Here is a 133,516-nt window from a genome sequence, read left to right as displayed (position 1 = left end):
AATAGAAATCTTGTTTTCAAATTTCAGGACTCCAACTCTGTCGGTTCAAGCAAAATTTCAATGGTATTAAATTTAGTACCCATAAGTACGAATTTTCAAAATAAATCTACATACCTCAGTCCTACAATGCAGTAGTAAATCTTATTTCCAAATTCATTCCAACTCTATTGGCTCTCCCAAAATTTAAATTGTACCAGATTTAGTACCATGTAGTACACATAAGTACGATTCTCCAAAACAACCTACATTCTTCAATCCTAAAATGCAATATTAATCTTATTTCTAAATTTCAAAATTCCAGTTTTCTCGGTTCACTCAAATCGAAATTGTACCAAATTTAGTACCATTTAGTACTTTTCGTGCATGTAAGTACAAATTTTGAAATCTTCCACCATATCCCAATCGTACACTCCGCCAGAAATGTTCCTTCATATTCCAATTGTACTAAATTTAGTTCCGTTTAGTACTTTTCGTGTACATGAGTACACACTTCCAAAACTATCTCCTTAAATCGACTCTACTCCTTTGGTATAAGTACATTTAAATTATTATATCCACTTAACCTTCAATGCTTTTGTGGGATAAACCTCAATTTATTTTCTTCTGCCAGAACTAAACATTTCAACATATATATGAAATCTCCCATATATGTGTATCATACTAAAATTTCCAAGTCGTATTCATTCCTCCACAAACGCACACATTCTCAACTTACTGCATGGATTCTGGTTAGGCCAGAAAAATATTTAAAATACGAATTGTTATTGTTGTTGTGCTATGCAGCCCCAAAAAGTTGACTTTGGGTTAATTTTGAAATTCTGCTTAAATTTTTGGGAGGATCTGCACACAAAATGTGTGTCGTCTGTGTATGAGTTGGTTTTCTACAGTTGGTGGCCTTGTTTGCCACGTTTCTCCTTTTGCCACTGCTTTTCGGCTTCTGCAAAAGTCAAATACATATTTTTTCGGTCACGTATTTCAAATAGAGTCGTTATGGTAAAGTTTCTTTCAACAATCGACCTCCCCAAGGAACTATAAGCTTTTGTATGTGGTTGTTCACCACCGTTACTTCTTCCCCTTCTTCATCATCCTGGATGGCAAAGAACTGCATATGACTTACTGGTGTGGTGCAATATCAGCTATAAGTAAGCAACAGTAACCTATTAGTGGTAATAAATTTTGAGTAGTCGGGGGGTTTATTTAAAATATATCTACAGGCAGAGCCTGAATTTAAGGAAAATGGAATTGTAGTTTCCTTTGCGTTCCGATTCTTTTTGGGGGGTTATTTGGTACTGAGTGTAGAAATGGGGAAACACTTTACACAATAATTAAAATTTAGAGAAATGAGCTGAGGTAAAGTGGAAATAGGTTGAAAGCGAGCCGCTTATATATATTTTTAAAAATGTTAATTTAAATAAAAACATTGAGGTGTACAGGGTGAGATGAAAAAAACTGCTAGCTACTTCATTTCCAAGCCACTCGTCCGACAGCTGTCAAAATTTTTCCAGGGACAGCTCATTCTATTGCTTATAAGCGTACAATAGCATTTTGGTGAGAATTTTCCAGAAAAAAAGTTATTCGTGATGGAATTTAAGCGTGATAGTGTGATTTATTTATATTTGGATGAGAAACCACAAGTGGCTATCGTTAGGGCACTCCAGTATTTAAATGTGAATAAATGTGAATTGTTTACAAAGTGCTGGACAACGAATGTTTTCTCATCGGAAAAAAACAATTTCGGCAGTTCACCACTTTCGGTCAAGCGAAGCAACTCCTTAGATCTTTTGAGTCTATTTCCTTTCTATTGCGGTGTAAGTTCTTGCACTTTTTAGAATTTCAATGGCTTTACCCTGAGCTCATTTCGACCAAGATGCTTCATTACTTTTCTAGCCATTTCCGCTTATGTTGCTGTTTTCTTCCGTTCACTCCCTTGCCGTCGGGCTACGCTACCAGTATCACGGTAACGAGCGATGGTACGAGACTCAAAAGATTTATTCACATTTAAATGGTGGAGTGCTGTAACGATAGCCACGTGCGGTTTTCCAGCCAAATATAAAGAAATCACACTATCACGCTTGAATTGCATCACGAATAACTTTTTTCTGGAAAATTCTCACCAAAATGCGTATGTACGCTTGTAAACAATATAATGAGCCGTCACTGAAACAATTTTAACAGCTGTTGGACAAGTGGCTTAGAAATAACAGCAGTCTAAAGATGGTTGCAGTTATTCCTACTAAACCTGTATCAGAATTCGATCTAAATAGCAATACGCAACGGCGTACATTCATAGTACGCATTTCTAAACCACCTCCTTCTCTAAACTCCAGATACCAAAAGTGACATCTATATAAAATTTTAAGATTCCAGCTTTATCCCTTCACCCAATACAAAATTTAGTACTTTTCAAACAATTATAGTATCCATTTTCAAAACTATCTCCATAATCCAAACTCAGATACCAACAGTGACCTAAATATAAAATTTTAGGATTTCAGCTCTTTTATTTCCTCCATTACCAAGTTTCGTACCATTAATTACAATTATAGTACGCATATCCAAAACCATCCATATCAAATTTTAGGGTTTCATCTCTAATCCTTAACCCAATACCTAATTCAGTACTTTTCGAACAATTTTAATATACGTTTACAAAATATATCAATCCCAAATAGCAACAGACCCCTCTATATCAAATTTAAGGATTCCAGTCATATTTCATCACGCATTTTAGTACCCTTTAGTACTTTTCGCAATGCATTCCCGAACCACCGCTAAATCTCAAACACAAATGCCATCATTAATTAAAATATCAAACTTCAGAATCTTGTCTCTATCTGTTGGCCCAATGCCAAATATTGTACCATTCAGTACTTTTCGTACAATATAGGCCACATTTTTAAAACCACCTCCATATTTCCCGGCTACACATGAACCAATGTTCGAATACTTAATACTGAAAATCTTTTTACCCTTTTTACCCACAAACCTACTACCAACATGGACCTCAATGCAAAAATTCCAGTTTCATTCATTCACCCTAAAGCAAAATGTTCCAAATTTAGTACAATTCAGTACAGTTCGCACGCTTCGTACATGTTTCCGAAACAACCTCCATATGTCCAAGCTACACATGAATAGCGACCCTAATACCAACTTTAAGAAAAAAATATTTAGTACTTTCCAAAACCACCTTTTTATCACAAACCTCCACCAACAGGGACTCCAATACAAATTTCAGTACAGTTCGCACAGTACCCATTTCCTAAATCAGTTTTATATATCAAACTCATTTTCCAACCTTAATTCTCACACAAAATATCCAGTTGTTAGCCCTATTCCGTTCACATAATACCAAGTGGTACCATTTGAGAAGTTTAATAACATTTTAGAACATTTCCCATAATTTCAAATAACCCTTTGATGCATCTATCCTACACTACATCAGTGAATCTTATTTCAAATTTCAGAATTCCTGCTCCATCGGTCCATCACAATTCCACTTTGCACCAAATTTAGTATACAAAAGTACGAATTTCTAAAGCTTCTTACCTACTCCAATCCTACACTCTCACAGTTACAGCAATTCCAAATTTTAGGATTCCAACCTATTAGTTCGCCCAAATACAATTGTACTATATTTAGTACACTTTAGTACAAATATCCAAAATTACCTACATATCCCAATCTTGCACTCCAACAGTAATTTTATTTCCAACTTTCAGGATACCAGCTCTATTGACTAACCCAAATCAATATTGTTCTAAATTTAGTACCATTAAGTACACTTAAATAAAAATTCCCATAACTACCTACATCACACAGTTCAACCAAATTTCAATGGTACTCAAATTGGTACCATTTAGTACCCATAGGTACTAATTTTTAAAATAAACCTACATACTTCAATTTCATTCCAACTCTATAGGTTCTCCCAAAATTTAAATTGTGCCCGATTTAGTACCGTGTAGCACACATAAATACCAATCTCCAAAACAACCTACATTATTCAATCCTAAAATGCAATATTAATCTTATTTTTAAATTTCTCGGTTCACTCAAATCGAAATTGTACCAACTTTAGTACCATTTAGTACTTCCGTGCAAGTAATCCATAAATACATATGTATCCCAATCCTGCACTCCGACAGTAAAATTATTTCCTATTTTCAGGTTCCTAGTTCCGTTGGTTCACCCAAATCCAAACTGTGCCAAATTTAGTACCATTTAGTACACTTAAATAAAAATTCGCATAACTACCTACATCATACAGTTCAATAGAAATCTTGTTTTCAAATTTCAGGACTCCAACTCTGTCGGTTCAAGCAAAATTTCAATGGTATTAAATTTAGTACCCATAAGTACGAATTTTCAAAATAAATCTACATACCTCAGTCCTACAATGCAGTAGTAAATCTTATTTCCAAATTCATTCCAACTCTATTGGCTCTCCCAAAATTTAAATTGTACCAGATTTAGTACCATGTAGTACACATAAGTACGATTCTCCAAAACAACCTACATTCTTCAATCCTAAAATGCAATATTAATCTTATTTCTAAATTTCAAAATTCCAGTTTTCTCGGTTCACTCAAATCGAAATTGTACCAAATTTAGTACCATTTAGTACTTTTCGTGCATGTAAGTACAAATTTTGAAATCTTCCACCATATCCCAATCGTACACTCCGCCAGAAATGTTCCTTCATATTCCAATTGTACTAAATTTAGTTCCGTTTAGTACTTTTCGTGTACATGAGTACACACTTCCAAAACTATCTCCTTAAATCGACTCTACTCCTTTGGTATAAGTACATTTAAATTATTATATCCACTTAACCTTCAATGCTTTTGTGGGATAAACCTCAATTTATTTTCTTCTGCCAGAACTAAACATTTCAACATATATATGAAATCTCCCATATATGTGTATCATACTAAAATTTCCAAGTCGTATTCATTCCTCCACAAACGCACACATTCTCAACTTACTGCATGGATTCTGGTTAGGCCAGAAAAATATTTAAAATACGAATTGTTATTGTTGTTGTGCTATGCAGCCCCAAAAAGTTGACTTTGGGTTAATTTTGAAATTCTGCTTAAATTTTTGGGAGGATCTGCACACAAAATGTGTGTCGTCTGTGTATGAGTTGGTTTTCTACAGTTGGTGGCCTTGTTTGCCACGTTTCTCCTTTTGCCACTGCTTTTCGGCTTCTGCAAAAGTCAAATACATATTTTTTCGGTCACGTATTTCAAATAGAGTCGTTATGGTAAAGTTTCTTTCAACAATCGACCTCCCCAAGGAACTATAAGCTTTTGTATGTGGTTGTTCACCACCGTTACTTCTTCCCCTTCTTCATCATCCTGGATGGCAAAGAACTGCATATGACTTACTGGTGTGGTGCAATATCAGCTATAAGTAAGCAACAGTAACCTATTAGTGGTAATAAATTTTGAGTAGTCGGGGGGTTTATTTAAAATATATCTACAGGCAGAGCCTGAATTTAAGGAAAATGGAATTGTAGTTTCCTTTGCGTTCCGATTCTTTTTGGGGGGTTATTTGGTACTGAGTGTAGAAATGGGGAAACACTTTACACAATAATTAAAATTTAGAGAAATGAGCTGAGGTAAAGTGGAAATAGGTTGAAAGCGAGCCGCTTATATATATTTTTAAAAATGTTAATTTAAATAAAAACATTGAGGTGTACAGGGTGAGATGAAAAAAACTGCTAGCTACTTCATTTCCAAGCCACTCGTCCGACAGCTGTCAAAATTTTTCCAGGGACAGCTCATTCTATTGCTTATAAGCGTACAATAGCATTTTGGTGAGAATTTTCCAGAAAAAAAGTTATTCGTGATGGAATTTAAGCGTGATAGTGTGATTTATTTATATTTGGATGAGAAACCACAAGTGGCTATCGTTAGGGCACTCCAGTATTTAAATGTGAATAAATAATTTGTGGCCACCATCGCTCGTTACCGTGTAACTGGTAGCTTAACCCGACGTCAAGGAAGTGTACGGAAGAAAACAGCAACATCAGCAGAAATGGTTCGAAAAATAAAGAAGCGACTTGATCGAAGCCCGCGTCGGAGTGGCCGAAAAATGGCTCGTGACTTGAACTTATCGCAATATTCCATTCGGCAAATATTGAAAAATGAACTCGGGGTAAAGCCATTGAAATTCCTAATAGCGAAGAACTTACACCGCAAAAGAAGAAACTAGACTGAAAAGAGCTGAAGAGTTGCTTCGCTTGGCTGAAAGTGGTGAACTGCTGAATTTGGTTTTCTCCGATGAGAAAACATTCGCTACACAGCAGTTTGTAAACAAACAAAATGATCGTGTTTAATTTCCAAAGAGGTCGGCTGAAAATGTGATGGGGGTGAAGTGTTGGCCGCCATAGCTGCCGGTGGTCGCTCCCCGCTCGTATTAATCGACCGTGGCATCAGATTAAATGCCGAATATTATAGCGAAAATATTCTGGAGGGTGTATTAAAGCCTTGGACACGCAAAAATTTTGGCCGCAGTCCTTGAATATTCCAACAAGACTCAGGACCATCGCACTCAGCACGCGCCACCCAAAAATGTTTACAAAATCTCTGGATACCAATTCGTTGGACTATTGAGTCTGGAGTATTTTGGAAAGCAAGATTGGCACTAAAAAATACCAAAGTGTCGATCACCTCAAGCAAGCGCTTCACCAGGAATGGGCCGAAATACCGAAGAGCAACATTCGGGCAGCGTGTGACGGTTTCATTGGCCGTTTGAAGACCATAATTCGTGCCAAAGGTGGCCAATTCGAACAAATCTAAACTTACAGGGTTGCCCATATTCGACGGACCCATCTGGCAAAGCTATAACTTTTGACACAGATTTCACATCGCTTAATGATATACCGTGTTTGAAGCGCCAGTCCAAGCAGATCTTTACGATGGACCAATACACGCCACGCGAGCGCTCTGAAATAGTTGAAATTTACATTCAACAGAAGAAGTCAATTGTGAAAAAAAAAAATCTGAGAAGTGCGCCTTCTAAGAACACCATTAAGCGTTTATATGAAAAATTTTCGACTGGTAAGGCTCTTTCTAATCCGAAGAGGCCATACAAAAGTCGATCAAGGCGATCGGCCGAGAATATCGCTTCAGTACGAGGCAGTGTTGAGAGGTTCCCAAGAACATCCCAAACACGCCGTTCTCAGCAGTTGGGCATGGCTCGGTCCACTTTACAACGGATTATTCGCATTGATTTGCATTTGTTGCCGTACAAAATTCAATTGACGAAAAGAATGTTGCCTGCGGACAAGCCTCGTCGATTGGAATGGGCCCAAAGGTCCGTCGAATATGGGCAACCCTGTATACTAAAATGTGATGCTATTTCCGACAATTTTAGCTTTCTTTCAATAAAATTAAAAAAATATATAAAAATTATAGCGTTTGACTTTGTTGCATTTTTTTATATGTATAACAAATATGTTCACCATTATCTGCTTAAATATAAAATTTGTGACCAAGTTTAGCTATCACTTTAAAAAGTATGGAAACATACGATTTTAATTGGGTGTTTTTTATTTAATTTTTTTTTTACATTTTCTTCCCTTTTGCACCCAAAAAATATCCGTAAATCACAGTCCGAATCAATTGACTCTCTTCATTTAACCAGTTATGCAACATGATAGCCCCTGAAAAATTACACCCGGGCCCTCTCTCCGCAATTTATGCATGAAGCAAACACTTTTATAAATGAGTATATTTTTACATCAAATTGCAACGATTAACACCTTTTTGAAATACATTTTAATTAGTTTGCCGCGCCACATTTCCGATGCCACATCTTCATACTGGCATGGAGGTTTATGTCCTTTTGCATTATTTTTTGTTTTAGCAGGTGACAAGGTTACCATGTCAGGTTTTATTTATATACCAAAACAAGTAAGCAAAGGCTATAGCCGTGCGGGGCCGACCATCTGATACCCTACAACGCTACAATATGTTAGAAGCACCCTTATGTCTAAGTCCATTTTGGAAGATTTCGCTTTTGAAATTATGTCACGGAGCACTGTCCAGATATTACCCTTAGCAACAGTCATCCAAAATGCTAGAATTCTCCCCTATCCTTAACTCCCTTCTCATGCGTGTCGATTGGCTTCAATTGTGTGATCAGGACATTTTTTCGGTTTTTGGTTGAACCCCTAAGTACTTTTCGATCATCTCCAAGTGCAAGAGGTCCCCCTGTATCTCCGATGTTTGGCTATACTCGTCAACGAAATCAGCATAAAAAGCCAGAATTTTGCCTTTTTTGTATTTCGGATATCATCTGTAAGCAATGTTGGTATTTTTTCACACAAAAGTAGTGGTCCATTCTACCCGCTGTCCTAAACTCTAACTTCATGCGAGATTTCGTGTCCTTTGGTTTCTATTTGTGACCTTTATAACGGCTAAAAAACCGGAACATGTTTATTTGTTGATCCATTCCAACCCCTAAATATATGGCGGACATATTTAAAAAGAATTGGCCTAGCCCTTCTAAGCCTAACCCTACCCGTATGAAAATGTTCATGAGGATCGGACGATAATTGCAATATGAATATAATAACTCCAACCTGTGTTGTAAGGTGAAAAAATTTACAAAATATACACTTCAATATTATGAGTCAAAATTAAAAAATCGCATGCCATACAAAATATGAAAAAAATAAAAAATAAAGAAATGTCACAAAATACAACAAAATCTATATTAACATCATTAATGGCATCTTTTTATGCGATATTTTTAGGTTTTATACTTTTATGCCAAAAGGACATTCTAAATTGACAAAATTTCTCCAGCCATTCTTGAGATATAAGCATTCTAACATCCCCTTCCTTTGTATATATATATATATATATATATATATATATATATATATTTCGCAATATACATCCGATATATTTACTTTCGGCATCTACGTAACGGCCAGAATTGACCTTTTCGTCTATTTGTTATTTCGCTGGGACTAAAAACATTCGCGGTTTAATTGAAAATTTGACTTTAATTTTGCACAAATGTTATAGTCTATTTCACCCACTAAATATTATCCGATGACCATCAAAATTGGAAGGCTTCTGCCCAGCCTTAAGATCTAGCCCCATGTTCTATTCTGACCTTAACCCCACCTCCATACTAAATTTCGTGCAGATCGGGACATACATGCGATCTGTAGAGTGATTACAAATTAACATGGACAGACGGACAGACGGACAGACGGACGGACGGACATACATAGCTAGATCGACTCAGCTCGGCGAGCTATGAAGATCCATATATACTTTCCTATGTGGGAAACCAATATTTGGAGGTGTTACATAATTTTTGGTCCAATCAAACTTCTAATACCCCCAACACATAGTGTTGTAGGGTATAAAAATGGGAAAAGTTGGTTTATATTGTAAAAATACCCTACTTCGGTGAGTATTATACCTAAAATCGTCAAAATACTGAATATAGGGAGGTACTGATATACTATACGAAAACCTGGACCTGCATATTTTCTGCCACAGACTGTAGTTCCCATTACGAACTCTAATACGTAATTTGAAACTACTCCGGTGTATAATGACGCTAAAATCGTCAAAATACCGAATATTGAGAAGTACCGCTATTTGGGGGCTAACGAAAACGTGGAGCGATCTAGACAATGTTTTGCCACTACACGTAGAATCTATCGCGAACTCCAAATACCAAAATTGAAATAATTCCGTGGAAAAATTTAGCTTCAGTAGTCAACATTTTAAATATCGACGTTGTATATAATGCTGTCTGGGGTCTCCAATATTTTGAGGTGTTATGTAACGCAATGACAAATTTTATGTAATATGAACGGAACAGTAATGTTCATTTTACTTTTTTGCCCATTTTTCTATTTCTATCCCTAAATATTTTGAGTTGCGTCAATCTAGTTCATAGTTCGGCACACCAGTTCCTAAACGCATGAGTGACTCCATAAAGTTTTTTATTTTTAATATCACTCATACGCAGTGTTTTCGTACAAACGACCGAAGTGAACGGAACTAGATAAGAAACTAATTCATTTGCGACCATCGAAAACGTAGGCGCCATCGATCGAAACTGTCATTTTAAGAGGTAGGATGTTAACATGGGGTACCCGAAAGAGTGTGGTGTTATAGTGAAATTTTCTGTTTTGATCAACTTTTCCTACTTATTGCTATCCGTGACTTGCGAGTGGACTCTGACATTGTGGATCACTACGAACCGAGAAATTTTGTTAGTCATGGCTCCTGACTCGTTTTGGTCGAAAATCTTCACAAAACATAAACTCTGCTTGCAGGTATAGTAGAACATCCGTAGTATAACATTGATAAAATTTGCAACAGTTTTTTTTTTTTTTTTTTTTTTTGCATTGACCACTACACGTAAAATCTCACACCAAAAATACATCATATCACCCTTCCGCGCTCCTTGCGTTACACAGTGACGAGGCAATTTTAGTTCATTCAATGTGGCTTTCATTGTTGAAATTTAATATAAAAATTTAACAATTTTATGCGGCCGATGGTCAATAAAGGTGCTCTTATATTCTTGCTAGTACTTCTACTACGGCGAGGGGGAGTGGGAGTGGATTCGACGTGGCATTGTTGATTGAATTGATGATGGTGGTGTGGTTCGGTGTGATGTTGTTGGTCACAATGATGATAATATGAACACCCCATTGTGTGTTGGTGTGTTTTTGTGGCGAATGTGAAGGGTGTGTGGAGTGTGTGTAACATGATTTTTTTTTTTCTTGTTGCAGTTTCGGTGTCGAGTTCGGATGGTAATTATTTTCGGTTTTATTTTTGTGGCTTTCCGGCTCCCACAACACAAATTTGTTGCACGTGAAAAGCAGAGTAAGCCGTTTGTTGACCGCCACACCACACCATATGAACATAATTTCCAAAGCATACAATAGAATACCGACAACAATAGCAGCAACAACAACAACAATGAGTAAACCTGATTAATATTGGGTTTTGCAATTGTATTCAAATAGAAAATTTTGGGTAGGTCCAATGGTGAGTGGGTGAGGTGGGTCTCAGTGTTTTTGTGTTGATAGTTAAATGAAAAATAAAATAAAAATAGGTGTAATGAGAGGAGTCGGATGAAATCTGCTTCCATAGTCTGGATATAGAAATTGACAGTTTACATTAAGAGGAAATCTAAGTCATTGTCCCCTATTAATATAGTCAAGCTAATTGGAAGATGGGCGGTTCAATTGAATTGCAAATAACCACAAATACATCTTTATATCCTCCTCTTTATATCCATAACAACTTTGTCATTCCATTTGTAACATGCCTAAATATTCTAAGTCGATTTAACGATATCCGTCGGCCTGTCTGTCGAAATCACGATTTGGCAAAACAATTTGTATTATGTCTAAATGGTTGGTATTGAAAATGAGATATATCGGTCCACGTTTTGGTATAGCCGCCATGAAACGGTACCTGCCGCTATTCGGTATTTTGATGATTTTTGACACATTTTAACACGGATTTGTCAAAAATTGATATTTGTTGGCCAAAATTAGTTCTAGCTCCGGCGGCAGAACATTGAATATTTAGGTCCACGTTTTCCTATAGCGCATATATAACGAAACCCACCGATATTCGGTATTTTGATAATTCTAGACACATTTAACACGAAATTTTTTCAAATATGGTACGGCCCCCATATAACGGCCTTACCCAAAACTATCTCTCCAAAACTATTTCAACGTCTCCATATATAAACCCTACAAACCAACAGAGACCTCCATATCAAAATTCGGGATTTCAGCTCCATATACATGCAACCAACTTCGGACTGCTATCATTTCTAAGCCACACGTCCGACAGCTGTTAAAATTATTACAGTGACAGCTCATTATATACAAGCATACAAAAGCATTTTGGGGAGAATTTTCCAGAAAAAAGTTATTCGTGAAGGAATTCAAGCGAGATGTGTGATTTCTTTATACTTGGCTGGAAAACCACAAGTGACAAGCGTTAAACCACTCCAGCATTTAAATGTGAATAATGATGTGAATGAATCGCTGCAGCGCAGCAATATCAGCAGAAATGGTTCGAAAAGTAAAGAAGCAACTTGATTGAAAATCGCGTCGCAGTGGCCGAAAAAAGGCTCGTGAGTTGAACAAATCACAATATTCCATTCGGCTACTACTGAAAAATAAGCTCGGAATAAAGTCATTGAAATTCCAAAATTCCGCAACAGAAAGAAAATAGACTCAAAAGAGATAAAGAGTTGCTTCGGTTTTTTAGTTTGGTTCTCCGTTGAGAAAACATTCGTTGTCCAGCAGTTTGTAAACAAACAAAATGATCGTGTTTACTTGCCGAAGAGGTCAGCTGAAAATGTGCACCTTCGGTTGACCAACAGAACTCAAGCGCCGACCATGGTGATGGTGTGTGCCGACGTAACAGCCGATGGTTGCTCTCCTCTCGTATTAATCGACAGTGACATCAGAGTAAATGCCGAATATTGTCTCGAAAATATTCTGGAGGGTTCATCAAAGCCTTGCGTACGCAAACATTTTGGCCGCAGACCTTGGACATTCCAAGAGGACTCAGCACTCGCCACCCAAGAATGGTTACAAAATGAGGTTCCTCGCTTCATTTCCTGCGCACAATGGTCACCATCACCCGGATACTAATCGGTTGGACTTTTTTGTATGGAGTATTTTGGAAAGCAATGTTTTCACTAAAAACTACCGGAGTGTCGATCACCTCAAGCAAGTGCTTTGCCGAGAATGGGTCAAAATATCGTAGTGCAACATTCGGGCAGCGTGGCCGTTTCAAGGCCATAATTCGTGCCAAAGGTAATCCATTCGAACAAATCTAAACTTATTCCAAAATTTGATGCTATTTCCTACATTTTTTGATTTTGTTTAATAAAAATTAAAAAAAAGTAAAGATTATGGCGTTTGATTTTGTTGCAGTTTTTTATCTCACCCTTTAATGTTGCTGTTTGAGAAAAAAGTTGATTTGGCTAGGTAGAACTTAACTTGGGGGTATTATAAGTTTGATTGGACCAAAAATTATGTAACACCTCTCAATATTTGTTTCCCACATAGGAAAGTATATATGGATCTTCCTATCTCGCCGAGATGAGTCGATCTAGCTATGTATGTCCGTGCGTCCGTCTGTCCATGTTTATGTGTAATCAAGCTACAGGTCGCTATTATGAACCGATCCACACGAAATTGAAAATGGAGGTGGGGTTATGGTCAGAATAGAACCCTATTGTTTTTTGAGATGATCGCACGATATTTAGGGGTTGAAATGGACCAAAAACAGAAAAATTTCCTGATTTTGCAGTTGCTCTATAGGTCACAATTATGAACCAATCGACGCGAAAATTTACATGGAGTTAGAGTTTGGCACTGGGCAGAAACCTACCAATTTGAGCCATCGGACTATAATTAGCGGGTAAAATAGACCTTAACTTTTATGTTAGAAAATAGGAAAATTTCCACTAAACCGCGAATATCTTTAATCCCAGCCAAATCACAAATATATTAAAAGATCACTTCTGACCATTACAGTGATGCTAATAGCCATGAAATCGGATATATAGCAAAATAGGTACAATGCATATGTATAAGAATTTATCTTATTTATTCTGCTTATAAATCAAGAACCGCTTTGCCGATTTCCACAATTCATATCAATTCGGAATGGTCTCTTGCCAGAAAAGGATAAAATCTAAGAAAATCGCAGGATAATATACCAATAAAAAAGTTATATCTTTTGTTTCATTTTTTTCCATTTTTGTCATATTTTTTTATCGCATGCGATTTTTTCAATTTGACTTACAATTTTGAATTTTAAATGTTCTAGATTTATACAACCTACACTACGTTTTGAGGGTATTATATGTATGTCGCAATTATCGTCCGATCCTCACGAAATTTTGCATGGGGGTGGGTCGGAATTGAAGCCTATTGTTCTTAGGATGTGCATTTAGAAGTTTAAATGGCTAAAAAATTTAAAATTTTTGTAATTTTGAAGAAAGACGAAGGCCGTCTTTCAAAAAAAAGCTTATTGTAATTTTAGTATCTTTGGAGTGCATAGTCCAATTTTCCTCATCAATATTTATATCACGGTACGAAGTCGTCTTGTCATCATATCGTTTCTACATAACATCTTAATCAGACATCAATAGCATAATATTTTCCTACTTCTGTATTTTTGTGTTTCAATCCAGGGGATATAAGAAAGGACAAAATGAAAAATTTTCGGGCTCCATTTTCATCTTTCAATACAACAGCTATATTATCTACCCTCCACTATTTTATTTTATCTCCTCTTCCCATTATCTTATATTCAAACTCGCATTTTTTAATAAAACTTCAATTACACAACCATAGCCTCTTTCCCACATGCGGCTACCTTTCTTTTATTCGCAGAATATTTCAAATTTCTGGCAGCAAATTAAAGGCATTTCATACCCCACCTCCTCTAACAATCTTTGAAATATTCCAAGAACTCCATGGGACATGGAAAACGAAATGGTATGCAACTTGCATACAATCCTCATCCACATGATTTGCAAATAATCACCATTCAATAGAAATAAAAAAATCGAACTCACTCACAATACTATAATCATTGTACCCATACAGAATCCTCAAACACACACACTCCCTCACACATCAGCATATTTTTCTTATTATCCAACTGCATGTCTACGACCGCAATTACCACCGTCTATGCATGTACCTTCTACATTAACGATTGTGTCATTGGGTGTGTGTGTATGAGTTTCTGGGAGAAGACGAAACCTATGTAACATATCGAACATTCATTCAAAATCGTATGCAACAGCTATGGATTTCCACACGATTTCGATTAGATTCTTGTTGTCAATTCCAATATTGATGTGTAAGTCTTTGTGCAATGGGTGTATGTGCCACAAAGTTCACCGTGGTATGACATAAAGAAATCGGTCCTAATACGAAGGTAAATCCAAAGTAGAACAGTAATTCAACAACAGATTGTTGCTTCATTTGATGAGGACCAAAGGGAAAATAAAGAACAGTGTTCTCTCCACATACGTCACATATTTTATAAGAATGTCGTCGAGTTTCTACTTTGGTCCAGTTTTTTATATAGAAAATGGAGGAGATTAGGTTCTTTCAATGATCTACATAGAATCACATTTTGAGCCGATTAATGTTTGTCCGTGCGTCTGTCCATAAATTTTTGTCAACACTGGAAAAAGAAAATCGGTTCCGACATATAGGCATATTTTATCTGATTTCTTTATTTCAACCTTCATAAGTCATAATATGCGCTCTATAACAATGATATTTACAGGGTAAGATAAAAAAAAACTACAACAAAGTCAAACGCCATAATTTTTACATTTTTTTAATGTTATTGAATGAAATTTTAGAATAAGTTTAGATTTGTTCGAATAGATCAACTTTGACACGAATTATGGCCTTCACACGACCAATGAAACCGTCACACGCTACCCGAATCTTGCTCTGTGGTATTTTGGCCCATTCCGGCGAAACTCGTGCTAGAGGCGATCAACACTTTGGTATTTTTTAGTGCCAGCCTTGCTTTCCAACATACTCCAGACACAATAGGCCAACGAATTGGTATCCGGAGATTTTGGTGGCCATTGTGCGCTGGAAATGAAGCGAGGAACCTCATTATGTAAATATTCTTGGGTGGCGCGTGCTGAGTGCGATGGTGCAGTCCTGTTCTTTTGGAATGTCTAAGGTCTGCGGCAAAAATGTTTGCGTGCCCAAGGCTTTAATACACCCTCCAGAATATTTTAGCCATAATATTCGGCATTTATTCTGATGCCACGCTCGATTAATACTAGCGGAGAGCGACCTTCTGCTGTTATGGCGGCCTACACCATCACCATGACCGGCGCTTGAGTTCTGGTGGCCAACCGAAGGTGCATATATTCAGCTGACCTCTTCGGCAAATAAACACGATCATTTTGTTTGTTTACAAACTGCAGGACAACGAATTTTTTCTCATCGAAAATCACCAAATTCGGAAGTTCATTACTTTTGGCCAAATGAAGCTGTGTAAGGTCTTGCACTTTTTCAATGGCTTTACCTCGAGCTCATTTTTCAATATTTGCCGAATGGAATATTGCAATATGTTCAGCTCACGAGCCATTTTTCGGCTACTGCGACGCGGTTTTCGATCAAGTCGTTTCTTTACTTTTCGAACCATTTCTGCTGCTTTAGAATGCATATTACGACTGTGGAAAACAAGAATAGCTGACCAGATGAACAATATACATGAGAGCTGTAGCTATATGTGAACCGATTTTTTTTGTAAATTTGGCACACTTCCTTTTAAGCTGAATTTGGGCATATATGCTAAAATATATTGCATGCGTAGTTATATTAACCATTTCGTGCACAATAGATTTAAAATCGGATAAAGATATATATGGGAGCTACATCCAAACCTGAACCGATCGATCGATGAAATTTGGCAAGGATATTTCTGAGCTGTATTTGATGTGTTTCCCCCAATATGGTTGTTAAGGTGTGCATATTACGGGTGTGAAGGGCAAATTTAACGAATCGGATGAACAGTGTATACAGGAGCCATATTATATCCGAATCGATTTCCACTAAATTTACATACTTATTATACCCTCCACCTTGTAAAGGAGGGTATATTAGCTTTGTCATTCCGTTTGTAACATGTCTAAATATTCGTCGTAGACCCCCTAATGTATATATATTCATAATCAGCATAAAAGTCTAAGTCGATTTAACGACGTCCGACTGTCTGTCTGTCCGTCAGTTGAAATCACGATACAGGCTACATTATTTGGCGTAGAGCGGAATAATTGTATTGTGTCTAGGATGGTTGGTATTGAAAATGACATATATCGGTCCATATTCGGTATATTGAGGATTTTTGCCGCATTTTTTCATGGATTTGTCTAAAATTTGGTATTTGTTGGTCATAGTGGGTTCTAGCTGCGCTGGCGAAATATTGTATGTATAGGTCCACGTTTTGCACCTCCCGATATTCCGCTTTTTATGATTTTTGACACATTTTTTTATGGATTTGTCTAAAAATTGGTATTGGTTGGTCATAATGGTTTCAAGCTCCGTTGGCGAAACATTGCATTTATAAGTCCACGTTTTGGTATAGCCCCCATATAACGGTACCTCCCGATATTCGGTATTTTAATGATTTTTGCCACATTTTTTCACGGATTTGTCTGAGAATTGGTATTTGTAGGTCATAATGGGTCCTAGTTCGTGTGGCGAAACATTGTATGTATAGGTCCACGCTTTGGTATAACCCCCATATAACGGTATCTCCCGATATTCGGTATTTTGATTGTTTTTGTCACATTTTTTCACGGATTTGTCTAAAAATTGGAATTAGTTGGTCATAATAGGTTCTAGCTCCGTGTGCGAAACATTGTATGTATAGGTCCACGATTTTGTATAGCCTTATATAGCAGTACCTCCCGATATTCGGTATTTTGTATTTTTGCCACATTTTCCAACGAATATGTCTAAAAATTGGTATTTTTGGATCATAATTGGTTCTAATGTTTCCATTACCCTAAGGTGTAGGGTATTAAAAGTTCGACCCGGCCAAACTTAATGCTTTTTTACTTGTTTCTAAGCTCAATTTGGCCATATGTGCCAAATCCAATTTGGACTAATATTATACAATAGGAGCACAACAAAAGGCAAATCGGACGAAGATATATACAGAAATTATTTTTAATTTTGGCCGATTATCGCCAATTTCAATTGGGTTCGTTCATAGGCCAAACAAATGATTTGTGCAAAATTTCATATCGATGGGGCATCAGAGGAACTTCAGGTTTATCTCTTTTCCATAACAGACATAACATTTCGACTAATTTTTTTTAAAAATTTAATTGATAATGTAAAGACAACTTATTGCCCATTTTCGAAGAAAATGGCCTTATTACCCGGACCAAGCAGTGAGTTCTTTTGGTTGCATCTGCTTTTCAATGTACGTGGTTTGCGGGTTTTTGTGCCCCAAAATGGAGCAATTTCGCTTGTTTACAAATGGAGCTTACGGTTTTTCTCTTCTTTCGTAAGGATAAAACCAATTATCCTCTTAGTTAGACATGGGCTAAGTGTTACAATTCACGAAATAAGCACTAGTTGAAAAAAAGTTATGTTGCGAAGCCTATTTACAAAATATTAACTACAATTTGAACTTTCGACCTGTATCCAAATTTGGTGAAAATTTAAAAAAATGATGTTTTTAAAAAATTTGTTTTGTTTTTGCCCAAAAACTTCACAAATTTTAAGTATGTTAAAATTTTGGTATATAAACGGCAACCACTGTGGTTGCAATTTCAAATTTCTTTCTATTTTCATTTCTGTATTACTTCTCATATTGATGTATCGGGAAGACCTACCCGAACAGGTTCTCTCATTACGAACTTGTAATATATGTATGCTGATGCATGCAACAGTTTTTTATCTATTTTATTTTCACAGAGGTGAAATAAACCATTCTTAGGAAATAATCCAGATACCAGAAGATATTTTGTAGGTTGCCTTCACTCATGTGGCGATGAATGATGGCTGGGCCAAGAATGCCAGCCTGAATGGTTGTTTTGTTGAAAGACGTGAGTTAATCTGGAAATTAAAGTCCATTTCAACTGATTATCGAATTCAATAACATTTGAGGGGTAGATTTTTTTCATTTTTTTCTTTAATTTAAGATTGCAATTTTATGTCTGCTTCCATTTCGTTCATGATGTTACAACTTTTTTGGAAATAGTTTTTTGGAGTACCCATAGGAGTTCTGACAATCTTTGCAAACTAATTTCCAAGCATTTTCTGGAACATCGAAATAGTTTTAAATGGATGAGACTTCCTTACAACTTTTTTTTCATTTTTATACCCTCCACCATATTATGGAGGGTATATTAAGCTTGTCATTCCGTTTGTAACACCTCGAAATATACATCTTAGACCCCACAAAGTATATATATTCTTGATCAGCATAAAATTCTATGTCGATTTATCAATGTCCGTCCGACTGTCCGTCTGTGGAAATCACTCTAGCTTCCCAACGAAATGAAGTAGGTTGATAAAATTTTACTCAAATGTGTATTATGTCTGCAGGACTTTTAGTATTGAAAATGGGCCATATAGGTCCTCTTCTTCGTATAGCCACCATATAACGGTATCCCACGATATTCGGTATTCTGATGATTTTAGCTACATTATTTACCGAAATTGTTTCAAATTTGGTACTTGCAGTTCGTAATAGACACTACAGCATAAAACAGAAAATGGGCCACGTAGGTCAACTTCTTCGTATAGCCTCCATACAACGGTACCTCCCGATATTCGGTATTCTGATGATTTTAACGACATTATTTACCGGAATTGTTTCAAATTTCGCATTTGAAGTTCGTAATGGATACTGCAGCCTACGACAAAAAATTGTCTGTGCAGGTCCACGTTTTACAACTCCCCTGGTTCCTCCCTATATTCGGAATTTTGATGGTTTTAGCTACATTATAAACAGATTTTTTTTCAAGTTTCGCATTTGAATATTGTAATAGCTTGTGACAAAAATTGCCTATGCAGGTCCACGTCGTCGTACAGACCCTAATGTACGGCTACATTCGGTAGTTGTAAGATTTTAATAGAATTTTTAACGGATTTTATTTATTTTTTTTTTTTTTTTTTGAAAATTGCCAAATTTGTAGCAAATGGTGAAGGGTATTCAAAGATCGGCCCGGCCGAACTTACAGCTTTTTTACTTATTTTAATTTTGTTTCCTTTATTGTTTGTTCCAACATTAAAATGTCCTGCCTATCTTCGCTTAGCTATGGCCTGTTCTTTTACTTTTTGTTTTTTTTTTGCTATCCTTCTATACACCACCTCCTGCTCCCTCTGCGTCATCGGAAACAACATCAATTACTCATTTCTCAAAATTACCAATGGCCAAAATTGATTTTCGGTTGGTAAAGCCTAATTGATATTTCATGTTGTGCAATAAGTGTTCTACCACAAAACGAGTTCGCCTGCCATGCTTCGTCGTCGACTCGAGTTGTTGACCATTTGGCTGCCTGGTTGTGCATTTTGCATTATTGGTTTGCAATTACCAAAACTGTTTTGTGATGCTGTTGCCACTACTGCTTGTTGTTGTTGTTGTTTTAGCAAATTATTGATATTTAATTGATGATTCCCCTTCAGTCTTTGCAACAATGTCTGCCCGAAGCTGTAAAAAGTATTTTGCAATAAATTTGTGGCATAAAATTATAGAGTGAAACTTTTTGATTCCTTCAATTAATAAAAAAATGCAATTTGTGGTAGAATTTTATTTTCAAATACAACAATGATTGTCAGAATTGTTAGCAATGAGGAATGATAATATTCATATAATTTTCATAAAACCAGTAAGGAAAAGTCAAAATCAGGCGGAGTCGGCTATATGATACCCAACACCACTATGCATATTTAGTAGAGCTCCCGTAACGAAAGAATTTATTTGAAGTAGATATTACCATCTATTGACGAAAACATTTTATTTTTTTATACCAAATAACATTGCTAAAGTGTGCATGATATAACTTGGAGAAGTTATATATATATTAAAAAAGTATGTATCGGAGTTCCACAAAAATATTCCGAGTTCCACTCCATTGTGCTGATATTAGCCGTTATTTGCACAATAAACCTAAAATCGGGTTAAGGATATATATGGGAGCTGTATCCAAATCATAGCCGATCTCGATAAAATTTGGCAAATGTAATTCCGAGCTCTATAACATATCCGGTACGATACATCTTTGTTGTCGAATGCATACTACGAATACGAGATACTTTAATACCAAATCGGACGAAACATATATACAGGCTGCAAGCAAACTCAGAATGCTGTCATTTCTGAGCTATTCGTCCGCTGTTAAAATTATTCCAGTGACAGCTCATTATATTGTTTACAAGTCTACAGAAGCATTTTGGTGATAATTGTTGGAATGTTGGAATTCAAGCGTGATAGTGTGATTTATTTATATTTGGCTGGAAAACAACAAGTGGCTATCGTTAGAGCATTCCAGCATTTAAATGTGAATAAATCTTTTGTGCCTCGTACCATCGCTCGTTACCATGATACTGGTAGGGTAGCCCGACGTCAAGGAAGTGGACGGAAGAAAACAGCAACATCAGCAGAAATGGTACGAAAAATAAAGAAGCGACTTGATTGAACCCAGTGTCGCTGTGGCCAAAAAATGGCTCGTGAGCTGAAAATATCGCAATATCGTTTTCGGCAAAGAACCTACACCGCAACAGAAAGGAAGTAGACTCAAAACAAGTAAGCTAAGGCTATAGTCGTACAATATGTTAAAAGCCCATTATGTCCATTTGGAAGATTTCGCCTTTGATATTATGTCATGGAGCACTGCCTAGATATTACAATTAGCTTTTTGAACAGGGACATTTGCCCAATATTTACGCACTCCGTCTTGCTGCAAGTTGTTGTGGTCCATTTTACAGCTAAATACAATACAATGGTTATCCAAAATGCTAGATTTCTTGCTTGTTATTAACTATCTACTCAGGCGGGTCGATTGGCTTCAATTGTGTGATCAGGAATTTTTTTCTGTTTTTGGTTCATTTGAACCCCTAAATATTTTGTGATCATCTCCAAAAGCCAGAGGCACATCTGTGTCTCCAAATATAGACTCATCTATATGATTAGTGTGTCTACGATATTTGACGTCTATTGTGTATTTTGGATATCGCCAATAAGTTATTGTCAGTGCTTCGGTAGAATGGAAATGATGGTATTTTTTCACACAAAAGTAGTGGTCTATTCAACCCGCTGGTTGCTTGGTTGGTTTCTATTTGTGACCTTTAAAACGGCTGCAAAATCAGGAACAACTTCTAGTTGTGGGTCAATTCCAACCCCTGAATATATTGCAGACATATTTAAAAACAATAGGCCTTGCCCTTCTGAGCAATCTGTATATAATAGCCCTAACCAATGTTGAAAATTATAAGTCAAATTGAAAAACAAAAAATATGAAAAAATATAAAAAATGTCACAAAATACTACAAAATCTATATTAACATCATTATTGACACATTTTTCTGCTATATTTTTAGATTCTATACTTTTGAGTCAAGAGGGCATTCTGAGTTGACAAAATTTGTCAAAATCGGTCCAGCCATTGTGGAGATATAATCATTCTAACTAACATCCCCTTCCTTTGTATATACACATTGTATATATTTCGCTATATATAACGGATATATTTACTATCTCCATCTACGTAACGTTCAGAATTGACCTGTTCGTCTATTTGTGACTTCGCCGGGATTAAAAATATTCGCGGTTTAATGGAAAATTTGATTTTATTTAACACACATATAATGGCCTTTTCACCCACTAAATATTACCCGATGACTATCAAAATTGGAAGGCTTCTGCCCAGCCCTAAGCTGCTAACTTCCACTTCGATTGGTCTATGATTGCGACCTGTAGAGCAGCTGCAAAGTCATGAAATATTTCAGTTTTTGGTCCATCTCAACCCCTAAATATTATGCGATCATCTCCAAAAGCAATAGGGTTCTATCCTGGCCCTATCTTCACCTTCATTCTAAATTTCCTAAAGATCGGGCCACAATTGCGACCTGTAGAGTGATTACAAATTAACATGGACAGACGGACAGGCGGACAGGCGGACGGACGGACATATATAGCTAGATCGACATACATAGCTAGGAAGATCCATATATACTTTCCTTTGTGGGAAACCAATATTTCGAGGTGTTACATTATTTTTGGCCCAATCAAACTTATAATACCCCCAACACATAGCGATGTAGGGTATAAAGAGTAGATTCGCTTGGCCGAAAGTGGTGAACTGCTGAATTTGGTTTTTTTGTCCAGCAGGTTGTAAACAAACAAACCCAGTAAAGAAAGTCTTAAAGCCGGGCGGGGCCGACTTTATAATACCCTACACCACTTTGCTAATTTAGTAGAGCTCCGCATAACAATTAAAAGTTTTAATGGGAGAATTCCATCATACACGCTATGATTATAATTACAATTACAAGTTCAAAGGACTTAATTCGGTATAATTAGTCATTTGTATCTTTTAAATTCGGACTTGTATTGCCCATTTGGTTCACAATTAATTTGAAATCGGATAAAAATATATGTGCGAGCTATATCCGAATCGGAACCGATCTCTATAAAATTTGGCAAAGATATTTCTGAGCTGTATTTCATATATTTCCCTGAATATCGTTGTTACGGAGTGCATATTACGGCTGTGGGGAACAAATATAACAAATAGGATGAACTGTATATATGGGATCTATAGCTATATCTGAACCGATCATCACCATATTTGTCATACTAGCTTCTAGACTTAATTCGGTCGTAATTGCAAAATTTCATCCCATTTGGGCAAATATTAGACGTTTGTGCACTATCAAAGGCAAATCGGACGAAGTTATACATGGAAGCTATATCCAAATCGGAACCGATCTCTATAAAATTTGGCAAAGATATTTCTGAGCTGTATTTGATATATTTCCCCAAATATTGTGGTTATAGAGTGCATAATACGGCTGCGGAGGACAAAAATAACAAATCGGATGAACAATATATATAGGAGCTATACCGATTTCGATGAAATTTAACATACTTATTTTCAGGTCCAATCGGATCGTACTTGCAAAATTCCATACTATTCGGACTGATATTACACGTTTGGTGCCAAAATTAAAACAAATCGGACGAATATATATATATATATATGAAAGCTATATCTAAATGTTGACCGATTATCTCCAATTTCAATAGGGTTCATCCTTGGGCCAAACAAATGATTTGTGCAAAATTTCATCTAGATAGGGCAATACATGCGAACTGTACTTTGTTTACGGACGGACGGCCGGACGGACGGACATGCATAAATCGACTCAGAATGTGATTCTATGCAGATCATCAAAAGGAACTATGGGTCTATCTCGTTTCCTTTTGCCTGTTAAAAACAAATGCACAAAGACATAATACCCTGACAACCTTGTGGTGTAGGGTATAATCATCGTCTTTTCTTTGTTCCTGTTGACACGAATTATGGCCTTCAAACGTCCAATGAAACCGTCGCAAGCTACCCGAATGTTGCTCTGCAGTATTTTGGCACATTCCCGGCGAAGCGCTTGCTTGAGATAATCGACAGTTTTTTATTTTTAGTGCCAACCTTACTTTCCAAAATGCTCCTGACACAATAGTCCAACGGATTGGTATCCCGAAATGAAGCGAGGAACCTCGTTTTTTAACCATTTTTGGGTGGCGCGTGCTGGGTGCGATGGTGCTGTGTCCCGCTGAAATGTCCAAGGTCTGCGGCCAAAATGTTTGCGTGCTCAATGCTTTAATACACCATCCAGAATATTTTCGCGATAACCGTCGGCATTTATTCTGATGCCTCGGTCGATTAATGCGAACGGAGAGCGACTATCGGCTGTTATGGTGGCCCACACCATCACCATGGCCGGCGCTTGAGTTCTGGTGGCCAACCGAAGGTTCACATTTTTTTCTGACCTCTTTGACAAGTAACACTATCATTTTGTTTGGAGAAACCTAAATTCGGCAGTTCACCACTTTCGGCCCAGCGAAGCAACTCTTTAGCTCTTTTGAGTCTATATTTTTATGTTGTGGCGTAGGCTCTTGCACTTGTAGAAATTTCGGCCACGGCGACGCGGATTTCCATCAAGTGTTGCTGTTTTCTTCTGTACACTTCCTTGACGTCGGGCTTCACATTCAAATGTTGTTGAATTCATGAAGCACTAAAATATTTCCAATCATGCTTGCCCAGAAATTAAGGACTGATTCGTTTTATAATAATTGGCCATGTAGTCATATTACGTTTTGTGTTATAATCCTTTTAATTCAAGAAGTCATATTTTAAACGATGACTTTAAAGGCGTTTTCTGGAAACTGATTTTTTGAGATACGGCACTCTTCGAGTAAATGAGCGATGAGATCTAAGTCTTCTTATCCAATTATATGCATTTTACGCTCACATATGTTATGAATAAACCATACCATACCAATGTAGGACTTATGTCTTACTCTACCCCAGTAAACTGCAACAGATTGCATTCGTAACATATCCATTAAATACACAAACAAATTTCATGGCACACGACATGGATGGTAAGCGTGTTGCAAAACATGTTCGTTGCACACATGCATGTTGCTGGAATTCCTCTCGGAAAGCATTGCATTGCCTTCGACAATACATCCATCCATTCAAAAGTAGCTAAACTTATGCTTTAGGCCATGTAAGTTAACTTATCGAAGACAGATCTGTACACAAAACACATTAAAGCCAAGAGCATGCATGCTCCAGAACGACGAAGAAGAACAAGAACAACAACAACAAGACCAACACAAATGAACAGTGGCATGAAAGGCAGCCGTACATTTGCTGACGTTTTCCGGTGATGGTAGATGGGACAAGTTGGAAACTTTTACACCACACACACGCGGTACATACATACATACCGCGGTACATACACACATACATACGTAGCTACACTTAATTATTCCACATACAACTTCTATTACTCGAACGAAGTCTTAGCCATTCCCATGTAGACATTAGTCAACGATTGAGGTGAACCTCAACCGGTTTTTGGCGTAGGAGCGCATAAAGGTATACGTAGACAGACACCCACACGGCCAGTCATCTAGACTCGCGTCGAGTTCTTTTATGCAAAGTTAACATCTGACATGGAGACATTCTGTTGTCAGTCATCCAGATGTAGACATATGATGGCTTGCAGCCAAGTGTTTTGATGAATGTTCAGACACATACATATGTAAATGAGATGTAATTTATTAGAGTAGGTCGGCGGGAAGGTGAGAAAGTGGAAGGATATATGGTGGTTATTGACCACTGTGGTCAACGGTTATTGACCACTGTGGTCAATGGTTGTTGACCACAGTGGTCAATGGTTATTGACCACTGTGGTCAACGGCTATTGACCTCTCTGGTCAACGGTTATTGACCTCTTTGGTCAACGGTTATTGACCACTCTGGTCAACGGTTATTGGCCACTGTGGTCAATGGTTATTGACCACTGCGGTCAATGGTTATTGACCACTGTGGTCAACGGTTATTGACCCCTCTGGTCAACGGCTATTGACCTCTGTGGTCAACGGTTATTGACCTCTTTGGTCAACGGTTATTTACCACTCTGGTCAACGGTTATTGACCACTCTGGTCAACGGTTATTGGCCAGTGTGGTCAATGGTTATTGACCACTGTGGTCAATGGTTATTGACCACTGTGGTCAATGGTTATTGACCACTGTGGTCAATGGTTATTGACCACTGTGGTCAATGGTTATTGACCACTGTGGTCAATGGTTATTGACCACTGTGGTCAATGGCTATTGACCCCTCTGGTCAACGGCTATTGACCCGTCGGGTCAACGGCTATTGGCCACTACGGTCAATGGTTTTGGTCCGCCACTGCGGCCAACGGTTATTGATAACTGATAATAACCAATCGGGTTAACGGCTATTGACCTCTCTGGACACTGATCACTGTGGCCAACGGCTATTGACCACATCGGTCAAGAGTTATCGACCACAGCGGTCAACGGTTATTGATCACTCTGGTCAATGGCTTCTTACAACTCTGGTTAGTGGTTATTGACCGCAGCGGTCAACGGTTATTGTCCATACTGGAAAACAGCGGTTATCGATCACACCGGTTAATGGACATTGACCACTATAATCTATGCTTATTGGCCACCGCAGTCAATGGTTATTGACACTTCTGTCCAGATGTGGTTGACCCCTCTGATCAACGGTTATTGACCCCTCCAATTAATGATTACTGTCAACTGTGGTCAACGGGTATTGACTCCTCTGTTCGATGGTTCTTGACCTGTCTGGTCAATGGTTATTGGCCCTTCTGGTCAATGATTACTGACCCCTCAATGATTATTTGTCTTGTCCTTTCACTTCCCATTTCTAGGTAGCCATTCCCAACTCTCATTGTTCATATTTCTTACCCTTCTATTTATTTCTACCCATTTCGACCACATCCAATAAACACGCTCCCTACTGCCCTTTTTAATAATTTCAGTTCAGCAAGTGAACACACACATACACAACACAACAATTGTTGCGCTTGAAAAGTGTCAACCAATTTCATGTCAACTGCAGCATCAACCGTCATCGCATTTGTGGCATAGATTTTTTTTTTCTATTCATCCTTGATCTGTACGATGCCTGCGAGTATCTTTGTGTGTGTGTGTGTGTGTTAATTTTTGTGGCAGTTATTGTCCTTTATCATCCTGATCTGTTTTTTCGGATTTGAATTCTCACTTTTTTCCAGTAGTACACATATGAAGCTTTTGTTTCAGTGAAGTTGAATAAAGGTGTCTTGTCTCTGTGTCTGTGTGTTCGGAGTGTACATTTGAGTGAATGATTGTCATCCTATTGCTTGAAAAAGGATTATTGTGTGTGTGTGTGTGTGTGTGTGACTGACTATGTGTTTCGAAGTGTGCCCACAGTCATAGCCGGATGAATGTGTGATTAAATTGGCCTCAAAATGAAACTAGAAATCTACGTGGCCTATTCCGTTGATGTCTACAATCCGGTACAGGTTAGTTGTGGCCAAATGACAAAAGGAGTGGAGGCAGAATACATGCTCTCACTCAGAGGCACACACACATTCAAATTTTTTTTTAGGAGGCAACAACGGTTTATTGTTTTGCATTCGGACGTGTCACTGATATGTTGAACATTGTCCAATGTCGACAATCGCATTCAGCTCAAATTTGATTTAGAACCTGAGATTGAATAGAACAAAAATGTGAAGATACAATGCTTGCTCGAAATTGGTGGATTATTACGTAAAGATTTGGGATAATCTGTGAAAGGAGAATTACATGGATTTTGATTGAAGCAGCTTTATCGATCCCTTAAAACTTACATTTTATGAGAATTACCAAGATAGCAATTTTTTACCATTTATGGTCCATTCTTGCACCTGACCCAAATGTAATAAAAGTATAATACTTTTATACCAATCTTTGGGGGCATATTAGATTTGTCATTTCGTTTGTAATTCCTCGAAATATTCATTATAGACCCTACGAAGTACATAGATTCTGGATCAGCGTAAAATTCTAAGACGACTTTGCGATGTTCGTCTGTCTATCTGTCCGTCTGTTGTAATCACGCTATTTTCGAAAAAATTGAGAAAAAAGGCTAAAATTTCGCACACATGTGTATTTTCCCAATAGGCAGGTTAGGTTCGTAAATGCTCCATGTCGGTCCATGTATTTGTATAGTCCCCATATAACGGTACCTCCCTTTATTCGGTATTTTCATGATTTTAGCGAAATTATTTACTGGATTTGTTTCAAATTTCGTATTTAAAGATCTTAAGGAGCACTACAGCTTACGACGAAAAATTACTAATGCAGGTCCGCGTCTTTGTTTTTTTATTTTTAATAATTAATTCCTGAGGGGAACATTTCCATTCAGGGATGAACACTATTTATAGCAGTATATTTTTGTTAGTACAAATATTACCATGTGTGATCTTTGAAAAGGACTGGGTAATTCTTTCGGATTTTTGGAAAGGTACCAGAAGAAGTGGTCCAATCTACCCAAATCCCCATACCAGATCTTATGTAAGTAGAAATATTGGAATTTGTCCAATGTAAAAAATATCGGATGCTTATTTTGCTTTTTTTTTTTGTGTTGGGTATTCAAAAAGTTGTCCCGTTGTGTAAAAGGCATCAAAATGAATAGTCCGATCTATCCCATCTTCTTTCAAGATAAAAATTTGCAGAAAATATTGGAATATGTGAAATTTGAAAGCTGTCGGACTTTTCTTTTATATTTTATAAGAGGTATGATTATTCAAAACTTCGACACTTTGCATTCTACGGGGGTTATGGGTATTTTTGATCTGTTTTGTAAGAGGCACGAGAAAGAGTGGTCCCCATCTATCCCATCTTCATAAAAGATATAGAGCTGGTAGAAATATTGGATTGTGCGAAATTTTATGATAGTCCGAATGTTACTTCAAATTGTATAAGCGCTTGATGTAGTGCCTTTGTGGGGAGATACAAGAAGCAGTGGTCTGATACTAATTTACGATATTCCAAGTTTTAGCGAAACCGGACACTACTTCCCTCTCTCCATGTGAGATATTGAATCTTTATAAATTGTAATTTTTTACAGTTTACAGGAGTAACTGTTGATTAAGGATCTTCAAACTTAATCTAAGCTTCACAACAATATTAGGATGTGTCAAGTTTGGGCCAGATCGGATAACCTTTTCGAAAGTTATCGTGTGCACTAGCCAGCTAGACAGCGATTTTTGCCGTATCATATGATATATAACTTCTGACTGAGGATATAACAAGTAAAAAAGCTGTAAGTTCGACCGGACAGAACTTGAATACCATCCACAATATGAAAGGAATTTGGCAATTTTCCAAACAAACAAATCCTTCAAAAATTCTGTTAAAATCTTAAAAATACCAAATGTATCCATCATATTAGGGTCTATACTACGACGGATAGCTGCATAGGCAACTTTTGTCACAATCCATTACAATATTCAAATGCGAAACTTAAAAAAAAATTGGTGAATAATGTAGCAAAAAGCATCAAAATACCGAAAATACCGTTACAAGGGGGCTATACGAAGACATGGACCTGCACAGACAATATCCTGTCATTGGCTGTAGTATCCATTACGAACTTTAAGTACCAAATTTGAAACGATTCCGGTGAATAATGTCGCTTAAATCATCATTGTGCCGAATATCGGCAGGTACCGTTATATGGGGGGCTATACGAAGATATAGACCTGCACAGATAATTGTTCTGTCGTAGGCTGTAGTATCCATTACGAACTTCAAATATCAAATTTTAAAGAATTCCGGTGAATAATGTTGCTAAAATCATCAAAGTAACGAATATTGTTATGTACCGTTATATAGGGGCTATAAATAAGAAGACGTAGACCTGCACAAACAATTTTCCGTCTTAGGCTGTAGTAGTAGTATTTAAAGTTCGTAATGGAACTTTAAATACCAAATTTAAAACAAATCTGATCAATAATGTCGCTAAAATCATCAAAGTAACGAATATCGGGAGGTATCGTTATATATGGGGGGTTATACGTAGACGTCGACCTGCACAGACAATTTTCTGTCTTAGGCTGTAGTATCCATTACGGATTTCATGTACCAAATTTAAAACAATACCGGTAAGTAATGTCGCTTAAATCACCAAAATACCGAAAATAGGCAGGTACCATTTTATGAGGGCTATACCAAATCGTGGACTTAGATGACCCATTTTCAATACCAAAAGTCATGCAGACATAATCTACATTTGAGTAAAATTTTATCAACCTACTTTATTTCATTCGGAAGCTAGAGTGATTTCCACATACAGACGGACATCGCTAGATCGACATAAAATTTTATGCTAATCAAGAATATAGATACTTTGTGGTGTCTAAAATGTATATTTCGAGGTGTTGCAGACGGAATAACAAACATAATATACCCTCCATACTATTGCGGAGGGTATAAAAATGTGCTCGCAATATTCAAATAACGATCGGTCGAGAAGCATATATTACATAAATAGGAGTATTTGACATTGAAAAATTACATTGCTTCATTGTAGGAGAAGTCATTTGATATATTTATTGCAAACTAACGGGTTCTAAGCCGAACTATAACAAAAACAGATTTTTCGTAAACATCTCCTTGGTATTGCTATAATATTTTTATTAATCCCTTTTCCATTTCTACCGCAAGCCAGTCTCGGTATCATAGCTCCAAACACACTCAGTTCCAAACAACTAGAGTTAATAATAGGATTTGTATGATGGCATGACATTCATGACCGTAAGGATTAAACGGCAACAATACGAAAATAAGTGAAAAATACAACAATTCTAAAACAAGCAATGCACCTACCCATGTTACGATAGCCCACAGAGGATAACCAAAATATAATCAAAATTAATCCCAAAAATACACAGATGGAATATATGGGGCCACCAAGCAAAGAAAATAAAGCATTGCATTTAAATACGAAACGAAACATGATACCCGATTTTTTTGTTATTTTACCTTGCTATACATGTTGCTCCACCAGTCTCCTTTCATCCATGTTGTCACAACGAACAACAGGTCTAACATAAACTAGTCGTTGTACAGGAAATAACAGCGGAAATCGAAATGGAAAATTGCGTTAACAACAAAATGTAAATGGTAAAGGAATAGTGGTGTTTACACTCCAGCATCAAGGGAGGGAGGACTTGAGCATAGGCGAAAATAGGCTAAAATGTCGAAACTAAACAAATACAGAACAAATCCGGGAATCCGAGGGTGTTATGGCAAAATGAGGAATAACTCTGCAAAGGGTAGTCTCTTGAAATATTTTCTGCCGATAAAATCAGTATTCAAATTTGCTAACCTCCCCCCCTTCAATGGCTACATAACTGTTGCAAAGAATGCTGTAATGTATGCCTGTAGGACAAAAACAACCTCATCCTCTTTCACCCACACCCACACCCACACACACACAAGCACATCCACACCACACCAGCTACTATGTAAATATTTACAAGTAGTTAATGTTGTTTGTGCATTCTCTTGCTTTTATTATTCCGGCTGATAGATGTGGTTTTCCAGTTGCACATCCAACAATGGCCATGAACAAATCTGGCGATAGTGCGATACTAGTCTGTTGTCAAAATGAGAAGAAAAAAAAACCAGCTCACCAACGAAACTCAAAATTCATTCGAATGTTACAATCTGACAATGAAATGTCGAACATTCTTTCTTCGTTTTGTTTAAATTGTTAATGAAATCGCGCGCATACTTTTATTGGCAATGCATGTTTTGAAAATGGAGCTTCTAGGCTCAAATGTCGTTGTGTTTGTGCTCCGACATTATACATAGGATGCACGGGTAGCCAAATCCGGAATTAATTGGCCAACTGACGGCAGTCTATTGATTTGCTGTTGTTGTTTTACAGATAGTTGAAAACATGAAAACGTGTCATGTTTGTGATTACTGTTTGTTTTCATAGTTAGCAGATGTCGAACTGGTCGACAGAAAACAAATGATGAGATGTTAGGATAGATATATTTTGAGTTGAAACCACGGAATCGTATTGGAAAATAAATGTTATTTCTGTTTGTTATTCTTTGAATGAAAAATTAAAATTTCAAAAGTATTTATTTATGAAATGTTGACTGATAATATTCCATGGGAATTTTATAAAATTAATAAATTTTATAGTTAAACTAGCTGGCCCAGTCCGCGTTGCCGGCTGGCCCGTTTTAGTTTGAGGGTTAAAAACCTAAATAATATAGCAAATATATTAAAAAGTACACATTAGCTGTTTATAATAGGCAAATGTAAGATAGATGCCAAATAAGGGCAATTCAATTGAAAAATGTGACCAAGACCCTAGTTATAGCTGCGAGTTATAATGAAGCATGGTCCTATACTTATAATTATTTGAAAACATTTGTTTTTCTTTCTAAAATCTCAAATTACCAACATTTGAGGATTTTGAAAGGGGCTATATCATTTGAGGGGGACTATATCACAATGTAAACCAACCTGATACATATTTTGTACAAATGATTCCTCATGTAACCCCTAGGACTGTATCAAATTCAGAACTTTATCGTAACTTTTGCGGAGTATAGTACAAAATATTTGCGGCCCTTTGTGTATGGTTAAGCTTTACAAAATGGACTTAAAAAGATGTTAGATCCGGAAACTGATAAAAATAGGATTATTCTCCACCAAATGTAGAGTATATTAAGTATATCATCCCGTTTCTAACACCCCTAAATATACATTTTAGAAAAAGTATTATTATCTATAAAACTGTCTGCCCGTCCGTCGGTTGCTAAAATTTTTCTCAGATGTATATTAGGTCTATAAAACTTTTGGTATTGAAAATGGGCTATATATGTCCACGTTTTCTTATAGACGCAAATCACAGCACCAACAGATTTAAGTCCTTTTTTTGTCACAAATTTAACGCGAATTTTCTGTACATTGACAGCATATGTTCCCATTATATGAGAAACATCATTGCATAGAACTGTTAATATTAGTCAAGTGTTGGTATAGTTCGCATGTAACTGTACCACCAGATATTCGCGATTTTTATGATCTCATAGAAATTGTGTCAAATTGGATATTTGTAGTTCGAAAATTTCCTGCTCAGGTCCAGGTTTTTGCATAGCCCATATACCTCCCTATATTCCATATTTTGATGAATTTAGCCATACATTTCACGCATATTATTGAAAGTTTGTAATGGATACTGCTTAATATGAAAAAAAATTGCGTCTTTGTATAGCCTCTGCGTAATGTTACCTTCCAATTTTGAGTATTTCGTTTTTTGGTTTTCACCATATTTTCTGACATAAAATTGTCTATATAGGCTCACATTATATTGCCTCCATTAAACTGTACTTCCAAATATTCGGTATTTTATTTGATTTAATTCTTTATTTTTTTATTTATTTATTTATTTATTTTTTTGAGTTCGTACCACATCCTATGGCAGAAAAATCGTATGAAGTTTTTCCTCCATATAACTGTGCCACCCAGTCTGGATTATGGAAAATTGTAAGTGGTATTTATGGAACTCGTTTGTAGATCACAACTCCAAAAAAAACTGCAACAAAGTCAAACGCCATAATTTTTATATTTTCTTTTAAAAATTTTTATTGAATGAAAGCAAAAAATATGTATCGGAAATAGCAACACATTTTAGAATAAGTTTAGATTTGTTCGAACTGGTCACCTTTGGCACGAATTATGGCCTGCAAACGGCCAATGAAACCGTCATACGCTGTCCGAATGTTGTTCTGCGGTATTTTCGCCCATTCTCGGCGAAGCGCTTGCTTGGGGTGATCGATACTTTGGTATTTTTTAGTGCCAACCTTGCCTTCCAAAATACTCCAGACACACTAGCTTATCGGATTGGTATCCGGAGATTTTAGTGGACATTGTGCGCTGGAAATTAATCGAGGAACTTCATTTTGTAACATTCATGGGTGGCGCGTGCTGAGTGCTATGGTGCTGAGTCCTGTTGGAATGTGCAAAGTCTGCGGCCAAAATGTTTGCGTTCCCAGGGCTTTAATACACCCTCCAGAATATTTTCGCGATAATATTCGGCTTTTATTCTGATGCCACGGTCGATTAATACGAGCGGTCAAGTCGCTTCTTTACTTTTCTAACCATTTCTTCTGATGTTGGTGTTTTCTTCCATCCACTTCCTTGACGTCGGGCTATGCTACCAGTATCATGGTAACGAGCGATGGTACGAGACACAAAATATTTATTCACATTTAAATGCTAGAGTGCTCTAACGATAGCCACTTGCGATTTTCCAGCCAAATATAAAGAAATCACACTGGTTCCCATTGTTATTTCCACCAGTGCGTATGAGCAACAAAAATATTGTAACACTGTATATCATACGCCACATTGTCCCTTAAATAATTCATATTTTTTTCAATGAAACATATCTTACTTTAATTCGATTTAACTCACAACCGCTCTGCTTCTTCTTCTTCTTCTAACAAACTGAAATGTAAATTTCTGCAGTTCCTTTATGCAAATAGGAAACATTTTATTCTTTCGCTGCACTTCACCATCCCCGTGTGTCATTGGCAACTGTTCTGGTGGTCTTCAGTTGCTGTCAAAAGTGTACACGTCTTCTTAGCCAGAGTTATATGCATAAATTAACGGAGCGAAGCGTATGCACAGCCAGTCGTACATATTGCAATGGAAGCGACAATGTGTCAACCGTAATTAAATTTCATGTCGTGAACATAAATCGTATGAGAGTTGCTAACCAACATAAGCACACACACGCACATACACACAAATAAAGAAATTCTTCACAGTGAACTTAATTAGTTTATATTTATGGTAGTAAAGAATATATTTACATATGTATGTGCATGTTGATAGCAGAAGAAGACACTGCATCCATATGCATATCAATTTAATGTTTACATATAAACAAGTAGTAACTTAATAATCTTTAGGAAAGTTATATTCATGGGGTCTTCGAGTGTTGAGTTCAACGAAGAAAGTGTTAATTTTATTCAGTAAAGTTGTCAGTGGTGAGGCTTTAATAAACAAATTTTCAAATATAAAGGGTGGAAATATTTTAAGGATTGATGTTGAGTGTAAACCACAATTTTAGTTTTTATTTCGGAATTATATTTTCCGGACAGAGCCGAATTGAACTATGAAAAGATACACAACAGAGCAACGTGTTAATGTTATTTGAGGCTCAGTGGATTCGACAATAAAAGTGTTTACAGCACCGATAATCCAAAAAACCAAGCACCCACAAAAACTGAATGTTTGCTGCGATTGGTGGGTCAGACCGTATTTTCGAAAGGTCGCCCATCGAATAAGAAGATGAATTTTAAGATTTAAGTAATTAATTTTAAACCTCCCATTGAGGGTCTGCTTTCTACGAATGACTCTTAGATGGTCTTCATAGCTTGTCCTTTATTTCTAGAGAACATTTTAGAAGAATTTTCACTTTAAATTAGACCTTTAAACAGAAACGGATTTAAATATTTAAACAAAGACGGGTAATTTGCCTATAGAAGACCTGCAAGAAAGACCTGCGAATATCCTTTTATATATGAAGGGCCATTCCTACCATTATATAAACAGAAGGGTTTAAATGGGACTTGTGCCTGAAGAATGTATGTCTTTGGTCTGCAGGATTCTTGGTATTGAAAATGTACCTCCGTATATTCGGTATTTTATATATTAGGTCTTCGTATAGTCCATATATAACGGGGTCTCCCTATATTCTGTATTTTGATTATTGTTATACCACACAAACATAGGGGTAAGGGTACTATGTCTTTGTACATTTGTTTGTAACATGGAGAAAGAAGCGAGTAAGTAATCCATAGTTACTTTTGAGGATTTAAGCATGTCAGTCCGTCTGTCTGTCCGTCTGACCACGTTTCCTTGTGAACAAAATACAGATCGCATTTAGTATCCGATTGAGCTGAAAATTTTCAAATAACATTAACTTATTGCTTTTTAGCTTGTTATACCCTACAACACTATGTGTTGGGGGTATTATAAGTTTGATTGGGCCAAAAATTATGTAACACCTCGAAATATTGGTTTCCTACATAGGAAAGTATATATGGATCTTCCTATCTTGCCGAGATGAGTCGATCTAGCTATGTATGTCCGTCCGTCTGTCCATTTTAATTTGTAATCAAACTACAGGTCGCAATTATGAACCGATCCTCACGAAATTGAAAATGGAGGTGAGGTTATCGTCAGAATAAAACCCTGTTGTTTTTGGAGAAGATCGCATAATATTTAGGGGTTGAAATGGACCAAAAACAGAAAAATTTCCTGATTTTGCAATTTATTTATATGGAGTTACAGTTTAGGAGTGGGTAGAAACCTACCAATTTGGGCGACCATCGTACAGTAATTAGCGGGTAAAATAGACCCTAACTTTTATGTAAGAAAATTTCCACTAAACCGCGAATATTTTCAACCCCAGTCAAATCACAAATACATTAAAAGATCACATCCGACCATTACAGTGATGCTAATAGCCAAGAAATCGGATATATAGCAAAATAGGTACAATATATATGTGAAAGAGTTGTTCTTATTTATCCTGGCTATAAATCAAGAATCGCTGGGCCGAATTTCACAATTCCCATCAATTCGGAATTGTGTTTTGCCAAAAAAGCAGAAAATCTAAGAAAACCAGTAAAAAAGTGAAAATTTTTTGTTCCATTTTTTTTCAATTCTTGTCGTATTTTTTATCGCATGCGATTTTTTCAATTTGACTTACAATTTTGAAAAGTAAATTTTTTAAATGTTTACTCCCTTCAACACTACGTTTTGAGGGTATTATATGCATGTCGCAATTATCGTCCGATCCTCAAGAAATTTAAAGCCTATTTTGCTTAAGATGTAAATTTAGAGGTGCAAAGGGACTAAAAAAAATTATTTTTTTCTAATTTTGTAGTCGCTCTATAGGCAACAATTGAATGGACCACAACATTTGCTAAATTCTCCGGGCCAAAAAACTAAGGGTAAACTCTGGGCGGGGCTCTTTGACATTATTTCAAAAACGAAATCTTCCAAAATGGATTTGGATATAAGAGGACTTCGAACATATTGTAGTGTTGTAGGGTATCACATGGTCGGCCCCGCACGACTATAGCCTTTGCTTACTTGTTCTTATATAGGTTCGATGCTTCCCCCAATTTGGCCAAATTTAAGGCCATATTGAAATAAATATTCATCGAACCAAATTTTTCAAAATTCCGAAATTATAGAAAAGAATGTCCGTTGTGCCCGAACTGAGGGGTGGCTTTAGTGAGAACAAGTAAAAAAGCTGTAAGTTCGGCCGGGCCGAACTTTTAATACCCTCCACCATTTGGTACAAATTTGGCAATTTCCAAAAAATAAAATCCATTAAAAATTCAGTTAAAATCTTATACGACGGCTTGGGTCTGCATAGGCAACTTTTGTCATAAGTTATTACAATATTTAAATGCGAAACTTGAAGAAAAATCTGTTTATAATGTAGCTAAAGTCATCCAAATACCGAATATGGGGGGTACCGTTATATGGGGGCTACACGAAGACGTGGACCTGCACAGACAATTTTCTAGCATGGGCTGAAGTATCCATTACGAACTTCACATGCGAAATTTGAAACAATCCCGGTAAAAAATGCCGCTAAAATCAACAAAATACCGAATATCGGGGGTACGGTATATGGGGGCTATATGAAGACGTGGGCCTATATGGCCCATTTTCTGTTTTAAGCTGCATTATCTATTACGAACTTCAAATACCAAATTTGGAACGATTCCGCCAAATAATGTCCCTAAAATCATCAAAATACCGAATATCGGGGGTACCGTTATATGGAGGCTATATGAAGTCGTGGACCTACATGGCTCATTTTTAGACTTAGTATTTAGTATCCATTACGAACTTCAAATACTAAATTTGAAACGATTCCGGTAAACAATGTCGCTAAAATCATCAAAATACCGAATATCGGGGGATACCGTTACATGGGGGCTACACGAAGACGTGGACCTGCACAGACAATTTTCTGTCTTAGGCTGTAGTATCTATTTCGAACCTCAAATACAAAATTTGAAACTATTCCGGTGAATAATGTCGCTAAAATCATCGAAATACCGTATATCGGGAGGTACCGTTATATGGGGGCTATACGAAGACGTGGACCTGCACAGACAAATTTCTGTCTTAGGCTGTAGTATCCATTACGAACTTCAAATGCCAACTTTGAAACAATTCCGGTGAATAATGTCGCTAAAATCATCAAAATACCGAATATCAGGAGGTACCGTTATATGGGGGCTATATGATAACATGGACCTACATGTCCCATTTACGAACTTAACCTGCCTACTGGCAAAATAAGCATGTGTACAAAATTTTAGCCTTCTATCTCAATTTGTTCGAAAGATAGCGTGATTACAACAGACAGACAGACGGACAGACGGACAGACAGACAGACAGACACACAGACAGGCGGACATGGCTAAATCGTCTTAGAATTTTACGCTGATCAAGAATATATATACTTTGTTGGGTCTGACATGAGTATTTCGAGGAGTTACAAACGGAATGACAAAATTAATATATCCTCCATAGTATGGTGGAGGGTATAAAAATACATAATATCCGACAAGGCTTTACATATTTCAAAATCGTATTTTTTACAATTATCAGGTTGGGTATATAAAGCGTTTGGCAAAACCGACTGATACCTATCAACATATCTCTTTTCCCTAGACTAGGGAAATGTTGTTTTCTTTTTTTATATATTGTAAAAACATATGTCCGCTAATAATTTTGCTCCCCTTCTTCCACTTTAACAAAATTTAAATTTCACTTTAAGATTCGCTTAAATTTGCATGTTTTTCGGTCATTGATATGCAAATGAATCGATAATCTACACGCACTGTCATTTCGTTATAATTATCACTTGTGTCCATTAATTACCTTCTCAGAGACCGCAATGAGGTGCGAAAGGAGAAGTAGACGCAAATCTGCGTAGGTGGCAATGTGACATTATTATGGTATTATTTTGAAAATTATCTTCACAGATTTGCATGACAAATGAAGACTCGCACTTCCATTGCCCCCACTATCAAAAAATGAGTCAAAATTTTAAATACTCATTAACATAGTATAATTATGTACAAAAATAACTATATACCATAACATGCATTAATTTATATATGTATTTACAAATACACACTTGAGTGCATATATATTTATCTATGTAACTGCATATAGTTGTTATATACTTTAGTTAAAGTTTCCCCTCCTTAAATTGCATTAAAATAAAGAAGTCAATAAATTATGATTTACAACGGCATTTCGACAGGATATGCCAACGACAACATTTGCCAGGGAAGCCACAACATTTTATTTATCTCTGAAGCAATGTTGCAAGGCTGCAGTTGGCGATGTGTGTGTGTGTATGTGTGAATATATGTACTCTTGTAAAGCTCACATAAGTATGTAATGCTTAGCGGAAGTGTGTCAATTAAGGCATAAATTATGTGACAAAATTTCACTTTTACATCTGAATACCTTGTGGTATTTGAGGATATTAACTGAAATTAAAGATTTAATGCAGTTGTTGGCATTTGCACAATTTGGGTGCAGGAAATGGGCTCATGTCGGAGTGCTTTAAGATTTGATTCAGAAACAAAATTGTCACAATTTTAATAACTCCTGCATAAGAATTTCTGCTCTAAATAAACCCCAAACTTAGATAAATCGATCGATAGATACACAATTAGAATAAAAAACAAGTAAGCATGGTCGTGCGGGGCCAACCATGTGAAACCCTAAAAAAACTATAATATGTAAGAAGCCCCTCATGCCCACATCCCTTTTGGAAGATTTTGCTTTTGAAATTATGTCACTGAGCACTGCCCAGATATTAACCTTAGCATGTTGACCGGGGAAATTTGCCCAATATTGACGCACTCCGTACAATGCCAATGGTCATCCAAAATGCTAGAATTCTTCCCTGTCTTTAACTCTTTTCTCATGCAAAATCCCGTGCCGATTGGCTTCAATTGAGTGATAAGTAAATTGTTTCTGTTTTTGGTTCATTTGAACCCCTAAATACTTTGCTATAATGCAAGAGGCCCCTATATTCGTCAACGAAATCAGTATAAACACGTTAAAAATTATCAGTCTGTATTGCCGACAGATATATACCCTCAGCCTATGTTCGATCAAATAATCGAAATATATTTGACTAGTGTTACAATTATTCAAAAGTTTGACCCTCTATAGAGCCGGTTCCGAAGGAATGGGCCAATATTGTCCATTTTGTATCAGACCCAAAAATGATATAAATATTCCAAGGTTCCTGGTATGGATTATATTGACTCAATCCTTCACTTTTTATGAGATATGTAATATTTTTTAGAAAATGTTAAAATGTGCGTGATGTACCATATAGAGTCTAGCGGAATATTCCATTTTTATACTTCATCTGATACAAATAAAAAATATTGAGCGAAATATTGGGCTGAATTACAAGAAAGTATATTTATGTCCAATTTTATGCGAAATCATAAATTCCGATAAATTTCATATTCATATCAGGCTACTTATTGAGAAAAATATTTGAGCACAACAAGTAGTAAAGAATTGCTAAGTTGTTTCGAAAGTTATGACAGATAAAATTATTGAAAATTGTGACCCTTTGTGGGTGAGGTACCAGAAGGGGTTCGCAGATATAGATTTTGTGTTAGCAAAAATATTTGTGTGTGTGAAATTTGAAAAGATTTGTATGCATATTTAGCTTTATTTGTGCGTTTTGTTTTTCAGAATCTTGAACCCTATCTATAGGGGAGGTACCAGAAGAAATGCTTCGATCTATACCACCTTTATAACAGATCTTGTGTTGATAGAAATATTGAGATGTGCCAAGTCTAAATGGAATCGGATCTTAATTTGGCGTTTTATGAGCTTCACGGGTATTCAAAATTTCGACACTTTGTCTGGGAGGTTCCAGAAGGAGTGGACCGATACATTCCATGTTAACACCAGATCTTGGGTTTATAAAAATATTGGAATGTGTGAAATTTGAAGACGTTCGGATCCTTACATCACATTTTATAAGAGTTATAATTATTCAAAATGTTGATCCTTTGTGGGGGAGATACTTGATGGAGAGGACCGGTACTGTCCATTTTAGCACCTGACCTGGCACTGATGAAAATATTAGGATTCGCAAAGTTCGAGCAATCGGATTATCCTTTCACTTTCTGTGCAATAAATTATTTTCTTTGAAAATTTTGACATTTTGTGTGGGAGGTACCTGAAGGAGTGGACCGATGTTGCCCATTTCCGAACTCGATCTAAGTTTGACAAAAATATTACGATGTACCAAGTTTGAATTAAATTGGATACTCCCTTCGAGAGTTATCGTGCGCACCAGCCAGCCAGACTGACAGACATCGGTAGATCGAATCCAAATGTTCTGAAACGGATTTGGTCCAAAGAGACCTAGGGTCTAAATCCAATATTTCGACTAGGCACGTTTTGACCGTATCAAATGATATATACCCTCTGTAGCCATATGGCTGAGGGTATAGAAAGCCAGGATATCGCCTCTGAGTAATGCTGGTATTTTTCACACAAAAACAATGGTCCATTCTACCCGCTATCCTAAATTCTAACTTCATGCGAGATTTCGTGTCCTTGGGATTTTATTTGTGACCTTTATAACGGCTGCAAAATCAGGACAATTTTTTGTTGGTCCATTTCAACCCCTAAATACATTGCGGACATCTTTGAAAACAATAGGCCTAACCCTAACCCTACCCTTGTGAAAATTTTCGTGAGGATCGGACGATAATTGCAATCTGTATATAATAACCCAACCTGTGTTGTAAGGTGAAAAGATATTACAAAATATACACATCAATATTATAAGTAAAACAAGTAAAAAAGCTGTATAACTTTGGCCGAACTCTGAATACCCTCCACCATTTGGTACAAATTTAATAACTTTCAAAAAAAAATCGGTTAAAAATTCTGTTAAAATCTAAAAAATACCGAATGTAGCCGTATATTAGGGCCTATAAGGACTTGCATAGGCAACTTTTTTCACAAGCTATTACAATATTTAAATGCGAAACTTGAGAAAAAAATCTGTTTATAACGTAGCTAAAATCATCAAAATAGCGAATATAGGGAGGTACCATGGGGGTTATAAAATGTGGACCTGCACAGGCAATTTTCTGTCCTAGGCTGTAGTATCCATTACGAACTACAAATACAAAATTTGAAATAATTCCGGTAAACAGTGTCGCTAAAATCATCAAAATACCGAATATCGGGGTTTCTGTTATATGGAGGCTATACGAACACGTGGACCTGCACAGACAATTTTCTGTCATAAGCTGGAGTATTCTTAATGAAATTCAAATACCAAATTTGAAATAGTTCCGTTAAATATGGTCGCTTAAATCATCAAAATACACAATATCGGGAGATACCGTTATATAGGGGCTATACGAAGACGTGGACTTGCACAGCAAATGTTCAGCCTTAGGATGTTGTACTCATTATGAACTTCAAATACCAAAATTGAAACAATTCCGGTAAATAATGTCGCTAAAATCATCAAAACACCGAATGTCGGAGGTACCGTTATATGGGGGCTATACAAAGTTGTGGACCTACATGGCCCATTTTCTGTCTTAAGCCGTAGTATCTATTACGAACTTTAAATATTAATTTTGAAACAATTCCGGCGAATAATGCCGCTAAAATCATCAAAATACCGCATATCCGGAGGTACCGTTATATAGGGGCTATACGAAGACGTGGACAGAAATAACACACATTTGAGTACAATTTTATCAACCTACTTCATTTTGTTCGAAAGCTAGAGTGATTTCCACAGACGGATAGACGGGCGGACATTGACATAGAATTTTATGCTGATCAAAAATATATATATTTTGTGGGGTCTAATATGTATATTTCGAGGTGTTACAAACGGAATGACAAGCTTAATATACCCTCCAGACTATAAAAATATGAAAAAATTAAAAAATGTCACAAAATACTACAAAATCTACATTATTGGTTTTTTTCCCCAAGGGGGCATTCTGAATTCACAAAATTTGTTAAAATCGGTCCAGCCATTCTTGAGTTATAAGCATACTAGCTGTAGTATTCTTATAAGCATTCTAGCTGACATCCCCTACCTTTGTATATATACATTGTATATATTCCTCTATATATATCCGATATATTTACTATCGATATCTACTTAACGATCAGAATTGACCTGCTCGTCTACTTGTGATTTCGCTGGAATTAAAAATATTCGCGGTTTAATGGAAAAATTGACTTTTATTTACCACAAATGTTATGGTCTATTTCATCCACAAAATATTATCCGATGACCATCAAAATTGGAAGGCTTCTGCCCAGCCCTAAGCTCTACAACCATGCTAACTTCCGCTTCGATTGGTCCATAATTGCGACCTGTAGAGCAACTGCAAAATTAGGAAATTTTCCGTTTTTGGTCCATTTCCATTTCTACCTCTAACCATTTTAAATTTCGTGATGATCGGTGCATAATTGCGACCTGTAGAGTGATTACAAATTAACATGGACAGACTGATGGACGGACATACATAGCTAGATCGACTCAGCTTGGCGAGATAGGAAGATCCATATATACTTTCCTATTTGGGACATCAATATTTCGAGGTGTTACATAATTTTTGGCCCAATCAAACTTATAATACCCCCAACACATAGTGTTGTAGGGTATAACTATCATTCCATTCCAAGTTATCTAAAAAACATTAAAAAAGAAATTCTTTCCAATTATTGCACTTTTTTACTTTTCTTTACAAAAAACGGAACTTCCTCTGTCATATTATACAAATATAAACAATCCTTACTTACTTAACACTGGAAAATGTAAAATAAGAACCCCTTTTCTTGCTATGGCATCTTGAGCAGTTAAAAAGGCAGTTAGTTCTTGTCACACAAAGATGCAGCGCACCCACAATTGCACACTCCAATAGCCAGGCACTCGAACCGAAAAGCACTTCCTCTCATGTCAAGACTTCGATAACGAAAAGAACTGCAAAGAAGATATGCATGAGAACGCGCGATAATGCCAACAGAAGATGAATATTCTGGCAATTCAATTGATTTGTATGATGATATGTGTCGAGGAAGTTTTTTTCCGTCCTTCCCTTCGGCTTCTTTCTTTTTGCAGTGGATTATGAATAATGAGGATTTTTGCGACATAAGAACTGCTGTTCAGAGAGCTCCCAAAAAAAAAACGGGGATTTAAAAAATTGCTTAAACATTACATTAAGCAAACTGCACTTTATATCCGTATAAGTATTTAGGTATGGTGACGAAGGCAATGGAGTGATGATCATTGCTAAAAACGTGGAAAGGAGAATAATGCCGAGCATTGTTAAGGAAGTGGGAAGCGTAATTTTACAGAGGATATGTCTGAATGTTTCCTATGAAAATATGGACGTATATTTAGTTATTGGAAATGACAATAGGACGTATTTGAGATGATCCACAAAGATAGGAGATCTACTCCTAAAAACCGGAAAGGCTTCTCATAGAGGCCCAAAACGATTTCTCATATGAGACCAAAAATGTTCCTAATAAAAGACCAGAAGGTCTTCTCATAGAAGACCCGAAGGTCTTCTTATAGAAGACTCGAAGGTTTTTTTTAACAAAAGACTCGAAGATCTTCTCATAGAAGACCAGAAGGTCTTTCCATAGAAGACCGAAAGGTCTTCTCATAGAAGACGGGAAGGTCTTCTCATGGAAGACCTAAATATCTTCTCATAGAAGACTCGAAGGTCTTCTTATAGAAGACTCGAACGTCTTCTCATAAAAGACTAGAAGGTCTTCTCATAGACCACCAGAAGGTTTTCCCATATAAGACAAGAAGTTCTTCTCAGAGCAGACTCGAAGATCGTCTCATAGAAGACACGAAAGTCTTCTCATAGAAGACCCGAAGGTCTTCTTATAGAAGACTCGAAGGTTTTTTTTTAATAAAAGACTCGAAGATATTCTCATAGAAGACCAGAAGTTCTTTCCATTGAAGACGAAAAGGTCTTCTCATGGAAGACCCAAATATCTTCTCATAAAAGACTCTAAGGTCTTCTCATAGAAAACAAGAAGATCTTCTTATAGAAGACTCGAAGGTTTTGTTAATAAAAGACTCGAGAATCTTCTCATAGACCACCAGAAGGTCTTCCCATAAAAGACAAGAAGTTCTTCTCAGAGAAGACTCGAAGGTCCTCTCATAGAAGACCAGAAGGTCTTCTTATATAAGACTTATACTCCTAGACGACAAGGAAGGCTCCTCATAGAAGACTAGAAGTTCTTCTCATGGACGACCCGAAGGTGTTCTCAAAGAAGACGGGAAGGTCTTCTCATAGAAGACCCGAAGGTCTACCCATAAAAGACTCGAAGTTCTTCTGATAGGTAGACGGGAAGGTCTTCTCATAGAAGACAGGAAGGTCTTCTCATAGAAAACGGGAAGGGCTTCCCATAGAAGACCAGAGCAGAAGGTCTTCTCATAAAAGAAAAGAAGTTCTCCTGCTAGAAGGCCAGAAGGTCTTTCCATAAAATACTAAAAGGTCTTCACATAGAAGACCCGAAGGTCTTTTTATAGAACACCCGAAAGTCTTCTCATAGAAGACTTGAAGGTTTTCTCATAGAATACTCGACGGGAAGGTCTTCTCACAGAATTCGGTAAGGTCATCTCTTAGAAAACAGGAAGGTATTTTCATAGAAGACTGAAGCACTTCTCATAGAAGACGGGAAGGTCTGCTCATAGAAGATAAGCGGATATCGGCACGACTAGAAGGTTTTCTCACAGAAGACCAGAAAGTCTTCTCATAGAAAAACGGATGGTCTCCTCCCAAAAATACAAATGGTCTTCTCACAGAAGAGCAGAACGTCTTCTCAAAGAAGACCGCAAGGTCTTCTCATAAAACAACAGAAAGTCTTCCCATCGAAGGGATCACAATCTCTATTTACAGAAACTTAATTTTGTTTAACTTATCCCTGAATGTCTCATATCCCAACTGAGCGAACCATAGTGCATGCCAACATTTACTCGCATAAGTGACAATAATCTGGATTGCTTTTATATTCGGAAAAAAAAGGAAGAAATCGGAATACAACAGCTTAACATCTAAAGAATGACAATAATTTCTCTTACTTTCGTTTTAAATCTACTTGAATCCTAGCTATGTGTATGTCCTTTGCCTATCACTTGCTCTTGCTGTCCATACACCGCCCTCTCTCCCTACCACTCTTTGTGGCATGCTGATCATCTGCCTCTAGAGTTCAAGTGTAGATGGTTGTTTGTGTTTTTGGTAATGCATTCAATTGAAAGGCCATTGAAAACTAATGGCATGAAAGAGAATAATGATTGTCTCCAGTCCTGCACCCTCTATGCCGGCACTGGGGAGCCAAGAAAAAGTTCGAAATGTTAAAGACTTTTATGTGAAAACTTCGATGAAGATAAGCAGATACATAAGCGTTTATTATACGGCTCAGTATTATTAAGTGTTCGTAGTAGGGGGAAAGAAAATAAAAAATACGAAAGTCTTGTTTGGATTACTACAAAAAAACCAGGGAGAGGGAGGAAATATTGAATTATATATACGTTCTTATTAATATGCAAGTGATTTAAACAAAAAAAATCTACATGACAATGAACAAAGATTTTTTGTCTTAGGCTGTAGTATCCATTACGAACTTCAAATACCAAATTTGAAACATTTCCGGTGAATAATGTCGCCATTTTCAATACCAAAAATCCTGCAGAGTAAAATTTGAGTAAAATTTTATCAACTATCTTCATTTCGTTCGGAAGCTAAAGTTATTCCCACAGATGGGGCGGACATTGCTAAATCGACATAGAATTTAATGCTGATCAATAATATATACATACTTTGTGGGGTCTAAAATGTTAATTTCGAGGTGCTACAAACGGAATGACAAACTTAATATACCTTCCATATTATGTTGGAGGTTATAACAGTGCACTCTTCTTATAGGTCTTGCTGGTATAAAATCATGAACTTCTAATAATATTTGCTGGATTTGAAAATATTTTCAAGAGTTTCACATTTTTTTAAACCAGTAAAGAAAGTCTTAAAGTCGCGCGGGACCGACTTTATGATACCCTACACCACTTGCTAATTTAGTAGAGCTGCGCATAACAATTAAATATTTTCATGGGAGAATTCAATCATACACGCTACGATTATAATTATAATTTAAAGTTCAAAGGACTAAATATGCCGAAGCATTTGAAATCGGATAAAAATATATATGGGAGCTATATCCAAATCTGAATCGATCTCGATCAAATTTAGCAAAGGTATTTCTGAGCTGTATTTGAAATATTTCCCCAAATATTGTTGTTACAGAGTGCATATTACGGCTGCGGAGGACAAAGATAACAAATCGGATGAACAATATATATGGGAGCTATAGCCATATCTGAACCGATTTCGATCAAATTTGGCATACTTATTTTCAGGTCCAATCTGATCGTACGTGCAAAATTCCATACTATTCGGACTGATATTACACGTTTGGTGCACAATAAAAGGCAAATTGGACGAAGATATATATGGGAGCTATATCTAAATTTTGACCCACTTTTTTTTGATTTTAATAGGGTTCGTCCTTGGGCCAAACAAATGATTTGTGCAAAATATCATCTGGATAGGGCAATAAATGCGAACTGTACTTTGTTTACAAAAATACATGGACAGACGGACGGACGGACATGCATAAATCGACTCAGAATGTGATTCTATGCAGATCATCAAAAGGAACTATGTGTCTATGTCGTTTCCTTTTGACTGTTACAAACAAATGCACAAAGACATAATACCCTCACCACCTTGTGGTGTAGGGTATAAAAATATTTTCGTAGGTCTTGCCGGGCAAAAATCGTGCTTTACAAAAAAATGAGGAAAAAAAATATTGGTCCAAAAATTGGTTTCAAAAAATTCCGTCCGTCTGTATGTCTGGCTGGCTTTTGCGCACGATTCACCGATTTAGTCCAAACTTGGTACATCTTAAAATTATTATCAACTCCTGATCGAGTTTGAAGATGGGAAAGTCAACATTTTCACAGAAATAACTTACCACGCTGAACAAGAAATGATCGTCCGATTTTGTTTTAACTTTGAAAATTCTCATATTTGTATCATTGCTAGATCAGGTGTGAAAATGGATAACATCGGCCCATCCATCAAGAATCTGTTGACCACAAAGGGTCAACATTTGGATTGACCATGTAACTCATAAAACGCAAAACAAGCATCCGATTCCTTTCAAATTCGGCACATTCCATTATTTTTTCCGATATAAAATCTGGTGTGAAGATGGAATTTATAGGACTACTCCTTTTGGTATCTCCCCCACAATGGGTCAAAATTTTGTAAAATTATAACTCTTATAAAATGCGAAATATATGTGCAAATTTCACACTTCCTAATATTTCTACTAAAATAACATTTCTAAGGAATTCCGAACAAAAATGTTAGGTGACGTGATTTTAAATTTTCCAGGCCAGAAACTTAAGGCTTTTCATACTCTACAACACTATGTGTTGGGGGTATTATAAGTTTGATTGGGCCAATAATTATGTAACACCTCGAAATATTGTTTTCCCACATAGGAAAGTATACATGGATCTTCCTATCTCGCCGAGCTGAGACGATCTGTTTTGGAGATGATCGCATAATATTGAGGGGCTGAAATGGACCAAAAACTGAAAAATTTCCTGATTTTGCAGTTGCTCTACAGGTCGCAATTATAGACCAATCGAAGCAGAAGTCAGCACGGGACTAGGGCTTAGGGCTGGAAAGGAGACTTCCAATTTTGATGGTCATCGGGTAATATTTAGTGGGTGAAATAGACCATAACATTTGTGTTAAATTAAAGTCAAATTTTCAATTAAACCGAATATTTTTAATCCCGGTGAAATCACAAATAGACGAATAGGTCGATTCTGACCGTTAAGTAGATACCGACTGTAAATATATCGGATATATATAGCGAAATATATACAATGTTTATTTACAAAAGGAGGGTATGCTAGAATGCTTATATCTCAAGAATGGCTGAATCGATTTTGACAAATTTTGTCAATTAAGAATGCCCTCTTCGCATAAAAGTATAAAATCTAAAGAAGTCGCATAAAAAGATACGAATAATGATGTTAATATAGATTTTTTAATATTTTGTGGCATATTCTTATTTTTTCATATTTTTTATCGCATGCGATTTTTTCAATTTGACTTATAATATTGAAGTGTATATATTTACAACACAGATTGGGGTTATTATATACATATTGCAATTATCGTCCGATCCTCACGAAAATTTTAACAAGGATAAGGTTAGGCTCAGAAGTGCTAGGCCTATTGTTTTGAAAGATGTCCGCAATATATTGAGGGTTGAAATGGACCAACAATTAAAAATATTCCTGATTTTGCAGGTCAAGAATAAAATCCAAAGGACACGAAATCTCACATAAAATTAGAGTTTAGGACTGCGGCTAGAATGGACCACTATTTTTGTCTGAAAAGTACCAACATTATTTAAAGACGATATTCGAAATACACAAAAGGTGAACTTTTGACCTTTTTAATGCTGTTCTCGTTGCCGAATATAGCCAAATATCGTAGCCAAGAAAATCATAAATTTGGAGATTCTGAGGGGCCTCTTGCTTTTGGAGGTGATTGCAAAATATTAGGGGTTCAAATGAACCATAAACAGAAAAAAATCCTGATTACCCGATTGAAGCCAAACGACACGCTTGAGAAGAGCGTTAAGGACAGTGAAGAGTTCTAGCATTTTGGAGGACCATTGGATTATATTTAACTGTAAAATGGACCACAACAACTAACAGCACGACAGAGTGCGTAAATATTGGCAAATGTTCCTTGTAAAAATGTTAAGGGTAATATCTGGGCAGCGCTCCGTGATATAATTTCAAAAGCGAAACCTTCCAAAATCGATCTGAATATAAGGTGGCTTCTACCATATTGTAGTGTTGTAGGGTATCACATGGTCAACCCCGCACGACTACAGCTTTTGCTTACTTGTTTTTAATAATTTAAAAGACTTTTCGGCAACTGTAATGCGATGATTTTCCGCGTATATTTCCCTTGACATACTTTTCAGAAATCGTGAATGTTTTCATGGGCTTACTGGAGTAAAGTCGTAAGTTCTTTTTTAAATATAGTTTGTAAGGATTTCATTATTGAATTTTTAACAGTTTTTTTTTTTTTTTTTAACTTGAAACTCCAAATAAAACATTTAATTAAAAAAAAAAAAAGTGGAGTTTTAAATAATATTTTTCAATGCCTCTAGACCTAAAGTTACAGGTTTAAATGCAAATATATATATCTTCCTATTGCGTTTTTTTTTTTTTTTTTAATTTTTTATTGAATTGAAGGTAAAACCATAGAAATAGTTCACATAAATTGTGGAAAAACTTTGGATTTTTAAGAATATTTTTCAACGACTTCCTAGCAAAAGCGATTTTGAAAGATGTCAATCTAAAAAATCGAGGACTTTCTTCAAAAAAGAATTCAAGAATTGTTTTGCAAAAACTATTGAATTTATCATTAGATTACTGTAGCGAATCAACATGTCGACCACTATGGAAATGACAAAGGTTAAAAATAGAAAAATCTGGCCATCGCTTAATTGATTAAATTTAAATTGTAATAAAATAAATATTCGCCTAGATCACAGCGAGTATTCGTGTTAAAACTTTAACACCACAACAGGTCATGCAATGATATCCATTTCATCCTGCTTCCGTGCCACATCACATTATCACCTCGAAACCTAATAACCTATTTAACACGACGTGCAACATTAACAAAATTCTATGTCAATAAATATTCGTTTCATAATTCCGAAATCGTCTGCCAGTCAGTCGTCCATAGAGTTTCATAGCAGACAGACAAGATTTGTTGCTTTTTAGGGCCTACTGCGACGGAGACATCATTTCGAACATTCACAGTTGAATTTTTGCTTCCAACCTAACGTGTCATGAATCCATTAATGGAACTATCCTTGAATAGCAGTCAGTCAAATAAAAATCTTCCACTAATATTGGCCACCGTGTGGATAATAAGGGAATATTTCGCCACATACACTGTGTCGGCGGTCATTATCGGTCAGTATGCCATTTCCGATCAGGGTCGTCAGTTACAAAGTGACATTATGGATGAAGTGTTAAGGACCATATCAAATCCTGAGGTCATTATCAAATATCTGGTGGAGGGAGAAATGTATCCCCAGGATGATTCGGAGGCAACAATGAGTGCCGCCGAAATCAGGGAGAAGTTCTTTAGATATTACTCAAACCCTGAGAAGTCCATATGGTTTTTGGATAGCATACAGGCGTATAAGTAATTAAATTTAATAATTTCTAAAAACCAATTTAATATTTTTTTGGAATTTATTTTAGCAAATTTGAAGCAAATCTTTTGAATCCCAATCACCGCTACCACCGCAATGGCTACTTCATTATCGTCTATACGGGCAGTGAGGCCACCCGTTTGGCGAATATCAAAGAAATTTTCCAGCGCCTTTTTTGGATTTATGTCACCAATGTCAATGTCCTGATGATGGTGGGTAAACATGCCTTCGTCTATACCTATTATCCTTTCGCCCCGGATAAATGTCACTCATCCCAACCGGAATATCTAATGTCTTTCTATGACATTGAGAAAAAGCCTAACTTTACCACAGCCATCAAACTCTTCCCCAGCAAGGTAAAAAATATGCATCGTTGTAAACTGTCTGTGGCCACATGGAATTTTCCTCCGTATATTTTCTTGAACGATGATGAAAAGGAGATGGAATTGACATTTTTGCGTGGCATCGAGGGGTTTGTAATAACTTTGCTTGCGGAACGTATGAATTTCTCAATTGAAATTAAACAACCAAATCCGATTGGAAGGGGTGTAATTTATCCGAATGGAACTTCGACGCTGGCAGCTAAAATGGTGAGTAGAAGATGAAACAATTTTCAGTTATATATATGGGTTATCGCAGCGGACCTGTGGACCAAGTTAATGAATTAAAAACATTTAACGGGTTAATTCGTAAAATAATACAGAATATGAACTTAACCAATCAAAAAAGAAAAGGGTATTCAAAGTTCGGGATGCCAAATTTACAAAAAAAAAAGGTTCTAAAAATACTGTTAAAATCATAAAAATATATATTTTTAAATGGGCCATACGAAGACGTACATTTACATAGAAAATGTTCTGTCACAGACGGTAGTACTCACTAGGAACTTCAAGTACGAAATTAGGTACAATTGCAGTGAATAGTGTCGCTAAACTCATCCAAATGCCAAAGATAGGGAGGTACCAAAGCCTAGACCTATATTGACAATTCTATGCAGGGATGTTCTTACATAATGGAAATGCATACTGCAAATTCGGCTTAAAATTCCGAGTAAAATACCCCAAAAAATATTGATTCTGTCGATGCAGCTTTATGGATGCTATAAATGTTTGCGCGCCCAAGGCTTTAATACACCCTCCAGAATATTTTCGCGATAATATTGGCATTTATTCTGATACCACCGTCGATTAATACGAGCGGAGAGCGACCATAGGCTGTTATTTGTGCCAACCTAAGGTGCACATTTTCTGCTGACCTCTTTGGCAAGTAAACATGATCATTTTGTTTGTTTACAAACTTGATATTGAAATCTCTGTTGGTATCTATACTAAATTCGGTCTGATGTGCCACAATTCACACCATATGGATTGATATTAGCCATTTGGTGCACAAGAAACCTAAAATCGGATGAAGATATATATGGGAGCTATATCCAAATCGGAACCGATCTTGATAAAATTTGAATCATTAATTGCTAGTCTGTATCTGATATCTGGTGCAAAATATCAGTCTCGTAGAGTCCTTATATATATACGAATGTGAGGGACTTAAACACCGCATCGGATGAAACATATACATGGGAGCTATAGCTATATCTGAAATTTGAAGCACAGGCTTGTAGGCTGAATTCGGTCGGATGTATCACACCATTTGGACTGATCTTAGCCATTTGTTACAGAAGAAACCTAAAATCGGATGAAGATATATATATATATATATATGGGAGCTATATCTAAATTTGGGCCGATTTTCACCAATTTCAATAGGGTTCGTCCTTGAGCCAAACAAATGTTATATAGAAAATTTCATCTCAATGGAATAATAAATGCGACCTGCATTTTGTTTACAAAAATACATGGACAGACGGACAGACGGACGGACGGACGGACATGCATAAATCGACTCAAAATGTGATTCTATGCTGATCACCAAAAGGAACTATGGGTCTATCTCGTTTTCTTCTCCATTTTACAAACAAATGCACAAAGACATAATACCCTTACCACTATGTAGCGTATGGTATAAAAATGAAAAATGTTATAACCATAACAGTCATTCCATATACACAAAGCTATTCCTTTCCGCTTCCTCGGACTGATAATACTTTTGCCTTCAAAAGAGCCTATAAGAACAAAAAGTAACATTAATTTATCTATATCTATATATATAAAAGAAAGTTGTGTTAGTTACTACGCTTATAACTTAAGAACCGCTGGACTGATTTTAACGATTCATACAAATTCGGAATTGTCTCCTGTCCGAAAAGGATAATATCCAAAAAATCGCGTAAAAATGTGATATATTAACATTTTCATTTTGACTCTTGAAATGTACAATAGTAATGTTTTATTTTGCATATTTTTTTTCCATTTTGACTTACTTTTTTCTAATGTATATTAGTAGTGTTTTTTATATTTTATTTTTGAATTTGAATATTAATACCAATTTATTTAATTGACTTGATTTCTGGAGAACTGAAATTGATGGCGGGTTACATGGAAGTGTAGTACTGAATTATGTAATGGCGAAACGGAATAGATGATATCGAAATAATTAAACGCGGTCACACCAAAGTTAAAAGATTATTACTTTTTCAAAATCGCTAGAAAAATCACAAAAACGAGATCTCATTGCAAAAATCGGGAAAAAAAATCGAAAAAAGATTTCAATGGAATCGAATTTTAAAATAATAGTACATTTTATTGACAAACTTTGTAAGGATCTTTAAACATTTGCTGTAAAAAATCAGCGAACAAGTGGAAGATTTTTTTCAATTTGTTATTCTTCTTTTGCATTCTTTTTTTTCAATTTGTACTATCATATTGAGTTCAGTGAATTTTTTTGTGAACAAAATAAAGAACAATTTTTCACTATATACAATTTTTCACAAAAAAAAGAAATAAGTGCGAAATAGGATGTTAACTGACATTTGGAAGATGCGAATACATTTAAACAAACAAAAATGACCGAAAAAGCCTAATGGGGCTCATTTAAAAGCGTGGACCTACTTCTTTTATGTGACAATAATCCGTCCAATGAGAGGTCAAAATGCAAATTCTTTGGGAGTACAATCAGTAAAATGCCAAATTTAAAGGGTGCGAAATAGTAGAGCGAATGGGACTTTTAATAAGGAAAGGATTTCTATCCTTCCAGAAATTCTTTCCAAACATTCAAGATACCTTAAATCGCTTTTGCAGGTCATGATATCGATCATAACTCACGGATAAGGGTACAACGCGATTTCATATTTATATAACCATCGTATGATTTAAGCTATTTTGGGGTCTTGGCCACTTTTTTTCATATTTTGGCCCTTATTTGGCATCTTTGTTTCTAAGGGGGTAAAGAACCTCTTCGCGTAAAATTTTAAATTTTTAGAGTGGGCCCATTTTGGTCTTGACCACATTCATCAATTGATTTGGCTAAAAATTGTATTTATGTTAACCTGGGGTAGGGAACCATCATACAGATATTTGCCACCTCGGAATTTATATATGTAAAGTCCCCACATTGGAGTATCCCCAAGTCCTTTTTCTCATCTAATATGTGGTCAGAAAAGAAAATGTTGTATTCTATTGAATTTGTAACCCCCCAAGAGAATATTGGTTGGGCTACGTTTTGGTATAACCCTTATATGAATGTATCCCTGATTTCAGCTATGACCGTGGTCTTGGCCACGTTTTTCAACTGATTTGGCCTTTATTTGGCATCTTGGCTTTTCTTTTTCGAGGGTCTTGACCACATTTTCCAATCGATTTTGCTGTATTTAGGCTACTTTGTGAGTAGAGAACCATCTTACAGAAAAATGCCAACATAGGTAAATATTTTGGTAAAGGGCCCAGGGCCGCCAATCTATAGTGATTTTTACCGATTGGCGAACAACAACACGGGCATTGTTGATTCGTCATTGAATTTTACTATGAACAAGAACATAGACTTCTTGGGGACTCTAAAGCGCAATCTGAGGTGCTATGGTAATGGGTGTAAAAGCGTAATTAACTTTGACTATTCAGAAATTATTTTGCCCTCCTTCCATAGGTATTTATTTCAATATTTATGTAAAAATTTGTTCACCTTTATGAGCCAGATTTGTGAAATATTATGCTATACAAAATTTGCATTAAAGACTAAAACTACGGGCCGGCAACGCGGACCGGGCCAGCTAGTTTTAAATAAATAAATACATTTCAAGATTACTTGTGTGCCGTTATTTTTCCCGGCACCAATTTCAATCAAACGCATGTTACTATTGCCACAGCTGGAACTCCACTGAGTAAATTATCTTGTTTACACTTCGAATTACTGTCATGTACTAACTTCGGTGGGGGTAATGACTTCACCCATGTATGTCGTACAGGAAGTAATTAACTGCGGCTAATGACCAACACGATAGAGAAATATGCCTCAACATTTGTTTTGCACACACCAACAAAAATATATTTTGAGTAATTGAATCAAATTGGTTGGAATTGCCATTGATTGGTGGTGAAAAATATCAGGAACATATATGTTAATATATTTCTTATACCAGGAATAACCCGTTATGCTTTTAATGCTTAATGCTTACAATGCTTTTCCAAGAGATCGTGCAAAAGATTTTTATTATTTATTATTATTTTTTTAAAAAATTTTATGCATTCAAAGTTTTTATGTTTTTATACCCTACAACACTATGTGTTGGGGGTATTATAAGTTTGATTGGGCCAAAAATTATGTAACACCTCGAAATATTGGTTTCCCACATAGGAAAGTATATATGGACCTTACTATCTAGCCGAGCTGAGTCGATCTATCTATGTATGCCCGCAGTCCGTCTGTCCATGTTAATATGTAATCACTCTACAGGTCGCAATTACATATGGCCCGATACTCACGAAATTCTGCATGGTGGTTGGGTTATGGTCAGAATAGAAGCGAATTGCTTTTGGAGATGACATGGACATAAAAACCGAAAAATTTCCTGATTTTGCAGTTGCTCTACAGGACGCAATTATAGACCAATCGACGCGGAAGTTAGCATGGGTCTAGAGGTTAAGGCTGGGCAGAAGCATTTCAATTTTGATGGTCGTCGGGTAATATTTAGTGGGTGAAACAAACCATTATATTTGTGTTAAATAAAAGTCAAATTTTCCATTAAATCGCGAATATTTTTAATACTGGCGAAATCATAAATAGACGAATAGGTCAATTCTGACCATTACGTAGATGACGATAGTAAATATATCGGTTATATATAGCAAAATATATACAATATATATATACAAAGGAAAGGGATGTTAGAATGCTTATATCTCATGAATGGCTGGACCGATTTTGAAAACTTTTTTCAATTCAGAATGCCCTCTTGACAAAAAAAGTATAAAATCTAAAAAAATCGCATAAAATAATGCTAATAATGATGTTTAATAGATTTTGTAGTATTTTGTGACCCATTTTTTATTTTTTCATATTTTTTATCGCATGCGATTTTTTCAATTTGACTTATAATATTTTGTAATATTTTTTCAGCTTACAACACAGGTAGGGAATTTTATATAAGGATTGCAAATCTCGTCCGATCCTCACGAAAATTTTCACAAGGTTAGGGTTGGGCTCAGAAGGGCTAGACCTATTGTTTTCAAAGATGTCCGATAGACCTATTGTTTTCAAAGATGTCCGCAATATATTAGGGGGTTGAAATGGACCAACAACTAAAAATGTTCCTGATTTTGCAGCTACTATAAAGGTCACGAAATACCCAAAAGGCGAACTTCTGGCTTTCTTATGCTGATTTCATTGACGAATATAGCCAAATATCGTTGACAAGCAAATCATATAGATGAGTCGAAATTTGAAGATACAGAGGGGCTTCTTGCTTTTGGAGATGATTGCAAAATATTTAGGGGTTCAAATTAACCAAAAACAGAAATGTTTTTCCGATCACACAATTGAAGCCAATCGACACTCCTGTGAATAGCGTTAAGGACAGGGAAGAATTCTAGCATTTTGGATGACCATTGGATTATATTTATCTGTAAAATGGACTACAACAACTAACAGCCCGACGGAGTGCATAAATGTTGGGCACATGTCCCTAGTCAAAATCCTAATTTCAAAAGCGAAATCTTCCAATATGGACTTGGACATTCTAACATATTGTAGTGTTGTAGGGTATAACACAGTCGGCCCCGCACGACTATAGCCTTTTCTTACTTGTTATTTATTATTATTTTTTTAAAAAAATTTTAAACATTCAAAGTTTTTATGTTTTTGTTTTTTTTTTTTTAAATTTTTTCTTTTTCGGAAAGAATAATGGGAAAATGTTCACCTCTTACACAAAAAAGTCTTCAAAATTTTTCATTTTTAAGTTGAACGAGTGGAATATTTTATTCAGACTAGGCTTGAAGACTCAATACTTTTATCAACACAAAATCTATTATTTGTTGTCGGGTACCTACCTCACAAAGGGCCAAAATTTTTAATTACCAAAACGATTTTAAAAATACCGAAATTAGCATCCGGTTGTCTTTATATTTTACACATCACAATATTTTTATTAGCCCAAGGTCTGGTGTAGAGATGGAATATAATGGTCCACCCCTTGTCCAGAGTCTCAAAATTTTGAATATCCATGAAGTTCAGAAAGACTTCAATACAACTGTACCAATTTTCAGAATGCTTACATAGTTCTCACGTCATTAATTTCTGAAAAACCATTCATATATTTTCTACTCTTTTTTGAATTTTAGATTCTAGATCGAGAAGTCAACATCACGATATCCGCCTATACACATAATGCTCAACGTGCGGACATAATGTTGGCCAGCACCAGTTACCTAACATCGACTTTCGTTCTAGCGATACCAGATGGTCAACCACTCTCACCTTTTGAACGTCTGATCAAACCATTTCGTTACATTATCTGGTCCTGCTTCAGTTCAAGTTTTCTCTTCGCGATACTACTGATTTATTTCATTAGACTTTTGGGTAGATCCGATTTAATGGATTTTATTTATGGACAGGATAATCGTAAACCGATCACAAATCTCATTGCTGCCCTCTTCGGCGTGGGATTGGTGAATAAACTACCATATAGGAATTTTGCCCGCTATCTCCTAACCGTGTGGATGCTCTACACCTTTGTTCTGCGATCGGCATATTCTGGAGAACTGTTTAAAATCCTACAAGATGGCAGTTCGCGAAATGTTATGAGCAGCATAGAAGAAGTCGTGGTCAATAACTATACCATCTATGCTTTTGCAACACTGGAAAAAGTCATCAAAGAATCCGTGCCTGAGGCCAAGGTAGAAATGGTTAACACCACCGAAGAGGAGCTATTGCTCCGAATCAGCAGAGGAAGTGCGGATGATAAAATTGTGCTATGTTCACTCGATCTCACCATTCAATATTTTAATCAACTACATCCGCATGCCAGAGTGCGTATCCTGCGAGAACCCGTATTGACAGCACCGCTCATATTCTATATGCCTCGCCATAGTTATATCAAGCTGAGGACAGGCAACCTGATATTGGATTTAATACAATCTGGTCTAATGAAGCGTTACCGACGAATGATTCTTTACTCATCGACAAAAATTCAGCAGGATCATGTGGAACCCACAAAATTGTCAATACATTTATTATTCGGAGTATTTTGTACCTATGGTGCCGGTTTAGTTTTTAGTACGATTGTCTTCGGCTTGGAGATGATTTCGAAAAGATGTCGTTCGTTGGCGGTAATTATTGATTTTTTAAATATGTAGAATAATATATTAGATGTTAAGAACAATTATTTACAATTGTGTTTCATTAATCCACTGTTATATACCGTCAGAGGTCTTTGAAAAAATTGAGAAGAATGGCATTGTCTGGATTTATTTGAAAAAAAATTATCTGGGCAATAAATACAAGAAGGCACACAAAGATTTAATATATACAGAAGGTCGCTAATGTATAGACGAGATATCTACAATGGGTGACATTTCAAACGGCCATTAATATAAAGCCTGCTATGGTATCCCGAGCATGCCAACAGTGTCCTTTATATTTATATTTTATATATTTGGAAGTAAATTAAAAAAATCTAAAATAAGTCCGTTAAATAATGCTGCTTAAATTTCAAAAAAATCTGAATATAAAAAAATGCGAAACTTAATTACCAGTATTGGCGGTGCCTATTACGAACTTTGTAGTAGAAGCCCCCTTATGTCCAAATCCATTTTGCAAGATTCTGCTTTTGAAATTATGATATAGAGTACTGCCCAGATATTGCCATTAGCATTTTGACCAGGGATATTTGCTTAATATTTACGAACTCCGTCGTGCTCTTAGTTGTTGTGGTCCATTTACAGCCAAATATAATGCAATGTTCATCCAAAATGCTAGAATTCTTCCCTGTCCTTAACTCTCTTCTCAGGCTTGTCGATTGGTATCAATTGTGTGATAATGAATTTTTTTCCGTTTTTGGTCCATTTGAAACCCTAAATATTTTGCGATCAAATCCAATAGCAAGAGGCCCCTCTGTAGCTCCAAATTTAGACTCATTTATATGATTTGCTTATCTACGATATTTGACTATATTTGTCAACGAAATCAACATAAAAAAGCCAGAAGTTTTTTTTTTAAAGTTTTTATGGGAGAATTCAATCATACACCCTATGACCATAATTATAATTTAAAATTCAAAGGACTAAATATGCCGAAGCATTTGTTACTTTAAATTCGGACTTGTATTGCCCATTTGGTGCAAAATTAATTTGAAATGAGATAAAGGTATATATGGGAGCTATATCCAAATCTGAACCGATCTCGATAAAATTTGGCAAAGATATTTCTGAGTTGTATTTTATATATTTCCCTGAATATTGTTGTTACAGAGTGCATATTACGGCTGTGGGTAAAAAATATAACAACTCGGATGAAGAATATATATGGGAGCTATAGCTATATGTGCACCAAATTTGACATACTAGCTTCTAGACTCAATTCCGTCGTAAGTGCCAAATTCCATCCAATTTGGGCAAATATTAGACGTTTGGTACACAATCAAAGGTAAATCGGACGAAGTTATATATAGGAGCTATATCCAAATCTGAACTGATCTCGATAAAATTTAGCAAATGTATTTCTGAGCTGTATTTGATATATTTCCCCAAATATTGTTGTTATGGAGTGCATATTACGGCTGCGGAGGACAAAAATAACAAATCGGATGAACAATATACATGGGAGCTATAGCTATATTTGAACCGATTTCGATCAAATTTGGCATACTTATTTTCAGGTCTAATCTGATCGTACGTGCAAGATTCCATACTATTCGGACTGATATTACACGTTTGGTGCACAATAAAATGCAAATCGGACGAAGATATATATGGGAGCTATATCTAAATTTTGACTGATTATCTCCAATTTCAATAGGGTTCGTGCTTGGGCCAAACAAATTATTTGTGCAAAATTTCATCTGGATAGGGCAATAAATGCGAACTGTACTTTGTTCACAAGAATACATGAACAGACGGACGGACGGACATGCATAAATCAACTCAAAAAGTGATTCTATGCAGATATTCAAAGGGAACTATGGGTCCATCTCGTTTCCTTTTGCCTGTTACAAACAAATGCACAAAGACGTAATACCCTGACCACCTTGTGGTGTAGGGTATAAAAAATGTAGAAATTTTGGCGTTTGACTTTCTTTTAGTTTTTTATCTCACCCTGTATATAGCGAAATCTATATAATGTATATATACAGAGAAAAATTTGACAAATTTTGTCAATTCAGAATGCCCTCTTAGCACAAAAGTATAAAATGTAAAAAGATCGCATAGAAAGATGCCGGTGATGATGTTAATATAGATTTTGTAGTATTTTGTGACATTTTTTTTACTTTTTCATATTTTTTGTCGCATGCGATTTTTATACCTTACACCACAAGGAGGTCAGGGTATTATGTCTTTGTGCATTTGTTTGTAACAGGCAAACGGAAACGAGAGAGACCCATAGTTCCCTTTGATGATCTGCATAGAATCACTTTTTGAGTTGATTTATGCATGTCAGTCCGTCCGTCCGTCCGTCTGTCCATATACGGCCAATGAAACCGTCACACGTTGCCCGAATGTTGTTCTGCGGTATTTTGACCCATTCCCAGTGAAGCGCTTGCTTGAGGTGATCCACACTTTGGTATTTTCAGTGCCAACCTTTCCTTCCAAAACACTCCAGACACAATAGTCCAACGGATTGGTATCCGGAGATTTTGGTGGCTATTGTGCGCTGGAAATGAAGCGAGGAATCCCATTTTGTAACCATAGTGCTGAGTCCTATTGGAATGTCCAAGGTCTGCAGCCAAAATGTTTGCGTACCCAATGCTTTAATACACCCTTCAGAATATTTTCGCGATAATATTCTGCAACGAATGTTCGGCAGTTCAACACTTTCGGCCAAGCGAAACAACTATTTAGCTCTTTTGAGTCTATTTTCCTTCTGCTGCGGTGGAAGTTCTTGCACTTTTTGGAATTTCAATGGCTTTACCCCGAGCTTGTATACTATGTAATGAGCTGTCACTGGAATAATTTTAATAGCGAGTGGCTTAGAAATGATAGCAGTCTGATGTTGGTTGCAGTTGTTTCATCTCACCCTGAATTGGCGATTTTCGAATAACATATTTCCTTTATGTTTCTAATGAATTTCTGTCATATCATTGGCTAATAGCAGAATTATTCTGCAATATACATTTTGTCCCATCTTTAAAGTTTTATTGTAGCCAAATCACACGCCAAAAAACTCAAGGATCAGTGTTTTCTTTTGCGATTGTATATGTCAGGGCATTTCGACATTGGGAAATCTTCCCATAAATTCGATACATAAAAAATCGTTCTTTTAAAATCAGGCAACATTTTCTGAGGATGTTTTTTAGGGTCATGGGTAACTTGCAAAACGAGAGACGTCATGTGCCGGCGTGAAATTTTTGCAAATTTAATTTTCGTGACACTTGATTTCTAATTAAGATAAATTGCTGTTCAAGAGCAATTGCACTTGCCTGGCAGAAAAAGGGGCCAATTGTTGAGAGCTGCTTATCTGTTCGGTCAGTGAACAAGCAAAATTCCTTTCAAAAACAAGTAAATTCTACCAAAAACAAGAGCAGGAGTCGTGCCATGGCTCCATTTGTAAAAATTCTCGAGAATAACAATCAAAGTTCATCGTCGCTGAATTTGCCCTTAATCTTGGCCACAGTTTGGATTGTAAGAAATGATTTTGATGTGCACACTGCCTCGACGGTGACAATTGGTCAATATGCCATTACCACACATGGTCGTCAGCTGCAAAACGATTTAATTGATAGGGTTATCAAAGGAACTATGAGTCCTTGCCCGGTTATTATGTGTTGGGTTCATAGTGAAATGCAGATAATGAATGATGAGGAAAAAATTCGAGAATTTTATCGGAGCTATATGAATCGAGAACGTTCAATATGGTTTTTGGACAGTATGGAGGCCTTCAGGTGAGTTATATAAGGAAATCAAATATACACACCCATTTGAGTTGATTGGACGAGTGGTCAACTGTTTGCTTGTGTATGTGTATATTTTCCTGGCAACTAATAAGATATATTTCATAAGTTATTAACATTTTTTTTTTTCCAAATTTCAGAAAATTAGAAAAGAACCTCCTCAATCCCTATTTTCGTTATCAACGCAATGGCCTGTATATACTGGTCTATACAGGCCTAGAATCCAAACGTTTTTTCACCATACGAAATATATTCGAACGTCTTTTCTATCTGTACATAACGAATGTCAATGTCATAATGATGGTTGAACAGTATGCCTACATTTATACCTACTATCCATTTACACCGAATCGCTGCCATTCACCACAACCGGAATATGTGATGTCATACGAGGATATTGAGTCGAATGAAAATTTCACTCTAAGTGAGGGAGGGTTATTTCCAAATAGAGTTACCAACATGCATGGCTGTCCTGTGTCAGTGGTAACCTGGACTTATAAGCCATATACATATGTAAAGCGTGACCGGAAAACGGGTGCTTTTATGGGGCTGTATGGCATAGAGGGGTCCGTAGTAACACTGCTCTCGAAACATATGAATTTTACAATTGTCATCAAGCAACCCAATCCATTGGAGCCAGGTGAGCTGTTTCCCAACGGAACAGCAACGGGAGCAACAAGAATGGTAAGTAGTTTGGAAGATCCGTAAATCAGATAACCAAAAACTGTGAAGTACTTTAAGGGAATAAATTAACCGAATTAAAAAACAACTAAGCAAAGGCTATAGTCGTGCGGGGCCGACCATGTGATACCTAACAACACTACAATATGTTCGAAGTCTCCTTATATCCAAATTCATTTTGGAAGATTTCGCTTTTGAAGTTTTGTCATGGAGCACTGACCAGATATTGCCCTTACCATTTAGACCGGGGACATTTGTGCACTCCGTTGTGCTGTTAGTTGTTGTGGTCCATTTTACAGCTAAATATAATCCAATGGTCATTCAAAAAGCTAGAATTCAAAACTCTCTTCTCAGGCATGTCGATTGGCTTCAATTGTGTGATCAGTAATTTTTTTCTGTTTTGGTTCATTTGAGCCCCTTAATATTTTGCGATCATCTCCAAAAGCAAGAATCCGTTCTGCATCTACAAATTTATTGGCTATATTCGTCAAATCAAAATAAAAAAGCCAGAAGTTCGCCTTTTGTGTATTTCGGATATCGTAAGTAAGTGTAAGTAATGTTGGTATTTTTTTCACACAAAAGTAGTGGTCCATTCTACCAGCTGTCTTTTGGTTTCTATTTGCGACTTTATAACGGCTGCAAAATCAGGAACAGTTTTAGTGGTTGGTCCATTTCAACCCCTAAATATATTGCGTTCATATTTGAAAACAATAGCTCTTCTGAGCCTAAACCTACCCTAGTGAAAATTTTCGTGAAGATCGGACGATAATTGCAATCTGTATATAATAACCCCAACCCGTGTTGTAAGGTGAAATCGGTCCAGCCATTCTTGAGATATAAGCATTTTAGCTAACATCCCCTTCCTTTGTATATATGTATATGAACTATATATCCGATATATTTACTATCGGCATCTACTTAACGGTCAGGATTGACCTGTTCGTCTATTTGTGATTTCGCGGGGATTAAAAACATTCGCGGTTTAATCGAAAATTTGATTTTATTTAACACAAGTGTCATGGCCTTTTCACCCACTAAATATTACCCGATTACCATCAAAATTGAAAGAATACTGCCCAGCCTTAAGCTCTAGCCACATGCTTACTTCCGCGTCGATTGGTCTATAACTGCGACCTGTAGAGCAACTGCAAAATCAGGAAAATTGTCAGTATTTGGTCCATTTCAACCCCTAAATATTATGAGATCATCTCCAAAAGAAATAGGGTTCTTTTCTGACCCTATCCCCACCTCCAATCTAAATTTCGTGAAGATCGGGCCATAATTGCGACCTGTAGAGTGATTACAAATTAACATGGACAGACGGAGAGACGGACAGACGGACGGACCGACTCAGCTCGGCGAGCTAGGAAGATCCATATATACTTTCCTATGTGGGAAACCAATATTTCGTGGTGTTACATAATTTTTGGCCCAATAAAACTTATAATACCCCCAACACATAGTGTTGTAGGGTATAAAAAACACCTCCACCTTAGGGTAAAGTAAACATTAGAAGAAATGTGGCAAAAACCATAAAAATGCCGAATATCGGCAGGTACCGTTATATGCAATGTTTCGCCAAAGGAGCTAGAACCCATTATGACCTACAAATACCAATTTTCAGACAAATCCGTGAAAAAATGTGGCAACAATTATCAAATTACCGAAAATCGGCAGGTACCGCAATGTGGGGGCAATACGTGGACCTCCATTGCAAACTTTAAATACCAAATTTTAAACATTTTCGATGTATAATGTCGCTTAAATCAACAAAATACCGAAAATAGGGAGGTACTAAAGGTACCTAACCCATTTTTAATACCAAAAGTCCTACACATTTGTGTAACATTTTATCAACCTCATTTCTTTCGGAAGCTAGAGTAATTTCCACAGACCGGCAGACGGATAGACGGACGGACATCGCTAAGTCGACATAGAATTTTATCCTGATCAAGAATATATATACTTTGTGGGGTCTAAAATGTATATTTCGAGGTGTTACAAACGAAATGACGAACTTAATATATATTTATTATATTATTTCTTCTTCTTCATTTCAGATCTTAGAACATGAAGGCAACATCACTGTCATGTCGTACATTCTCTATTCGGAACGTTCGAAAAGATTGCAACCCAGTGGCAGTTATTTGAGGCAATTCTATGTTCTGGTAATGCCCTTAGCTAGACCATTAACACCGTTTGAGCGTCTATTGAAACCATTTCAATGTCTAGTTTGGTTCTGCTTCGATACTAGCTTCTGCTTTGCTATTGGTTTCATATTCTACATAAAATTACTGGGCAAATCGAACTTGATGAGCTTCGTGTTTGGTAAAGGTAATCGCATACCGTTCACGAATCTCTTAAACACTCTGTTCGGAGGCGTTATGAACTCTGGCAATATGCCACAAAAGAATTTCGCCCGATATCTTCTAATTTTATGGATGATGTACACTTTTATATTGCGGTCCGCATATTCGGGGGAACTGTTCAATATACACCAGGATGGTACGGGACAAAATAATCTACAAACTTTGAGTGAAGTTGTTGCCAACAATTATACCATCTACACTTTTGGAGTTCTGAACAGTGTCATGCGAAACGCAATACCCGGGGGACATATTAAAAATTTCAATAAAGTGGAAACAATGGATAAACTTCTGAGGACCATAGGCGAGCCGGAGAGTCGCGATAAAATTGCCCTGGCAGTATTGGACACTACGGCGAATTATTACAATCAAAAGAATCCCCGACGTCGCGTTCATGTTCTCAAGGAGCGTGTCATACCAGCTCCATTGGTGTTCTATATGCCACGTTACAGTTATTTGCGCGGCGAAGCGAGTCGCATTGTCCACAAAATCGTCGAATCTGGACTTATTCGTCACTATACAGCATTGAATTTGTATGCAACCGAATCGTTTGACAAACGTCGTGAATCGGCCGATTTATCTTTGGGCGTACTGGTGGGAATTTTTTCACTGCACGCTACTCTGTTGTTGATTTGTTGCTTAATTTTCGCTTTGGAAATGTTATCGACGAAGTATAAGAGAATTAAAAAGATTGTAGATTTTTTGAATAGTTAATAAAATCGAATGCACAAATATATTTGTAAATTAATTTCCTAACTTTATTTTGTACTAAGTAGGATTAAACCTCATATTAATTTCCTAACAAAAACCAATTATTGCGGCATTTATTTTGAAGTTATGAGAGTGGATAGTAAATATATATATATATATATATATATATATATATAATGAAATGTCCTTAAGGGCATTTGAAGACGGTCCTTCCATCTGCTGTTAAGTGCGGAAATGTTTGCATCCTACTTAACTAAACAACGGGACTTTGAAAAATTATAAATCAAAAATAAAAATAATTATAAATCAAAATGGCTCTTATGTTTTCAACTTGATTCAATTTGTGTGAATTTTTTCCTAGGATTCCTTGATGAAAATCTTGAAATTTAAAGGAGACCGTGGTCAAGAATCATGTTTTTATACCCTCCACTATTGTATGAAGGTTTATTAAGTTTTTCATTCCGCTTGTAACACATCGAAATATACATTTTAGGCCCAACAAAGTATATTCTTGATCAGCATAAAATTCTACGTCGATTTAGCGATGTCCGTCCGTTTGTCCGACTATCCGTATGTCCGTCTGTGGAAATCACTCTAGCTTCCGATCGAATTGAAGTAGAATGATACAATTTTACTTAAATGTATATTATGTCTGTAGGACTTTTTGTGTTATAAATGGGTCCTATAGGTCCACGTTTTGGTATAGCCCCCATATAACGGTACCTCCCGATATTCGGTATTTTGATAATCTTAGCGACAATATTCATCGGAATTCTTTCAAATTTGGTATTTGATGTTCGTAATGAATGCTTCAGTCTATGACAGGAGATTATCTGTGCTGCTCCATGTCTTCGTATAGCCCCCATATAACGGTACCTCCCGATATTCGGTATTTTGATGATTTTAGCCGCATTATTCACCATTTTATACCCTCACCATAGTATGGAGGGTATATTAAGTTTGTCATTCCTTTTGTAACACTTCGAAATACACATTTTAGACCCCACAAAGTATATATATTCTTGATCAGCATAAAATTCTATGTCGATTTAGCGATGTCCGTCTGTCTGTCTGTGTAAATCACTCTAGCTTCCGAACGAATTGAAGTAGATGGATAAAATTTTGCTCTAATGTATATTATGTCCGCAGAACTTTTGGTATTGAGCTAATGGGCCATGTTGGTCCACGTTTTGGTATAGCCCCCATAAAATGGTACCTCCCGATAAATATAATTTAAATGAAATATTTTTCAACGACATTCTGCATAAGAATCTTTTTTCTATTTTTTTTTTTAAATATTTGTCCAAACCTTAAAGTCTGTTCAAGTGTTTGGCAAAAAAAATATTTTCAAGAATTGTGGAGTATTTAACAACGTTTATAAAAGTTACATGGTTCAGAATTGTAAAGTTTTTAAAATATGTTTCAAGGACTTCCTGCCAAGAACCCGTCTTTATTTTCCATTACAATTTTGCTAAGAATAGTGGATTTTTATACCCATTTTTCAAGACCTTACTGAATTTGAAAAATGCGTGGGCCCTTTGAAAATACTTTTTTTATACCCTCAGTCATATGGCTGCATATATATTGGCCAAAACGTGCCGGATGGGTAATATCGGCCAACTCCTTCTGGAACAAAAGGTCAAAATTTTTACAGAAAATAATTTTCCACATACAATCTGGATCATCAAATTTTGCTCAAACTTTGCAAGTCCAAATATTTTTATCAGTGCTTAGTTAGGTGGAAGAATTAAGAATATTGGCCCATTCTACCGAATATCTCCCCATAAAGGGGTCAACATTTTGAATAATTATAAATCTTATAAAATGTGAAATAGGGGTTCGATTGCCTTCAAATTTCACACACCCCAATATTTTTATTAACACAAGATCTGTTGTTAAGATCGTGTATATCGACCCACTCATTCTGGTAAATTTAAACGCATCCCAATATTTTTATTAAAAAAAAAAGATCTGATGTAAAGAATGGATATATTTTCGTACCTCCCCCATAACTGGTCAAACTGGTTGAACAGCCATAAAGCTCATAAAACCCATTCCTGATATCTTTCAAACTCGTCACATCTCAATATTTCGATCTGTTTGTAACATGACAAAGGAAGCGAGATAGAGCCATAGTTACTTTTGAGGATCTTCATAGAATCACTTTCTGAGTCGATATATGCATGTCAGTCCGTCCGTCCATATATTTTTGCGAACAGGTCGCATTTATTGTCCGATTGAGATGACATTTTTCAAACAATATTTGTCTGGCCCAAGAACAAACGCTATTGAAAATGGTTAGAATCGGTTCATATTTAGATATAGCATTCATTTATATCTTCAACCGATTTCAAGTTTGTTGTGCACCATATGGCACATCTGACCAAATTCAATCTAGCAGCAAGTACATCAAATTTGGTAAAAATCGGATCAGATATAGCTATAGGTCCCATATATATTTTTAATCCGATTTGGGGCTCATGCGCTTCACATGCGCAATATGCACTCCACAACAATTATCTTTCGTAACAGATTTTTTTTGCTTCCATATACAGGGTGAGATAAAAATTAGTACAACAAAGTCAAACTCCATAATTTTTACATTTTTTTAAATTTTATTAAATGAAAGCAAAAAATGTCGGAAATAGCATACAATTTTAGAATAATAATAGATTGGTCACCTTTGGCACGAATTATGGTCTTCAAACGGCTAATGAAGCCGTCACACGCTGCCCGAATGTTGCACCGCCGTATTTTTGCCATTCACGACGAAGGTACTCGATACTTTGGTGTTTTTTAGTGCCAACCTTGATTTCCAAAATACTCCAGACACAATAGTCCAACGGATCGGTATCCGGAGATTTTTATGGCCTTTGTGCGCTGAAAATGAAGCGAGGAACCTAATTTTGTAACCATTCTTGGGTGGTGCGTGCAGAGTGCGATGGTGCTGAGTACTGTTGGAAGGTACAAGTTCTGCGGCCAAAATGTTTGCGTGCCCAAGGCTTTAATACGCCCTCCAGAATATTTTCGCGATAATATTCGGCATTTATTCTAATGCCACCGTCGATTAATACGAGCGGAGAGCGACCATCGGCTGTTATGGCGGTCCACACCATCACCAAGGCCGGCGCTTGAGTTCTGGCGGCCAATCGAAGGTGCACATTTTTAGCTGACCTCTTTGGAAAGTAAACACGATCATTTTGTTTGTTTACAAAATGCTGGACAACGAATGTTCTCTCATCGCAGAAAACCAAATTCGGCAGTTCACCACTTTCGGCCAAGCTAAGGAAATCTTTAGCTCTTTTGAGTCTATTTTCTTTTTGTTGCGGTGTAAGTTCTTGAGTTCCATCACTAAATCGGATCAGATATAGCTATAGCTTCCATATATATGTTTCATCCGATTTGGTGTTAAAGTCCCTTACATGCGTATTATGCACTCCATCAATGGTGTTTGATGCCGAACATCAGGTGCAGCTCGAAAATACCTCTGCCAAATTTTATCGAGATATGCTGAGATTTTATATACCTTCTATATACGTCTTTATGCAATTTTACAGTTATTGTTCATCATATATGTAATATCAGCCCAAATTGGATATTTTTTTTCATATCCAACCGAATTTTTCCATTTGAAGAAACTCGGCTCAGTACATCCATTGCTCCAATAAATATTTGTATACCCTACAACACTATGTGTTGGGGGTATTATAAGTTTGATTGGGCCAACAATTATATAACACCTCGAAATATTGGTTTCCCACATAGGAAAGTATATATAAATCTTCCTATCTCGCCGAGCTGAGTCGATCTATGGATGTCCGTCCCTCCGTCTGTCCATTTTAATTTTTAATCACTCTACAGGTTGCAATTATGGCCCGATCTTCACGAAATTCAGAATGGTATTTAGGGGTTCAAATGGACCAAAAACTGAAAAATTTCCTGATTTTACATTTGTACATCTGTACAGCAACAGGTGCTCGCAATAATAGACCAATCGACGAATTTTAAACGGGGCTAGATAATTCTTATCGAAGTCATATCATGCACTATAGAGCAATGCAATTTGGTACTAGAGGTACAAAGGCATTCAAATACGGTTCATACTAATTTGTTTAAACAACTGCACATAAATTCTCTATTTAAACTGTTTGGTTACGGGAACTCTACTATATACGCATAGTGGTCTAGGGTGTCTTATAGTCGGCTCGCCCGGCTTTTGACCTTTCCTATTGTTTTTTTAATGAAACGTGAAAAGAATCGTAACATTGCCCATATACCAGTTTACTTTGTATTCAACTTTAGAATCCATTTTCCTCGGCACTGGTCACATTTTGTAAGTTTACATGATTAAAAATACGTTTGTACCTAAAGTAAATAGTCGGACACCACAATTATTTTGTTATTAAATATAGACGATTGCATGAAAGAACTATAACCATATATTTAGAAACTATTAATAGTAACTGTTATATTCGAGTAGAACGTATACGGTACCACCGTATATATAAATATTGAATGATCGGTGAAATTTAAAATTTTAGTTCGCATTTTTATACAGGTATATTATTGTACCTCCCGATATTTTTAAGATTCTAGTTGCAATCTCTAACGGAATAATTTAAAATTATTATTCAGAGTTTGTGGTGGGTTCTACCCTCTGTGGCAGAACTTTCTTTATATATATCATTAGCCTCCATATAATTTTACCTTCCCATTTTCAGTACTTTGATGATTTTACCCTCAGTTTCCTGCAGAATAGCTCAAAATTCGGTATTTAGAGTTTAAAATGTATTCTTTTTCTGTAGCATTTTCTAAAGAAATGACTTGAAAATTAGTATTTGGATTCCGTGATGGGTTTTTCTGCATATATAGAATAATTTTCTTCACATATTATTCCAGATATTCGGTACTTTGATGACAGTAGCCAACTTTTTTTCAGATTTTTTTTTTCAAATTGTGTTAGATGTTTCAAATAACAGAAGTGACGCATATCCCTGGAATACTGGAATTTCGGCATTTAAAGATATATTTTTACATAAGCCACATTCCAATTTTTTTACAAAAATTGTTCGGACAAGCCTTTTTTTAAAAATATTTTCAAGAAGTAAGACTAATGCCAAATTCTATACTTCTGCCACTATTTAAATTTTGAACAAAATTAATTTAATATATAAATTGGACTATGTCCAGGTGGGGAAAATGAGTTATGTCGACCTCCTCTTCCACCATAAAACTCGAAATATTCATGGGGGATGTCATGCCCCTCTGCCTATTAGAGATAGAGATTGACATATACCCAAATTTGGTTTTAAAAATGGATCCCTTGATTTCCGGTATTTTGAAGTTTTATATCCCAATATCCAAGCAGCTCGGATATTTGTGACATTTCGGGTTCTTAGTATGTAGCTTCACTACTCCGATAAAACATTTAATGTAGCTTAACTTTATGACAGGACCTCCTGATCTTCTTTATTGTTCCAGTTTGGCATTAAACCAAATTAGGTATAATTTGACATTTAGGGTTCTCAGTGGGTAGATTTTCTCTTCTTATAAAAATATTCAATATAAGTACAGCTTCCATATAAAGGAACTTCCAAATGTTTGCGATTTTTAGGATAGACTATGAGCCAAGCTTACACATGGTGGAGGGCACAGCCAAACTTAACGTAATGCAAAATGATCTACAGGGTTCCCCATATTCGACGGACCCTTCTGGCAACGCCATAACTTTCGACAGAGATGTCACATCGCTTAATGACATACCGCGATTGAAGCGTCAGTCCAAGCAGATTTTTATCATGAACATTTTTTTACACGCCACGCGAGCGCCCTGAAATAGTTGAAATTTACATTCAACAGAAGAAATCAATTGTGAAAACTCAACGTGCGTTTAAAACATTAAAAAATGTGAGAAGTGCGCCTTCTAAGAACACCATTAAGCGTTTATACGAAAAATTTTCGACTGGTAAGGCTCTTTCTAATCCGAAGAGGCCATATAAAAGTTGACCAAGGCGATCGGCCGAGCATATCGCTGCTGTACGAGCCAGTGTTGAGAGGTCCCCAAGAACATCCCAAAAACGCAGTTCTCAGCAGTTGGGCATGGCTCGGTCCACTTTACAACGGATTATTGGCATTGATTTGCATTTGTTCCCGTACAAAATTCAATTGACGCAAAGAATGTTGCCTGCGGACAAGCCTCGTCGATTGGAATGGGTCCAAAATAAACATGGGACCGTCGAATATGGGCAACCCTGTAGTTTGAAGATGAAATACATCGGTTAATGTCTTCTGGTAATTTATAATTTAAAGACGAGAAATGAATCCCCGATGTCCTTCAATCTTTTCTCAACCTCATAATACTACACACATTTAATCAAGTGTAAAGGTGGGACACGTCTACCAGTTTTGTGAAAATTCTCGGATGAACGAAATTAGACAAAATCGGATAATCCTTTCGGGAAATATTGGGCGCACCCGGCAGATAGATGGGCGGACAGACATAGATAGAACGACTCTTAATGCCTTAAAGCTATTTTTGTCCAGGGAGACTTGAGTTAGCTTAGACAAATTGCAATAAGTTGGTATGGGAACACTTTACAATCATTCTTCTGCAAACCATCAACACTTAAAAATTAAGTAAGGTCATATGTTATGACTCTCTCGAAACTTGAAGATAGATCGGCCTACTCCTGGCTACCACAATTGAAATACAAACGATTTTAACTTATTTCAGTTTCTTTAATGGTGTGTTTTTATTGCAATTGTCCGCGACAGTCCCTAAGGAATTTGTATTCAACAGCGTGCTTTGATTATTTCATGACCTATGATTATTAACACCTGCTGTTTTTGCATAAACACTATTATTTAGATAATTCACCCAACCCTAAATAAAGTCACATGCAATCGGTTGCGCATTCTGCCAATGCAAACAAAATGGCTTTGCAATATTTCACTCAACTCGGTTAGTCAATCAATAAAACTCATAACCATTACAAGTGCAATAAACAAGAGACTAACGATTTAATGTCGCCATTGGAAAAGTTGGCTCTGAACAACAGTCAAATTTCACCTTCAATGCTGCCATTAATTTTGGCCACTGTCTGGATAGTGAGATATGATTTTGCCATTTACACGGTGTCGGCTATAACAATGGGCCAGTATGCCAGCGACCAGCGAAAGCGTAACATGCACAACGAATTGATTGATCGAATTCTCAAGGACACCATGAATCCTTATGGAATTATCACATATTTTGTGGAGGGTGAAATGTATCCCAATGAAGATTTTCGTGCACCCAGTAGTCATGAAGAAGCTATGAGGAGATTTTTCAAATACTATGCAAATCGGTTAAAGTGTATATGGTTTATGGATAGCATGGAGTCGTATATGTAAGTAAAGGGAGCCATGAAGGAAAATGTTTCATACTCTCAGCATTATGGCTATTCTTGGACGAAATTTGATAGGTTTTCACAATAACAAGTTCTTCTGTGGCTTCAAAAATAAAGCAATTTTTCGACAAGCTCTTGGACTTTTATAGCCTACAACACTATGAGTTGGGGGTATTATAAGTTTGATTGGACCAAAAATTACGTAACACCTCGAAATATTGGTTTCCCACATAGGAAAGTATATATGGATCATCCTATCTCGCCGAGCTGAGTCGATCTAGATATGAATGGCCGTCCCTCCGTCTGTCCATCTTAATTTGCAATCACGCTACAGGTTGCAATTATGGCCCACTCCTCACGAAATTCAGAATGGGGGTGGGGTTATGGTCAAAATAGAACCCTACTTTTTTGGAGATGATCGCATAATATCTAGGGGTTTAAATGGACCAAAAACTGAAAAAATTCTTGATTTTGTAGCTGCTCTACAGGTCGCAATTATAGACCAATCAAAGTGGAAGTTAGCATGGGGCTGGAGCTTAGGGCTGGGCAGAAGCCTTCCATATTTAGTGTTCATCGGGTAATATTTAGTGGGTGAAAAGGCCATGACACTTGTGTTAAATAAAATCAAATTTTCCATTAAACCGCGAATAATTTTAATCCCGTCGAAGTCACAAATAGACGAACAGGTCAATTCTAACCGTTACGTAGATGCCGATATTAAATATATCGGATATATATAGCGAAATATATACAGTGTATATATACAAAGGAATGGGATGTTAGCTAGAATGCTTATATCTCAAGAATGGCTAGACAGATTTCGACAAATGTTGTCAATTCAGAATGCCCTCTTGGCGTAAAAGTATAAAATCCAAAAAAAAAAACCTTAAACAGATGCCAAGATGCCGACGTACACAAAAAGTGAACTTCTGGCTTTTTATACCCTACACCACAAGGTGGTCAGTGTATTATGTCTTTGTGCATTTGTTTGTAACAGGCAAAAGGAAACGAGATAGGCCCATTCCTTTTGATGATCTGCATGGAATCACATTCTGAGTCGATTTATACATGTCCGTCCGTCCGTCCGTCTGTCCATGTATTTTTGTAAACAAAGTACAGTTCGCATTTATTGCCCGATCCAGATGAAATTTTGCACAAATCATTTGTTTGGCCCAAGGACGTATTGAAATTGGAGATAATCGGTCAAAATTTAAATATAACTCACATATATATCTTCGCCCGATTTGCTTTTATTGTGCACCAAATTTGTAATATCAGCCCGAATAGTATGGAATTTTGCAGGTACGATCAGATTGGACCTGAAAATAAGTAAGCCAAATTTGATCGAGATCGGTTTAGATGTAGCTACAGTTCCCATATATATATTGTTCATCCGATTTGTTATTTTTGTCCTCCGCAGCCGTAATATGCACTCTGTAACAACAATATTTGGGAAAATATATCAAATACAGCTCAGAAATACATTTGCTGAATTTTATCGAGATCGGCTCAGCTTTGGATATAGCTCCTGTGTATAACTTCGTCTGATTTACTTTTGATTGTTCACCAAACGTCTAATATTTGCCTAAATTGGATGAAATTTGGCACATACGACCGAATTGAGTCTAGAAGCTAGTATGTCACATTTGGTGAAGATCGGTTTAGATATAGCTATAGCTCCTATATATATTGTTCATCCGATTTGTCATATTTTTTACCCACAGCCGTAATATGCACTCCGTAACAACGATATTTAGGGAAATATATCAAATACAGCTCAGAAATATCTTTACCAAATTTTATCGAGATCGGTTCCGATTTGGATATAGCTCCCATATATATCTTTATACGATTTCAAATTAATTGTGCACCAAATGGGCAATATATGTCCGAATTTAAAAGATACAAATGCTTCGGCATATTTAGTCCTTTGAACTTTAAATTATAATTATAATCATATCGTTTATGATTGAATTCTCCCATAAAAACTTTTAATTGTTATGCGGAGCTCTACTAAATTAGCAAAGTGGTGGAGGGTATCATAAAATCGGTCCCGCCCGACTTTAGGACCTTCATTACTGGTTTAAAAATATTTTTCTTCTTGGCTATTTATAAGTCGTGAATTTTTAATATGGATTTTTTGAATATTTTAACAAGGCATTGATGGATATAAATCATATATTTTGGCCATACTCTAAGGGTATATATCTGTCGGCAAGTCGACTGATACTTCCAAATATGTTCCTAACGAAATTTTTGTATTTCCCCAGAAAATTTGAGAAGAATCTCCTTCATCCTCATCGTGATTTCCATCGCAATGGCTTCTTCTTTTTGGTCTATACTGGTTCTGAGCCAAATCGCTTGGCCACCATACGCAAGATCTTCCGACGCCTGTTCTATTTGTATGTGGCTCATGTCAACGTCATGATGATGGTTGACAATGATGTCCATGTCTACACGTACTTTCCATTTACCGCACGAAAATGTCATTCGCCAGAGCCGGAACTGCTGTTGACATTTCGTGGCATTGATACGGATCCAAATTTCAACATAACCGAACATTTATTCACCAGCAAAGTAGAAAATATGAATGAGTGTCCCTTGACTATTGTCTCATGGCCATATGCTCCATTTATAATGATCGATAAAGATCCGAGTACGGGTGTAGTGAGATCGGTGCATGGTGTAGAAGGTTCACTGCTGACATTACTTTCACATCGCATGAATTTTACAATCAATGTAAAGGAACCCGATCCAAGGGAAGCAGGGGAGATTTTTCCCAATGGCACCGCTACTGGGGCAATGAGAATGGTAAGTACTTTTGTTAACAAATCTGCTGAGAAAAACAAACGTATAGTTGATAATTTTGCCTGACTAATTGACTCTTCAATGTGCCGAAGTTAAAACTTTGACATAATTTATAAAAATCATTGTTTTTGGTAATATAAATCAGAGCTTTGAGATGCACAGCAGGTGCTTATGCCACAAATTTCCCTGAAACTTAAAGGTACTAAATACTTTACCGTTTATATTGAGTGGTGGCATAAAGCTAGAGCTGTGAAATATTCCATATGGGGTTGACTATGATAACAAAATGTTTATGCACCAAAAACGGCGAATTGTATGGATGTGAACTAAAAAATTACGGAATCTGTCACGATTGCTGTAAGAATTTTTTATATACACCTTTAAAATGTATCTCTATTTTTATACCCTCCACCAAAAAAGGTATAGAGGGTATATTAAGTTCGTCATTCCGTTTGTAACTCATCGAAATAATCATTTTAGACCCAACAAGGTATATATATTCTTGATCAGCGTAAAATTCTAAGACGATTTAGCCCTGTCCGTCCGTCTGTCCGTCTGTTGTAATCACGCTACAGTCTAAACGAATTAAGATAGGAAGCTAAAATTTTGCACAGATCTCTCTTTTGTCTGCAGGCAGGTCAAGTTCGAAGATAGGGTATATCGGTCCACGATATCGTATAGCCCCCATATAACGGTACCCCCGATATTCGGTATTTTGATGATTTTAGCCACATTTTTCAACGGAATTTTCTGAAAATCCACACAAGGAGTTCCTTGTGGGTACTTTATACCTAGGCAGAGAATTATCTATATAGGTCCACGATATCGTATAGCCCCCATATAACGGTACCCCCGATATTCAGTGGTTTGATGTTTTTAGCCATATTTTTCAACAGAATGGTCACAAGGGATTCTTTATACACAAGGGGTTCTTTGTGAGCACTTTACCCCCCGACAGAGAAATCTCTATATAGGTTAACGATTACGTATAGCCCCCATATAACGGTACCCCGCGATATTCGGTATTTTGATGATTTTAGCCACATTTTCCAATCGTATTGTCTGAAAATCCACACACGGAGTTCTTTGTGAATACTTTACTCCCTGAAAGAGAGTTGTCTGTATAGGTCCACGATATCGTATATCCCCCATATAACGGTACCCTCTGATATTCGGTATTTTGACGATTTCAGCCACATTTTTCAACGGAATTGTCTGAAATTCCACACAAGGCGTTCTTTGTGAGCACTTTACTCCCTGACATAGAGTTCTCTATATAGGTTAACGATATCGTATAGCCCCATATAACGGTACCCCCGTTATTCGGTATTTTGATGAGTTTAGCAATATATTCCAATGGTATTCTCTGAAAACCCACACAAGGATTTTTTGTGAGCACTTTAACCCCTGAAAGGTATTTGTCTATATAGGTCCACAATATCGTATATCCCCCACATAACCGTACCCCCGATGTTTGGGGTTTTGATGATTTTAGCCACATTTCCCAATGGAATTATCTGAAAATTCATACAAGGAGTTCCTTGTGAGTACTTTACCCCCAGACATAGATTTGTCTATATAGGTCCACAATAGCGTATATCCTCCCATATATCGGCACCTTCCGATATTAAGTATTTTAAAGATTTTAACAGAATTTTCAATGGATTTTATTTTTTTGAATATTTTCTAATTCGTTCCAAATGGTGGAGGGTATTCAAAGTTCGGCCCGGCTGAACTTACTGCTTTTTTACTTGTTATTTCCTATATTCAAGATATTTTATTGCAATGGTCCAAAAATATAATAGTGGCTTCGAGAATCCTCTAAAATGACTTAAAATCCACGGTTACGGTGCTGCAACTGCCTGAAAAAGTCTTTCAAAATCTGCGTAAACCAAAATACCAAATGCATTCGGTATCTTAACTTACATAAAAATTGCTGTATATAAAGAGTCCATTAAGCAATCCAAATATGTAATTTTAACTAATCCCATAAGAAAATGTAGCCAAAATCCTCAAAAATATCTTTACAGGGTTACATAAAACAAACTACAACAAAGTCAAACGCCACAATTTTTTATTCTTTTCCAATTTTATTAAAAAAAAGCAAAAAATGTCGAAAAAAGCATCAAATTTTGGAATAAGTTCAAATTTGTTCGAATTGGTCAACTTTGGCACGAATTATAGCCTTCAAACGGCCAATGGAACCGTCACACACTGTTTTTGTTTGCGTGTTCAAGACACCCTCCAGAACATTTTCGCGACAATATTCGGCATTTATTCTGATGCCACAGTCGATTAATACGAGCGGAGAGTGACCATCGACTGTTATGGCGGCCCACACCATCACCTTGGCCGTTGCTTGAATTCTGGTGGCCAACCGAAGGTGCACATTTTCAGCTGACCTCTTTGCAAGTAACCACGATAATTTTGTTTGTTTACAAACTGCTGGACAACGAATGTTTTCTCATCGGAGAGTGCCAAATTCGGCAGTTCACCACTGTCGGCCAAGCAAATTTTTATCTCTTTTATGGCTATTTTCTTTCGGTTGCGGTGTAAGTTCTTGAACTTTTTGGAATTTCAGTGGCTTTACCCCGAGCACATTTTTTAATATTTGACGAATGGAATACTGTGATATGTTCAGCTCACGAGCCATTTCAAGTCGATCAACTCGCTTCTTTACTTTTCGAACCATTTCTACTGATGTTGCCGTTTTCTTCCGTCCACTTTCTTGACGTCGGGCTACTCTACCAGTATCACGCTAACGAGCGATGGTACGAGACACAAAAGATTTTTTCACATTTAAATGCTGGAGTGCTCCAACGATAGCCACTTTTGGTTTTGCAGTCAAGTATAAAGATATCACACTATTACGCTTAATTCTATTACGATTAACTGTTTTTTATACCCTCCACCATACTATGGAGGGTATATTAATTTTGTCATTCCGTTTGTAACTCCCCGAAATACTCATGTCAGACCCAACAAAGTATATATATATATATATATATATATATATATATATATATGTATATATATATATATATATATATATATATATATATATATATATATATATATATATATATATATATATATATATATTGTACCAAATTTGAAACGATTCCGGTTAACAATGTCACTAAAATCATCAAAATACCGAATATCGGGGGATACCGTTATATGGGGTCTACACGAAGACGTGGACCTGAACAGATAATTCTCTGTCTTAGGCTGTAGTATCCATTACGACCTTCAAATGCCAAATTTGAAACAATTCCGGTGAAAAATGTCGCTAAAATCATGAAAATACCGAATATCGGGAGGTACCGTTATATGGGGGCTATATGATAACTTGGACCTACATGGCCCATTTGCGAACTTAACCAGCCTACTGACAAAATATACATGTGTGCAAAATTTTAGCCTTCTATCTCAATTCGTTCGAAAGATAGCGTGATTACAACAGACAGACAGATCAAGAATATATATATATATATATATATATATATATATATATATATATATATATATATATATATATATATATATATATATATATATATATATATATTCAAATACCAAATTTGAAACGATTCCGGTAAACAATGTCGCTAAAATCATCAAAAAACCGAATATTGGGGGGTACCGTTATATGGGGGCTACAGAAAGACGTGGACCTGCACAGATAATTTTCTGTCTTAGGCTGTAGCATCCATTACAAACTTCAAATGCCAAATTTGAAATAATTCCGGTGAATAATGTCGCTAAAATCATCAAAATACCGAATATCGGGAGGTACCGTTATATGGGGGCTATATGATAACTTGGACCTACATGGCCCATTTACGAACTTAACCTGCCTACTGGGAAAAAATACATGTGTGCAAAATTTTAGCCTTTTATCTCAATTTGTTCGAAAGATAGCGTGATTACAACAGACAGACAGAGAGACAGACACACAGACAGACAGACAGACGGACATGGCTAAATCGTCTTAGAATTTTACGCTGATCAAGAATATATATACTTTGTTGGGTCTGACATGAATATTTCGAGGAGTTACAAACGGAATGACAAAATTAATATACCCTCCATAGTATGGTGGAGGGTATAAAAATGAGCCATGTACCCCCATATAACGGTACCCCTCGATATTCGGTATTTTGATGATTTTAGCGACCTAATTTAACGGAATCGTTCCAAATTTGGTAATTGAAGTTCCTAACAGATACTGCAGCATAAAACAGAAAATGGGCCATGTAGGTCCTCGTCTTCGTATAGCCCCCATATATATATGGCTTTTAGAGTCCCTTAGAAAAATTTACCCAAAAACGCACAGTTTCTCAAAATGTACAATTATGGTTTCCTCAGTAATTATTTTCATTCAGAGATTCTTTCACACAAATATAATTAAACCCACCGATTATCGCTCCAATATGACTTTGGGAGTATATTCTAAAAATATTCTCAAAACCGCAATATGTGTCTGAAATCGTTAAAAAAATATAGGTGTGACAGTCTTGCAAAAAAAAAAAAATTCCTGGAAAGATCAAGACTTTTATAGTCGATTTATTGTGAGCAAATTTGAAAATTAATGATCAATAATCCACTAATTTATCTCTCATGGCTATAAAAAATTTAATTCCCATAGTCCCGTAGAAGAAATACTTGAAGCATATATATGCAGTATTATGCTTAAAGAGCGGAGAGTTTCTGCAAGTATTTTCACATTATATTCCCAAACACCCATTATTAAAGCTTTTAAGGTCCCTTAGACATATTTTCAATCATAGCATTGATAGTCCCTCCAAGTATATTCTCCAGATATCCACGATAATGGTTGAGACTTTGAGGTAACCTTCCAAAGCATGCCTCAAATACTACAAATTTCCTGAGAAAAGAGTCTTAAAGAAGTTCACGAGTTGACCATTTTGTCTCCAAGTATTTATAATTTTTGCTTTGAAATTCTCTCAGAACAATATCCTGAACAATTTAACTATTTGTGTATAGAGAGAGGAAGAAAAGATTTTAGTCAAATAACTATGATTTTGGCCTTGAGATTGAAAAATGTCTGCAAATATTCACTGTTATAAATCTAAAATTCTCTTAAAAATCACTCAAAAATCCGTGACTGTGATTCTATTTAAAATTTCACAAATATAAGGAGTGTGGTTCGGCTCTAACTGCAACTATGACTACGGCTCTAACACTCCAAGATTATAAAAAATACTTTAAATTCAGGATTTTGACTCTGACTGTCCCGTGTGGCTCTAAGAAATTCCTAAAAAAAATCAAATATCGCAAAAATCCACAATATTGCTGCAAAATTTCATTAGAAGACATTTCACCATTATTATCCTTTAAAAAATACTAAGAGTACATTAGAAGATAAGGAACCCCTTAAAAATCTGCGACTATGGGACTAGAAGAAATCTCGAATGGGACTAGAAGAATTTTCGAATGGGATTAAAAGATAGTCGTCAACTATCGCTCAGAAGGTCCTTCCTTATAATTCCAGAATAGTATTTGAAGAATCTCGAAGAAATGTACCTCTAAAACCCATGAATAGTCCCTTAGAAGACATTTGCCACTTCCATATTTTCTTAGGAAAAAGTCCTTTAAAAACAATGGTTACGATTCTTGATTCATTGAAAATATTCTTAAAAATGGTTTACATGAACGATTATTGTTCTAAAATTTTCTTAGAAAAAAACTTCTCACCAAATCAGGATTCTAGATTACGACAAACCAGAAACTAGTTTTCAAAACTCAAAGAAACTAGTTTTCAAAACTCAAAATGGCTATAAGAGTTCAACGACGTCTTTAAAAGTCTTTAAGAAATCGGTACTTTAAAATTCGCAATTGTAGATGTTAAAGTTTATTAGCAAACAAAGTTCTAAGACATCCTTAGAGAAAGTCAAAATTATGGCGCAGAATTCCCTTACAAATCTTAATGAAAAAATGCAGAGCTTTTATTTTTTAATTTAATGACTTTGAGAAAGTTTTTAACAGTTCCTTAGAAAATTCCTCAAAAATCCGGGATTGTGCTCTGAGAGTTTGTTAAAAATATTCCTCAGAAGTTTAGGAATAAAAACTCTCTGAAGATTTAATTTTGTTTTACGATGTTTGAGTAGAGTCGTTTAGGAAGCATTCATTAAAAACCTATGTTTTTCGGGATCTATTTCACAAAATCTAATGACTTTGACCCTTCCTATTTTTTATATGCAACTTGTTCCTGCAATCCCTGTAGATTTTATTCTTTATATTCTAGCCGGTGACATTAGGTTATGGCAGTCTTTAATATTTTATTATTTTATTTAGATACAACGAAACGTGCCAGCTGAAAATCGTTTCATTTTTCCTCTTTCGTGACCTACGATGTTAAACACCTGCCCTGTTTTTTGTGCCCAGCCCCTATTATTTTGATAATTTTCCACAGCCATTTCGTGTCATTTTATTTTTGCTCATCTTTATTAAATAGGCAAATGAAATTGAGCTGTAATTCCACATTTAAATATTAGTCAATCAACAAAAGTCACAATAAATACAAGGTTATTTTTCAAAACAGCTCTGCTTCCATTACCGTAATGTCTCCATTGGAAAAAGTCCTATTAAATAGTAGTCAGCCTACGTCTAATGTCCTGCCATTAGTTTTGGCCGCTGTTTGGATTGTAAGAAATGATTTTGCCGTCTATACGGTGTCGTCGGTGACAATTGGCCAATACGCATCGAGGCCAAGAAATCTTTACATTCAAAATGATTTGATTAATCACGTGTTGAGGGACACCATGAATCCTTTTGGAATTATTAAATATTTGGTAGAAGGTGAAATATATCCCCATGAGGAGTACGATGAGTCTGTGAGCCATGAGGAGGCAATGGAGAGATTTTTCAAATATTATGCCAATCGTCAGAAGTCGATATGGTTTTTGGATAGCCTAGAGGCCTATCTGTAAGTATGGGAACCATAAAACGAGCTTATGGATGTTGAGTTTTGAAAATGTTCTCACATAGGAAATTCGAAGAGAATCTCTTGAATCCGAATCGTGGCTATCATCGCAATGGATTTTTCATTCTCATCTATACAGGCTTTGAACCGGAGCGCCTGGTCACCATTCGTAATATCTTTCGTAGGTTGTTCTTCTTATATGTGGTCAACGTCAATGTCATGATGATGGTTGGCAAATATGCCTATGTCTATACCTATTATCCGTTCACGGCACGAAAATGTCATTCACCACAACCGGAATTGTTGTTGTCATTTCGTGGCATTGAATCGAATCCAAATTTTGTTTTGAAAAAGGGCCTATTTGGAAGCAAGGTAGCAAATATGCATGGTTGCCCATTGAGTGTTGTCTCATGGGATTATCCACCATTTATATATGTCAAGAGAGATCCACAGACGGGAGCATTTCGAAGAATCCATGGCATTGAAGGTTCTGTTATTTCGCTGCTATCGGAACAAATGAATTTTTCAATTTATATAAAAGAACCGAATCCGAGGGAGGCTGGCGAGGTGTTTTCCAACGGAACGGCCACGGGAGCAGCGCGGATGGTAAGTTATGCTAAAGCTTCCCACGAGAAGTATTAACCATCTCCTATAAAAGATCTATAAAGAGAGCTCTATAGGTGCCCATATAACATTTGTTTAAGAAATCCCTAGAAAGAGTCTATATGGGCTTCTATAAAGGAGTCTTAAGAGGCTCTATAAATAGGCCTTTATAGGCTGCTATAAAGAGGCCTTTATAAGCTCCTGTAAAGGAGTCTTTATAGGCTCCAAAAAGGAGTTCTTATAGGCTCCTATATAGAGGCCTTTATAGGCTCCTATAAAGAGGCCTTTATAAGGTCCTATAAAGGAGTCTTTATAGGCTCCTATAAAGGAGTTATTATAGGCTCCTATAAAGGAGTCCTTATAGGCTCCTATAAAGGAGTCCCTATAGGCTCCTATAAAGATGAAGAGGCCTTTATAGGCTCCTTTAAAGGAGTCTTTATAGGATCCTATAAAGGAGTCTTTATAGGCTCCTATAAAGGAGTCTTTATAGGCTCCTAAAAGGAGTCTTTATCGGCTCCTATAAGGGAATATTTATCGGCTCCTATAAAGGAGTCTATATAGGCTCATATAAAGGGGTCTTTATAGGCTCCTATAAAAGGGTCTTTATAGGCTCTATAAAGAGGCCTTTATAGGCTGCTATAAAGAGGCCTTTATAAGCTCCTGTAAAGGTGTCTTTATAGGCTCCAAAAGGAGTTCTTATAGGCTCCTATAAAGAGGCCTTTATAGGCTCCTATAAAGTGGCCTTTATAAGGTCCTATAAAGGAGTCTTTATAGGTTCCTATAAAGGACTCTTTATAGGCTCCTATAAAGGAGTCTTTATAGGCTCCTATAAAGGAGTCTTTATAGGCTCCTATAAAGGAATCTTTATAGGCTCCCATAAAGGAATAAGGTTTACGATAGTTTACATCGCAAAGTAACCTTTTTGAACTTCCACATTTTTTTTATTGTTGTTAATTTTCGGAGCTAAGAACCCCTTGATTAAGGGTATTAAGTATTATCGGTAATATTGGAGAAAATACCACGAAGATTATTTTGACCGAAACTTTAACCCATAAGCTAGTCAACAGAGGGTTCTTTCCGTCTTTTTTTAACATTTGGTTACAAAATTATTTGTCAAGAAATTCTACTATAAGGCTTAGAAGACGTTGAATTTTATGCAAATGTCTCTTACAGAGCACGATATCAGAAAGATGACGTCAAAGACAAAAATATTTTTTATCAAATTTCATCCATCAGGGCTTTAATAATTTTAAGAATATTTTTAAGGTCTTTTAGGGTCATGGCAGTGAGCTTTGACCCAAAATTAGAATAACGTCCGACTACTGATATTTAAAAAAAAAAAAAATTTTCCTTCCCTAATTTATATTTCAGATACTGCAACAGGAGGCCAATATCACAGCTATAGCCTACATTTACAGCCCCGAGCGTTCGGAGAAATTGCTGCCGAGTGATAGTTATCTAACATTGACCGTCGTGCTGGCCATGCCTCTGGGCAGGCCAATGACACCATTTGAACGACTAATCAAACCATTTCGTTACATTATTTGGTCCTGCTTTAGTTCAAGTTTTCTTTTTGCCATACTCTGTATATACTACATCAAATTCCTGGGCAGATCGAGGTTAATGATTTTCATATATGGTCAGGGAAATCGTATCCCATTTACCAACCTCTTGAGTACCCTCTTTGGGGGCGTCGTTTTCGGTCAGATGCCGCAAAGGAATTTTGCCCGCTATATATTGAGTATTTGGTTGTTGTACACATTCGTTCTACGTTCCGCCTATTCGGGAGCGCTGTTTCAAATCCTCCAGGATGGTCGTGGAAAAAATAATCTTCAGACACTGGATCAGGTGGTGGAACATAATTACACGATTTACACGTCACGCGTTATGGAGAGTGTCATGAAGTTTGCCCTGCCCAAGGCAACTGTACGTCAGTATGATGAGGTGAATACCTTGCAAAATTTACTGGAGACCATTAGTGAGCCGGATAGTAAGGATAAAATTGCATTGTGCCTTTTCGATTTAACCGTCAAATATTACTATCAATTGAATCCAACTCGACGTGTCCATATCCTAAAACAGCCGATCATGTCAACACCGATTATTTTCTATATGCCACGTCATAGTTATATGCTACTGCACACAAGTGGCATCATACTGAGGTTGGTCCAATCGGGTTTGATAAAACGTTTTGTGAAATTCAATGTTTATGCTTCGTCCAGAGATAATGTGCGAAAAAGCGAATATGTCGCATTGTCTTTGGATGTTTTAATTGGCCTCTACTGGGTCTATGGGTTTTTGATTTTTCTTTGTATTTTAATTTTTATTTTGGAAATATTGGCGAGAAAAAGTGGGAAATTGAGAAAAGTGATGGATTTTTTAAATTTGTAATTATTGATTTAAAATTTTAAAAAATTAATAAATGTCAATAAAAATATGAAACAATTTCAGTTTTGCCGACAAATGTATACCTTCAAAGGGTTGTGGACCCTTGGGTGGAGGTTCTGTGGGAGTGGGCCAATATTGTCCATTTCGTATCTGATGAAATTTTACGAAGTATCAAATTTGGCCTGTAATTTTGTAAAAAGTACAAATGTGCGCTATGTACCATAGCCATTGGACCACTTCATCTAATACTGACAAAAAATGTTGGATGTGCAAAATTAAAAAAAAAAATCGAACACCTATTTACAATTCTATAGGATCGAATATTAAATGAATCCGATGATTATTTCGCATTTTTTGAAGTGTTTAGGTAATTCCAAATGTTGACCCTTTTTGTAGGGGGGGATGATATCAGAATGAGTGGTCCTATATAGTCAATCTTCAAAAATTTTTATTAGGATTTTGTGATGTGTGAAAATTTAAGAGAATTGGATGCTCAGTAAGCCTCTTATGACCGTTTTGTTTATTCAAAATTTTTGATCCTTTTTGGGAGAGGTACAAGACGGAGAGAGAGAGATTTACCATCTTCACAGCAGATCTTGTATTGATACAGATATTGGGGTATGACGAATTTCAAAGGAATCGGATGGTAATTTCGGGTTCCACGAGCTTCGTAACAATTCAAAAATGTTGACCCATTCTGGGGGAGGTACCAAAGGAAGCAGACAGATATATCTCATCTTCACACCGGATCTTTCTTCGCATTTCAAGAGAGATTTATTTTTTTTTTTTAATTTATACCCTTTGTGGGGGAGGTTCCATAAGGAGTTGTCCTATATATTCTATCATCGCAGCAGATCTTGTATTGATAAAAATATTTGGGTGTGACGAATTTCAAAAGAATTGGATGATAATTTCGGGTTATACGAGCTTCATGGACAATCAAAATTTTGACACATTCTGGGGAAGGTAATCTTAAACCCGATATGGGGGAGGTAATAGACCTTGTTTTGATGAAAATATTGAGATGTGCTAAGTTTGAATGGAATCGAATGTTAATTTCGCGTTTTATGAGATTCACGGATATTCAGAATGCTGACCCTTTGTGGGGAAGTTACCAGAAGGAGTGGTCCGATATATTCTATATTCACATCAGATCTTGTTTTGGTATAAATATTGTGATGTGTGAAATGTGAAGAGAACCGTATGCTTCTTTCGGAATACATGATCGTTTTGATTGTTCAAAATGTTGACCCTTTGTGGGGAAGGTACCAGAAGGACTGGTCCGATCTCGACCATATTTATGACATATCTTGCAATGATATAAATATTGAGATGTGCCAAGTCTAAATGGAATTTCGCGTTTTATGAGCTTCAAGGATATTCAAAATGTTGACCCTTTGTGGGGATGGTACCAGAAGTAGTTGACAGATATATCCCATCTTCACACCTGATCTTGTATTAACAAAAATATTCGAATGTGTGTTATTTGTAGACAATCTGACTCTAATTTCAAATTTTAAAGAGTATTAGAGAATTATTCGAGATTTTGACCAGTACTGACAAAAATACTGGGACTTACAAATTTGCACAAAATCGACTGATCCTTTCCCTTTCTATCAGATAAATTATTTTCTTTCGGAAATCGGATTCTACCTTCAAGAGTGAACGTGCGCACAAACCAGGGAGACAAGCGGACGGACGCACATCGCTAGATCGACTCCAAATATCCTGAAAGGTATTTGGTCCAAAGAGACCTAGGTACGTTTATTCGATTAGGCACGTTTTTTATACCCTCCATGTTGAAGCTATTGTAGCAAAATATTGTATGTATAGGTCCACGTTTTGGTATAGCCCCCATTTTTGCCACATTTTCCGTGGATTTGTCCAAAACATGGTATTTTTAGTTCGTAATGGGTTCTAGCGTCCACGTATTCGTATAGCCCCCACATAATAGTTCTTTCGGATATTCAGTATTTTATTTGATTTTTGCTACATTTTTTTTCACGGATTTGTCTAAAAATTGGTATTTGTATTTCCTAATGGGTTCTTGCTCCGGGGGCAGAACATTGAATATTTAGGTCCAGGATTTCCTATAGCGCACATATAACGATACTCGGTATTTTCATAATCCTAGTCACATTTACCCACGAAATTGTTTCAAATTTGGTAATTTAGAAGATTTGGTAAATGACAATCCTTAAAGAATTGTCTATAGAGATTCCCGCTTCGGTATGGCTCCCATAAAAAATTCGGCCCGGCCGAACTTAATCCTCTCTAGCCATATGGCTTAGAATATATAGAGTTTGTTAAAAGTTTTATTCTTCCCCGGATGTCGAAAATCATTTACTTCCACAACACAGTTACGGATTGATTTATATTGACAGTTTGGAACTGAAAATCGGACTTTCCCACAGGATAGCGTTTGACAATTTATGTTAATAAAATAATAAGTAAGGAATTGCCACCACATGAAAATTTTTCTTTACCTTTTATTTATTATTTCATGATTGAATTTTTAGGAATTTTTTATTTTAAGCTATTTTAAGCCAAAGGAATTTTGGATTTTAGTTTTTAAGGCTATTTGTAAGGGAAAGGCAGATTTCAACTGATACTTATTGAAAAATTGTTTACGAGCGCCAATGTCATTCCCCAACAAATTATTAAAATCTCTTACTATATTTCTTATAAAAACTAAACTTTATTCTCATGCGAACCAAACTTTCGAATAACATTGAATTTGAAACAACAGCACAATATTTACGCACTCCCTTTTTTGTGCCATGGAACTGCTACAACAACACCAACAATTACATGCCATTAGCACTATCATTACCACATCGCATCGCATCACTCCACCATCCATCCATCCACACGCACTCACTCACACACTCCCATCAATCCTTGTGCAGTGCCAGCCAAGATTTGGCATTAACTGTTGCATTGCCATACGTCCGACCGATGGCAAACGCTTCGCCTGGCACATGACCTGCATAGTTCGGCATCATTCCGATTGTCCGATGATAGATGACAAATTGTCCCGCATTGGGACAGGAACTGGCAATGCCTGTCAACTCCATGGGACACCATTCGGCACTTTGTCGGTGATGATAATTATTTGTAAACTCACAGAGGGCACTGTTTGTCAGCCGTTTGCTGCTCTGGCCGTAATGGGCCATTGTCATGGGTATGTGACCGGCGTAACCTGTGTGTGATACGAAAAGAAACTGATTTGATTTTTTTTTTCGCAACAATGAATTGTAAAAAATAAATGGCGATAAAAAAATTTATGAGAAAATTTGAAGACAAAATATTTTGAAGCTAAATTATTGTTTTGAAATGTGATAATATTTTTAAGGCATTCTTTGTTTCGATTATTATTATTATTAAAAGCAAGTAGAAAACGGCAAGTAGGAACTGTTAAGGTGTTTGTACATAAACGGCTTAAGTCATAGGATAGCTTCTTCCCGCAATGAATATTTCTAGGCCACTCCTCAGACAGCTGTTAAAATTATTCCAGTGAAAGCTCATTATACACATGAGCTCGAGGTAAAGCCATTGAAATTCCAAAAAAGTGCAAGAACTTACACCCCAACAGAATGAAAATAGACTCCAAAAAAGCTAAAGAGTTTTTTTTTGGGTATAATTATGGTGTTCGACTTTAAGGCAGTTTTTATACCCTCAGCCATATGGCTACAGAGGGTATATATCGTTTAATACGGTCAAAACGTGCCTAGTCGAAACAACGGTTTTAGACCCTAGGTCTCTTTGGACCAAATCCGTTTCAGAACATTTGGAGTCGATCTACCGATGTCCGTCCGTCTGTCTGTCTATCTGGCTGGCTGGTGCGCACGATAACACTCGAAGGGAGTATCCGATTTGATCCAATCTTGGTACATCGTAATATTTTTGTCAAACTTAGATCCAGTTCGAAGATAGGCAATATCGGTCCACTCCTTCTGGTACCTCCCACATAAAATGTTAAAATTTTCAAAGAAAATAATCTATTGCATAGCAAGAGAAAGAATAATCCGATTTTGCTTGAACTTTGCGAATCCAAATATTTTCATCAGTGCTAGGCCATGTGCGAAAATGGACAATATCGGTACACTCCATCAAGTATCTCCCCCACAAAGGGTCAAAATTTTGAATAATTAAAACTCTAATAAAATGTGATGTAAGATTCCGATAGTCTTCAAATTTCACACATCCCAATATTTTTATAAGCTTAAGATCTTGCGTTAAAATGGAATGTATCGGTCCACTCCTTCTGGTACCTGCCCCACAAAAGGTCGAAATTTAAAAAAAAATATTTTTTGCACAAAAAGAGAAACGATAATCCGATTCTGCTCTAACTTTGCAAATCCTAATATTTGCGTCAGTGCTAGGTCAGGTGCGAAAATGGACAGTATCGGCCCACTCCATCAAGTACCTCCCCCACACAGCGTCAACATTTTGAATAAAATGTGATATTAGGATCCGAACGTCTTAAAATTTCACACATTCTAATATTTTTATAAACTTAAGATCTGGCGTTAACATGGAAGGTATCGGTCCACTCCTTCTGGTACCTCCCCCACAAAGTGTCGAAATTTTGAATACCCATAAAGCTCATAAAATGCCAAATTAATATCCGATTCCATTTAGACCTCAATATTTCTATCAACACAAGATTTGTTATAAAGGTGGTATAGATCGAACCATTTCATCTCGCCCAAACATAGGGTTCAAGATTTTGAAAAACAAAACGCTCAAATAAAGCAAAATAAACATCCAACTCTCTTCAAATTTCAAATATTTTTGCTAACACAAGATCTGTTGTGAAGTTGATATATATCTGCCAACCGCTTCTGGGGTCACAATTTTCAATAATTTTATCTGTCATAACTTTCGAAACAATTAGCAATTCTTTACTACTTGCTATGCTCAAATATTTCTCCCAATAAGAAGCCTGATATGAATATGAAATTTATCGGAATTTACGATTCCGCATAAAATTGGACATAAATATCCTTTCTTATAATGTTGCCCAATATTTCGCTCAATATTTTTCATTTGTATCAGATGAAGTATAAAAGTGGAATATTTCGGTAGATTCTATCTTGTGCATCACGCACATTTTAACATTTTCCAAAAACTATTACATATCTCATATAAAGTGAAGAAGTTAGTCGATACAATCCGTACCAGGAACGTCGGAATATTTATATCATATTTTTGGGACCGATACTAAATATACAATATTGGCCTATTCTTTCGGAACCTGCTCCATAGAGGGTCAAACGTTTGAATAATTGTAACACTAGTCAAATTATATTTAAATAATCGAACACAGGCTGAGGGTATATATCTGTCGGCAGTCGGTATTGCCGATACTTTTAACTTACTTTTTAACTTGTTTTTTATCTCACGGTGTACTCATGCTGGGTTGAGGTTTTAATAGTTTTAGAGTTCACCCATTTACGGGAAATTTAACTTATAAAAAACTTACCATTAATAATATATTTATCTTCATCGTCATCTTCCATAAAATGAGGTGTAGTGAACTTGGAATATGGTAACTTCTCTTTCTTCAAATTCTTGCAATCCTCTATATTCACCGCTTGACCCCTAGTTAAAACTGGAACCAAAGGTGCACGATACTTTGTCTGGGGCATCTGTGGAATACAAATATGAATTATATCTCAATTGAACATCCCACCTTAGTTATACCATCCGTTCCCTCAACTTTGCATCAAATAAACCATTTCCACTGCCCAGCAAATCTCTATGCCTCAAGGCACGTTTTTCACAACGCAAACGTTCGGCCAATATTTCATGCTCAGCCACACCCTTGGTGGCAGCAATCAGATAACGTTGTCCCGTTTTATTACTCATATTTGGTATAAATCCTTCATATCCGGGAATAATGGGTGGTTGATAAATCGTATCAAGGAAATTTTTACGATTTTGTAAAATTTGTATTTCCTTTTCCGAGGGTCCTTCTGTGGCTTTGAGCGGTTCCGTCGGCGTTGTTAATATCAATTGCGATGCATGTTTGGCACATGGATCGAGTAACAGTTGATGAGTTAATTTTGAAAAGGTTTTACCCTGGCGAAAACGAAATTGCGGACAATGTCCAGTGTAGCTGTGGGAAAGAAGATACATTTTGAAGGTGTTGGTAGTTTTGTAGAATCTGCATTTACCCAGGCATATAATGTGGTTCAGGAGTAATCACAGAATCCATATTTAAGATTTTTCACTTAAAGATTTTGAATAAAATATAAAATTATATACTGTTTATTTTGATGTTTTGAAATACTTTAAAATTTTGTCAGGAAATGTCACATAAGGAAAAAAATGTAAACAAGAAACAACTTTTAAAGCGTTACCTAAAATTCGACATAACGTACACAAATATTCAACTTCATCGCTAAGGTAAAATATTTTATACGTCCGTATTACCTAAATACGTCAGATGCATGTCTTAAAATCGAAAGAATATTTGAGTTTTTAAAATGTTCCTGCAATTAAATGTTGCTGCAATTAATTAATTTGAAATCGGATAAAGATATATATGGGAGCTATATTCAAATCGGAACCGATCTCCACAAAATTTCGCAAAAATATTTCTGAGCTGTATTTGATATATTTCCCTGAATATAGATATTACCGAGTACATATTACGGCTGTGGGTAACAAATACAACAAATCGGATGAACAGTATTTATGGGAGCTATAGCTATATCTGAACCGATCTTCACCAAATTTGACATACTAGCTTCTAGAATCAATTCGGTCGTAAGTGCCAACTTTCATCCTATTTGGGCAAATATTAGACGTTTGGTGCACAATAAAAGCTAAATCGGACGAAGTTATATATGGGAGATATATCCAAATCCGAACCGATCTCGATAAATTTTGCAAATGTATTTCTGAGCTGTATTTGAAAAATTTCCCAAATATTGTTGTTATAGAGTGCATATAACGGCTGCGGCTGACAAAAATAACAGATCGGATGATCAATATATGTGGGAGCTATATCGATTCGAACCGATTTCGATCAAATTTGGCATACTTATTTTCAGGTTCAATCTAATGGTACGTGCAAAATTCCATACTATTCGGATTGATGTTACACGTTTGGTGCACAATAAAAGGCAAATCGGGCGAAGATATATATGGGAGCTATATCTAAATTTTGACCGATTATCTCCAATTTCAATAGGGTTCGTCCGTGGCCAAACAAATGATTTGTGCAAAATTTCATAGGGATAGGGCAATAAATGCGAACTGTACTTTGTTTACAAAAATACAACGACAGACGTACGGACATGCATAAATCGACTCAGAATGTGAGTCTATGCAGATCATCAAAACGAACTATGGGTCTATCTTGTTTCCTTTTGCCTGTTACAAACAAATGCACAAAGACATAATACCCTGACCACCTTGGGGTGCCCTACACCCCATAATTACGCTGTGCGACAAAATCGAAAATTTTCATAATTACAGGATAAACCCAGTAGATTATTGGGGTTTCGAAAATTCACATTGCAAAGTAATCTAAATTGAATAAACAAGCACAAGCTTAGATCGAGGTCGGAGATGGGCAATATTGCTTCACTCCCCATAAAAAGTTGAAAAAAAAATATTTTACTGCACAAAAAAAGAAAGGATAACCCGATTTTGCTTTAACTTTGCAAATCGTAATATTTGCATAAGTGCTAAATCAGTGCCTCCTCCACAAAGGGTCAACATTTTTAATAATTATCACTCTTATGAAGTAAGATTCCTATTGTCTTACATATATTCCAATATTTTTATTAACCCAAAGTCTGGTGTGAAGATGGAATATATAGGTTCATTTTTTCTGGTACCTCGTGAAAAATACCAAATTAGGTGCCATTTAGTAACTTTTGAACAACTATAGTACACATTTTCAAAACCATCTCCATATCTCAATTCCAGATACCACGGACACCAACAGTGACATATATATCAAATATCAGAATTTCAGGCCTACTCTTTTTTAACCAACCTCAATTCTAGAGACCTCAATATTAAATTTGGTGTCTTCAGCCAATATCAAAAATACAATTTTGTACTATTCTTAATACCAAATTTAGTACTATTTGGTACTTTTCGTACAATGATGGTACACATTTCCAAAACCTTCTCCACATTTCAATTCCAGATATGAACAGGGACGTCAATATCAAATTTCGGAATTCCAGCTCAATGACAAAATTAGTACCACTTAGTAAAAATATTGGATGCATTTTCAAATCTCAAACACAGATACCATAAATAATCTAAATATGAAATTACAGAATTTTATCTCTATCTCTGCATACAATACCAAAAAAACTACAATTCAGTACTTTTCATACTTTTGTAGTAAACATCTGCAAAACCACCTCCATATGTTCAGACTTCATATTGGCAGCGACCCTAATTACAAATTTCAGATTTCATGCATTGTTGGCATCTGTTCACCCAATATCAAATTGTACCAAATATAGTACTATTTAGTAATACCTACCGATATTCCGTATTTTGATGTTTTTAGCGACATTCTTCACCGTAATTGTTCTAAATTTAGTATTTGAAGTTCGTAAGGGATACTACAGCCTTTGACAGAAAAGTGTCTGTGCAAGTTCACGTTTTCGTAAAGCCCCCATATAACGGTACCTCCCGATATTCGGTATTTTAATGTTTTTAGCGACATTCTTCACCGGAATTGTTCCAAATTTAGTATTTGAAGTTCGTAATAGATACTACAGCCTTTGACAGAAAATTGTCTGTACCGGTCCACGTCTCCCTCATGTAATGGTACCTACCGATATTCCGTATTTTGATGTTTTTAGCGACATTATTCAACGGAATTGTTTCAAATTTGGTATTTGAAGTTCATAATGGATACTACAGCCTAAGACAGAAAATTGTCTGTGCAAGTCCACGTTTTCTTAAAGCCCTCATATAACGGTACCTCCCGATATTCGGTGTTTTAATGATTTTAGGGACATTTTTTCACCAAAATTGTTTCAAATTTGGTATTTAAAGTTCGTAATGGATACTACAGCCTTAGACAGAAAATTGTCTGTGCGGGTCCACCTCTTTGTAAAGCCCCCATATAACGGTACCTCCCGATATTCGGTATTTTGATGATTTTATGGACATTTTTTCACCAGAATTGTTTCAAATTTGGTATTTGAAGTTCATAATGGATACTACAGCCTAAGACAGAAAATTGTCTGTGCAAGTCCACGTTTTCGTAAAGCCCCCGTATAACGGTACCTCCCGATATTCGGTATTTTGATGATTTTATGGACATTTTTTCACAAGAATTGTTTCAAATTTGGTATTTGAAGTTCATAATGGATACTACAGCCTAAGACAGAAAATTGTCTGTGCAGGTCCACCTCTTCGTAAAGCCCCCATATAACGGTACCTCCCGATATTCGGTATTTTATTGATTTTATGGACATTTTTCACCAGAATTGTTTCAAATTTGGTATTTAAAGTTCGTAATGGATACTACAGCCTTAGACAGAAAATTGTCTGTGCAGGTCCACCTCTTCGTAAAGCAGCCATATAACGGTACCTCCTGATATTCGGTACGTTGATGACTAAAGCTACATTATTCACCGATTTTTCAAGTTTCGCATTTGAATATTGTAATGGCTTATGACAAATGTTACCTATGCAGGTTCATGTCGTCGTATAGACACTAATGAAATAGCTACATTCGGTATTTTTAATATTTTTAACAGAATTTTTAAGGGATTTTATTGTTTTTGAGAATTGCCAAATTCGTTCCAAATGGTGGTGGAGGGTATTCAAAGTTCGGCCCTGCCGAACTTTTTACTTTTTTACTTATTTATATTTATTGAGTAATGAGATTATTTCACCTATGGTAAGTAACGCCTGGTTAATTTATAAAGGCAATTCCCCCACACCACACCTATAAATATTTCATGTATTTATTGGAATCATCAGCAATTACACAATACAGAAGTTCTTACCTTAATTGGTGTGAAATTACACACCACGATTAATCGAGATCATTTAAGAAGTATTAGCACTTGATGACATTTATTAAAAGTGTCTGAGGACAATTAATCAATGCCATTCATTGGAAATTGAAGTGTCTATTACGGTAACGCTTCTGAAAACTGTTTAGATTTCCAAATCCTCAAATAGTATCATTTTAACGAGTCGTACAACATCATCGCTATGTCCTCAAAGTGGAATATTTGGATAGTACTTTTGTGTACACCTTTTGTGGTTGATACGTTAACTAAATATGAATATGAACATTTGGTTCGCGCCGTTACGGCCATCATTAGAGATAGTAAAATTTCCAATCGTTTATTAATCTACGCCAACTACAATCAGTCTGTGCATTCTCAAAAGCATCATTTCAATGGATTTATTGAGAGAATTGTACATAATTTAAATAATATAACGGTGAATGTTTTCGTTCAATATCAGAAAAAGTTTCGCAATTCAATAAATATTGAAGTTTTGCTGTTCAGTGATGTTGATGCGATTGTGTAAGTAATGTGAGATAATGAATACCAATAAGTGGCGTTTCCTATAAACGGTACTATGTCCATAAAAGACATATAAATCGAACTAAAATGTGGAGGACTTACCTAATTATACCCTACACCACAAGGTGGTCAAGGTATTGTGTCTTTGTGTATTTGTTTGTAACAGGCAAAAGAAAACGAGATAGACCCATAGTTCCTTTTGATGCTCTGTATAGAATCACTTCCTGAGTTGATTATGCACGTCAGTCCGTCCGTCCGTCTGTCCATGTATTCTTGTGAACAAAATGCAGGTCGCATTTATTATCCGATTGAGATGAAATTTTCCAAACAACATTTTTTTGGCCCAAGGACGAACCCTATTGAAATTGCAGATAATCGGTAAAAATTTAGATATAGCTCCCATATATATCTTCGTCCGATTTGCCTTTTAGTAGCCACTAAACGTGTAATATCAGCTCGAATAGTATGGAATTTTGCACCTACAACCAAATAAGGCCTGAAAATAAGTATGCCAAATTTCGAAATCGGTTCAGATATAGCTATAGCTCCCATATATATTGTTCATCCGATTTGTTATTTTTGTCCTCCGCAGCCGTAATATGCATTCTGCAACAACAATATTTGGGGGAATATATCAAATGCAGCTCAGAAATACCTTCGCTACATTTTATCTAGATTGGTTTAGATTTGGATATAGCTCCCATATATAACTTCGTCCGATTTACCTTTTATTGTGCACCAAACATCTAATATTTGCCCAAATGTGATTGAATTTGGCACATACGACCAAATTGAGTCTAGAAGGTAGTATGCCAAATTCGGAGAAGATCGGTTCAGATATAGCTATAGCTCCCATATATATTGTTCATCCGATTTGTTGTATTTGTTACCCACAGCAGTAATATGCATTCTGTAACAACAATATTCATGGAAATATATGAAATACAGCTCAGAAATATCTTTGCCAAATTTTATCGAGATTGGTTCGGATTGGGTAAAGCTCCCATATATATCTTTATCTGATTTCAAATTAATTTTGCACCAAATGGGCAATACGACTTCGAATTTAAAAGATACAAATGCTTCCGTTTTCTCATCGGAGAAAACCTAATTCGGCAGTTCACCACTTTCGGCCAAGCGAAGCAACACTTTAGCTCTTTTGAGTCTATTTTCTTTCTGTTACGTTGTAAGTTCTTGCACTTTTTGGAATTTCAGTGGCTTTACCCCTAGCTCATTTTTCAATATTTGACGAATGAATGCGATATGTTCGGCTCACGAGTCATTTTTAGGCCACTGCGTCGCGGATTTCGATCAAGTCACTTCTTAACTTTTTGAACCATTTCTGCTGGTGTTACAGTTTTTTTGCGTCCACTTCCTTGGCTACCCTACCAGTATCACGGTAATGAGAGATGGTACGAAACACAAAATATTTATTCACATTTAAGTGCTGGAGTGCTCTTACAGTTTTTTTGCGTCCACTTCCTTGGCTACCCTACCAGTATCACGGTAATGAGAGATGGTACGAAACACAAAATATTTATTCACATTTAAGTGCTGGAGTGCTCTAACGATAGCCACTTGCGGTTTTCCAGCCAAATATAAAGAAATCACACCATCACGCTTGAATTCCATCACGAATAAGTTTTTTTTTGGAAAAGTCTCACCAAAATGCTTTTGTACGAATATAAACAACATTATAAGCTGTTACGGGAATAATTTTATCAGCTGTCGGACGAATGGCTTAGAGATGACAGCAGTCTGAAGTTGGTTGCAGTTTTTTCATCTCACCGTGTATATTAAGTCCAAGCGTTTAGGTAAGATTGACCTTTGACGTCTTCTAGGATCTATAGTAAAATATTATGACCAATAATTTTATGGAATATTTTGACCTGCTACGATCCCGTTTAAAAGGAGTTTTTAATCATATTTCTAAAAAGACCCCCTTGTTGACTCGCTCGAGGGTTACAATTTTCGAACTCGTATTTTTATCTGCAATAGACACTTTACACGAATTTAGAGGGATTTTAATCCCTAAACCCTACTTTGCGGTATAAACATTTAAAGATCCTCTTTTTTACCTTTACTTTTATAATTTGCTGAATTATCAAACCTTTTTCCTCAAGAACTACTCCCCACCCCCCCCCCCAAAAAAAAAAAAAAAATTAAAAATTATTTCTCACTATTTCTCTTTCTCTTCCCATCTCAGAAGCTTCTACGAACGTGTGAAGCACAGTGGTTCTCTAAACCTATCCTACACCATAATGTACATATCGTCCATCACTACACTGGATGTCGCAACCATATCGAAAGTTTTTCAAATCATCTTTCCAATGAGTCTGCTAAATGTTGGATTATTAATACCGCTATCGAAGGATAACATAATTATGGTTACATATTTTCCATTCACACCAACCGAGTGTTACAGTGTCGCACCAGTTACGATAAACAGTTATGATACCGTAAAACAAGAATGGCGCAACAAAAACTATTTTCCCAAAAAATTAAAGAATTTCTATCGTTGTCCGGTGACCTGTGCCACCTACGAAGAAATGCCATATTTGGGCTTGAGCCTAAATCGAACTACCAAACGTGTCAACTCTTACAGAGGATTTGAAGGTGAACTGGTCAAGTATTCTGCAAGTAATTTAAATTTCACCACCATAGTTTATTTGATGAACGAAGAGGAGATCAATGAGTCGTTTGACGAAAGGGGATTGGTTTTCGAAAAGGTAAGTGTTGTTGATATTGAAAAACAAATATTTTTTTTTTTTTTTTTAACAGTATAATATCGAAGGTAGAATCATGAAAATTTTGATAATGTTCACTCTCGGTCCGAAGGTGTTAGAAAATGTTGGGTTTTTGGAAATTCGTACTAGACGGGTACGAAAAGTACTAAAAACTAACACATATAGTACCCTTTGTACCTGGCGAACGAGTAGAGCTCTCGAATTTTTTAATTTGAATTGAGGGTCACTGATGGTGTGTATGACGGATATACCAAAGGGTTTTTGAAAATCCGTAAAAATGCACGACAAGTACTAAAATGTGCTGCAGTTGGTACCATTTCGTATCATGTGTGAGCTAAAACTTAAAATCTGAAATTGAGTTGGGTCGATCTAAGGGGGTAGTTTTGGGAGTCGTTACCGTACGAAAAGTATCAGATGGTAAAAAATTTGGTACGATTTGATTTGGAGAAACGGATGGAGCTGAAATCGCAAAATTTGAGATTGACATTACTAGCGGGATGTAGGATTGGAATATGGAAGTAGTTTTCGAAATGTGTACTCATGTGCACGTAAAGGTACTAAATTTGGTAAAATTTCGATTTGGTAGAGTTGGTATGCTGAAATTTGGAAATAAGATTAATATTGCATTTGTAAGATTGGTGTACAGGGTTGCCCATATTAAATGGACCTTTGGGCCCATTCCAATCGACGAAGCTTGTCCGCAGGCAACATTCTTTGCGTCAATTGAATTTTGTACGGGAACAAATGCAAATCAATGAGAATAATCCGTTGTAAAGTGGACCGAGCCATGCCCAACTGCTGAGAACGGCGTTTTGGGATGCTCTTGGGGACCTCTCAACACTGGCTCGTACGGCAGCGATATTCTCGGCCGATCGCCTTGGTCGACTTTTATATGGCCTCTTCGGATTAGAAAGAGCCTTACTAGTCGAAAATTTTTCGTATAACCGCTTAATGGTGTTCTTAGAAGGCGCACTTCTCATATTTTTTTTCGCAATTGATTTCTTCTGTTGGATGTAAATTTCAGAGCGCTCGCGTGGCTTGTATTGGTTCATGGTAAAATCTGCTTGGACTGACGCTTCAAACGCGGTATGTCATTAAGCGATGTGATATCTCTGTCAAAAGTTATGGCGCTGCCAGATGGTTCCGTCGAATATGGGCAACCCTGTATATAGGAAGTTGGAAATTCCTACTTATGTGTACTAAATGGTGCTAAATTTTGTACAATTTAAATTTTGGGAGAACCGATAGAGTTGCAATCCTGAAATTTGGAAATAAGATTTGTACTTATTTGTAATAAATAGTATTAAATTTGGTACAATTTGGATTTGGGAAAACCGATAGAGCTGGAATCCTTAAATTTGGAAGTAAGATTACTATTGGAGTGTAGGATTGGTGAAGTGTAGGAAGTTTTGGAAATTTGTACTTATGTGTACTCAATGATACTTAATTTTGCACATTTTGGATTTGTGTGAAACAATAGATAAGATTTCTATCGGAGTGTAGTACAAGGATATGGAGACAGTTTTGTAAATTTGTACTTTTATGTACTAAAACGTACTAAATTAGGTACAAATTGGGTTTGGGTGAACCGATAGAACTGGAATTTTGAAATTAGGAAAGAAAATTACTGTCGGAGTGTGTAATGATGATATGAAGGTATTTTTGGAAATTCATACTTATAAGTACTAAATATGGTAAAATTCGGGGTTATTTTTGGAAATATGGGATAATATGAAAATAAAGGGATAATTTTGGAAATATGTGCTATAAGTGCACGAAAAGTACTAAATAGTACTATATTTGGTACAATTTGGTATTGGGTGAATATAAAGTGCTTGAAATCTAATTTGGTATAAGGTTCGGTGTTCATTTGCAACCTGAAGATATGGAGGTGGCTTCGGAAATGTGTACTATTATTGTACGAAAAGTACTGAATATACTATGTTTGATATTGCATGAAGGGAAAGAGATAAAATTCAGAAATTTAATTTTATTGGTGGTATATGTTTTTCAGATATATATTTATATGAAAAGTACTAAATGGTATTAAATTTGATATTGAGGTTAGGGCTGGGATCCCGAAATTTGGGACTGAAGTTTCTGTTGGTATCTGGTTTTGAGATATGGTGGTGGTTTTGAAAATATGTAATATAATTGTACGAAAAGTACAAAATGGTATTCCGAAGTTTAATATTGAGGTCTCTATTGGTTTTTGAGAGTGAGATATAAAGATGTTTCTGCAAATAATTGTACGAAATGTATTTAATTTTTTATCGGGTGAAGGGACAGAGTTGAAATCCTGAAATTGCATATAGAAGTCACCTTGGGCATAAGTGCTTAAGATATGGACGTGGTTTTTTTCAAAAAGTACTAGGTGGTAGTAAATTGGGTATTTGGTCAAGGGATAGAGCTGAAATGCCTAAATTTGATATTGAGGTCTTTGTTGGTATATGCAATTGAGATATGGAGGTGTTTTGGGAAATGATTACTATAATTGTACGAAAAGTATTAAATAGTAAAGGGTTGTCCATATTCGACGGACCCATCTGGCAACGCCAAAACTTTTGACAGAGATGTCACATCGCTTAATGACATACCGCGGTTGAAGCGTCAGTCCAAGCAGATTTTTACCATGAACAAATACACGCCACGCGAGCGCTCTGAAATAGTTGAAATTTACATTCAACAGAAGAAGTCAATTGTGAAAACTCAACGTGCTTTTAAAATATTAAAAAATGTGAGAAGTGCGCCTTCTAAGAACACCATTAAGCGTTTATACGAAAAATTTTCGACTGGCAAGGCTCTTTCTAATCCGAAGAGGCCATATAAAAGTCGACCAAGGCGATCGGCCGAGAATATCGCTGCCGTACGAGCCAGTGTTGAGAGGTCCCCAAGAACATCCCAAAAACGCCGTTCTCAGCAGTTGGGCATGGCTCGGTCCACTTTACAACGGATTATTCGCATTGATTTGCATTTGTTCCCGTACAAAATTCAATTGACGCAAAGAATGTTGCCTGCGGACAAGCCTCGTCGATTGGAATGGGCCCAAAGAGTCATGGGTCCGTCGAATATGGGCAACCCTGTACTAAAATTGGTATTGAGTAATGGAATGGAGCTGAAACCCTGAAATTTGATATGGATGTCACTGTTGGTGTCTGTAGTTGAGAGAAGAAGCTGATTTTGGATATGCGTACTATTATTGTACTAAATGGTACCAAACATGGTAATGGGGAAAATTTCAGAGCTCAAATTCTTAAACTTTAATATTGGAGACTTTGAAATAGTTTTGGACAGAAAAATTGGATGTGGGTCCATTGTGAAATGGAAAACTTCAAGTGAATGACTTTGGAGAGTTTTTGGTGTAAAAGGTAAACATTTTCCTAATATTCCTTACGAAAAAGGGAAAACCTTAATTAATATATAAAACCTGGAAAGTCTGAAAATTTACGATATATAAATTTTTAATCAAAAAATATTGTCAAACTGAAGAAATTGTGAATTTTTATACCCTACAACACTATGTGTTGGGGGTGTTATAAGTTTGATTGGGCCAAAAATTATGTAACACCACGAAATATTGGTTTCCCACATAGGAAAGTATATATGGATCTTCCTATCACGCCGAGCTGAGCCGATCTAGCTATGTATGTCCGTCCGTCTGTCCGTCTGTCCATGTTAATTTGTAATCACTCTACTGGTCGCAATTATGGCCCGATCTTCACGAAATTTAGAATGGAAATGGGGCTAGGGTCAGAATAAAACCCTATTTCTTTTGGAGAAGATCGCATAATATTTAGGGGTAGAAATGTACCAAAAACTGAAAAAACTCCTGATTTTGCAGTTGCTCTACAGGTCGCAATTATAGACCAATCAAAGTTCGGAAGTTAACATGGAGCTAGAGCTTTGGGCTGAGGAAATTTTTCTTCAAACCGCGAATATTTTTAATTTTTAATCACAAATAGACGGACAGGTCAATTCTGACCGTTACGTAGATGCCGATAGTAAATATATCCGTTATATATAGCGAAATATATACAATGTATATATATAAAGGAAGGGGAAGTTAGTTAGAATGCTTATATCTCAAGAATGGCTGGACCGATTTTGACAAATTTTGTCAATTCAGAATGCCCTCTTGACAAAAAAAGTATAAAATCTAAAAAATCGCAGAAAAATATGCCAATAATGATGTTAATTTAAATTTTGTAGTATTTTGTGACATTTTTTATATTTTCAAATTTTTTTTATCGCATGCGATTTTTTCAACCTTACAACACAGGTTGGGGATATTATATAAGTATTGCAAATATCGTCCGATCCTCACGAAAATTTTCAGAAGGGTAGGGTTAGGCTCAGAAGGGCTAGGCCTGTTGTTTTTAAAGATGTCCGCAATATATTTGGGTTGAACTGGACCAACAACTAAAAATGTTCCTGATTTTGCAGCCGTTATAAAGGTCACAAATATAAACCAAATCATATAGATGAGTCTAAATTTGGAGATGGAGAGGATCCTCTTGATTTTAGAGATGATCCCAAATTTTTAGGGGTTCCAAACCAAAAACAAAAAATTTCCCGATCACACAATTGAAGCCAATCGACACGCCTGAGAAGAGAGTTAAGCACAGGAAGAATTCTGGCATTTTGGTTGACCATTGGATTATATTTAGGTGTAAAATGGACCACAACAACTAACGGCACGACGAAGTGCGTAAATATTGATCAAATATCCCTGTTCAAGATGCTGAGGGTAATATCTGGGCAGTGTTCCGTGACATAATTTTAAAAGCAAAATCTTCCAAAATGGACTTGGACATAAGGGGGCTTCTAACATAATGTAGTGTTGTATGGTATCACATGGTCGGCCCCGCACGACTATAGCCTTTGCTTACTTGTTTGATATTAAATTTGATATTTTGACATTAAATTTTATATTGAAATTCCTGTTCGTTTTTAGGGTTCACTCATGAAGACTTTCAAATTTTTTTGGATAGAAAAATTGGATATGGGTCAATTGCGAGGTGGACATTTTCCTATTATTCTGTACGAAAAAAGAATAACTAGAATAATATGAATATTTAGTACGATGTATGAAGTTTAGATTTAAAAATGTCAAACTGAACAAATTGTGAATTTTTAGTACTAAGAATCCCAATTACGAACTCTTGGCACTAATCTAAAATTTTAGTTTGGACTTTTCGCTGATGAATTAGCAAAAAAATATAGTTTTGAAATATTAATACAAATATTGTCCGAAAACCAGATTTTTTAAAGTAATCCGGATAACTATAAAACTTCATTCGTAACGTAACGGTTTAAATGTCCTATTCGAGGATTTTTATAAATTATTCATACAAAAAGCCTATCAGTTTGGATTGAAAAATAACTAAAAACCTAAAAACTTAAATTTACATACCCTCCGCTTGTCTTTTTCAGATCTTTTCCAAATCGGCTGACTTTGCCATCGGTGCTTTCTACTACAGACCCCATTTGAATGAAAGCTCTCCCTACTCACAAACCCTCTACTACTATCTCTCCCACACGTATCTGGTAACGAATGTCTTCAACATCTACAGCATGTATGAGAAGATTGCCTATCCATTTCATTTGGGCCTGTGGTATTTGATTGGATTAATTCTAGCTCTAAGCTCTCTGCTCATATTCACATGTGAGTCCGGTCGGCGATGGCGGAAGCAACGCAATTTCATAATTGGTGAAAATAACCGTACGCCTCAATATCATCTCTTCGTGTTGGCCCTGGGTGCAACGGTCTCATCCACGCAACTACCACGTTATAATTTTGCCCGTTTCTTGCTCATGTGCTGGCTGCTCGGCAGCCTGGTCATACGCAGTGCCTATCAATCGGGCATGTATGAAATGTTGCGCGACAACAAACATCGCAACCCGCCCCAGACCATTGCCGATGTCCTCAAGCAGGGCTATGTTGTGCTGCTGCGAGGCTACCACAAGAGTCTGCTAAACATTCTGCCCGACATGAAGAATGTACGCGAGTTGAACGTCAGCATTTTGCAGGCATTTCCGCAACTGGCCACGGCCAGCGAACGAACTGCCGTCTTTAGCCAGTATGAATATTATGGCTATTTTGGCAAAACTAATTTGGCTACCTGGCAGAAGTTGCATTTGGTCAACGAGCGTATCTACACCCAGCAGCTGGCCATGTATGTCCGTTTGCAATCGTATTTGGTGACCGAATTAAATGCCCAAATTGCTAATGCCCAGTACTTTGGTTTTATCAACCATTGGGTGAATAAATACTATGGTCGTCCGGTAGCCGCCGTTGGCCATGGCCATCAGGGCGAGGAAAGTCAAACGAATATTCTATCGATGAACGAGTTGGGAGCTGTATTCATGATTTTGTTGTGGTTACATTTAGCGGCATTTGGTGTATTTGTAATGGAATTGTTATGGCACAGGTATGGGCGCAAATGCCGAACGATGTGTCATTAAAAAGCGCTTTTTTTGTGGCAATGAGTTGCATTTGAAATGTGTCTCCGGACATCATAATTAAATGGTGTATTTGTGCAAAATGGTTTGGGGGAGGAGTAAATAAGTGCAGAATGTTATGTTTTGCTGTGTCTATGCATATTTTAAGCAATTTTTGTTCATTATTTTATTTTGCACTTTGAATACATATGGGTGTATGTGTGTGTTGCTTTAAAGATAATAAATTCTTTTCATAAAATCTTAAATTCTGTAAAATTTTGTAAAGTCAATGAACTCGGCAAAAAATATAGTTTTGTGGATGATGAATGCCATCGGTAAATATTCGCTTTTGTATACATATCAAAAATTAATTTTAATTAAAACAAGTAAAAAAGCTGTAAGTTCGGCAATATAATGAAAATACCGAATAAAAGGAGATACCGTTATATGTGGCCGATACGAATTTTTTTTATCATAGGTTGTAGTAACCATTAATATTGTCGAATACGAAATTTACAAGTCTAAAATACCGAATATTGGGAGTACCATTATATGGGGGCTATACAAAAAGGTGGACGGGCACGAAATATTTACTAATATCGTAAGTTCCTACCGACAAAGTACACATGTGTACAATATTTTAGCTTTCTATCTCAATTCGTTCTAAATCGACTTAAAATTATAGGCTGATCATGAATATATACACTTTGTTGGGTCTGACATGAGTATTTCGTGGTGTTACAAAAAGAATGACAAACCCTCCGTAGTATGACGGAGGGTATAAAAACTTGGTAAGAATTGTTCAATAGATGGCGCTATCTTAATAACAGTTCTTGGCTACAATGTTGAGTATGCTTTGAGGCGCAACTATTTCAAAAACAACAGATCTGTTCCTTTACAGATAAGATTTGTCAAATTTTATAATCTTCTTACCCGTAAAATGCTATTAATAACTTAAAAAAATCCAGTGGGTGTTTCAACACCTCTTCCTGCATCCATTTTGGAGGCATATCATTTTATTGGACCTGGATATGTCAAAATTATATTGGATCAAATTTCAAAACAAATATTGCAATGCCCAACAACAAAAACCAATATTTAAAAAAAAGTTCGAAATATCTCTGCCAAAATCGAAATCGGTTCAGATCTTAAAATCCTTAAAATCAGATGAAGATGTATGTTAAATGTATATAAAAATCTGAACAGAGGTATTTTCGAGCAGTATCTGATGGCCGGTATTAAATATAATTGTTGTGAAGCGCATATTACGCATGCGAGGGACTTTAAAACCAAATCAGTTGAAACATATATGTGGGATCTAAAGCTATATCTGTACCGATTTTCACCAAATTTAAAGTTCTTCCTTCTAGACTGAATTCGGTCGGAAAAGCCAAAATTCACTCCAGTTGGACTGATACTAACAATCTGGTACGGTCGAAGATTTATATGTGAGCTATATCCAAATCTGGACCGATCTCCATAAAATTTAAAATGGGTATTGCAGGTCTGTATCTGGTACCAAATATCATTCTTGTGGAGTGCATATTACGAATGTGAGGGACTTAAACAGCAAATCGAATGAAACATATATATTGAAGCTATAGCTATATCTGAATCGATTTGTCAATTTTGACATACTTACTTCTAGACTGAATTCGGTTGGATGTGCCAAAATTCAGGTCATTTGGACTGATATTGGGCAATTGGTGCATAATTAACAGGAAATCGGTTGAAGTTCTATATGTGAGCTATATCTAAATGTTAACCAATTTCAATAGGGTTCGTCCTTGGGTCAAACAAAAACAGTTTCGAAAATTTTATAAATCGGATAATAAATAATAAATGCGACCCGCATTTTTTTTCAAGAAATACAGGGTGAGATAAGAAAACTGCAACAAAGGCAAACGCCATATTTTTAAATTTTTTTTTTTTTGAATGAAAGCAAAATGCCGGAAATAGCATCAAATTTTAGAATAAATTTAGATTTGTTCGAATTGTTCACATTTGGTACAAATGGTGGCCTTCAAACGACCAATAAAACCGTCACACTCTGCCCAAATGTTGCTCTGCGGTATTTTGGCCCATTCCCGGCGAAGCGCTTGTTTGAGGTGATCGACACTTTGCTATTCTTTAGTGTCAACCTTGCTTTCCTAAATACCCCAGACACAGTAGTCCAAAGGATTGGTATCCGGAGATTTTGATGGCCATTGTGCGCTGGAAATGAAGCGAGGAACCTCATTTTTTAACCATTCTTGGGTGGCGCGTGCTAAGTGCGATTGTGCTGAGTCCTATTGGAATGTCTAAGGTCTGCGGGCAAAATGTTTGCGTGCCCAAGACTTTAATACACCCTCTAGAATATATTCGAGATAATATTCGTCGATCAATATGACCAAGCGATAGGTAAAAATATCTATCCCAACATTTAGAATTAGCATAGAGATCAGTAGATATTAGATGTGAAATCGTAAGAACTTTGTCCTTTATGGCTACTCATAGTACTAAAACATCGAAATTGTATAACAACGACCTACGGAAGCTAAAATTCATATATGAAAGTCAAGCTTAGGTCATATAAATGGCGCAATGTTGAGAATGGCAAAAGTAAGAAATTAACAGCCTGTTCCACGATCTCGAAAGAAAATTTGTGCGAACGAAGGCTACTCACTCACTTTCGTATAAGAATGCGTTCCACTAACTTTCGTTCTTTCTTTCGCATAGCCTTACGTGATTCAGTGTTGCTAAACATTTTTTTGGAAAAATTAATCGCGAAATAAAGCAAAAAAAGCGTCAAATGTCTAATTTAAACGCGAAAAAGCAGCAGTGGCTCTGTCTCAACTGACATTTCAGTTGTAAACAAACAAATTGTAAATAAACAAACAAAATAAAATTTCTAGTGATTGTGTTCAAACTATTTGTGCTCTTAGAAAATAAAAAAAAGAATATTTTCGTAGCCCTATTTTTTATGGAGGAGGTTCGAAATGTGCCACGGAGGAATTTAAGAGATGCTTCGAATTTATTTGAAGTACCTAACAACCAGTAAGTATGATTGTATTTTTACATTTTTGAAATAATAAAAAATAATTTTTTCTAGGTTTGTGGCCAACTTTCGTGTGTCGAAGGAAGTTTTCGGGCTCTTTTGGATATGATGGAAGAGAAGTGGGTGCCCGGTTGCAGAACTACCCAAATCCGCCCCGATTTAAAACTTCTTCTGCTGCTTCCAAAAATTGGCATTCCTCTGGCGAACACAGGATTCTCCTCCATTTACTCAACTAGTGCCCGCAGCTGTGTAGTTGATGATTTTTTCGTGCTGGAATTGAGAAAATAAAAAATATATATATTTGTTGTTCACATATTAAATTGCATTTATTATTTTTACTTACATTTTTGTTTCCATTTTCAATCAAGCAATGTTAATGTTAAAACAATTTTCCTTAATTGTTATTATACGATAGCAAACACACAAGTGACTGATGTTGACATTTGTGTTCGCATGCGTACGAAAGAAAAAAGATAGTGGAACGCAAAATTACACTGAAATGCTTACGTTTTCGTTCGCTTTGATTTTCGTGCAAATTTTCGTTCTGATAGATTTTAGTGGAACGGAAATCAGCTGTTTGTCGTGTAAAAGTTGTGCGAACGTGTTCTTTCGATATCGTGGAACTGGCTGTAAAATAGCGTAATTTTCGGATATTCATACATTAAGGAAACGAGAGGTACTAAAAAATATGAAATAGTATATATTTGAGTAATGAAGGTAGATGAGACCCACGGAACTTTATAATTTAGGGTTGATACTTCAGAATTTGTGATAAAATTATTAGTTAGGAGTCTCTTTTGGTTAAAAAACGTAGAATTTTTTGAACATCATACTTTTAGAGTTGGAAAATACTCAAATTTGTAAGAGGCTAATTTTAGAAAATTTTAACCGGCATTATTAAGATGCGGTATATTTCTGCAAAATTGGGGTTTCAATGCCAGACCAAACTTTTAATACCCTCCATCATTTTGAAGGAACTTGAAAATTTTCCAAAAACTCCACCGGAAAATACCGCTCAAAGGAAAATCGTAATATGGGGGCTATACGAAGACGTGGTCCTGCATTGATATTTTTTGACGTAATACGTATCGCATTGATATTTTTTGACGTATTTTTTGACCCAATAAATGGAGGTGTCATTACAAGACAATTTTCCATCATAGGTTGTAGTAGTCAGTACTTGCTTTTAGACAGATACTACATTTCAAATAAGCAATTAACTCTATATCGATTTCAGACAATAACCTATTAATCTAACTTAGCTCGTTAAAAAAAAAAAAAAAAAAAAAAAAAAAAAAAAAAAAAACAAGTTAAAAAGCAGTAAGTTCGGCCGGGCCGAACTTTGAATACCCTCCACCATTTGCAACGAATTTGGAAATAAAATCCTGAAAAAAAGTTATTAAAATTTGTATAATACCGAATATTGCCGTTACATTGGTGGCTATACGACGTGGACCCACACAGGCATTATTTATCATAAGTCATTACCAAATTCAAATTCGGAACTTGAAATAAACGGTAAATAATGTAGCTAAAATTATCAAAATATAGAATATAGGGAGGTACCATAATATCGGACCTGTGCGAAGAACTGAACCTGCGTAGACAATTTTTTGTCATAGGCTGTAACATCCATTACGAACTTCAAATACGACATTTCAAACAATTTCGGTGAGTATTGTACCTAAACTCGTCAAAATAACGAATATAGGGAGATACTAGTATATGGGGACTATACGAAGACCTGGACCTGCATAGACAATTTTCTGTCACAGACTGGAGATTCCATTACGAACTCTAAATGCGTAACTTAAAAAAAAATTGGTGAATAAAGACGCTAAAATCACCAAAATACCGAATATCGGGAGGTACCGTTATATGGGGGCTATACGAAAACGTGAACCTGCAGAGACAATTTTCTGCCTTAGGCTGTAGTATCCATTTCGAACTTCAAACACCAAATTTGAAACAATTTCGGTGAATAATGTCGCTAAAATCATCAAAATACCGAATATCGGGAGGTACCGTTATATGGGGACCGTTATATGGACCTACATGGCCCATTTACGAACTTAACCTGCCTACTGTAAAAATAAACATGTGTGCAAAATTTTAACCTTATATCTCGATTCGTTCGAAAGATAGCGTGATTACAACAGACAAACAGACGGACATCGCTAAATCGCTTATCGCTTAGAATTTTACGCTTATCAAGAATATATATACTTTGTTAGGTCTGACATGAGTATTTCGAGGAGTTACAAACGGAATGACAAAGTTAATATACCCTCCATAGTATGATGGAGGGTATAAAAAAAAACTGAAGGAACAAACCTATACATCTTTATCAAGTACAAAATTCAAAGCATACTTTTAGGCGGCCAAATACTTTCCTTTTTTATAGATGTGATTTTTTGACCAAAAGCCAAGCTTATTAGATAAGATCAAAATATTTTTAAAACAGTCATTCAACGTCCTCACGAATTCGCGAAGTCATACTTCCACTTAAAACCTCCATTGCTCGCAATGAAATTTTCATTGCAATAAAAGCATTCACTTTGCATCTAGTTGTTCCCAAAATCGTTTAGTGATTATGGTCCTGACATTACGACCAGGATTTTTCAAACAAACCCAAACCAATGGCAAACTAACGAACAAACATAAGCAACGAAACCAGCCCAGTATGCCAATATATCCGCTGATTTAATTCATGCACCGAAATTCGAATTAAAAAGCCTCCACATTTGCAACATAGAGATAGGCTGTTGCTGCAGCTCACTGACTATTCTAGCTACTCAACCAGGTTGCGGAATTAATTTCCAGTTTCCAAAATTCCCGAATTATTCATTATGCTATCAGTCGGTCCAGCCAACTTGTGAGTTAGTCTGTCAGTCAGCGCAGCCAACAGATATGTTGCAATAGGAACCCAAACGATGACGATTGTATGATGTTCACTGACCGGAAATGTTGCCAATATGCCTGACGTTTTAAGATTCACAATTCTTCATTTCCGCTTGAATGTATTGTGAAAACAACAACAACAACAACACAGCCAACCTCTGTTGTATCATCCAACACGACAGGCAACTTTGGATAGGATTGAAAACTACACATCTGTAGTCGAATATGTGCAATCGTTTTGTGGTGATACCGGATTACGATGTTAAACATTTGTAGAGCATTTGCACACACAGACACACACACACCTCCTCACCCTTGCAAATACTCGATGGGAACTAATGTGGACATTTGTCTGTTCACGGGAAGTTCTATGCCACGGGGTTAGAGTATAATTGGAGTATCCATACAGTTATTCCGCCCAAGGTAGGTATTTAGAGGCAAAAGAGTATCGGTAATGCTTGGTTGGTAGAATCAATTATAAAGATACCCTCCTGGACAGCATACAATTTGAGAAGATTTTCGAATTTTTTGAGAGGCTCAGCAATGTTTGAAACATGGCCATGATGAAAACTAAACGACTTATGAAATAATGTGTTTCACGGGAATTAAAAATCGAGGAATATACTAATGACGTATTTAAATCTTATTTTATAAATTCCACATCCGCCTCGAGATCGTGACATGTGAATGTCAAGTTCAAGAGAAATTGTGGTTTGGTATTTTAAATTTAAATGATAGCACGTTTTTGTCTTCAACCCTCATTAGATAATAAAGCGGCGAACTCTTCGCCAAATATATTTACAAGACAGTAATTGAAGATTCGGTTGTTATGAATTACCTACGGAATGGTTTAATTCCCAGAAAACAAAAGTTACAGTACTGAAAATAAAACATCAAAATACAAAATACTACAACACTTTGTGTTGGGGGTATTATAAGTTCGATTGGGCCAAAAATTATGTAACACCCCGAAATATTGGCTTCCCACATAGAAGAGTATAGATGGATTTTCCTATCTCGCCGAGCTAAATCGATCTAGCTATGTATGTCCGTCCGTCCGACTGTCCATGTTAATTTGTTATTACTCTACAGGTCGCAATTATGGCCGATTCTCACAAAATTGAAAATGTGGGTGGGGTTGGGGTCAGAACAGAAGCTTATTGTTTTTGGAGGTGATTGCACAACATTAGGGGTTAAAATCGACCAAAAACAGAAAAATTTCCTGATTTTTCTGTTGATCTAGAGGTCGCAGTTATAGGGTAAGATGAAAAAACTGCAACCAACTTCAGACTGATATCATTTCTAAGTCACTCGTCCGACAGTTGTTAAAATTATTCCAGTGACAAGCGTTCAAAAGCATTTTGCTGAGAATTTTCCAGAAAAGACGTTATACGTGATGGAATTCAAGCGTGATAGTATTATTTCTTTATATTTGGCAGATATGGTTCGAAAAGTAAAGAAGCGTCTTGATCGAAACCCGCATCACAGTGGCCGAAAAATGGTTCGTGAGCTGAACATATCGCAATATTCCACTCGGCAAATAAAGAAAAATGAACTCAGAGTAAAGCCATTGAAATTCCAAAAAGGGCAAAGACTTACACCGCAACAGAAAGAATATGGTCTCAAAAGAGCTAAAGATTTGCTTCGCTTGGCCCAAAGTGGTGAACATTTGTTATCGAGCAGTTTGTAAACAAACAAAATGATCGTGTTTACTTGTCAAAGAGGTCAGCTGAAAATGTGCACCTTCGGTTGGCCACCATAACTCAAGCGACGGGCATGGTGATGATTTGGACCGCCATAACAGCCGATGGTCGCTCTCCGTTCGTATTAATCGACCGTGGCATCAGGCATCAATAAATGCTGAATATTATCCCGTAAATATTCTGGAGGGTGGAGGGTTAAAGCCTTCAGACCTTGGACATTCCAACAGGACTCAGAACCATCGTACTCAGCACGCACCACCCAAGAATGGTTACAAAATGAGGTTCCTCGCTTCATTTCCAGCGCACAATGGCCACCAAAATCTCCGGATACCAATCCGTTGGACTATTTTTTCTGGAGTATTTTGGAAAGCAAGGTGGCACTAAAAAATACCAAAGTGTCACCTCAAGCAAGCGCTTCGCCGGGAATGGGCCATAATACTGCAGAGCAACGTTCGGGCAGCGGGTGACGGTTTCATTGGCCGTTTGAAGGCCATAATTCATGACAAAGGTGACAACTTCGAACAAATCAAAACTCATTTTGAAAATTTGATGATATTTCCGATATTTCTTGCTTTCATTCAATAAAATTAAAAAAAAAAATAAAATTATGACGTTTGACTTTGTTGCCGTTTTATACCCTACACCACAAGGTGGTTAGGGTATTATGACTTTGTGCATTTGTTTGTAACAGGAAAAGGAAACGAGATAGACCCATAGTTCCTTTTGATGATCTGCATAGAATCACATTCTGAGCCGTCTGTCCATGTATTTTTGTAAACAAAGTACAGTTCGCAATTATTGTCCTATCCAGATGAAATTTTGCACAAATCATTTGTTTGGCCCAAGGACGAACCCTATTGAAATTGGAGATAATCGGTCAAAATTTAGATATAGCTCCCATATATATCTTCGTCTAACTTGCCTTTTATTGTGCACCAAACGTGTAAGATCAGCCCGAATAGTATGAAATTTTGCATATACGATCAGTATGCCAAATTTGATCGAAATCGGTTCAGATATAGCTATAGCTCCCATATATATTGTTCATCCGATTTGTTATTTTTGTCCTTCGCAGCCGTAATATGCACTCTGTTACAACAATATTTGGGGAAATATATCAAATACACCCCAGAAGTACATTTGCAAATTTTATAGCGATCGGTTCAGATTTGGATATATCTCCCATATATATCTTCGTCCGATTTACCTTTTATTGTGCACCAAACGTCTAATATTTGTCTAAATGGGATGGAATTTGGCACTTACGACCGAATTTAGTCTAGAAGCTAGTAGTTCAAATTTGGTGAAGATCGGTTCAGATATAGCTATAGCTCCCTTATATACTGTTCATCCGATTTGTTATATTTGTTACCCACAGCCGTAATATGCACTCCGTAACAACGATATTAAGGGAAATATATCAAATACAGCTCAGAAATATCTCTGCGAAATTTTATGGAGTTCGGTTCCGATTTGGATATAGCTCCCATATATATTTTTATTCGATTAAAAATAATTGTGCACCAAATGGGCAATACAAGTCCGAATTTAAAAGATTTGTTAGATATACTACTGAAACCAATTTTTTGGTATTTTCTTAAAGCACCTTTCGAATTTAACCCATAATCATGAAATTGAAAATGTTGCTGGGGTTATGGTCAGAATAGAACCCTATTGTTTTTGGAGATGATTGCACGATATTTAGGGGTTGAAATGGACCAAAAACAGAAAATTTTCCTGATTTTGCTGTTGTTCTATATCACAATTATGAACCAATCGACGCGAAAATTTACATGGAGTTAGAGTTTAGGAGTGAGCAGAAACCTACCAATTTGTGCGGCCATCGGGTAGAATATACCCTAACTTTTATGTAAGAAAATAGGAAAATTTCAACTAAACCGCGAATATTTTCAACCCCAGTCAAATCACAAATACATTAAAAGATCACTTCTGACTATTACAGTGATGCTAATAGCCAAGAAATCGGATATATATAGCAAAATAGGTACAATATGTATGTAAAAGAATTCATCTTATTTATTCTGCCTATAAATCAAGAACCGCAATTCTTGTCATATTTTTTATCGCATGCGATTTTTTCAATTTGACTTACAATTTTGAATTGTAAATTTTCTAAATGTTTACACCTTTCAACACTACGTTTTGAGGGTATTATATGCAATTATCGTGCGATCCTCACGAAATTTGGCATGGGGGTAGGGTGAGAATTTAAGCCTATTGTTTATAAGATGCACATTTAGAGGTGCAAATGGACTAAAAAACTTAATTTTTTCTAATTTTGTAGTCGCTCTATAGGCCACAATTGAAACTGGTCAACACGGAATTTCGCATCGGAAGAGAGTTAAGGACAGGGAAAAAGTCTAGCATTTTGGATGACCATTGGATTATATTTAGCTGTAAAATGGATCACAACTTTTGCCAAATTCTCCGGGCCAATAAACTAAGGGTAACCTCTGGGTGGGGCTCTTTGACATTATTTAAAAAACGAAATTTCCAAAATGGATTTGGACATAAGGGGGCTTCTAACATATTGTAGTGTTGTAGGGTATCACATGGTCGGCCCCGCACGACTATAGCCTTTGCTTACTTGTTTATTCTTACCGATTTGTGACTCCAATGTTAATTGAGTTTCTAACTAAAAGTTCCTGAAAGCCCTATTAATGACTCAACTAGGGTTAATTTGTTTCACTAAAATGTCCCCCTACCTACCTCGAATATGTCTATAAATGTAAAAAATGGCCGGACCTTCCCGCCCCTTCGATGTAAACTTTCGAAACGCCAATATACATTTATCATATCCTGTACTTTTCGATCTGCCAAGAATATTTCTTCGCGCTAATATAATATATTATTGAAATAAAAGGAAGAAACCTACAATATCATACGATGATCGTTTAATTGCCCCTGACCACCTTTTCAAAATATTAAATTAAAACAATGCTACACACACCATTTTCTTATCTTTATTTCTCAACATTTTAGAGGCTACAACATTTTCTTAAAATAAAATAAAATCACTTCTAAACAAAATACAATCGAAGCCACCAACATCAGCGCAAGATAGGTTACAAACACCCCTTTGATCTTTGCAAATTCCACCGCCACAAAATGGACATCGTTGGGTGCATCAAAATAACTTGTATCCAAACTTTGTCGGGCCCAAAAATCTATGAGGCCCATGCTACGTAAACTCATTAGCAAAAAATTAATACGATTTATGAGAAACGAATGCTTCGAGAAATACATGGTTATGTGTTGGGTGAAAATCTTTTCGGGCAGGGCGAAAAATACCCCACGCTTTTTTTCCCTTGTGGCGTGATAAGTTAGAAAATCCATCGGCGATATGCCAGACAAGCAATTTCCCTCTCTCGTATTTTCTTCCATATAGAAAAATGTACTCTGTTCCGAGGTGTTTTTGATTTTAATGACCTCGATGAGGCCTTGTTCTATGCGCGGTACGGTGCCAATCGAGTCAAATGTGCCCTCCGTTGTCACCAGTTTACAGCCCTTGTCTATTAAATCTGAAAGACTTTGTGGTGGATCGTGATAGAGATTTCCCTTTAGCAGTTGGAACAACATCGATTGATAAGCGGTACGCATGAGTAAGCCATAAACATCCCATAATACAAGGACAAATCGGGTGAAATTTGATCTCGGCAATATTTCTAAACCTTGACCGAAAAATAGTTTAACAATATTTGTAACCGGTGTCGTCGGCCTCGGATGACCCAGTATTATCCGTACCAGTGTACATTTTCTATATTGAAATTGTAGCAGGTAACCTATTGCCATGACGATTTGAATACTTAAGATTAAACAAAGCCACGTTTTGTCATCGAAGGCGAATACTAAAATTTCCAGGGAGGTATAGGGTTGTGCAGTGCGCATAAATCCATATATTTGCCATGTTTGATAGTATGGCAATGCCGCCGTCATCAGTTGTGACCTCTCCAGGGTGTAGCGGAATGATCCCAAACTGAAATCAGCAGTGCGTTCTTGGAGCTGAAAGGACGAAAAGCAAAAGGTGAAAGAACGTATGAAAACAAGTCAAAAAGATAAAAGTTCGGCTGGGCCGAATTTTTAATACACTCCACCATTTAAAATGAATTTGACAATTTTCAAAAAAAAAAAAAATGGAATCCGATAAAGATTATGTTAAAATCTTAAAATATCGAATGTAGCCGTTATATTAGGGTCTATGCAAAGACGTGGAACTGCACAGACAATTTTCTGCCATAGGATGTATTTGCAAATTTAAAAAAAATACGGTAAATAATGTTGCTAAAATCACCAAAATACCGAATATCGGGAGGTGCCGTTATATGGGGGCTATACCAAAAAGTGGACCATTGGTCCATTTTCAATACCAATGCAGGCATAATATACATACTATGTTATAATTAATATAATTATTATAATATTTACAAGCGTACAAAAGCATTTTGGTGAGCATTTTCCAGAAAAAGTCATTCGTGATCGAATTCAAGCGTGATAGTGTTATTTCTTTATATATGGCTGGAAAACCACAAGTGGCTATCGCTAGAGCACTCCAGCATTTAAATGTGAATAAATCTTTTGTGTCTCGTACCATCGCTCGTTGAAAAATTAACTCGGGGTAAAGCCATTGAAATTGCAAGAACTTACTTCACTTGGCCGTGGCAACAGAATAAATGCCAAATATTATCGCGATAATATTTTGGAGGGTGTATTAAAGCCTTGGGCACGCAAACATTTTGGCCACAGACCTTGGACATTCCAACAGGACTCAACACCATCGCACTCAGCACGCGTCTCCCTAGAATAGTTACAAAATGAGGTTCTCGCTTCATTCCCAACGCACAATGTCTCCGGATCCCAATCCGTTGGACTATTGTGTCTGGAGTATTTTGGAAAGCAAGGTTGGCACTAAAAACTACCAAAGTATTGATAACCTCAAGCAAGCGCTTCTCCGAGAATGGGCCAAAATCCCGCAGAGCAGTGTGTGATGGTTTCATTAACCGTTTGAAGGCCATAATTCGTGCCAAAGGTGACCAATTCGAACAAATCTAAACTTATTCTAAAATTTAAAGCTATTTCCGACATTTTTTGTGGTAATTCAATAAAAATTAAAAAATGTAAAAATTATGGTGTTGAACTTTGCTGTAGTTGTTTTTATCTCACCCTGTAAGCCCAAATAGGATGGCATTTGGTATATACGACTAAATTGAGCCTAGAAACAAGCATGCTAATTTTATCAAAATCGATTCAGATTTAACTATAGCTTCCATATATATTAATCATCCGATTTGTTATTTTTGTCCTCCGCAGCCATAATATACACTCTGTAACAACGATATTTGGGGAATTATAAAAAATACAACTCAGAAATACCTTTGCTAAATTTTATCGAGATCCGCTCAGATTTTGATATAGCTCCCTTATGTATATTCGTCCGATATTCCTTTTATTGTACACCAAACTGGTACTTACGACCAAATTGAGTGCAGAAACAAGTATGTCAAATTTGGTAAAAATGTGTTCATAGCTCCCATACATACCGTTCACCTAAAGCCATTCTTATTTGTTTATAGAAACATTTGTTTCGCCCTAATTTACTGGAAACTCATGTAAATGAGTAGTGACTGACAGCCTGAGAATTAATGCCGAGACAAAACGACTGAAGCTAGAATGAAATTGAAATTTTGCACCAAAACCATTCTAGGTGCATGAGCGATTTTTAGAAAATTGTACGGAAAGTACTAAAACGTACTAATATTTAAATACTTTGTACTGGACAAACGGAATGAGTTAATATTCTGAAATTTGGAATGAGACTCACTGAACTCTAAGGTTACGAAAAGTTCGAAAATTGTACTAAACTTCCAGAATGGTACCATTTGGTTTTATGTGAACGGATAGAACTATAAACTTGAACCTTGGTATATATTTTGAATAATAATATTGAATTTAAAACAGCTAGATTTAGGGTGAACAAATAAAGCTGGAATTTGAAGTTGTAGGTTTTAGATCCCTTAAGTGGTAGGTTTTAGAATTAAAATTTGTTTTGAAAATGTGTACGAAAATTACTCTATTTCGTACGATTTGGTATTGTGTGAAGAGATTATGCTTGAAATCAGAAATTTTGTATTAGGGTCGCTGTTGATGTATAGCCTTGACATATGGATCTGTTTTCAGAAATGTATCTGGAATTGAGATAAGCTGGTGGTTTTGGAAATGTGTACAATAATTTTACGAAAATACTAAATTGGTATTGGGTGAAGAGCTGAAATTTGAAAAGGATGTCAATGTTGGCGTCCTATATTTGTACGAAAATTACTAAATTTTGTATTGGGTAAAAGGATGGGCTGGTATCCTCAAATTTGACCGCTGTTGGTATCTGAGACTTCGATATGGAGCTTGTACGAGAAGTACTAAATTGTAATTAATTTGGATTGTGTGAAGGAATAGAGCTGATGATATAGATGTCAATATTCAGGCCATCTATAGTTCAGGTATAGAGGGGGGTCTTTCCAAAAGGGTAAAAACATGAATAATATAGAAAACCTTGAAATTCTGAAAACTAAGTGCGAAGTATGAAGTTATGATTAAAAAAATTTGGTCAAAAATAAAAAAATATTCATTTTGAGTATTGAAACACAAAGTCTTGGAACAAATCTAAACAATTGCTGTGAATATTGTACCTAAAATCACCACAATACCGAATATAGGGAGGTAGTGATATATGGGGCTATACGAAGACGTGGATCTGCATAGGCAATTTTCTGTCGTGGGCTGTAATATCCATTACGAACTTCAAATATCAAATTTGAAACAATACCGGTGAAAAATGTCGCTAAAATTATCAAAATACCGAATATAGGGAGTTACCGTTATATGAGGGCTACACGAAGACGTGAACCTTCACAGACAATTTTCTGTCATAGGATGTAGTATTAATCACGAACTTCAAATATGAAATTTGAAACAATTCCGGTAAAAAATGTCGCTAAAATCATCAAAATACCGAATATAGGGAGGTACCGTTATATGGGTGCTATACCAAAACGTGGACCTGCATAGACAATTTTCTTTCCTAGGTTGTAGTACGCATTAAGAACTTCAAATACGAAATTTGTAACAATTCCGGTAAATAATGTAGCTAAAATGATCAAAATACCGAATATAGGGAGGTACCGATATATGGGGGCTACACGAAGACCTGAACCAGCATAGAAAATTTTCTTTACAAAAAATAATTCCGTTGAAAAGTTATACCGCTATACGTAAACGGCTACCTTTATAGCCCATTTTCACCACCAAAAATTAAGTAGAACAAACACAAATTTGAGTAAAATTTAATAAACATACTTCAATTCGTTCGGAAGCCAGTGTGATTTCCACAGACGGACGGACATCGCTAAATCGACATCGAATTTTATGCTGATCAAAAATATATATAATTTATGGGGTCTAAAATGCATTTTTCGAGGTGTTACAAACAGAATGACAAACTAAATATTACCTCCATTGAATGGTGGAAGGTAAAAAACGAAATAAAAGTTTACAACATTGGTATATATTGGTAGAGCTTAGCCACTTCTTTAATTTCGTCGCTAATTTATCGACAAATTTCGCTAATTATCGAAATTATAAGTTTTTGAATTTTACCGATTTTTCAGTAACTCCGAAAATGAGTTACACAATTCCACTATTGATGCATTTTCTCCAATTCAACTCACCATTCTTAGCGCTCCTGTCGATGTACCATTTTCCAAGACCTTGCCACGTTGTTCATTATTCGGCGGCTCTTTCAAATCCAATGTGAAATTCATTTTTTCCTCCAAAACCAATAGCAAGTCCGCTTCGAAATAATCAATTTCATAGAAACCATTATCCTCCGGACGATAACTTAAATAGGGTGGCGTTTCCCAAACGGCCACTGTCAACGGACATTGATGTAAATTGGCGATTTTCTCAGGGAAAATGTTCTCATGCAATGGCTTCACCCAAACACCAAGAAAACTATTTATGTGTTGGACATGCACAAATTTACAGGACACGTTATTGTAAAAAGGATAATATGTCAAGGCCTCTACACTGCCCGTTCGTGTGTTCACAATGACCACGGTGACGTTGACAATATAATTTTGCCAAAAATATGCGAAAATGTCACGTAATTGAATTTCCAGATTGGGAAAACGAGAAGCATTCATTAGATAGACCAAATAGACTTCTTGGATGTCATAATCTCGTGTACTGTGGCCGGGATCTAAACGTCTACAAGAAAACCATATTTTTGGTGTTTTTGAGTTAATCCAAAATTGAAGCCAATTAAATTAGCCGTACCTTAAAGCCTCCACACTGTCCACCACAATTAGATTGTATTTGCGATTAAAGGAGGGACCCCGTTCGCCATGCAAATTCTCCACTTCCACCTTAATCGAATCCAGGCAAAGCAACACATTATTGATGAAGTCGCGTATGTGCGGCTGTAGAATTTTCTCTTCGATATTGGTGCTCAGCATGAAACTGTTCGATTTCGCGGCAAAATAATCGGCCACAATGCTGCAACATGCCGCAATGGCATGCTGCAGGAGAACAGGTAATTCCGGGTCAGGAAAATTTTGCATAATTGATAAATTATGATGCTGCTGATGATGATGATGGTGAGGCTCTTCAAGGCTGGTTTGTTGGTCCAGCTGCTCTTCGTCGTCGTCGTTGTCCGTTTGTTGTTCAGATTCCTGTTGCTGTTATCCTTGTTGTCGCTGTTGTTCTTGTCTTACACAAATGACCATTGCCATCACGCTCAATATCACGGAAAATATTGCTAAACGCATTAACATCAACATCGTCGTCGAAGCAGTCGTCGTCATCAGCACCATCCGTGCTTTTGGTCCCCAACCACCAAACGTTTACACAAGTTTACCAAGTCTAAACGACTTCCGCCAGGCTGCCTGGTTAGTTGTTCGCCAACAAACTCAAAGTGAAAACTGATTTGAACTCGGTATTGCTTTGGTTTCCTTTCCTCGTTTGCACATTGTTCTCATTGTTTGCAACACTTTACGTTCTGTCAGGGGGTGTGTTAGTATGCGTGTGTCTGTCTGTCGGTGAGCGTCCGCGTGTGCCGGGGCGTATTTATGACTTTTGATGGTATTGACTTTTGCATGTGCTTGTCAGTTAACTGGAACAGCTTCAGGGGCAGAATATTTAAGTGGGATATATGCTGGGGAGGAATGTTTTCTTAAATTTTTGCATTGAAGTTTAGAGGACACGAATTTTTGTTTAAAGGAATAGGAGTGTTTCAGACTATCAACAAGTAAGGAAAAGTCAAAAGTCGGGCGGGGCCGACAATATGATACCCTACACCAATATGCATATTTAGTAGAGCTCCCGTAGCAAAAGAATTTATTTGAAGTAGATCCTAACACCGATACGATAGCCACTTGTGGTTTTCTAGCCAAAAATAAAAAGAAATCACACTATCACGCTTGAATTCCACCACGAATAACTTTTTTCTGGAAATTTCTCACCAAAATGCTTTAGTACGCTTGTAAACAATATAATGAGCTGTCACTGGAATAATTTTAACAGCGGTCGGACAAGTGGCTTAGTAATGACAGCAGTATGAATTTGGTTGCAGTTTTATTAAATTTGTTATTCCGTTCACTAATCACTAAATATTCTTCGGAGACTCTACAAAAGTATTTATTTATGATCCGCGTAAACGTTTTTGGTTTTACCATGAAAATGGAATATATCGGTCTACTTTTTGGCGATAACTCCCGATTTTTAGCATTTTGAACGCATCGTTCCCAACTTCTTATATTTTTGCGGATTATATTTTGGGTTCCCAAAAGACAGTTTGACACTTTCAATGTATGTCCGTTTTTTTGTTACAGCTAATGGACCCTATTGATTTTTGGTATTTTCCAATCAAACAAGCTTCAATGTAATATTTCGGGCTATTTGAAAGTAGAATAATTCCTCCCAGAAAATATTGAATATAGGATTTTGTTTCAAGTTTTCACATAGTGGAGGATATAAAATGTTCGGTCCAGTCGACCTTAATTCGTTTTAATTGATTTGTTAATCTCCCCTCAAAGTTCCACGCCCATGCCTTTTTGAAATATAGAGTTGAAAATATTTATTTAAAATATGCATATGAAATCGTCATAACTTGCGTGATTTGTTCAGTTGTATAAAGTGTACATCGCATAATTAATTTAATGAGTTAATTCGTTGTTACATTTATTTATTCACAGCCATTTGTTCACGCTACTTAAATTAGCATGAATTGGTGGCAAGAAGTCAATTGTTGATTACACTGAAGGAAAACATTCATTTTATTTTCATCGTTGATTGCAGGAAATATTTAATTTGTATACCCTCAGTCATATGGCTACATTTGATACGAGCAGACTATGCCTTACCAGAATAACGGTCTTTGTCCTCTCTTTGGACCAAATCCGGTTCAGAACGTGACTGGTGCTCTGATACCTCCACCACGATGGGTCAAAATTTGAAATATCCCAAACTCATAAAATGCGAAATAAGCATCCGATTCATTCGAAGCCTCACACATTTCAATATTTTCGCTAAGACAAGATCTGGTGCAAAGTTGGAATATATCGGTTTACTTCTTCTGGTACCTTCACCATAAAGGGTCAAAATTTTGAATATTTCAAAAAAAAAAAACCAGTAAAAAAGCTGTAAGTTCAGCCGGGCCGAACTTCACCATATGGAACGAAATAGGCAATTTTCAAAAAATAAAATCTGTTAAAGCCTTAAAAATACCGACGTGGACTTGCATAGGGAAGTTTTGTCATGAGCCATTACACAATATTCAAATGCGAAACTTGAAAAAAAGAAATCGGTGAATAATGTAGGTAAAATCATCAAAATACCGAATATAGGGAGGTACCATATGGGGGCTATACCAAAACGTGGACCTGTATAGACCACTTTTTGTCATAGGCTGTAGTATCCACTACAAACTTCAAATACCAAATTTGAAACAATTCCGGTGAATAAAGTCGTTAAAATCATCAAAATAGCGAATATCGGAAGGTACCGTTATATGGGGGCTATACGAAGGCGTGGGCCTGCAAAGACAATTTTCTGTCGTAGGCTATACAGGGTGAGATGAAAAAACTGCAACCAACTGCAGACTGCTTTTATTTCTAAGCCAGTCGTCCGACAGCTGTTAAAATTATTCCAGTGACAGCTCAATATATTGTTTACAAGAGTACAAAAGCATTTCGGTGAGAATTTTCTAGAAAAAAAAACATTATTCGTGATGGAATTTAAGCGTGATAGTGTGATTTCTTTATATTTGGCTGGAAAACCACAAGTGGCTATCGTTCGAGCACTTCAGTCCAACGGTCACACTCCGCTCATATTAATCGACCGTGGCATCAGAATAAATGCCGAATATTACCGCAAAAATATTCTGGAGGGTGTATTAAAGCCTTGGGTATGCAAACATTTTGACCACAGACCTTGGACATTCCGACAGGACTCAGTGGAATTCTGTGGTGGAATTCTCTAACTCATTTTTTGTAGTCGGTTAAATTAAATGCTTATAATTTCGGTAATTACGAAATAAGTCGAAAAGTTAGCGACGAAATTAAAGTTGTCAAACCAAACTTCTTTTTTATACCCTCAGCCATATGGCTACAGAAGGTATATATCATTTGATACGGTCAAAACGTGCCTAGTCGAAATAACGGTTTTAGACCCTAGGTCTCTTCGGACCAAATCCGTTCCAGAACATTTGGAGTCGATCTAGCGATGTCCGTCCGTCCGTCTGTCTGGCTGGTGCGCACAATAACTCTCGAAGGGAGTATCCGATTTCGTCCAAACTTGGTACATCGTAATAATTTTGTCAAACTTAAATCGAGTACGGAAATTGGCAATATCGGTCCACTCCTTCTGGTACATCCCCCACAAAAGGTCGATTTTGCTCCAACTTTGCAAATCCTAATATTTGCGTCAGTACTCGGTCAGGTGCGAAAATGGACAACATTGGTTCACTCCTTAAAGTACCTCCCCCACAAATGGTCATAATTTTGAGTAATTCCTACTCTCATAAAATTTGATGTAAGAGTCCGATTGTTTTCACATCCCAATCATTTTATTAGCCCAAGGTCTGGTGTAAAGATGGAGTATATCGGTCCACTTCTTCTGGTACCTCCACCAAAAATGGTCGAAATTTTAAAAATATATATTTTCTGCCCTGAAAGGGAAGCAATAATCAAATTTTAAAAAACATAGCGCTCAAAGAAAGGGAAATAGAGATCTAACTCTCTTCAAATTTACAAACATTTTTGCTAGCACCCGATCTGTTGTGAAGATGCTTATATCTGCGAACACCTGCAAAGGGACACAATTTTCAATATTTTTATCTGTCATAAATTGAGAAACACCTCAGCGATTCTTTACAATTGCTTTATCCATCTGCTATAATAATATTTATATCATATTTATTTAGGTCCGATACGAAATGAACAATATTGATCCATTCTTTCAAAACCCACTTACCCACTAGAGGGTGAAGAGGGCTGAGGGTATACATCTGTTGGCAAAACCGTCAGATAATTTTTTACTTGTTATATCAAAATTTTGGGTTTCAAAGTTACCAATTTTTGTCGGTAACTCAAAAATGAGTTAGAGGATCACACTACTGATGTGAATATTGAATACTTCTTCTGGTATCTTCCTCACAAGAGGTCAATATTTTGAATGATAAAAAACCCGTATACCATGTCAAATCAGCGATTTGCATAAAAATTCGTCTAACTCAATAATTCTGTTAACCATAGATCTAATAGATATTTCAGTCCACTTCTTCTCTTTAAAGTTCTAACTACCAATAATTTCTATATAATTATAAATAAATGTTCGATTTTCTTTAAATATTGCACATCCCGACATTTTCATCAGTCTTTGATGAAATGGAATACTTCGATCCATTATGTCTGTTCTAACATTTTCCAAAAATTAAATCGGACACGCTGTGATATCAGACTTAGGTTAGATACGAAATGGACAATATTGGTCTATTGCTTCGGAACCATCCCCATAGAGGTTCAATAGTTTACACAGGTAAAAATGTATTTTAATCAACTGATATAGCCTGAGGGTATAAATCTGTCACCAGTACCGACTGATATATTTTTTAACCTGTTGAATAATACATTCACATACGTGATTTTATTCCAAGTTAAAAATATTTCAACACCACTGTTCAATGCTGGAATGTTTTCTAAATTGTCTCCTGTCGCGTGTCGCAATGAAGCCATTGCATATCAAATTAACTTGTAAATACTGCTAATATGCTTACATACTAACCTGTCCGACTATGACAAATGTTGCAACTAATTGAAATGCGTGTATGAACATTTATATCTATAAGTCAGAGTAGGGAAGAGAGCTGCACCTACTGGAATGGTCAATGTTCGCACTCATAATAGTGGTACACTTTTTGGAGATTAACACTTTTTAATTCTCCCACCATAGAATGAAAGGTATTTTAAGTTTGTTATTTCGTTTGTAACACCCCGAAAGAAAAATTGTAGACCTCACAAAGAATATACATATATTCTTAATCAGCATTGAATTCTATGTCGATTTAGCGATGTTTGTCCGTCAGACCGTATGTGAAAATCGCTCTAGCTTCTAGTTACCTGGAACGCAATAAAGTAGGTTGATAATATTTTACTCAGATGTGTTTTATGTCTGCAGAACTTTTGGTATTGAAAATGGGATATATGGTCCATGTTTTAGTATAGCCCCATATAACTGCTACGAGAGATTAAATGTGTTTTGGTTGTTTTAGTCACAATTTTTTACCCGAATTTGCTGTAAATTGGCAGAACGCGTTCCCATTATGTGTGAAAAATGCTTGCTGTCAATATAGGTCTATATTTTGGCACGGTGCCCTTACAACGGTACTTCCCTACATTCGGAATTTGTAAGTTTGTAATGGATGCTATAACCTTTGACCACGTCCACGCCTTTGTATAGGCCCCATATAACGGTACTTTTCTATATTCGGAATTTTTATAATTTTAACGAAATTTTTAAGCAAATTCCTTCCTGAATTCGTCCTGAAATAAATTTTGCTTAAACAAGTGTGAGATCGATCACATACATTGCGATTAAACACATATGTATTTAATGTCGTCGTAACAATCAACGTATTAGTTGTGAAAGGAGACATCAAGCGGAGTACAGGGAAATAGTCGATCTTAATATAACGATGTGAACAGTTGGACCAATTTGCAGAAATGGTTCGAACCTCAAATGGTCCGATATGAAATTTTACATGAAGTTAGAGCTCGGGTCAGAATAAAAACCTATTATTTTCGTAGCCGTTTCCAAAACATTGATGGGTTAAAGTGAACCATTAGAGGCATAATTCTGTGTGAGATTGGTTTTTAGGACAGGGCAGAAGAATATCACTTCGGATGATCATAGGATAAAATTAGCGGGCGAAATGGACCATAACTTGTAATTTCACGTACTTTCACTGTCTTCTGACAAGAATCGTAAATTTTTCAAATTATTTTCATTTCAAGGACCTATTGACAGGAAATTCACTTGAAAAAGAGCCATATTTAATAATAAAAATTAATTGTTGTTTATATGAGAATGAGGTATCCTATTTAGTATCCTGTATCATCCAAGTATCTCTATCAAGTTAGTCAAACTCTGGCAAATGCTGTAATTTCCAAAGTATATTTGTCGTAAGATTTTCTATCCAAACTTTTTAATTTTTTTTTTTTAACAACATTTTTTAAAAGAAAACAATTCAGAAACTTTTGCATAAAGAATTGTAGATTGATTTTAAATATTATTCAGAAACAGGATTTTTAGGAATAGTTTCCATAAAAAACCGAATATTTTTTTTAGAAAATTAAGAATCGTGGTCTTTTGAACATATTTAGAAGGGTCTTAGTACTATATGCAGAATTGATGGACTTTAAAAAATATTTTTGAATCGACCTTCCAGGAAGAAAAGTTTTTTGTAAACCAGTTAGGAAAAGTCAAAAGTCGGACGGGACCGACTATATGTTACCCTTCACCACTATGCATTTTTACTAGAGCTCCCGTAACAAAATAACTTATTTCAAGTAGATCATACCACCTATCAACATTTGGCTTTAGAGCACTTATAGTTTGCAATAGGGTGCATTATATCACTTGGAGAAGGATTATATTTAAAAAATATATACCGGAGCCGAGTTTCGCAAAGTGGAAGTGTACGTCCAGAAATTCATTACATTTGGGCTGATATTAGTCATTATTTACACAATAAACCTGAAATCGGATGAAGGATATATATGGAAGCTACATCCAAATCTTAGCCATTCTCGATAAAATTTGGCAAAGGTATTTTCGAGCTCTATAAAATATCTGTTGTCGAATGCATATTACGAACTTAGACAATAAATAGGATGAAACATATATATGGGAGCTACAGCTATATCTGAACCGATTTTCTCCAAATTTGATTTACTTGCTTCTAGACTGAATTCATTGGGACTTATATTAACCATTTGGTGCATAAGAAACACCAAATCGGTTGAAGATATATGGGAGCTATATCTTAATCTCATCCGATTAAAACCAATTTCAATTACGTTCGTCCTTGGCCAAAAAAAAATATGGTTTGCAAAATTTCATCTCAATCGGATAATAAATGCGACCTGCATTTTGTTCACAAGAATACATGGACGGACGGACTCACATGCATTAATCGACTCAGAGATTGATTCTATGAAGATCCTCAAAAATAACTATGGATCTATCTCGCTTCCTTTTCCGTGTTACAAACAAATGCACAAAGACATAATATCCTTACCACTTGTAGTGTTGGGTATAACGAGTTCAAGGATCTCCTTATAGAAAAACTTTGACTTTGAACAGACCGTTTTGGATTTTCTAAGAAAAAATTTTAGGACCTCCCAACAAAAAATTCTATATTTTAAAAGCCCCCATGATAATAATTTTTTTTTTTTGAGATTTTCCTGAATATTCTTAAATACCTCCTGCCAGAAAATGGTGAAAACATTTGTTTTAAGATTTTTTTCAAGGACATTTAGGAATAAAATTCAAGGGCATCAGTAATATATGTAATTAATAGATGTTAAGACTATCTTTTAAACAAGTAAGCAAAGACTACAGTCGAGCGTGGCCGACCGTTGAATACCCTACAACACTATAATAAACGATACAGTTTATATAGGCGAGATACTCGAAATAATTCCACAAGATATTGTGACAAATAATAAAAGAAAACCATCAGGGTTCGTTCTCCAATTTTCGAATAATAGCAATTTAACTAATTTGCTCATTTCCAATTTATTGGTAGATATTGCACGTAAATGGTCTTCCTAGATCTGGAACCAATATTTCCCAAAGACCTATAATCCCTCAGACGTGGCAAAAGATTAACATTTATTATTGGTTTTAGACTGAAACTCAACGAAATCAGCGTTAACGAAATAGTCAGAAGTGCGTCTTTCCTGTATTTGTGAATTCTCCAAAAAGTCACCGGAATGGACATTTTCGTATTTTGTCTACAAAAGTTGGCAAACTATTTCACACATTGAATATTTTTGGGATGGCCATCCAAAACTGCTTGGCTTTTGCAATGTCCGGTAACCCCCATCCAAATGTGCGTGAGGATCGGGCAATAATTACGACCTGCTGACAATTTTGCAGTTTTTTGGTCCATTCCAACCCCTAAATATATAACGATCATCTCCAAAACGAGTAGGCATCTATTCTGACCCTCATCTTATCCCCATGCAAAATTTCGTAAGGATCGGGCCATAAATGCGGTCTGTATCTGATATCCTAACTACTTAGTTTTGTTAGCTGTAGAAATATTACCAAATGTTTAATTCAAAATGAAAATATGCCAAAAATATGACAAAATTGAAAAAATATGAGAAAATGTTACAAAATCAATATTTTCATCTTTAGAGAGATATTTTTATGCGATTTTTTAGACGTTTTTTCTTTCCTGCCAAGAGGCCATTCTGAATTAATGAGAACTGACGAAATCAGTTCAGCCGTTCTCGACAAATAAGAGATCTTTCAAGCATACCCTCTTTGATATGTATATCACACATATTTTGCTATATATCCGATTTGTTAGATGTTAACATCAATGTAAAGATCAGAAGTAACCTTGTCATGGCTTTGTGATTTAGCCGGGATTTAAAATATTCGCGGTTTATTGGAAAATTTTGAATTTTTTCAACACAAAACATATGGTCTATTTTACCCGCTAAATATTATCCGATGACCACTCAAATTGGTAGGCTTCTTCCCTGCCCTAAACCATAGCTACATGCGAAATTCCGCGTCGATTGGTCTATAATTGCGACCTGTATAGCTACTGCAAAATCCGACATTTTTTCAGTATTTGGTCCATTACAACCCCTAAACATTTGGCGATCATCTCCAAAAGAAATAGGGTTCTATTCTGACCTCAACGCCACCTACATTCTAAATTTCGTGAAGATCGGGCCATAATTGCGACCTGTAGAGTGATTACAAATTAACATGGACAGACGGACGGACATACATAGCTAGATCGACTCAGCTCGGCGAGCTAGGAAGATCCATATATACTTTCCTATATGGGAAATCAATATTTCGAGGTGTTACATAATTTTTGGCCCAATCAAACTTATAATACCCCCAACACATAGTGTTGTAGGGTATAAAAAGGGTTTCCTAGGCAAGAAAAAATTTATTTATTTCATACGATTCCTGAATTGTGGATTTAAAAAAAAAATAAAGGAGAGCAAATTTGTAGAAATATGATTTTTAAGAACCTCCTGTATCGGAGATTTTTAAGACATATTTTTTGAGAATCTCCTGAATATTTTAATACTGCATGACAAAATTATAATACCACCTGATAAAGACTTCCTGAAATACAATTTCTTTAAACAAATGTCCTGTTTCCCTAACAACATTGGGAATATTTTATCATTATTCCGCCGACTTTAAGACAAGAAATAAAAGATTTTTTAAAAACGATCCAAGAACTTCCCGGGTGCAAATATCAGCAATCATAGGTACCGATTTCCAACTTGTTGGACCAATTTTTCGTTTTATCCTCACCTACAAGTCATAAATATATATCACAAACTTCAAAAATTCTAAGTATAGTGTCTCTGCTATCCTATCATATCCTACTTAAGTTTTCCAAAGAAAATCGTCTATTCTTCTTTAGTAATATTTCCTTTTCTTCTTATTTTCTTTTTTACATTTTACTACATTCCTTTAGTAACGCAATATGCATAATTCTTCTGTAGAAGAAAAAAACTCCCTTTAATCGTTTGGGAAACTTTTCGCATCAAACATTTAAACAATAATCGTTCAATAACATTTTCACTGTCGTTTTCCTCCGTTTTTTTTTTTTCTTTCTTTTCTTTTTGCAATGTCGTTGGGCTATCTTTTTCTTCTGCTTCTTGTTCTTCGTCATTGTCGCTAGTTTATGAGTATTTCCAAGACTTCTTCATCTGCTGGGATTCTGGGAGCAATTTTATTATCAGTTTTGCATGTTGAAGATATTCATGGCATGTAATGGGTGAAGCGATAAGCTTAAGTAATAGCTGAAGAAAATAGCGAAGCCCAGAAAAAAAAACGGAGAAATAACAACAGCGGCACCATTGCCAGCACCGTCATTACCATTTCCCTTTTCCATCGAAACCAAATAAACAACAACAGCAGCGAAAAAGGCAAAATAAAGTCAAAATCTGTTCAATGTTTCCTTAAGAGTTTTAATAGTTGTTACAAAAAAAAATACGAAGACCCATGAACACACGCGCACACTGCTACAAATACATAACGAGACGAAGGAATCTTTCTCTTCATCATATTTGGCTTTAAAGGAAAAAGTTTCCGATTTTTTATGATGCAGAAGATTATTCCTTCCCCCATCTACCTTCTCCCTCCAGACTACTAGTGCTCGAAATATGTTGAGAATCAATAGCAACGTTGCCTTTGAGCAAAATATTGCCGGTATTGTTGTTGTTGCTGCCGTTTTTGTTGGTGGATTATTATGGTGGCAACGTCCAACATTATTGAGA

The 133,516-nt window shown here is 36.2% G+C and overlaps 6 protein-coding genes and 2 long non-coding RNA genes across 8 annotated transcripts; 5 read left to right on the top strand and 3 right to left on the bottom strand.

Annotated features, from left to right (window-relative positions):
• The first annotated feature begins 51,280 nt into the window (after nucleotides 1-51,280).
• LOC131802200 (uncharacterized) lies at nucleotides 51,281-59,394 on the top strand. Its single transcript, XM_059121856.1, has 3 exons — nucleotides 51,281-51,642; nucleotides 51,702-52,242; nucleotides 58,381-59,394. Exons 1-3 carry the CDS (start codon nucleotides 51,281-51,283, stop codon nucleotides 59,392-59,394), a joined length of 1,917 nt encoding a protein of 638 aa, XP_058977839.1.
• Nucleotides 59,395-62,787: 3,393 nt separating this feature from the next.
• Nucleotides 62,788-71,679, top strand: LOC131802197 (uncharacterized). Its single transcript, XM_059121820.1, has 4 exons — nucleotides 62,788-63,134; nucleotides 63,284-63,827; nucleotides 65,885-66,784; nucleotides 71,623-71,679. The coding sequence occupies exons 1-4, from the start codon at nucleotides 62,788-62,790 to the stop codon at nucleotides 71,677-71,679; spliced, it is 1,848 nt and encodes a 615-aa protein (XP_058977803.1).
• Nucleotides 71,680-73,906: 2,227 nt separating this feature from the next.
• Nucleotides 73,907-87,040, top strand: LOC109611735 (uncharacterized). The gene is made up of 3 exons (XM_059121815.1): nucleotides 73,907-74,289; nucleotides 76,560-77,100; nucleotides 86,021-87,040. Exons 1-3 carry the CDS (start codon nucleotides 73,925-73,927, stop codon nucleotides 87,038-87,040), a joined length of 1,926 nt encoding a protein of 641 aa, XP_058977798.1. The 5' UTR covers nucleotides 73,907-73,924.
• A 2,671-nt stretch (nucleotides 87,041-89,711) lies between these two features.
• LOC101889624 (UPF0605 protein GA14893) lies at nucleotides 89,712-93,359 on the bottom strand. Its single transcript, XM_005178068.4, has 4 exons — nucleotides 93,220-93,359; nucleotides 92,747-93,161; nucleotides 92,526-92,691; nucleotides 89,712-90,239 (listed from the first exon to the last, which is right to left on the bottom strand). Exons 1-4 carry the CDS (start codon nucleotides 93,258-93,260, stop codon nucleotides 89,932-89,934), a joined length of 930 nt encoding a protein of 309 aa, XP_005178125.2. The 5' UTR covers nucleotides 93,261-93,359; the 3' UTR covers nucleotides 89,712-89,931.
• Nucleotides 93,360-105,481: 12,122 nt separating this feature from the next.
• LOC105261480 (uncharacterized) lies at nucleotides 105,482-107,026 on the top strand. The gene is made up of 2 exons (XM_059121511.1): nucleotides 105,482-105,589; nucleotides 105,753-107,026. Exon 2 carries the CDS (start codon nucleotides 105,894-105,896, stop codon nucleotides 106,782-106,784), a length of 891 nt encoding a protein of 296 aa, XP_058977494.1. The 5' UTR covers nucleotides 105,482-105,589; nucleotides 105,753-105,893; the 3' UTR covers nucleotides 106,785-107,026.
• A 2,338-nt stretch (nucleotides 107,027-109,364) lies between these two features.
• LOC131802105 (uncharacterized) lies at nucleotides 109,365-110,135 on the top strand. The gene is made up of 2 exons (XR_009342040.1): nucleotides 109,365-109,796; nucleotides 109,852-110,135. It is a non-coding gene; the product is annotated as an uncharacterized LOC131802105 (long non-coding RNA).
• LOC131802106 (uncharacterized) lies at nucleotides 109,745-110,424 on the bottom strand. The gene is made up of 2 exons (XR_009342041.1): nucleotides 110,141-110,424; nucleotides 109,745-110,067 (listed from the first exon to the last, which is right to left on the bottom strand). It is a non-coding gene; the product is annotated as an uncharacterized LOC131802106 (long non-coding RNA).
• A 6,922-nt stretch (nucleotides 110,425-117,346) lies between these two features.
• On the bottom strand, nucleotides 117,347-123,418 carry LOC101891692 (uncharacterized). The gene is made up of 3 exons (XM_059122089.1): nucleotides 122,748-123,418; nucleotides 122,141-122,678; nucleotides 117,347-118,424 (listed from the first exon to the last, which is right to left on the bottom strand). The coding sequence occupies exons 1-3, from the start codon at nucleotides 123,029-123,031 to the stop codon at nucleotides 117,408-117,410; spliced, it is 1,839 nt and encodes a 612-aa protein (XP_058978072.1). The 5' UTR covers nucleotides 123,032-123,418; the 3' UTR covers nucleotides 117,347-117,407.
• Between the last annotated feature and the right edge of the window lie 10,098 nt (nucleotides 123,419-133,516).

Source organism: Musca domestica, unplaced genomic scaffold (assembly GCF_030504385.1).
Source record: "Musca domestica strain aabys unplaced genomic scaffold, Musca_domestica.polishedcontigs.V.1.1 2, whole genome shotgun sequence".
In the NCBI taxonomy this organism is placed as follows: domain Eukaryota; kingdom Metazoa; phylum Arthropoda; class Insecta; order Diptera; family Muscidae; genus Musca; species Musca domestica.
Note: the sequence above shows the minus strand (reverse complement) of the source record. Positions and strands in the feature narration are given on the sequence as shown.

Coding starts and splice junctions, on each gene's coding strand:
- LOC131802197 (XM_059121820.1), top strand. CDS start 62,788: ATGGCTCCATTTGTAAAAATTCTCGAGAATAACAATCAAAGTTCATCG. Junction 63,135..63,283: donor GACAGTATGGAGGCCTTCAG/GTGAGTTATATA, acceptor TCCAAATTTCAG/AAAATTAGAAAAGAACCTCC. Junction 63,828..65,884: donor CAACGGGAGCAACAAGAATG/GTAAGTAGTTTG, acceptor TCTTCATTTCAG/ATCTTAGAACATGAAGGCAA.
- LOC101891692 (XM_059122089.1), bottom strand. CDS start 123,031: ATGCAAAATTTTCCTGACCCGGAATTACCTGTTCTCCTGCAGCATGCC. Junction 122,679..122,747: donor GACAGTGTGGAGGCTTTAAG/GTACGGCTAATT, acceptor GTTTTCTTGTAG/ACGTTTAGATCCCGGCCACA. Junction 118,425..122,140: donor CGACAGGAGCGCTAAGAATG/GTGAGTTGAATT, acceptor TCGTCCTTTCAG/CTCCAAGAACGCACTGCTGA.
- LOC131802200 (XM_059121856.1), top strand. CDS start 51,281: ATGAATCCATTAATGGAACTATCCTTGAATAGCAGTCAGTCAAATAAA. Junction 51,643..51,701: donor GATAGCATACAGGCGTATAA/GTAATTAAATTT, acceptor AATTTATTTTAG/CAAATTTGAAGCAAATCTTT. Junction 52,243..58,380: donor CGACGCTGGCAGCTAAAATG/GTGAGTAGAAGA, acceptor TTTGAATTTTAG/ATTCTAGATCGAGAAGTCAA.
- LOC101889624 (XM_005178068.4), bottom strand. CDS start 93,260: ATGGATTCTGTGATTACTCCTGAACCACATTATATGCCTGG. Junction 93,162..93,219: donor GAACCACATTATATGCCTGG/GTAAATGCAGAT, acceptor TCTTTCCCACAG/CTACACTGGACATTGTCCGC. Junction 92,692..92,746: donor CAAAGTTGAGGGAACGGATG/GTATAACTAAGG, acceptor TGTATTCCACAG/ATGCCCCAGACAAAGTATCG.
- LOC109611735 (XM_059121815.1), top strand. CDS start 73,925: ATGTCGCCATTGGAAAAGTTGGCTCTGAACAACAGTCAAATTTCACCT. Junction 74,290..76,559: donor GATAGCATGGAGTCGTATAT/GTAAGTAAAGGG, acceptor GTATTTCCCCAG/AAAATTTGAGAAGAATCTCC. Junction 77,101..86,020: donor CTACTGGGGCAATGAGAATG/GTAAGTACTTTT, acceptor TTTATATTTCAG/ATACTGCAACAGGAGGCCAA.
- LOC105261480 (XM_059121511.1), top strand. CDS start 105,894: ATGTATGAGAAGATTGCCTATCCATTTCATTTGGGCCTGTGGTATTTG.